The sequence below is a fragment of the Oncorhynchus tshawytscha genome, linkage group LG27 (genome assembly GCF_018296145.1).
Source record: "Oncorhynchus tshawytscha isolate Ot180627B linkage group LG27, Otsh_v2.0, whole genome shotgun sequence".
NCBI classification, from domain to species: domain Eukaryota; kingdom Metazoa; phylum Chordata; class Actinopteri; order Salmoniformes; family Salmonidae; genus Oncorhynchus; species Oncorhynchus tshawytscha.
Genome location: NC_056455.1, coordinates 1,200,149 through 1,320,000, shown reverse-complemented (window position 1 = coordinate 1,320,000; position 119,852 = coordinate 1,200,149). Strand labels below are relative to the sequence as shown.

The window sequence follows — 119,852 nt, the reverse complement described above, 5'->3', positions numbered from 1 at the left end:
CAGAAGCCCAACACCAGAAGCCCAACACCAGAAGCCAGGTCAGCCACAACCCCCATGACAGGAGCCCAGATATGCACTGCTTCTCCACTAGGTGTTGGTGGTGAATCATTTAAAGTTATGTTGAGGAACAAGGAAGTGGATTTCTGCGCACCAATCTTATTCTCAGCCTTACAGAAGTACTGATCAGTGTCTTCAAGACTAAAGCTGGGGATGGTGTAATTTCCTGCTCCTGTCTGTAAGACGCTAGATTCAGTTTTGTTCCCCTTGTACCAGGAGCAGTTCTGCACATGTGGGTTGGCACTGCTGCAGGTCAGAGTCACCAAACTGCTCTCTACTCTTTCACAGGGGGGACTGACTGACACTGAGGTTCACTTTTGGCAATAATGGACACTTAGAGACACTGCAGGAGAACGGAGATCCTCATAGCCTTTTAGAGCACAGGAGTAGTTTCCTCTTTTCATTGGGTCTAGGTACAAGTGGTTGATTAGGATTGTTGGGTTGGATAGTTGATATCCTTGAACCAGATGATGGTGGGGTTTCCAGTCAGAGTGCAGGTGATGCTACAGGTCAGTGGCACGTTCTGTCCCCTTATTACTGTGGCACGAGTCACCTTCACCTGCAGACTTGTGACAGACAGAAATGTTCCAGGGAAACTATGAACCCATTCTGTGGTCCGTGTCTTAAATAAGAAGTGATAGTTAGCTGAGTCCTCCTCTCTCAGTTCTTTGACTCTCAGGGTCGAGTGACTCATGTTATATTGGTGAGCCACTCAACCTGCATATGCAGGGTCTAGGCTTAGACTCTCAGGGACGGACTCATTACTCCATCTATGACTCTGTTTGGGACTAAACCAGAGAGTGAATGTGAAAATATTAGAACTCTGGCTAGAAGTGCAGGATATATCCACTGATGAGCCATAAAGCCCACATTTTCCTGTTGGTGTATGTCACTCTGTTGCAGCTCTGACCCCGGACACACACTGCAGGAGAGCGGAGATCTTCACTGCCTTCTACAGCACAGGCGTAGCTATCTTCAGTATTATACCAAACAGAGTAAAGTCGTACTCGTGCAGTAGGCCAAAGTTGAGGGTGTCCATTCTTGTTCCAGATGTAGATGGAGTTGTCAGTTAGAGGGAAGGTGGTGCTACGGGTCAGTGTCATTATGGTACCCGAGCGTGTCACCTTCAACTGAATAAAAACTGTGACAAAGAGCCATACTCCTGGTTTACCAAGATATCTGCCACCTTCTGTCCAGAATCTGAACCACTACGTAGCAATGTCACTCTCTCTCAGGTCTCTCAATGGCATATGACCCTAAATTTCTTCATGTCATTTTATGAACATGTTACTAAGGATTAAATAGCAATAAAGATATTCAACACTCATATGGTAGTGGAAAAAAAGATTGAGGCCATGGCTACCTGTCACAGACCAGAGAAAGACTGCAAACAGACTTCCTTCTTTTCTCAAGGCCCTTGCGTCATCTCCCCTCCTGCAGTTCTCAGAAACATAAAGGTACAGTCAACAAAATACATTTGTTAATAATAATATAATAATTGATCAAACAAGCAATACATCCTCATAAAGCCAAGTCTTTGAATGCATGCATCCTCCAAAGATGGAGCAGCACAGTTCATGGCTGTGTCAACATGTACCAAGTATTGTTCCTAATCAAAAAGAAAATGGAAACTATGGACAGTTCAGTACGTAGGCTGGTCTGCTTATAGGTTTGTAGACCTTCATCAATAAGTAGTCTCAGACACCCAGACCTAGGATGCAAGAACCCCCTTACTTCCCTATGGCTCTGGCATAGAATAGCAGGCCATTTGCTTTAAAATGCTGAATTCTCTCAGCCTCATGGCAAAATGTGTATAATAGCTTGAGATTAGAATAACCCTTATTCTATTATTAGAATAACTCTTGTTTAGACCTTGCGGGGGCGCTGCAAAACTGTGGTACGCCACAGTTCAGCATCTAGAAAGTCAAAGTTACGAAGCAATGTAGCTCGCTTCAACAAGAAGCTACTCACACAGGCTCAGTTCACATTCAAGTTCTTGCTCTGTTCTTTCATCCTTAGCAGGTTAACTGGGAAAAGTAGCACCCCTAAATTGAGATCTGGTGTAAGTGGTTCTTCAACCTGTATATTGGTGTTTTTGAAAGACTGTTTGGAAAAACACTTTTGTGGTTTCAGTGCATGTAAAAGGCAGCATCGAAACACAAAAACTGTGTTTCTCATGCAATCAATGGTTTAGAAAAGCAAATGGTTTATAGTTTAAATATTGACTGATGATAAAGGCCTATGGGGAATATAATTTTGGTTCCAACCCCTGCTGAGAAGTAACCCAACTTATTCTCAGCATCTCTACATGTCCGCAATGTTGTAAAAAAATATCAGAAAAATGAAAGAGTCTCCATTGGCTAGATCTTCCCTATATTATACATGATATAGCACTGATGGAGTGGTTTAAATTGGACTGATTGCTGGAAACAGTGAACACATCGGCACACATGTATATTCTATTCAAAATAATGTGTTAAAGGACTTGTTCACAATGTTTTTACCAAATCAAACAGCTAGTGGGGAAAACCGCTCGAATCGCACAAAAGGGAATATAACATTGCGGATAAAGTTCGGAATGACAAAATTTCATGTGTACAACATCTAAAGACCTGCATCACTATATTGAGAGCTTTGCTGTTTCTGAACGGAAATATTTGGGTGTTTTTGGAGCCTTTGTTCATGTTTTTCCATGGCTCCCATACTGCACATCGAGCAATGAGGAAGTCTATTGCGGGTGGGGATCGTTTCTCAAAACCAAGTCAAATGACAAAAGAAGAGTCTGGACCCTTCAATAACATGCCATTTACATAACATTTGTAGATTTGGTTAAAAAAATTGTGAATCAAGCCTTTAATATTCTAAGAACAAAACACTTAACAGTGAATAATGTATTCAATGATGCCATTTTCATTTCGGTTTTGCAAAAAGGAGTCTAAAATATGCAATCCAGATACAAAGGCAAAGAAAGTGATTAGACGTTTGGCAAATGTATTTGGTCATTTGATCATTATTGTTCACTATATAGGTACGTTTGCCCACAGTTTCAAAAACCTTTGTAGGCAATTAAGAAAAACTGTAACCTTACTTTATTGTCTCATGGAAAATAAAACATGTATTGCAGTATATGAAACTATAGTCCAAATGTATGTCTTACATTCAGATTCATATCCAAAACATACTTTAATATTATAACACAACCCAAACTTGATTTTGTTGTAAAATGATAATAAGGCATACTTACAGAGAGCGAGTGAGGTGTGTGCCCAGTGAATTTACTGACAGGAACAAACAGAATATCTGGTGTCCTGTGATGGTTGACATATGATGTCCTGTGTTGTCCTGTGATGGTTGGGCCACATTAATGGTGCAGGCCTGACTTCCATTTAACAGTTCCACATGTTGAAATTGTCCATCTCTGTCACATCTGCTCCTGCAACGCCTTCTACTGCTCATCCTGTGTCTCCTTGACCTGTCACCACTCCCCCAGTAATCTCTGCTCAGTCAGTCTACGTTTCTAGCCGTTTGTTACTATTCAGATCCTGTATCCTGTTGTGCCTGTTTTCCTTGCCTGATGCTGTTTTCCTCTCCGCTACAGTTCTGCCTGCTCTGACTCTGATCCCTGTCTGTGGATTCCCCACTATACTACTCCCTTGGATTCCCTTTCAGACCTGCTTACCCTGTCTCAACCCCTCTCGCTCCAGCCTCAGCCTCTACACCTGGTTTCCAGCAACCCGCTTCCCCTGACCTGCACTCCATCTCCCACCTGTGTTTCAATAAATACCTTGGTTAATTCATCCCATTCTCCTTGTCTGAGTCTTCCCTTGGGTTCCACTGCTCCACTCTGCGTAACAGTAAGATCTGGCCGAAGAGATGAACCCAGCAGACTCTGCTACTCTACACCAAACCCTCTTCGGCCAAGGCGCCCTGCTCGAGCAACATGACCAAGCCCTGAAGACCCTTCTGGGGCACATCAAGGAGTTTTCACAGAGCCTGTCTGAACTACAGGGCCAAACCTTCGCCCAGAGCTCACAACCAGTTCCAAGTCCTTGTCCTCCACTCCGGGAGCCGTTTATTTCCGACTACGGAGGGTTACGATGGCAACCGTTGGAAAATGTTCACTAGTACTTGAGCAACAGCCCTACTCTTATGCTAGCGAACGGGCCAAGATGTCCTTTCTGATTGGCCACCTCTGTGGAGCAGCGCTTTCCTGGGCCACAGCAGTGTGGGAGAGACAGTTCCCCATCTGCTTCTCCTACTCCAGATTCATGGAGGAGATGAAGAAAGTCTTCGACCACCCGGTCTGCAGTAAGGATGCAGCTAAATGACTCCTGTCCCTCAATCAAGGCTCCCAGAGTGTTGCTGAGATGGCATGTGAGTTTCGCACCCTCGCCACTGAGAGCGGCTGGAACGAGGAGGCCCTTCAGGGAGCATTCCGGAACACGCTCACTGAGACCCTCAAGGACGAGTTTGTGTCCAGGGATGAGCCTGATGGACTTGATGAACTCAAATCTCTCGCTATCCGCATCGACAACCGTCTCCGTGAGAGTCGGGGGGAGAGGGTAGGTAGGGTTGCATGTCCCATAACATCTGCTTCAGTGCCTTGTCCTCCTTCTCCAACTGCATCCTATCCCCAGGCTCGTCCAGATCCTGAACCCATGCAGCTCGGCCGGGCCCGTCTCTCTTCAGAGGAGACGCAACGACGAATCGGCACTGGGAGCTGCCTATTCTGTGGTCAGGTTGGTCACTTGTTCCATGTGTCCAGCAAAAGAGGTGGCTTGGCAGTAGTGGGGGATATACTGTTGAGCCAAATCGCCTGCCCATCTTCCCCCAGACCCCTGCCTGAAGGCAACCTCGTGTGGCAGAGCCAGGCTTTTCCTCTGTCTGCTCTCATCGATTCGGGCGCCGACGAGAGCTTCCTGGATGCCAATGCTCTCAATGGACAGCTCATCGCCTGTGTCTGTGAGAGAACCGTCCCTGTCATCCTGCGTCTCTCTGGAAATCACAAGGAAAAGATCAGTTTCCACATAATCGACTGTCCTTACTCTCCCCTGGTTCTTGGCTATCCATGGTTAAAGCAACACAACCCACAGACTGACTGGACTTCCGGAAAGGTAACCACTTGGAGTTCATTTTGTCACTCTAACTGTATACATTCTGCCCTTCCCCCTGCCTTGTCTGTGCCCCAGTTCATTCCAGAACCTCCGAACCTGTCATCAGTTCCTCCCGAATATCACGATCTAGCTCCTGTGTTCAGCAGCTCTTGTGTTCGACTGATGAGGCCGCACTCGTACGGCCGATGCGCCATTGACCTCCAGCCTGGAGCTCCACTCCCGGTAGCCAGTTGTTTAACTTCACTAGGGTAGGGGGCACTATTTTCACCTCCGGATGAAAAGCATGCACAAAGTAAACTGACTGCTACTCAGGTCCAGAAGCTAGGGTATGCATATAATTGGTAGATCTGGGTAGAAAACACTCAAACGTTTCCAAAACTGTTACAATAATGTCTGTGAGTATAACAGTGTGAGTATGATTTAGCAGGCAAAAACCTGAGAAAAATCCATCCAGGAAGTGGGATTTTTCATGTTTGTAGTTTTCTATTGAATGCCATTACAGTATCCATTGACTTAGGACTCAAATTGCACTTCCCATGGCTTCCACTAGATGTCAGCAGTCTTTAGAAATAGTTTCAGGCTTGTATTCTGAAAAGTGAGGGAGTAAGACCACTCTGAATGAGTGGACCCTACAGTGTCCCAGAGATTTTACATGCGTGTGACCGAGAATACACCATTCTTGTTTACCTTTTATATTGACGACGTTATTGTCCGGTTGAAATATTATCAATTATTTAGGCTAAAAACAACTTGAGGATTGATTATAAACATCGTTTGACATGTTTCTACGAACTTTACAGATACTATTTGGATTTATCGTCTGCCTGTTGTGACTGCGTTTGAGCCTGTGGATTACTGAACAAAACGCGCAAACAAAACTGAGGTTTTTGTTAATAAAGAGGGACTTTATCGAACAAATCAAACATTTATTGAGTAAATGGGAGCCTTGTGGGTTCAACCATATGAAGATCATCAAAGGTAAGTGATTAATTGTATTACTATTTCTGACTTGTATAACTCCTCTACTTGGCTGGTAACTGATTGTAATGATTTGTCTGCTGAGCGCTGTTCTCGGAGAATTGCATGATATGCTTTCGCCGTAAAGCCTTTTTGAAATCTAACACAGTGGTTGGATTAACAAGAAGTGAATCTTTAAACTGATGTTTAACACTTGTATGTTTTAAGAATTTTTATAATGAGTATTTCTGTTTTTGAATTTGGCGCTCTGCAATTTCACTGGATGTTGGCCAGGTGCCTCTCAGTGTCCGCCACCCCGTTCAGCTGAAACCGTGGCACAGGCAATGCAAAAATATTCTTAGAAATATTTAACCTCCACACATTAACAAGTCCAATACCTCAAATGAAAGATAAACACCTTGTTCATCTACCCAGCATGTCAGATTTTTAAAATGTTTTACGGCGAAGACGCACCACATATTTATATTAGACCACCACCGAAACAAAGACAAGAGGCAGCCATTTTGTCCCAGAAAATATAAAATTATAAAAGCAGGATTAAAAAATAAATCATTCACTAACCTTTTGAAAATCTTCATCAGATGACAGTAATAGGACATGTTACACAGTACATTTATGTTTTTTTTTCAATAATATGCCATTTATATCCATAAATCTCCATTTACATTGACTTCATGTTCAGAAAATACTCAAAAATGTCCGGAGAAATGTTATTATTTTTGTTTTTTTACCTTTATTTTACTAGGCAAGTCAGTTAAGAACAAATTCTTATTTTCAATGACGGCCTAGGAACAGTAGGTTAACTGCCTGTTCAGGGGCAGAACGACAGATTTTGTACCTTGTCAGCTCGAGGGTTTGAACTTGCAACCTTCCGGTTACTAGTCCAATGCTCTAACCACTAGGCTACCCTGCCACCCCATGGACAGCCCATGGACAGCTTATAGATAGCGCCGCCAGATAACATAAATAGACATCATAAACTTTGACTAAATATACATGTTCTACATATAGTTAGAAAGATACACTGCTTCTTAATGCAACCTCTGTGTTACATTTATTTTTAACGTTACAGAATTAGTTCACTATGTAATAATCTGAGACGGCGCTCAGACGTAAGCAATATTTCTCCGCTATGTTGGAGTCAACGGAAATACAAAATTACAACATAAATATTCCCTTACCTTTGATGGTCTTCGATCAGAATGTAGTGGAAGGAGTCATACTTACCCAATACATCGTTTTGTTTCACTTCGTGTGCCTTTATAGTAGCATATGCTATGAGTTCCAGCTGAAATACATCCAAAATTACTTCTGGTCCCGAACAGTTGCGCATCAAAACTTCATAATTACATATTATATGTCGACTAAACTGGTCAAACTAAGTGCAGAATCAAGCTTTAGGATGTTTTAAATGTACAAAACCATTCTCAATTCAACCGGACATTCATGCTTCTTCTGAGGCAAACTGGAACAAAGAGAGATCTCTTCCAAACGCGCGCTCCAACACGCAAGTTTTTTCTCGCGATACTCATTGTTTTAACTCCCAAAGGGTCAAAACTCGCGGGATTTGCACAATTAAACTCTGTACTGAATGAGGACATCTAGTGGAAGACATAGAAAGTGTCTCCAGATCCATAGCTGGTTGGGAAGGGTGGGGGCGATGACGTCAAAGTTGCCCCAAGTTTCAGGCTCCCAAAAATAGTTTGGGAGATTGCCTGCCCTGTGAGTTCTGCTATACTTACAGACATAATTCAAACGGTTTTAGAAGCTTTAGAGTGTTTTCTATCCAATAATAATTATTATATGCATATATTAGCAATTTTGGACAGATTCTTTTTCAGTTTACTATGGGCACGCAATTTATCCAAAGGGGGCAGTATTCTGCCTAGCCCTAACAAGTTTAACCTCACTAGTCCCGAACAAGAGGCTATGGAGAGGTACATCCAGGATTCTCTGACTGCAGAACTTATCAAGCCATCTTCCTCCCCGGTGGGTGCTGGGTTTTTCTTTGTGAAGAAGATGGATGGGTCACTGAGGCCGTGCATGGACTTCCGTGGGCTGAATAATATCACTGTTAAAAACAAGTACCACTTGCCATTCATCAGCTCTGCTTTTGCTCCTCCCCCCCTCCATGGTGCCACGGTGTTTACCAAGCTCGACCTGTGGAATGCCTACCACCTTGTCCGCATAAGAGAGGGGGACGAGTGGAAGACTGCGTTCAACACCCCACTTCGTCACTTTGAGTATTTGGTCATACCTTTTGGTCTTACTAACGCCCCTGCTGTTTTCCAGAACCTAGTCAATGATGTGCTGAGGGATGTGATTGGACGCTTTGTTTTTGTCTATATCGATGACATCCTGATTTTTTCCAAGGACCCTGAGGCTCACCAGCAACACGTTCACCAAGTTCTCCAACGGCTGTTAAAGCTGAAAAATGTGAGTTCCATGCTGCCACAGTGTCTTTCCTGGGTTATATTATTGCACTGGGACAGTTACGTATGGACCCCTCCAAGGTCATGGCAGTCACAGAGTAGCCTGCGCCCTCCAACCTGAAGCAGCTACAGAGTTTCCTGGGATTTGCACATTTTTACAGACGTTTCATCCGCAACTACAGACATCTGGCAGCACCTCTCACCACTCCCACCTCCACCTCGACTCCGTTCCACTGGACTCCTGAGGCAGAGGCAGCATTCCTTGAACTCAAGCGTTGCTTAACCTCCGCTTCAGTCCTTACTCAGCCCGACCCAGAACTCCAGTTCATCGTGGAGGTTTATGCCTCTGACACTGGGGTAGGTGCTGTTCTGTCTCAATGTTCCCCCTCTGATCAGAAGGTCCACCCATGTGCATTCTTTTCCCATACGCTCTCACCTGCAGAGAGGAATTTTGACATCGCTATCAGTTAAACTGGCTCTGGAGGAATGGTGTCACTGGCTAGATGGCTCTGTAACCCCCTTCATCGTGTGAACTGACCATAAAAACCTGTCCTACATCCAGACCGCCAAACGTCTGAACTCCCGGCAAGCCAGGTGGGCCTTGTTCTTCGGCAGATTAAGTTTCAATTTCATCCCCTCTCTCGCCAGTTCACCACTGACAACACTGGTATCGAGCCAGAAGCCATTGTGCCATCCACCTGCATAATTGCCGCTGTCACCTGGGAGATCAAGTCCCGTATACGCCAGGCTCAGCATAACCAGCCTGACCTGGGTAATGGTCCTAGTAATGCTCTGTTTGTTCCAGATTGTGTTCGCTCTGATGTTCTTCAGTGGGGCCATTCCTCACCTGTCACCCCGGTATGAACCGGACCTTCGCCTTCCTGTGTCAGCGCTTTTGGTGGCCCACCATGGAGAGTGATGTCCGGGAGTTTGTCTCAGCCTGTTCGGTTTGTGCCCGGAACAAAACCTCCACTAAACCCACTTCCGGTCTGCTCCGCCCTGTTCCCATACCCAGTCGCCCCTGGTCATACATAGCTCTGGTCTTTGTCACTGGCCTTCCCCCATCTAACAGTAACTCCGTCATCCTCACCATTATTGACAGGTTTTCCAAAATGGCTCACTTCATTCCCCTCTCCAAGCTCCCGCCCTCCAGGGAGACTGTGGACCTGTTAGTATCCCATGTGTTTCGTCTGCATGGCATCCCCACTGACATCGTTTCCGACAGAGGACCCCAGTTTACCTCCCAGGTATGGAGATCTTTCTGTTCAGCTTTTGGTATCAATGTCAGTCTTTCTTCTGGATATCACCCCCAGACCGAACGGGCCAACCAAGAGATGGAGACTGCCCTATGCTGCGTGACTTCTACTAACCCTTCCTCCTGGTTAAACCTGTCTGCTCCAGTCCCCTGTCTCCTCCTGCAGCAGCTCCTCCACCCCCTCAGCTCATCGATGACCATCCTGCCTATACAGTCCGGCGGCCTCTGGACGTGCGCCGTCGAGGTCGTGACTGGCAGTACCTGGTGGACTGGGAGGGATATGACCTGAGAAGGGGTCACATTCTGGACTCCTCCCTCTTACGGGATTTCTATTTCTCACACCTAGATAAGCCTGGTCGGGCGCCATGTGGTGCCCGTGGAGGGGGGGAACTGCCACATTTGCTCCTGCAACGTCCTCTACTGCTCATCCTGTCTACTGATCTGCCGCCATTCCCTCAGTAATGTCTGCTCAGTCAGTCTACGTTTTTTAGCCGTTTGTTACTATTCAGATCCTGTGCCTGTTTTCCTTGCCTGATGCTGTTTTCCTCTCCGCTACAGTTCTGCACGCTCTGACTCTGGTCCCTGTCTGCAGTCTCACGTCTCGTCATCCTGCTACTCTGCCCTGGATTCCCCACTCTACTACTCCCTTGGATTCCCCTCCGGACCTTCTTACCCTGTCTCAACCCCTCTTGCTCCAGCCTCAGCCTCCAAACCTGGTTTCCAGCAACCCGCCCGAGCTTCCTCTGCACTCCATCTCCGCTCTGTGTTTTAATAAATACCTTGGTTAAAAAACATGAAAACTAACCGAAACAGAATTCTCAATAACCATGTAATTTGTCTCCCACTATATCGAAAAACTGTGTTATTAATACATTTACATATGCCAACACTCATTACAATAATACCTTTTGGAGGGGGATTTTACTAGGCAAGTCAGTTAAGAACAAATTCTTATTTTCAATGACGGCCTAGGAACAGTGGGTTAACTGCCTGTTCAGGAGGAGAATGACAGATTTGTACCTTGTCAGCTGGGGGATTTAGAACGTGCAACCTTTTGGTTACTAGTCCAACGCTCTAAACGCTAGGCTACCCTGCCTCCCCAAGAAAGGGAGATGACATCAGGTGAAAGAAAGAAAGCAATTTTTTTTATTTTTTTTATTTAAAATGTATTTAACTTGGCAAGTCAATTAAGAACAAATTCTTATTTACAATGATGGCCTACCAACAGGCAAAAGGCCTCCTGCAGGTACAGGGGATAAAAAATGTAAATTAAAATATAGGACAAAAAAACACATCATGACAAGAGAGACACCACAAAACTACATAAAGAGAGACATAAGACAACAACATGTCATGTGTTGCTGCCATGCTAACACAGCATAGTAGCAACACAACATGACAACACAGCAGAGTGGGGCGGCAGGGTAGCCTAGTGGTTAGAGTGTTAGACTAGTAATTGAAAGGATGCAAGATCAAATCCCTGACAAGCTGACAAGGTGAAAATCTTTTGTTCTTCCCCTGAACAAGGCAGTTAACCCACTGTTCCTAGGCTGTCTTCAAAAATAAGATTTTGTTCTTAACTGCCTGCCGAGTTAAATAAAGGTAAAAAAAAAAAATTGTCACGACTTCCACCGAAGTCGGTCCCTCTCCTTGTTCAGCGGCGGTCGACGTCACTGATCCATTTTCAATTGGTTTTGTCTTGTCTTCCTACACACCTGGTTCCAATCCCATCAATTACATGATGTGTATTTAACCCTCTGTTTCCCCTCATGTCCTTGTCGGAGATTGTTTAATTGTGCAAGTTATGTTTTGGTGTGCGACGCGTTTTATTATTTTGTATATTTTGGTTTTCTGAGTTTTGTGAGCACTTATTAAACGACTCTGTTTATACCAAATTCATTCTCCTGCGCCTGACTTCCCTGCCAACAACCTGTTACAAATAATAAATAAATAGTAGCAACACAATGTGGCAAGAAAAGGACCAGATGAATCACAGTGAGGAGAGGAGCTCAATAAAAGGGACAACCTGAGAAAAGAGAGGACAAACCAGTAAAGGAGAAGAGGACAACCAAACAAGGGGAGAAAACAGAGAATGTTTTCCTTCACCTTATCAAACATTACAGGAAAAGGCTCCATGCTGTTATCCTTGCCAGAGGTGCTTGCACTAAGTACTAAATGAGGAGTGCTAATAATTATTAAGAAACCTTGAGTTTGGTGAAATGTATTTAGTATTAAATAATTGTATGAGTTTGGTTGGTTCTATTGAAACATTAATACAATACAACATAATACAAAGTACAATATTTCTCACGTTGGTATTTTGAGTTTCTCTCTGTAATTATATTGTTTATATTTTTGTAAGTATTGTTTGTGCATTGCCAGTCAGGGGTGCCAGTAATTTTGGAGCCCACTGTATGTTTCCACAGTATGAGGTTGGAATAATACTGTGAAATTGTGTAAATTATGATAATGCCCTTTTAGTGTTAGGGCTATTTGAAAAGACCGTCTGAAATCTCTGTTTTAGCGGGATGGAGCTTTTCCCTAGCTACCATGACAAAGACCAAAGCCAGCAGGAATACCATTGATGACAGTGATGTCTCTCTATCACATGTGAAGGATCTTGTAAACAAACAAAAACTGTTCTACAAGCAGTTGTTACAACAACAAAATAGCTTCAACTGTTTTGTCAAATACAAATAAAATAAAATGTTACTGGTCACATACACATGGTTTGCAGATGTTAATGTGAGTGTAGTGAAATGCTTGTGCTTCTAGCTCCGACAGTGCAGTAATATCTAACAAGTCATCTAGCAGTTCCCCCAAAACACCTAATGCACACAAATCTAAAGGGATGGAATAAGAATATGTACATATAGAGTGATGACCGAGCAGCATAGGCAAGATGCAATATATGGTATAAGATACAGTATATACATATGAGATGAATAATGTAAGATATGTAAACATTATTCAAGTGGCATTGTCTAAAGTGACTAGTGAGTCTATATGTAGGCACCAGTCTCTCTGAGTTAGTGATTTCTGTTTAGCAGTCTGATGGCCTTGAGATAGAAGCTGTTTTTCAGTTTCTTGGTCCCAGCTGTGATGCACCTGTACTGACCCCACCTTCTGGATGGTAGCGGGGTAAACAGGCAGTGGCTCGGGTGGTTGTTGTCCTTGATGATCTTTTTGTCCTTCCTGTGACATCGGGGGCTATAGGCGTCCAGTAGGGCAGGTCGTTTTCCCCCAGTGATGCGTTGTGCAGACCGCACCACCCTCTGTAGAGCCTTGCAGTTGAGGGCGATGCAGTTGCCGTACTAGGCGGTGATACAGCCCGACAAGATGCTTTCAATTGCGCATCTGTAAAAGTTTGTCAGGGTTTTAGGTGACAAGACAAATTTCTTCAGCCTCCTGAGGTTGAAGAGGTGCTGTTGCATCTTCTTAACCACACTGTCTGTGTGGGTGGACAATTTCAGTTTGTCTGTGATGTATACGCCCAGGACATACAACTTTCCACCTTCTCCACTATTGTCCCTTCGATGTGGATAGGGGGGTGCTTCCTCTGCTGTTTCCACGATCATCTGTTTTGTTGTTTTCCTGACACCACACTCTTAGTGGCCTCACCTCCTCCCTTTAGGCTGTCTCATTGTTGTTGGTAATCAAGCCCACTACTGTTGTGTCATCTGCAAACTTGATGATTGAGTTGGAAGCGTGCATGGCCACGCAGTCATGGGTGAACAGGGAGTACAGAAGGGGGCTGAGCACACTCCCTTGTGGGGCCTCAGTGTTGAGGGTCAGTGAAGTGGAGATGATGTTTCCTACCTTCACCACCTGGGAGAGGCCCGTCAGAAAGTCCAGGACCCAATTGCACAGGGCGGGGTTGAGACCCAGGGCCTCCAGCTTAATGATGAGGTTGGAGGTAACTATGGTGTTGAATGCTGAGCTGTAGTCAATGAACAGCATTCTTACATAGGTATTCCTCTTGTCTAGATGGGATAGGGCAGTGTGCAGTGTGATGGCGATTGCATCGTCTGTGGACCTGTTGAGTGGGTATGCAAACTGATGATTTGACCAGAGAGGTCCAGGACCTGAAGAGTTGTTCATGTCTATTAATGCTCTGTATTATGTAATGTTTCATGTTTTTGTGGACCCCAGAAAAAGTAGCTGCTGCTTTTGCAACAGCTAATGGGGATCCCAGCTAATACCCTGCCTTGTGATATCACCACTATTACCGAACTAAATTAGTTAATAGACTAATAAGAAAGAGAGTACCAAACTTCTCTGCCAATGACCACTAGTTTTTAGTTTTCCCATCCCCACTCAGATCACTCCCAGACAGTCCTACTGTAGCAACATTCTAGTTTGAGACATTGCTCTTTGCTGAGAAGCTATTTTTGTTTATTTTTGACCATTTTAATTGAAAATAATCACTGTAAGGTACTTATCTGTTACCCAGAAATTATTTGATTATTAGGATAAAAACGATTGTGGCCTTCAGTCATTTTGGCTTTGTTAATGTTAATTCAGCCCTTGTCTCACTACATGACATGCGTAACTGCCAAAATAAAGGAAACACCAATAGGGCATTGGGTCACCACGAGCCAGAACAGCTTCAATGCACCTTGGGCATAGATTCTACAAGTGTCTGGAACTCTATTGGAGGGATGCAACACCATTCTTCCACCTTTTGATATTTTGTTGATGGAAAACGCTGTCTCAGGCACGCTCCAGAATCTCCCATAAGTGTTCATTTGGGTTGAGATCTGGTGACTGAGACGGCCATGGCATATGGATTACATTGGTTTCCTTTTCATCAAACCATTTAGTGACCACTCGTGTCCTGTGGATGGGGACATTGTCATCCTATGAGGGCATAGCCATGGTAGCCAAAATACTGGCCTCCCTAGCATTTTTATACAGTACATAACCCTAATCATGATGGGATGTTAATTGCTTAATTAACTCAGGAACTACACCTGTGTGGATGCACAAACTTTCAATATAATTTATATCCCTCATGTACTCACGTGTGTCCTGAGAAAGAAAGAAAGAAAGAAAGAAAGAAAGAAAGAAAGGAAGAAAGAGAGAGAAGAAAGAAAGAAATAAAGGAAGTGTGTGTGTGTATGTGGTGTGTGTGAGTGTGTGTGTGTGTGTGTGTGTGTGTGTGTATGTGGTGTGTGTGAGTGTGGAGAGTTTTGGGCAGGGGCCCTGAAAAGGTTATGTGAGTGCTGTAGCAGAAGAAAGTGAGAGCTACCAATAGGCAGTTGGGTCAAAGCAAAAGTACCCTCTTGCTCATTCTTTCACACGCTCTCTCTACCTCACCCTCATTCTCACCCCTCTCTTTTCTCTCCTTCCCCACTACTCTCTCTCTTCTTTCTCTCCCCTCACTTTGCCCTCTCTCTCTCCAAACTGTGTATATTTGGGGCTGTCTATAGGGAGGTAGTGCTCGTTATTAATCTTGCTGCCTCTCTTAGCTTCAGGCATAACACCAGGGCAGAGTATGTGTGTGTGTGTGTGTGTGTGTGTGTGTGTGTGTGTGTGTGTGTGTGTGTGTGTGTGTGTGTGTGTGTGTGTGTGTGTGTGTGTGTGTGTGTGCAAGTGCTGGTGAATGAAACTGCTACAGTCTGTGAGGTAACGGTGTGTGAGAATGTGAGTGGATGCATGAGCATATGCGTCTGTGTGTCGGTGTACGGGAGAGAGAGAGCGAGAGAGAGCGAGAGATAAGAGAGTATTTTGTCATGATGGATCAGGAGGCACGCACATTCTTAATGCTCACTCATACAAGACAGACACCTGTGAAAAATGAAGAGTAGAGAAAGAGATAAAGAATGGGAGGGGTCAGTGGAGGAAGAGGGGGGAGAAGGAGAGTGAGAGAAAGGGGGACAGAGAGGAGGGAGAAAGAGATGTAGGGACAGAGAGAGGTAAGGAAGAGGGGAGAGAGAAAGTGGGAAAGACAGAGAGATAGAGAGGGGGAAGAGAGAGAGAGAGAGAGAGAGAGAAGGAGAGAGAGAGAGAGAAGAATGATCGTTTTTAGATCCTCATGAATTCATTAATTGTTGTCCTCTCTGCCATCCCTCCTGTTCTTCCACAATGCCGATCAGCAATGTGCATCAATAATGCCCGTGACAGCACGAGGTGGACGGGTCAGACAAGCAACCACCGTCACCCTGGTAACCACCACCACTTCAATTGCCACGACAACAATCGTCGTGACACACAGGGGAGTCCCATTCCTCAGTCATCACCACTGCAGGCAAGCAGCTCTCTGGGTGGAGGCTGAATAGGTCTCCTAAACCACAGGTCAGATATTTTGTAATCCTCCTAATGGTTAAGGGTAGTAGGGGAGTTGGGTTGGATCTGATCCTAGATCTGTGGTTATGGGAAACTCTTACTTTTCTTTAACCGGGACCCAGGGACTGGAGGAGGAGAGGGTCCCAAGGAAGAGAGCAACCTGACTGAGGGCCACTAAAACTGGGCTCCATCAGAGGCCTGCATGGGGAGGATGAAACATGGTCAGTCATAGACATGATGTTTTTTTAGGTAGATGTACACACACTGTATTTAATTAAGCTTACTTTCATGTTAATATGAATTAATGTATTTAATGAATGAATGAATTGAAGGTCGTTTAAAGGTTAATGTCCCAGTTGAGCATTTGTCAGATCTGCCAGTGCCTCACAACGTTTCCTGTATCTCAACGAGGCGCTGTGTCTGCCACACATGAACAGTGTGTGTGTGTGTATTCCTATTGATGAATGGGAAATGTAGGCAATTTATTGTCAGATAACACAACTTAAACTGCTTTTAAATAGGCTACCTTTTGAATCCAATGTCCTTTCTTGAATGGGCAAATGACAGCCTATTTTGGCCTACAGTGCGTTTTAGGGTGCGCGCAATCTCAGGTAAGAGCAGACTGATCACTAGCAGACAGACCCAGTACAGGGTAAGATGGCTTGATGGATTGTCTGTCCGCGTTGGCTGTTGTGACAAACATTTGATTCCACTGTAAAATGGCTATTGTGTAGCCCTAGTTGCGGGAGTGAGGGAGCTACTACCGCTGGCTTTATAAAGAGAAAAAAAGGAACGAGAGAGAGAGAGAAGGTAATATCTCTCAGGCAACAGGCAATAAAACCAAATAACAGCCTCTAGATGACAGATTGTGAAAGCGGCGGCCGTTTGCATCGCACATACCATACGGAGGTAATATCATATCTAATAATCATGTTTTTAAAATAAATCATATTGCGGTTGTTACGAGGACCGGCGCAAAATGTCAGATCTGTGTTCTTTTCACACGCCTCTTGATAGGTGTGAAGGGACAAACAGGGGCTCGGGCCCTTGGAGCTCGGAGAGGGATATTTCAGTTCGAGCTGAAAACAAGGAAAGGAGGAGCGGATCGTGGACGGTTAAACAAATCAAATTGTCGTAAGGGAACGGATCTTCGAATTTAACCAATGAGAAGGCAAGTAGTGGTCTTTGTCCCACGTGGGGCGTGAGTCCCAAATAACACCGACCATGCATTGAAGCTGGTCTGGCCAATCAGGGAAGAATCAGGTGTTAATCTCAGTACGGATTGGTTCCCAGTTTGTACCATTTGTTAACCCGTTACTACCACAGGAATATGGCATAGTAAGCAAATGGTCTTACAGCCTAAACTGAATTATTAGTAGGCTTAATGAAATCCTTTGAATTAATATGGTTAGTTAAACAACTTAGACACAACAAAATGTAAAAAAATTAAGACAAATTCAATCTGGCCTTACCTTGGTCAAGTCAAACCCAGATGTTTTTCTCCTTACTAGGAAGGAAAGCAGGTGATGAACAAGTAGCCTAAACAAGTAGGAAAAGGCAAGTAAACCAAGAGAGAAACCTGATAGGTGATGGTACAAGATAAGGAAGTTTGCTAGTATTTGAACAGGTTGCCAAATTGAGTGTGTTTTTGTCTCCTATGAAAACAAAGCCAGATGTAGCTTTTTAGGCTATTCCACTTTATCCCTCACAGTAATCTTTTCACTGTGAAGGGAAGGGACACATATTGATAGGATGTCATTCAGCTTTCTCTATCTCTCTCTCTATGCGTTGCCATTTAATTGCAGTGATGATTTAAGGCAGATAACGACCACCTGTTGACATCTTTGAGTTCACTTATGTTTCTGACAGGCCCCCATTAAGGAAGCAGAGGGCAATAAAACAGCAATTAAAAATAGTTGAGAGATTCCTGCCTTCCCTTCCTGAGCCGCTCAGTCACACAGGCACTAAGTCTGACAAACCAAGCATTAATCTTTTTATTTTCTCTAAAAACATATTCTGGTTCCTCAGTCTGGATTTTTGGTAGAATAGCTTAATACTGCCTCTTAGTGGATACATGTGGAACTACAGCTGTTGGACGTGGTTGTGTGTGTGAGAGTGAGAGTGAGAGTGAGAGTGAGAGTGAGAGTGAGAGTGAGAGTGAGAGTGAGAGAGAGAGATTTAAATACTCTTTATTGGGTCTGGGGGCCCACCACACAATAAATACTCATACAAAACCACAGTTACACATCAATTAAAAACACAACTCCAATTCCTCCTCCACAGTAACTATACACAACAGCCTCTGTATACCCCATATACTCAAAAACAGATCGATATTGTTGACAAGTTTGTAATAGGCAAACTCAATCCTTAGTCTCGCTGCCAACATTCCCTCCAGCATTCCCACCACATCCACAGACCCCTGTCCCCGAATGCTGTTTTTTCGGGTCTTCCATATCGCTAATTTTGCTGCCCCTAACACAAAATTAAGCAACACAACTACACCCTTTTGACTGAACCTGTACTTTGGCCCAAATATATACAGTTGGGAAGAGAAAACCTCTCCCAACGTTGAAAACCAATCAGTGATCAGTTCAATCATCCCAACCAACCTGGGACACAATAAAAACAGATGTGCCAGAGATTCAGACCCAGCACAGAATGGACACCCCTCCCCAACAGTAGGATCCAGGTGTACCAGATGCATATTGGTGGCTATAGCTCCATGTATTATCCTCCATTGGAGGTCAGCTGTCCTCTTATCAATAGGCAGTTTATATAATGATCGCCAACAGCCTTTTGGAGAGGCACCTGGACCAAGCACATCCGCCCACCTCGTCGATTTTACCCCTTCCAGGGAAGTGGCATGGGACACCTTTACACATATTCTGTACATGGCCTTCTTTCCCACCTCCTTGAACTCCCCCAGCTCCGGGGTATCGAAGGAAAGCAGCGTCCCCACGTCCTCTTCAAATGCCCCCATCGCAGCACTAACAATCAGTGCAGGGAACACATAATCCAGACCCTCCTTCCACCGATCAGAATTGGAAGTGTCAGTCACATACTGCAGATGAAGCACTGGCAAGGAATCGCAGACCTCATCGACGACCTTCCTCAGTAGACGAGATGATCGGATCCCCGCTCTTTCTCCCAGCTCCTCCAATCTGCTCCTGCTCTGCATCAGATGACCCAGCTTGGTACACCCCACGCCTAACAGGCATGAACGTAGGCTAGCTGAACCCAGAACACGGGACTGGATGGCAGTGTTGTGAAAAAGAGGCTCTTCAAAAGCCACATCCCTGGTGGCGTGCAGGCCTTACGGGACTTGACAAAGACTCTCCAAGCCTGCATAACAGACTCATAAAATGGAGTCAGGCCAGTCAAATCACCCCCTTCCAGCTTTAAGAGGAAAAGATGCTTGTCGAAGCCCAAACAGCCCGCTCTCCTCATCAATATGTAGGCTGTTTCGACCCAGCTAGAACAGTCTCTGTACAACAATCTCTGGGCTGCTTGGAGCCTGAATGCCGTGATCCTAGAGGAAATGTCCACCAGGCCTTGCCCACCCTCGTGCAGTGGCAGGTACAGGGCTGCAGCTTTAATCCAGTGTTGCCCAGACCAGAAGAAATTGACAAGGGTCCTCTGAAGCTCTTGTATCAGACCCTTTGGTGGCTGTAAAATCATTAGTCTGTGCCACAGGGTAGAAGCAGCAAGATTATTAGCTACCAGGACCCGTCCCCTATAAGACAGCTGGGGCAACACCCATTTCCACCTTGACAGTCTGGCACACACTTTCTCCACTACACCCTCCCAGTTCTTTTTTGAAAGACATCGGAGCCTAGAAAAACCCCCAAAGTCTTCATTCCATCTCTGCCCCACTGAAGCCCCCCTGGTAACCATGGAGTAGACCCCATCTGAAGCTGACCTGCCCACAGCGCTTCACTCTTTCCCCAATTGACTTTAGCTGAGGAGGCCCCCTCATACACCTTTAAAGCGTTTGAGAGAACCTTAACATCCTCACCCCCTGTAATAAAAACTATCACGTCATCTGCATACGCAGACAGTGCTATCGTGGGACCCTTCGTTACACCTGGCACAAAGAAACCAGTAAGCTTCGCTCTTAAAAAACAAAGCATTGGTTCAATCGCCAGACTATATAACTGCCCTGAAATTGGGCATCCCTGCCTGATGCCCCTTTCGACAGGGATGGGGCAACTTAAACCACCACCCACCTTCACCATACACGAGGCTCCAGCATACAGTAAATTCACCCAAGACAGAAAAACATCCCCAAACCCAAAGGCTTTCATTATTTTAAACAAGTACTGGTGGTCCACACGATCAAAAGCCTTCTCCTGATCCAACGAAAGTAAACCCACATTTACATCAGACAGTTTACAAATGTCTAAAACATCTCTTATCAGAAACAAGTTGTCAACAATAGAGCGATCAGGTACACAGTAGGACTGGTCCTTGTGGATCAACAACCCCAGATACTCTTTCAACCTGTTTGAGAGACATTTAGAAACAATTTTATATTCTGCGCACAGCAAAGCAACAGGTCTCCAATTTTTTATGAGAGCCAAATCCCCCTTTTTGGCAACAGTGAAAGCACTGCACGTTGACAGGATACAGGAAGAGAACCCTCATGAAAAGATTCACACATCACTTCATAAAAGTCCTCCCCAATAGACCCCCAAAAGTGCTTATAAAACTCAGATGGTAACCCATCGATGCCAGGGGCTCGGCCTGTTGAGAGCTGCATAACTGCTGTGGACAGCTCCTGCAGTGTAATGTCAGCGTCCAATGCGACTCTCTGCTCAGGTCCCAATTTAGGAAGACCATGTAACAACTGTTCAGTACACATAGAGTCACAATCCTCCGCCTTATAAAGGGACGAGTAGAAATCCACGGCATGTTGACGCATTTCAATATCATTCGTGGTCACCTTCCCATCAGGGAGACGAAGGCAGACCATCTGTTTACGTTGAAATGTCGACTTTCCTAGGTTAAAAAAAAAAGCACTAGGAGCATCCATATCCTTGAGGGAAGCGAAACGAGACCTAATCAAGGCACCCTTCACTCTTTCATGCAGAAACGACCTCAGTTCATGTCTCTTGTCCTGTAAGTTCATGACTAGTCCAGGGTCATTCTGAGTGAGCAGCTTCAATTCAATAGATTTGATGTCCTGTTCAAGGGCCTTGATAGTCTCTTTAAATTCAGTTTGAGACAGAGTAGTATACTGTTGACAAAAAACTCGTATTTGGGCCTTCCCAACCTCCCACCATTGTCTCAAGGACTCAAAATTCCCTTTTATACCCCTCCATTTTTCCCAAAACAACAAAAACCTGTCACAAAACATGACATCATGTAACAATTTAACATTAAAATACCAGTAAGGTGATGACCTTCGTGGACAGGACAAGTGAATATCAACAGTAACCATATGATGATCAGAGAAACCCATGTGTACTGCCTAACTTTGGCATTCCTTACTCTCCACACATCAGAAAGCTCAAACTCAGTTAATAGGCCAGACAGGCAAGTGGCTGACCGCAGGTGAGGTTCTTCAGCGGTGCGATCAACAGTAAAATCCACTGTACAGTTCCAGTCACCCCCTAAAACCATACACCCCTCTTGGTCACACTGTCTTAACATTTCCTTTAGTTGATCAAATACAGCAATACGCTCTGTACCCTCATTAGGAGCATAAACATTCAAAAAAACAAACAAAAACCCCATAACATCCACCTTGACCAATAAAACCCGACCCTTGACAATCTCTGTTGTAGATGCCACAGTCACTCCTAAGCCTGAGGAAAACAATATTGCCACCCCAGCACTGAAATTAGTACCATGACTGAGTACATGCTGCCCCTCCCACCACATACCCCAGTCAACCTCATTTTCCTCATCGCTATGTGTCTCCTGTAGGAAAACTACATTAAGCCTTTTCTGTTTTATTACTTCTAATACCCAAGCCCTCTTATTCCTGTCCCTTCCCCCATTCATATTGAGAGAACCTACCCTTAGTACCTCCATGTAGAAAAGAGAAAAGAAAAGCAGAAGAAACCACAGAGAAACCAACGACAAAAAGACACCCTATGAAGCATGATCATCGTCATTATTTTTTTTTCTTCTCTTAACCTGAACACGTTTCCCACCACCTTTTGCTGCTGCAACAGCAGTAATAAATTTCCTCAAGCGAAACCGCTTCTTCTCACTCAGCTGGTCTAACCCCACCGTCTTCTGTAACATCACAGCTGACCTCACAAACTTATCAACATCAAAATAATCTGCCAATTTGACAGATTTCCCAAAAGTCTGATCCAGAAACTCATTTACCTCCTCTAGATCATAAACTGAGTCCGCACCAGCAGCTGTCATATCTAAAGAGATATCCATATCCTTCTCTTGATCCTCCTCAGCTGAGAACACAGACAACTGACTCCCCTCTACCACATCCCTTTCAACACTCTCCACTTGCACCTCATCACTCGTACCAGGCATCTCCTCCACTATCTGGGAGACTAGCCCCACCTGAACATCACTACTCATAGTGGGCATCTTCTCCACTAACTGAGAGCCTAGCTCCACATGAACCCCAGCACTCGTAGTGGGCATCTCCTCCACTACCTGGGAGCTTAGCTCCACATGAAAACCCTCCTGTACTTCATTACTCGTAGTGGGCATCTCCTCCACTACCTGGGAGCTTAGCTCCACATGAAAACCCTCCTGTACTTCATTACTCGTAGTGGGCATCTCCTCCACTACCTGGGAGCTTAGCTCCACATGAACCCCAGCACTCGTAGTGGGCATCTCCTCCACTCCCTGGGAGCTTAGCTCCACATGAAAACCCTCCTGTACTTCATTACTCGTAGTGGGCATCTCCTCCACTACCTGGGAGCTTAGCTCCACATGAACCCCAGCACTCATAGTGGGCATCTCCTCCACTCCCTGGGAGCCTAGCTCCACATGAACCCCCTCCTTTACCCCAGCACTCATACTGGGCACCTGCTCACCAGTCTGAGGAACTGGCTCTTCAGATACATCCTTACCTTCTACAACAATACTTTTCTGTAGCATAACATTTCCTTCTAATACAAGTTGCAACCCCGTGCCCTCAACACGGATAACTTGTTCCTCAGCAACAGGTGCTTGTGGCTGCTCTACCGCTGTCGGTCCACCTCTCCCTACATCAGTGGGCCCAGGCGTTACGATGACCACCTGTGCCCCTCCCTCTGCCTTCTCCCTTTTCGGGCAAGCATGTCGCTTATGACCAACATCCCCACACTCAAAACACCGTTGACTACCCGTACTAGCATAAGCCATATACAATCTATTGTCATACTTGATTTTAAACGATAACTCTAAAGTCTGCTCCGGTGAGTCCAAAAACATAAACACCTGTCGCCGAAATGACATTACCTGTTTCAACGCCGGGTGTTTGCAACCCAACGGGACAACCTTAATTGAACTGGCGAACTTCCCAAAGCGCAATAACTCGCGCTCCAATAGCTCATTAGGAATAAACGGTGGTACATTTGAAATCGTTACCCTTGTTGACGGAGAAAAAGCGGCGTAACTTGAATAAACATTCCTTTAAGAAGTACACCATGCTCAACCATCCGATCAACTAGACACTCTTCTTTAAGAAATACCACCACAGCTTTATTCATCCGGGATGCATACGCAATATTCTCATAGCCTACCTTCTCTCCTACGGCGACCAGAAACTCCTCCACCGTGACAGCAGCTTCAGTAACACACCTAAAGCCATGCCGAAGTGACAGGGACGGCATCCCCATTCGGGCTGCCATCCCCGCCAAAATCAGGGTAATTTCGATACGAAAACAAAATACTTAATTCTACCACAACAAAAATAATAACGTTAATCATGCATCAATAAAAAAAATGCCACCAAGAAATAGCAAACCGAAAGAAAGTTGTGAATATCTAACTCTCCACAACACACGCACTCCTTCACTCAAACAATTCCCAGCATGCACCAATCACTCCCAGCATGCAGAGAGAGAGAGAGAGAGAGAGAGAGAGACTATTGATATGGTAAGACTGACAGAGGAGAACACATATCTGCTTTCTTCTATTGTGTCCGTCCCAAAAGTGTATCCCCATGGACAGGAGAGTGGGATGGAGAGAAAGAGGAGGCAGAGGGATCAGGGCAAAAGACAGAAAGAGATGGGCTGCTCTCTATTGGAAAACAGAGAAAGAGATGGGCTGCTCTCCATTGGAAAACAGAGAAAGAGATGGGCTGCTCTCCATTGGAAAACAGAGAAAGAGATGGGCTGCTCTCCATTGGAAAACAGAGAAAGAGATGGGCTGCTCTCCATTGGAAAACAGAGAAAGAGATGGGCTGCTCTCCACTGGAAAACAGAGAAAGAGATGGGCTGCTCTCCATTGGAAAACAGAGAAAGAGATGGGCTGCTCTCCATTGGAAAACAGAGAAAGAGCTGGGCTGCTCTCCATTGGAAAACAGAGAAAGAGACGGGCTGCTCTCCATTGGAAAACAGAGAAAGAGATGGGCTGCTCTCCATTGGAAAACAGAGAAAGAGACGGCCTGCTCTCCATTGGAAAACAGAGAAAGAGATGGGCTGCTCTCCATTGGAAAACAGAGAAAGAGATGGGCTGCTCTCCGTTGGAAAACAGAGAAAGAGATGGGCTGCTCTCCGTTGGAAAACAGAGAAAGAGATGGGCTGCTCTCCATTGGAAAACAGAGAAAGAGATGGGCTGCTCTCCATTGGAAAACAGAGAAAGAGATGGGCTGCTCTCCGTTGGAAAACAGAGAAAGAGATGGGCTGCTCTCCATTGGAAAACAGAGAAAGAGATGGGCTGCTCTCCATTGGAAAACAGAGAAAGAGATGGGCTGCTCTCCATTGGAAAACAGAGAAAGAGATGGGCTGCTCTCCATTGGAAAACAGAGAAAGAGATGGGCTGCTCTCCATTGGAAAACAGAGAAAGAGATGGGCTGCTCTCCATTGGAAAACAGAGAAAGAGATGGGCTGCTCTCCATTGGAAAACAGAGAAAGAGATGGGCTGCTCTCCGTTGGAAAACAGAGAAAGAGATGGGCTGCTCTCCATTGGAAAACAGAGAAAGAGATGGGCTGCTCTCCGTTGGAAAACAGAGAAAGAGATGGGCTGCTCTCCGTTGGAAAACAGAGAAAGAGATGGGCTGCTCTCCATTGGAAAACAGAGAAAGAGATGGGCTGCTCTCCATTGGAAAACAGAGAAAGAGATGGGCTGCTCTCCATTGGAAAACAGAGAAAGAGATGGGCTGCTCTCCATTGGAAAACAGAGAAAGAGATGGGCTGCTCTCCACTGGAAAACAGAGAAAGAGATGGGCTGCTCTCCATTGGAAAACAGAGAAAGAGATGGGCTGCTCTCCATTGGAAAACAGAGAAAGAGATGGGCTGCTCTCCATTGGAAAACAGAGAAAGAGATGGGCTGCTCTCCATTGGAAAACAGAGAAAGAGATGGGCTGCTCTCCGTTGGAAAACAGAGAAAGAGATGGGCTGCTCTCCATTGGAAAACAGAGAAAGAGATGGGCTGCTCTCCATTGGAAAACAGAGAAAGAGATGGGCTGCTCTCCATTGGAAAACAGAGAAAGAGATGGGCTGCTCTCCATTGGAAAACAGAGAAAGAGATGGGCTGCTCTCCATTGGAAAACAGAGAAAGGCCCACAAAATGAGGTGGAAACTGAGCTGCACTTCCTAACCTCCTGCCCAATGTATGACCATATTAGAGAGACATATTTCCCTCAGATTACACAGATCCACAAAGAATTCGAAAACAAATCCAATTTTGAAAAACTCCCATATCTACTGGGTGAAATTCCACAGTGTGCCATCACAGCAGCAAGATTTGTGACCTGTTGCCACGAGAAAAGGGCAACCAGTGAAGAACAAACACCATTGTAAATACACCCATATTTATGCTTATTTATTTTATCTTGTGTCCTTTAACCATTTGTACATTGTTAAAACACTGTATATATATATAATATGACATTTGTAATGTCTTTACTGTTTTGAAACTTCTGTATGTGTAATGTTTACTGTTAATTTTTGTTGTTTTTCACTTTATATATTCACTTTGTATGTTGTCTACCTCACTTGCTTTGGCAATGTTAACACATGTTTCCCATGCCAATAAAGCCCTTGAATTGAATTGAATTGAATTGAAAGAGATGGGCTGCTCTCCATTGGAAAACAGAGAAAGAGATGGGCTGCTCTCCATTGGAAAACAGAGAAAGAGATGGGCTGCTCTCCATTGGAAAACAGAGAAAGAGATGGGCTGCTCTCCATTGGAAAACAGAGAAAGAGATGGGCTGCTCTCCATTGGAAAACAGAGAAAGAGATGGGCTGCTCTCCATTGGAAAACAGAGAAAGAGATGGGCTGCTCTCCATTGGAAAACAGAGAAAGAGATGGGCTGCTCTCCATTGGAAAACAGAGAAAGAGATGGGCTGCTCTCCATTGGAAAACAGAGAAAGAGATGGGCTGCTCTCCATTGGAAAACAGAGAAAGAGATGGGCTGCTCTCCGTTGGAAAACAGAGAAAGAGATGGGCTGCTCTCCACTGGAAAACAGAGAAAGAGATGGGCTGCTCTCCATTGGAAAACAGAGAAAGAGATGGGCTGCTCTCCATTGGAAAACAGAGAAAGAGATGGGCTGCTCTCCATTGGAAAACAGAGAAAGAGATGGGCTGCTCTCCATTGGAAAACAGAGAAAGAGATGGGCTGCTCTCCATTGGAAAACAGAGAAAGAGATGGGCTGCTCTCCATTGGAAAACAGAGAAAGAGATGGGCTGCTCTCCGTTGGAAAACAGAGAAAGAGATGGGCTGCTCTCCACTGGAAAACAGAGAAAGAGATGGGCTGCTCTCCATTGGAAAACAGAGAAAGAGATGGGCTGCTCTCCATTGGAAAACAGAGAAAGAGATGGGCTGCTCTCCATTGGAAAACAGAGAAAGAGATGGGCTGCTCTCCATTGGATAACAGAGAAAGAGATTGAATGGGGAAGAGAAAGAAGGGGATGGAGTCTAGAAGGGAGGAAGGAGGGAGAAATCAGTGTGAAAAGAAAGGAGAAGATTGACGTAACGATGGAGAGATGGTAATAGGCAGAGAGAAGGAGAGTAAAAGACAGAACAACAGAGGGGTTGTGAGAGAGGCAGAAAATGACTGGGAGAATTAGTGGGACTGATAGAGGGATGGGGTAAGGTAGAGAGGGTGAGCCTGTTGGAGAGAAATCAGGGAGGAGAGGGTGAGGCTGAGAGATAGAGTTAAGGGAGGGTGAGGCTGAGAAAGGGGAAAGGGATTGACATAGTATGATAATGATAGGGGTGAGAGAGGGATGTAGGGGTAGGGGACAGGATCACCCTGCAGAACATGGAAATGGTAGAAGAGCACTTTATAGGCTAGAAAAGACTGGGGGCTGTTAACTCTAAAATTTTATTTTTAAACTCTCCCCGTCCCCATCTCTCTCCTCGTCCCAGTCTCTCTCCCCGTCCCCATCTCTCTCCCTGTCTCTCTCCACGTCCCAGTCTCTATCCCCGTCACCATCTCTCTCCCTGTCTCTCTCCACGTCCCCATCTCTCTCCCTGTCTCTCTCCCCATCCCTGTCTCTCTCCCTGTCTCTCTCACCGTCTCTCTCACTGTCTCTCTCCACGTCCCAGTCTCTCTCCCCGTCTCTCTCCCCATCCCCGTCTCTCTCCCTGTCTCTCTCCACATCCCAGTCTCTCTTCCCGTCTCTCTCCCTGTCCCAGTCTCTCTCCCCGTCCCAGTCTCTCTCCCTGTCTCTCTCCACATCCCAGTCTCTCTTCCCATCTCTCTCCCCGTCTCTCTCCCCGTCCCCGTCTCTCTCCCTGTCTCTCTCCACATCCCAGTCTCTCTTCCCGTCTCTCTCCCCACCCCAGTCTCTCTCCCTGTCTCTCTCCACGTCCCCATCTCTCTCCCTGCCTCTCTCCACGTCCCCAGTCTCTCTCCCCGTTCCTATCTCTCTCCCCGTCTCACTCCCCGTCTCCGTCTCTCTCACTGTCTCTCTCACTGTCTCTCTGCCTGTCTCTCTCACCGTCTCTCTCCCCATCCCCGTCTCACTCCCCGTCTCCGTCTCTCTCCCCATCCCCGTCTCACTCCCCTTCTCCGTCTCTCTCCCTGTCTCTCTCCCCGTCTCTCTCCATGTCTCACTCCCCGTCTCCGTCTCTCTCCCTGTCTCTTTCCCCATCTCTTACCCCGTCTCTCTCCCTGTCTCTCTCCCAGTCTCTCTCCCCATCCCCGTCTCTCTCCCCGTCTCTCTCCTCGTCCCAATCTCTCTCCCCATCCCCGCCTCTCTCCCTGTCCCCGTCTCTCTCCCGTCTCTCTCCCCGTCTCTCTCTCTGTCCCCGTCTCTCTCCCTATCCCCGTCTCTATCCCCGTCTCTCTCTCTCTCCCCATCCCCGTCTCACTCCCCTTCTCCGTCTCTCTCCCTGTCTCTCTCCCCGTCTCTCTCCATGTCTCACTCCCCGTCTCCGTCTCTCTCCCTGTCTCTTTCCCCATCTCTTTCCCCGTCTCTCTCCCTGTCTCTCTCCCTGTCTCTCTCCACGTCCCAGTCTCTCTCCCCATCCCCGTCTCTCTCCCCGTCTCTCTCCTCGTCCCCATCTCTCTCCCCGTCCCCGTCTCTCTCTCCGTCTCTCTCCCTGTCCCCGTCTCTCTCCCCGTCTCTCTCCCCGTCTCTCTCCCTGTCCCCGTCTCTCTCCCCGTCTCTATCCCCGTCTCTCTCTCTATCTCTCTCTCTGTCTCTCTCCCCGTCCCCGTCTCTCTCCCCAGGTCTCTCCCCGTCTCCCTCCCCGTCTCTCTCCCCGTCTCCCTCCCCGTCTCTCTCCCCAGGTCTCTCCCCGTCTCCCTCCCCGTCTCTCTCCCCGTCTCCCTCCCCGTCTCCCTCCCCGTCTCTCTCCCCGTCTCCCTCCCCGTCTCCCTCCCCGTCTCTCTCCCTGTGTCTCTCCCCGTACCCATCTCTCTCCCGGTCTCTCTCCCCATCCCGTCCCTGTCTCTCTCCCTGTCCCCATCTCTCTCTATGTGTCTCTTTCTACGTCCCAGTCTCTCTCCCCGTCTCTCTCTCTGTCTCTCTCCCCATCTCCTTCCCTGTGTCTCTCCCCATACCCATCTCTCTCCCGGTCTCTATCACCATCCCGTCCCTGTCTCTCTCCCCGTCTCTCTCCCCATCTCTCTCCCTGTGTCTCTCCCCGTACCCATCTCTCTCCCGGTCTCTATCACCATCCCGTCCCTGTCTCTCTCCCCGTCTCTCTCCCCGTCCCCATCTCTCTCTCTGTGTCTCTTTCTACGTCCCAGTCTCTCTCCCCGTCTCTCTCTCTGTCTCTCTCCCCATCTCCCTCCCCGTCTCTCTCCCCGTCTCTCTCCCCATCTCTCTCCCTGTGTCTCTCCCCGTACCCATCTCTCTCCCGGTCTCTATCACCATCCCGTCCCTGTCTCTCTCCCCGTCTCTCTCCCCGTCCCCATCTCTCTCTCTGTGTCTCTTTCTACGTCCCAGTCTCTCTCCCCGTCTCTCTCTCTGTCTCTCTCCCCATCTCCCTCCCCGTCTCTCTCCCCGTCTCTCTCCCCATCTCCCTCCCCGTCTCTCTCCCCGTCTCTCTCCCCATCTCTCTCCCTGTGTCTCTCCCCGTACCCATCTCTCTCCCGGTCTCTATCACCATCCCGTCCCTGTCTCTCTCCCCGTCTCTCTCCCCGTCCCCATCTCTCTCTCTGTGTCTCTTTCTACGTCCCAGTCTCTCTCCCCGTCTCTCTCTCTGTCTCTCTCCCCATCTCCCTCCCCGTCTCTCTCCCCGTCTCTCTCCCCATCTCTCTCCCTGTGTCTCTCCCCGTACCCATCTCTCTCCCGGTCTCTATCACCATCCCGTCCCTGTCTCTCTCCCCGTCTCTCTCCCCGTCCCCATCTCTCTCTCTGTGTCTCTTTCTACGTCCCAGTCTCTCTCCCCGTCTCTCTCCCCATCTCCCTCCCCGTCTCTCTCCCCGTCTCTCTCCCCATCTCTCTCCCTGTGTCTCTCCCCGTACCCATCTCTCTCCCGGTCTCTCTCCCCATCCCGTCCCTGTCTCTCTCCCCGTCTCTCTCCCCGTCCCCATCTCTCTCTCTGTGTCTCTTTCTACGTCCCAGTCTCTCTCCCCGTCTCTCTCTCTGTCTCTCTCCCCATCTCCCTCCCCGTCTCTCTCCCCGTCTCTCTCCCCATCTCTCTCCCTGTGTCTCTCCCCGTACCCATCTCTCTCCCGGTCTCTCTCCCCATCCCGTCCCTGTCTCTCTCCCCGTCTCTCTCCCCGTCCCCATCTCTCTCTCTGTGTCTCTTTCTACGTCCCAGTCTCTCTCCCCGTCTCTCTCTCTTTCTCTCTCCCCATCTCTCTCCCCGTCCCCAGCTCTCCCTGTGTCTCTCCCCATCCCCAGCTCTCTCCCTGTCTCTCTCCACGTCCCAGTCTCTCTCCCCGTCTCTCTCCCCATCTCTCTCCCCGGCCCGTCTCTCTCCCCATCCCCATCTATCTCTCCCCATCCCCATCTCTCTCCCCATCTCTCTCCCCGTCCCCATCTCTCTCCCCGTCCCCATCTCTCTCCCCATCTCTCTCCGTCTCTATCTGAGCTGTTTTTTCCTTTCTCATGTTCTCTCATTTTCTCTCCTTTTTCCCTGTAATTTCTCATATCCTCTCACCCTCCCTCTACCTTCTCTCCCCTTTCTCTCCTCCTCTTCCTCCCTCCTTCTCTCCCTCCAGCACTCCCTCCTCTCTCCTTGGAGGAGGTGTAATGATTGCTATTTGAGTGTCATCAGAGGAGCACAGTTATGGCTTCTAATGGCTTCTAAAGCACCATTCCAGTTGCCACAGTGAACCTGGCACAGCCGCCATCCCACAATAACATCTGGTTGGCCATCGACAGCCGTTGCCGTGCCAACGGCAGCGAGAGCTACGGAACATCAGAAGACGATGACACCCCCCCGGCCACAGAGAAGAGCTGATGACGCGTGGAAATATAATGGGGAGAATTATAATAATATAGTAAATAGAAGCATTCTTTTTATTAAATAATATTTATTGTTATTCAAGAGTGTATGTGCTTGAGTGTGTGTGTGTGTGTGTGTGTGTGTGTGTGTGTGTGTGTGTGTGTGTGTGTGTGTGTGTGTGTGTGTGTGTGTGTGTGCTTGCTTCTTCTCCTTGATGAGGGCTCAGGTATGCTAATGTAGGTTCTGATTTCCAATTAATCTCTGTTATTTCCTAGATAAGGAGTATTGAGTTCACCCTGTGTAGACACACACACAAGCACTCCAGAGCTCCTTACCAAGAGGACCAATTGACTTGTCCAGGAAGGAGAACCCAGCGGCTCTAGAAATAGAACAAAGAAATTGGACATTCCAGTCTGCAACAGCAGATGACTGCCAGTTAGAATCTAGTCTGGTGTATTTCTCTCTGATGGATGTCGTCTTTTATTAACGTTTTCCTATTCTATATTATCTGCCATAAGTTGGGCCATTTGTGAATAATGCCATAAATAGGGCTAATTGTTGAATAATGCCATAAGTTGGGCCATTTGTGAATAATGCCATAAGTAGGGCCATTTGTGAATAATGCCATAAGTTGGGCCATTTGTGAATAATGCCATAAGTAGGGCCATTTGTGAATAATGCAATAAGTTGGGCCATTTGTGAATAATGCCATAAGTAGGGCCAATTGTGAATAATGCCATAAATTGGGCCATTTGTGAATAATGCCATAAGTTGGGCCATTTGTGAATAATGCCATAAGTTGGGCCATTTGTGAATAATGCCATAAGTTGGGCCATTTGTGAATAATGCCGTAAGTAGGGCCATTTGTGAATAATGCCATAAGTAGGGCCATTTGTGAATAATGCCGTAAGTAGGGCCATTTGTGAATAATGCCATAAGTTGGGCCATTTGTGAATAATGCCATAAGTGGGGCAATTTGTGAATAATGCCGTAAGTAGGGTCATTTGTGATTAATGCCATAAGTGAATAATGCACCAGTAGAGGAAACAGATGCTGTCACAAGATATTGATAACAACAGTTTGATCTAAATAGACAGATGTTACTAAAAGAGATATTGTGAAAACTTCCAGAAACTTAATCTGTTTGTCCATACTTGTAATGGATTGAGGCAATTTGTGTCAAGCCGTCAAGTGTGTGTAGCAAGAGCTCCCTCTGCTGGCCTTGTTTTGCGCTAACCAGTGTTTTATCTGCTGTGCTGTCTCAGTGACTGATCACTAGTCCACAGACAGAAGGGGGTAACGCAGACATGTCACAGGGGCTATAAAGCTGAAGCATCCTCAGAACGTTTACTCATCAACAAATATGATGGTGGGAGCGTAGCCGCTGGAAGTAGGGGTGCTTAGGGTGCTGCAGCCCTCCCTGAAAAATCATTCAAAAATTAATCTCCCAAAAATAGTGCACTGGTAGGTAGATCATGCACCTTATCTGCCCATGACATGGTTCATATGCTTTTTGCTTCTAGCTCCCTCATAGTGGTATGTGTGGGGGGATGTATTTGTCCTATTTCACACACAAGTGTGCTCAGGGATTTGAACCAGCAACCTTTTTGTTACTGCCTAGCGCTTTCACCGCTAGGCTACGCACGTGTGTGTGTGCGACTGGTCAGGGGGAGGGGTACCTGGTAGTAGATTAGCCAGGTTGGGATCACTGGGAGAAGAAGGGTTAAGGAATAGACACACCTCTTTACTTTCCAAATCCACTTTATACACACAAGGGCCCTACTCTAAAACAGGGGAGAAAAGATGAAGTGATGATTAGTACTCTCACTAATTAGCGTCAGCTGTCAAAGAAGCTTACCGATCGCTGCAGCTGTACACAGCCCATCTGTAAATAGCCCATCCAACCAACTACCTACCTCATCCTCATATTTGTCTTTGTTTTCCTGCTCTTTTGCACACCAGTATTTCTACTTGCACATCCTCATATGCACATATATCACTCCAGTGTAAACTGCTAAATTGTAATTACTTCGCCACTATTGGCCTATTTATTGCCTTACCTCCTTACTTCATTTGCACACACTGTACACAGATTTTTCTATTGCGTTATTGACTGTAAGTTTGTTTATCCCATGTGTAACTCTGTTGTTGTTTTTGTCGCACTGCTTTTCTTTATCTTGGCCAGGTCGCAGTTGTAAATGAGAACTTGTTCTCAACTAGCCTACCTGGTTAAATAAAGGTGAATTTAAAAAAATGTTTAAAAAAAAAATAGTAGCACCAAGACACCCTGTTGCCCTCTCTTTCCTCATCTTTCTTTCTCTCTGTCAACTTTTTCACCTCCCTCCCTCCCTCCTTGTTCCATGGCTTGGCTGTAGCATAAAGATGAAAGGTTCATGTTTGTTCCATGGCTTTGCTGTAATGTTTGGGTATTTAGGAATTGGAGAAGAAGGACCTCACTGTGATCTCAGGGTTGAAACTTTTTAAACCAAAGCTGTGGCTGTTTAAGGGACGTGCTGATCAAACGTGCTCCTGGCCAAGAAGGAATCTGGAATGTGAATAAAGGGAGGTGAGAAAGGAGAGGAAGAAAAGGAGAAAAAGAACAGAAGAGAGTGAGACTGTGGGAGGCAGAAAGTGACAGACCGTGGGAGGCAGAAAGTGACAGACTGTGGGAGGCAGAAAGTGACAGACTGTGGGAGGCAGAAAGTGACAGACTGTGGGAGGCAGAAAGTGACAGACCGTGGGAGGCAGAAAGTGACAGACCGTGGGAGGCAGAGTGACAGACCGTGGGAGGCAGAAAGTGACAGACCGTGGGAGGCAGAAAGTGACAGACCGTGGGAGGCAGAAAGCGACAGACCGTGGGAGGCAGAAAGTGACAGACCGTGGGAGGCAGAAAGTGACAGACCGTGGGAGGCAGAAAGTGACAGACCGTGGGAGGCAGAAAGCGACAGACCGTGGGAGGCAGAAAGTGACAGACCGTGGGAGGCAGAAAGTGACAGACCGGGAGGCAGAAAGTGACAGACCGTGGGAGGCAGAAAGCGACAGACCGTGGGAGGCAGAAAGTGACAGACCGTGGGAGGCAGAAAGTGACAGACCGTGGGAGGCAGAAAGTGACAGACTGTGGGAGGCAGAAAGTGACAGACCGTGGGAGGCAGAAAGTGACAGACCGTGGGAGGCAGAAAGTGACAGACTGTGGGAGGCAGAAAGTGACAGACCGTGGGAGGCAGAAAGTGACAGACTGTGGGAGGCAGAAAGTGACAGACCGTGGGAGGCAGAAAGTGACAGACCGTGGGAGGCAGAAAGTGACAGACCGTGGGAGGCAGAAAGTGACAGACCGTGGGAGGCAGAAAGCGACAGACCGTGGGAGGCAGAAAGTGACAGAGCGGTAAGAAGAGAGGGAGAGAGATGAAGAGGTGAATGAGAAGGTAAGGACCGTAAAGCTGGGTGTATCTGGCTGACTGGTTGGGTGACTGACTGGTGGACTGACTGTCTGGCTGACGGGCTGACTGGCTGACTAACTGGCTGATCACTAAGGCCACGGTTGGAGACTGGTCATGAGACCAGTGGCTCAGTAATCTCATAGACAGGAACTGGGATTGAAGGAAAGAACAGGGATTTAGAGAAACAGAGAGACTGGCTGAGAGAAAGAGAGAGAGAGAGAGAGAGAGAGAGAGAGAGACTGGTGACAGGCAGACAGAGTGAGTGAAGCATAGAGGAAGAGAGTCATTGAGTGAGACAGAGACTAAGGGAATGATTGAGTGGGAGGCAGACATTGAGGGAGAGAGTCATTGAGTGAGACAGAGACTAAGGGAATGATTGAGTGGGAGGCAGACATTGTGGGAGAGGGTCGTTGAGTGAGACAGAGACTAAGGGAATGATTGAGTGGGAGGCAGACATTGTGGGAGAGGGTCGTTGAGTGAGACAGAGACTAAGGGAATGATTGAGTGGGAGGCAGACATTGAGGGAGAGAGTCATTGAGTGAGACAGAGACTAAGGGAATGATTGAGTGGGAGGCAGACATTGAGGGAGAGAGTCATTGAGTGAGACAGAGACTAAGGGAATGATTGAGTGGGAGGCAGACATTGTGGGAGAGGGTCGTTGAGTGAGACAGAGACTAAGGGAATGATTGAGTGGGAGGCAGACATTGAGGGAGAGAGTCATTGAGTGAGACAGAGACTAAGGGAATGATTGAGTGGGAGGCAGACATTGTGGGAGAGAAAGAAGAGGGGAAGGATACATTAAGGGAGAAGGGGAGAGGTAGGCTGAGAGGGAAGTTGTGAAACGAGAGGGGGAGATGTAGTCTGAAAGAGGGAAGTTGAGAGAAGAGAGAGACAGAGGGTGACGTCACTAGTTGGATTGCAGTGTTGAGTCCTACTAACTACTATAATCCTGATTAGGGAACGCCTAACGGAAAACCCCAGGAGCCCTGAACGACAGAACGAGAAAGAAGGAGTAGAGAGAGAACGACAAGAGGCTCTCAACCACCCAGAGAGAGACAAGAGGAGAGGAGACAGAGACAGAATAAGGATTCTTTTTAATCTGGGAATTAGGAGCGTAGGAATCACAGAAACTACAGAAAAGGAACCACATAACCAGAGTAAATAGATTATTAATCTGTGTAAAAAATGTTTTTTTTAAACGGCAGAGAAGCAGGAATTTGTAGTCCCTGCATTACATAGCTACCTTCTTCATTGATTTCTTCTCATATTTCATTGCCTCATTCTGCCGACCCCTCGTACCTCACCTCTCGCCATACTTGTCATTCCCCTATAACCTCCGCCCTCTTCCCTTCCTCCCCTCTCCAGGTCAGGATGCCCACTAACAGGACAAACTGTCCACTGAAGCTGCAGTTTGGTCTGATCAATCATGAGAGTTGCTACCTCACTGCAGAGGCCTTTGGCTTCAAGGTGAGATATGTCATCTGACACAGTTTAGTCCTACTGTGTCCTGTCTAGACTGGTGCCAGTCTGGTCTGCTTTAGCCAACTCCTTTGTCCTTTTCATGCCTGAGTAGAGTAGATGCCAACCAAGTTTGTCTAAAGCAGGAAAGAGTTTGAAAGGAGGAAGACAGGAGAAGAGGATAGGACCGAGGGAGACAAGTGGAGCTATTCCCAGTGCTCTGTTTGACAGTGATCTCTCCTCCATCAGGTGAATGCATCGGGCCCCAGTCTGAAGAGGAAGCAGGTGTGGATGTTAGAGCAGGACTCCCAGGACCCCCAGGTGGTCTACTTCTGCAGCCATCTGGGCTGATACCTGGCCTCCGACAAGGATGGCAAGGTCACCTGCGAGGCCGAGGTCCAGAACAGAGACTGCCTCTTCCTGATCGCTGCCCAATCAGATGGCCGCTGGGCACTGCAGTCTGAACCCTATCTGAGGTTCTTTGGAGGTTCCTGTGACTACCTGTCCTGCTTCACCCAGGTGATGACAGAGGCAGAGCTGTAGACAGTACACCTGGCACTCCACCCGCAGGCCAACCTGCTCAGTATAGCCCGCTAGCGCTACACCCACCTGTCACCCCCAATGGTGAGATTGCCGTGGACCGGAACATTCCGTGGGGCGTGGCAGCGCTCCTGACGCTCGTCTACCTGGATAGGAAGTAACCGCTCAAGACCTGTGACAGCCGTTACCTAGTCAACGATGGGAAGCTGTCAGCGGAGAGCGGGAGGGGCACGGGGTACACACTGGAGCTGAAGTGTGGGAAGCTGGCGTTTAAGGACTGTGAGGGGAAGTACCTGAGTCCCATGGGCCCCACGGGGACACTGAGGTCTGGCAGGTGCAGCAAGCCGGGGAAGGACGAGCTGTTTGACCTGGAGGAGAGCCACCCTCAGGTGGTGCTGATGGCAGCCAACAGTAAATATGTGTCTATACGGCAAGGTAAGACATACACCACATACACAGTAGAGGAAACACAGTATGAACATGTGCATCACACACACATAAATAAACAGTACACACCTCTTACATTGTCTTTCTGTTTTTAGTTTTTCTCTCTCTCTCCTCTCTAAAACTACTCTTACAACTGCAACTACTGCTACTACTACTCCCAAATAATTCTCGTACCACTTGATACCTACTGTGGTAACTGAGCTTTCAGATGTACAGGAAAAACATTAGTGGCCGTAATGAATGTGCATGGACTCATACCACGGCCACTCGATAGGGATGTTTGACAGCCGATAGGGACTGTTCCATAATTATGGGAAATGTAGTTTTCAGGTTCCTTACCTTGTCATATTGCCTGAGGTTGGGTGTTTCCTCGAAGACCAGATGAACACAGTTGATATGGTGTCGTGTGTGTGCGTGCGAGTGTGCATGCGTTGATTGATTGTTCTGTTTCTAACATTCTATTATTGTGTTGTTATAGGGCTTTTAGTAGTAAAATTCCACTGCTTCCTTACAGTAGCTTAAAGGAATATTTTAGGATGTTGGCGATGAAGCCCTTTATATACTTGCCCAGAGTCAGATGAACTCATAGATAGCATTTTTATTTCTCTGCATCCAGTATGAAGGAAGTTAGAGGTAGTTTCGTGAGCCAATGCTAACTAGCAGTTACTTAAACTTCCAGTCATTGTGCTAACACCAGTTAGCAACGTCCTTCAAACTGCACGCAGAGACTTTAAAAATGGTATCCACGAGTTCATCTGACGCTGGGGAAGTAGAAATGCTGAAGTATCCCTTTAACTTGAATTTTTACCTTTATTTAACTAGGCAAGTCAGTTAAGAACAAATTCTTATTTTCAATGACAGCCTAGGAACAGTGGGTTAACTGCCTGTTCAGGGGCAGATTTGCACCTTGTCAGGTCAGGGATTTCAACTTGCAACCTTTCAGTTACTAGTCCAATGCTTTAACCACTAGGCTACCCTGCCACCCCAACTTTAGAGTGCTTTTGAAACCCACTGCAGAATAATGTCTCTTTCCCATTGCCCAAGCGACAAACAACTGCATTATCATAGACCCGGTAACTGATTCCAGAATCTACCATGTTATTAGTATTTCATCTGTTAAAATCGAGATTGAATATAGAGTAGAGATCGACCGATTATGATTTTTCAACACCGATTCCGATTATTGGAGGACAAAAAAGCCGATACCGATTAATCGGTCGATTGTTAGGATGCATTTGTAATAATGACAATTCCAAAAATACTGAATGAACACTTATTTTAACTTAATATAATACATCAATAAAATCAATTTAGCCTCAAATAAATAATGAAACATGTTCAATTTGGTTTAAAAAATGCAAAAACAAAGTGTTGGAGAAGAAAGTAAAAGTGCAATATGTGCCATGTAAGAAAACAAACGTTTCAGTTCCTTGCTCAGAACATGAGAACATATGAAAGCTGGTGGTTTCTTTTAACATGAGTCTTCAATATTCCAAGGTAAGAAGTTTTAGGTTGTAGTTATTATAGGAATTATAGGACTGTTTCTCTCTATACCATTTGTATTTCATATACCTTTGACTATTGGATGTTCTTATAGGAAGCCTTATGTCATTAATATGGTCGAATCTGGAAACTATCATCTCGAAAACAAGATGTATTTTATCTAACGGGTGGCATCCATCAGTCTAAATATGGCTGTTACATTGCACAACCTTCAATGTTATGACATAATTACGTAAAATTCTTGCAAATTAGTTTGCAATGAGCCAGGCGGCCCAAACTGTTGCATATACCCTGACTCTGCGTGCAATGAATGCAAGAGAAGTGACACAATTTCACCTGGTTAATATTGCCTGCTAGCCTGGATTTATATACTTCTGTGTATTGATTTTAAGAAAGGCATTGGTGTTTATGGTTAAGTACACGTTAAAGCAACGACAGTCCTTTTTCAGGACACGCTAGATAAACTAGTAATATCATCAACCAGTTATAACTAGTGATTATGATTGATCAAGTTTAATGCTAGCTAGCAACTTACCTTGGCTTCGTACTGCATTTGCGAAACAGGCGGGCTCCTTGTGAGGCAGGTGGTTAGAGCATTGGACTAGTTAACCCTAAGGTTGCAAGATTGAATCCCTGAGCTGACAAGGTAAAAATCTGTCGTTCAGCCCCTGAACAAGGCAGTTAACCCACTGTTCCCAGGCCGTCATTGAAAATAAGAATGTGTTCTTAACTGACTTGCCATGTTAAATAAAGATTAAATGAAGATGTAAAAAATAAATAATAATAAAATAAAATGAAAAAAATCGGCGTCCAAAATACCGATTTCTGATTGTTATGAAAATTTGAAATCGGCCCTAATTAATCGGCCATTCCGATTAATCGGTCGACCTCTAATCTAGAGTAAATCTTTCCAAGAATCTAGAGCAGTAGTATTATTCAAAGTCGAGGTCGCGACCCAAACTGTACTGGGGTTGCCAAATAATTAAAATAGATCTTGGAACAAACAATGTCAAAAAAATAAAAAATTAAGAGGACATACAGTATATATATACAAACGTATGTGGAAACCCTTCAAATTAGTGGATTAGTCTATTTCAACCTGTCATAGGATGCCATCTTTCCAACAAGTCAGTTCGTCAAATTACTGCCCTGCTAGAGCTGCCCCGGTAAACTGTAAGTTCTGTTATTGTGAAGTGGAAACATCTAGGAGCAACAACGGCTCAGCCACGAAATGGTAGGCAACACAAGCTCACAGAACGGGACCACCGAGAGATGAAGCGCGTAACTCGCCAAATTCGTCTGTCCTTGGTTGCAACACTCACTACCGAGTTCCAAACTTCCTCTGGAAGCAACATCAGCAGAACTGTTAGTCGGGAGCTTCATAAAATGGGTTTCCATGGCCAAGCAGCCGCACACAAGCCTAAGAGCACCATGCGCAATGCCAAGCGTCGACTGGAGTGGTGTAAAGCTCGCTGCCATTGGACTCTGGAGCAGTGGGAAAGCATTCTCTGGAGTGATTAATAACTTTTTCCCATCTGGCAGTCCAACAGACAAATCTGGGTTTGGCGGATGCCAGGAGAACGCTACCTGTCTCCATGCATAGTGCTAACTATGTTTTGGGCTAGTTAGTTCCAGTGAAGGGAAATCTTAATGCTACATCATACAATGACAGTCTAGACGATTCTGTGCTGCCAACTTTGTGGTAACAGTTTGAGGAAGGCCCTTTCCTATATTAGCATGACAATGACCCCATGCACAAAACGAGGTCCATACAAAAATGGTTTGTCGAGATCGGTGTGGAAGAACTTGAATGGCCTGCACAGAGCTCTGACCTCAAACCCATCGAACACCTTTGGGATGAATTGGAGCACAGACTGCGAGCCAGGCTCTTTTTCTTTTGCAAAGGTAGCAACAGCCAAAATAGTCCGTATACTGGCAGAGCTTAAATGCTCCAATGCCACAGACCTGGATAATATTCCTGCAAGGTTTCTTATAGATTCTGCTGAGCAAATTGGCCCTTGTATTACGCATATTGTTAATCTCTTGAACAAGGCACCTTTCCCAGGGACATGAAACAAGCTAAAGTTATACCTCTGTATAAGAAGGGAATAAAGACTGACCCTGGGAATTATAGGCCTGTATGAATATGTTAACAAACAGGGTCTAATGTATGATTTTCAGTCGGGTTTTAGAAAAACATACTCCACTGATTCATGTCTACTTTACTTGACTGACTTCATCAGGAAAGAGATTGATGAGGGAAATCTGTGTGGAATGGTACTGCTTGACCTACAGAAGGCCTTTGATACAGTTAACCACTGTCTCCTAATCTCCAAACTGGAGGCCAGAGGTTAAGCAGTATCCATCCAGGCTGGGTAAAGTCCTATTTATCAGGAAGAGAGCTGCAACGGCTTTCATCGGAAGAAGAGGAATCATCGGACCAAAATGCAGCAGGGTACGTGTTCATCTTTAATAATCGCACTGAACACTGAATAAACAAAACAACAAAAAGGAAAACCGCAACAGTCCTGCAAGGTGAATAACACTAAACAGAAAACGACCCACAACCTAAGGTGGCAAAACAGGCTACCTAAGTATGATTCCCAATCAGAGACAAAAAAAGACAGCTGTCCCTGATTGAGAACCATACCCGGCCGAAACATAGAAATACAAAAACCTAGACATACAAACATAGAATACCCACCCAAATCACACCCTGACCAAACAAAAATAGAAACATACAAAGCAATCTACGGTCAGGGCATGACAAGAGCAAGTAGTAGAGGCTAATGGTTCACTGTCCTTAGATCAGAGAAAGCCTGCAGGTCCTGATCTTTTTGATCCCTGCTTTTTAAATCTGGCAGCTGATTTCATAGCTGAACCACTTACATATCTGTTCAATCTAACCCTGGAATGTAATGAAATTCCAAAAATCTGGAAATCAGCATTTGTCTTAACACTTTTAAAAGGGGGAGATCCAACTCTTTTAAATAATTATAGGCCAATCTCAAAGCTGTCAGCCCTGGTGAAAATACTTGAAACCCTTGTGAGTGAACAGCTAAAAGAGTTTTTATTTACTAACTCTATTTTATCAATGTACCAATCGGGACTCAGGAAGAAGCTGGCCTTCTCTAGTCACTCGTAGGCTCAGGCAGTGGCATACTTTTATTTACAAAGCCATTTTGGGTTTACTACCTTTTTATTTGGGCATTTGTATTGTCCAGAAATGTGGTGGGTACTCTCTTCGTTCGCTGGACTTTATCCTGCTAACTGTTCCAAATGTCCGAACTGAATTTGGTAAAAGGGCTTTTATGTACTCTGTGCCATCATCTTGGAACGCTTTACAAAATACTTTTAAACTGGAAGAACTTGTATTTTGATATTTTTAAATCACTGATGAATGAGACTGATTCCCTGACCTGTCAATGTTTTTAATTAGCTGTTTTTGATTTTGTTATACTCTTCTGAATTCTATGGTTTTTACTAGAATACTTGTAGTTTTTCATGTTGTTTGTCTGTAATTTTTGTAATGACTTGGTGCTGCCTATCTTGGCCAGGACACTCTTGAAAAAGAGATTTTAAATCTCAATGAGCCCTTCCTGGTTAAATAAAGGTTACATTTAAAAATTAAAAATAAACTGTCTCGGCACAACCAATGAGTTGTGGCATTCCGCAGGGGAGCGTGCTTGGGTCTCTGCTGTTTTTATTGTATATTAATGATATGAAAGATGCTTGTTCTTGCCGTCTTTTTCTTTATACGGATGACTCTACACTTCTGATGTCTCACAAAAGTAAAACTATGTTGGAGAGCATACTTAGCACAGAGCTTACTAACATTAGCAAATGGCTTGGAGATAATAAGCGATCTCTGCACTTAGGGAAAACTGAAGCAATTATTTTTGGATTCAGGCCTAAATTGTGTAGGTCATCTGAAATCAGGGTGGAGTTAGGGGGTGAGGTGCTGACTACTAAAACCTCTGTAAGCTACTTGGGATGTATCCATGATGGAAGCTTGGGAGGTGTGAGTATGGCCAATAAGGTGCTAGGGAAGGTTAATGCCAGGACGAAGTTTTTGGCTAGGAAGTCCAAGCTGCTTGATAAGGACACCACGAAAGTGCTAGCTACTGCCCTCATTCAATGCCATTTTGACTATGCTAGTACTTCCTGGTTTGGGGGCTTACAGTGCCTTGCGAAAGTATTCGGCCCCCTTGAACTTTGCGACCTTTTGCCACATTTCAGGCTTCAAACATAAAGATATAAAATTGTATTTTTTTGTGAAGAATCAACAACAAGTGGGACACAATCATGAAGTGGAACGACATTTATTGGATATTTAAAAAAACAAAAACAAATCAAAAACTGAAAAATTGGGCGTGCAAAATTATTCAGCCCCTTTACTTTCAGTGCAGCAAACTCTCTCCAGAAGTTCAGTGAGGATCTCTGAATGATCCAATGTTGACCTAAATGACTAATGATGATAAATACAATCCACCTGTGTGTAATCAAGTCTCCGTATAAATGCACCTGCACTGTGATAGTCTCAGAGGTCCGTTAAAAGCGCAGAGAGCATCATGAAGAACAAGGAACACACCAGGCAGGTCCGAGATACTGTTGTGAAGAAGTTTAAAGCCGGATTTGGATACAAAAAGATTTCCCAAGCTTTAAACATCCCAAGGAGCACTGCAAGCGATAATATTGAAATGGAAGGAATATCAGACCACTGCAAATCTACCAAGACCTGGCCGTCCCTCTAAACTTTCAGCTCATACAAGGAGACGACTGATCAGAGATGCAGCCAAGAGGCCCATGATCACTCTGGATGAACTGCAGAGATCTACAGCTGAGGTGGGAGACTCTGTCCATAGGACAACAATCAGTCGTATATTGCACAAATCTGGCCTTTATGGAAGAGTGGCAAGAAGAAAGCCATTTCTTAAAGATATCCATAAAAAGTGTCGTTTAAAGTTTGCCACAAGCCACCTGGGAGACACACCAAACATGTGGAAGAAGGTGCTCTGGTCAGATGAAACCAAAATTGAACTTTTTGGCAACAATGCAAAACGTTATGTTTGGCGTAAAAGCAACACAGCTCATCACCCTGAACACATCATCCCTACTGTCAAACATGGTGGTGGCAGCATCATGGTTTGGGCCTGCTTTTCTTCAGCAGGGACAGGGAAGATGGTTAAAATTGATGGGAAGATGGATGGAGCCAAATACAGGACCATTCTGGAAGAAAACCTGATGGAGTCTGCAAAAGACCTGAGACTGGGACAGAGATTTGTCTTCCAACAAGACACTGATCCAAAACATAAAGCAAAATCTACAATGGAATGGTTCAAAAATAAACATATCCAGGTGTTAGAATGGCCAAGTCAAAGTCCAGACCTGAATCCAATCGAGAATCTGTGGAAAGAACTGAAAACTGCTGTTCACAAATGCTCTCCATCCAACCTCACTGAGCTCGAGCTGTTTTGCAAGGAGGAATGGGAAAAAATGTCAGTCTCTCGATGTGCAAAACTGATAGAGACATACCCCAAGCGACATACAGCTGTAATCGCAGCAAAAGGTGGCGCTACAAAGTATTAACTTAAGGGGGCTGAATAATTTTGCACGCCCAATTTTTCAGTTTTTGATTTGTTAACATTTTTTGAAATATCCAATAAATGTCGTTCCACTTCATGATTGTGTCCCACTTGTAGTTGATTCTTCACAAAAAATACAGTTTTATATCTTTATGTTTGAAGCCTGAAATGTGGCAAAAGGTCGCAAAGTTCAAGGGGGGCGAATACTTTCGCAAGGCACTGTATCTAAATTTATGAAGGGGAAGCTCCAGATAGCCCAGAATAAGATGCTCAGGGTAGTATTGAAGGTGAGTCCACGTACTCCCATAGGCAGGAGCTGCTTCCAGGAACTAAACTGGCTGCCTGTTGAGGCTAGGGTGTCCCAAATTAGACTAGGTTTGGTTTACAGGAGGATTTATGGTTCTGCCTGTTGAGGCTAGGGTGTCCCAGATTAGACTAGGTTTGTTTTACAGGAGTATTTATGGTCCTGCGCCCAGATATCTAAGTGATTACTTTCCTAGTGTTAGGGATACACGCAATCACAGCACCAGATCAGGTGTTGCTGATATGTGCTTATACAGGTTCAGGAGTAATGCTAGGAAAGGTACTTTCTTGTATACTGGAGCCTCAGAATGGAATGAGTTGCCTCTGCCTATAAAAACAACGTCCTCTCTGGGCAGCTTTAAAAAAGAAAGTAAAAATATGTTTGATGTCCTCTGTGCCCATATGAATAACCCCTATGATGTAACTGGAATGATGAGATAGATGTTCTTCTTTTATGTTTTTGTTTTATTATATCACTGCCATACTGTGTTCCATCTTGTCTAGCCATCTTGTCTCAAGAGGACCACAATGAAAATAAGTCCCAGACTTTATTGTATGTTATCCTCAATGATTTTATTCATGTGCATGTATGGCTTTTAAGTTTTATGTGTGTTTTCTTTTAATGGTTGAATTAATAAACTAAACTAAACAACAACAAAAAAGGCCTTATCGCCTCACATCAGTGCCCAACCTCACTAATGCTCTTGTGGCTGAATGGAAGCAAGTCCTCAGAGCAATGTTCCAACATCTAGTGGAAAGCCTTCCCAGAAGAGTGGAGGCTGTTATAGCAGCAAAGAGGGGACCAACTCCATATTAATGCCCATGATTTTGTAGATGTTTGACGAGCAGGTGTCCACATACTTTTAATCATGGGACAATACACAAATATTTTTGAGAAAGATAATTAGAAAAATACAATTTAATTGAGTAAGATCCAGATGCAGACCATGTTGAAGTAACAATGTTTATTACAGCAACAGGGGCAAAGGTACAGAACGGCAGGCAGGCTCAGGGGCAGGCTGAGTTGTCAGGTGGGTGGGTACTGGGTCAGGATAGGCAAGGGTCAAAAACCAGAAGGATGATAAAAGAGAGTCGGGAAAAGCAGCAGCTGACACAAAAACGCTGGTTGGCTTGACAAACAAGACGTACTGGCAACAGACAAACAGAAACCACAGGTAAAAAGTACATAGGGGATAATGGGGAAGAGAGGCGCCACCACCACCACCACCACCACTTGGCGTCCTACCTGGGCGCATACCTGGTTGACCGGGTGCCGACGATGGATGTTGGCAATGAAGGCTGGGTCCAGGATGTCTCTAGCGGGGACCCAGCACCTCTCCTCTGGGCCATAACCCTCCCAGTCAACCAGGTACTGGCCATCGATGACCATAGATGACCCAGGGAGGAGAGGTGGGCCTGGAAATGGGAGACAAGGGACTGTGAGACATGGGATTGATACGGGACACATGAAAGGTGAGGTGAATACGAAGGGTACGGGGAAACAGAAGACAAAACAGCAGAGGGACTAATGACCTTGGAGATGGGGAAAGCGCTGATAAACCGGGGGGAGAGTTTGTGAGCCTCCACCAGGAGGGGCAGATCCCGGGTGCAGAGCCATACCGTCAGCCCGAGATGATACCAGAGGAAGCCGGGGTCCGATGGAGATCCACTTGTCGTACCTGGAGAAGGTCGTGAGGAGGGCCGACCGGGCTCTCCTCCATGTACGACGACAGCGGCGGACAAACATCTGGGCAGAAGGTATGCCGACCTCCTCTTCCTGCTCAGGGAAGAGCGGGGGCTGATACCCCAGAGAACACTCGATAGGGAGAAAGGCCCGTAGGAAAGGGTGTTGTGGGCATATTCGACCCACACAAGCTGCTGGCTCCAGGTGGTGGGGTTGGCGGAAATCAGGCAGCACAGGGTGGTCTCGGGGCCCTGGTTGGCTCGCTCTGACTGGCTGTTAGAGACCATGTCCACGGGCAGCCCATGGATCCAGAAGATGTGCTGCACCATGAGCTGGGCCATCTCTTTTGCAGATTGTGCTTTTTTCACAAATGCGCTTTGTTAAATCATCCCCCATTTGGCGAAGTTGGCTGTCTTTGTTAGGAAGAAATGGTCTTCACACAGTTCGCAACGAGCCAGGTGGCCCAAACTGCTGCATATACACCGACTCTGTTGTACAGAACGCAAGAGAAGTGACACAATTTCCCTAGTTAAAAGAAATTCATGTTAGCATGCAATATTAACTAAATATGCAGGTTTAAAAATATATACTTGTGTATTTATTTTAAGAAAGGCATTGATGTTTATAGTTAGGTACACATTGGTGCAACGACATTGATTTCTTTGCGAATGCGCTTGTTAAATCACCCATTTGGCGAAGTAGGCTGTGATTCAATGATAAATTAACAGGCACCGCATCGATTATATGCAACGCAGGACAAGCTAGAGAAACTAGTAATATCATCAACCATGTGTAGTTAACTTATGATTATGTTAAGATTGATTGTTTTTTCATAAGATACGTTTAATGCTAGCTAACAACTTACCTTGGCTCCTTGCTGCACTCGCATAACAGGTAGTCAGGCTGCCACGCAGTCTCCTCGTGGAGTACAATGTAATCGGCCATAAACTGTGTCCAAAAATCCCGAAAACTTGAAATCGGCCCTAATTAATCAGTCATTCCGATTAATCGGTCGACCTCTAGTTGAGTCCCCGGTAGTCAATTCATGGGCGCAGGTTCTTGTCATTTTTCTCCACAAAGAAGAAGCCTGCACCGGCGGGAGAAAACGAGGGACGGATAAATCCAGCAGCTAGGGATTCCACAATGTAGGTATCCATAGCATTAGTCTCCAGTCCCGACAGAGGGTACAGACGTCCCCGGGTGGCGTGGTGCTAGGGAGAATGTCAATCCCACAGTCATAGGGTCGGTCCAGCAGAAGCGACGTGGCCCGGGCCTTGCTGACCTCCCGAGGTCCTGGAACTCCGCAGGAATGGCGGAGTGGTCCGGGGGACCTTCCGAGCCCCGAGGAAGATGTCACTGGGAAGTTGGTGCTGACTTCAGGCAATGGGCGTGGCAGAACGGGCTCCAGCCCATGATGGCACCAGTAGACCAGTTAATGAGGGGATTGTGTCATTGGAGCCAGGAGAATCCCAATACCACGGGAACCAGAGGGTACTTGATGAGCAGGAACTGGATAGCATCGCTATGGTTCCCTGACACCCATAGGTGAATGGGAGTGGTGTTCTGGGTGACTCGGGCCTCTAGAGCGCCCGTCCAGTGCTCTAGCGTCCAATGGAATGGAGAGGGGCTGAGTGGGGATGTTCAGCTTGGACGCCAGGGTAGCGTCCAAAAAAACTATTGTCGGCCCCGGAATCAATGAGAACACAGAGAGATTTGGACTGGTCTCCCCACAGCAGAATGGCATGAAAATGGGTGGAAGCAGGAACGTTCTCCATATGGCCCACCAGAGTCCTTGCTCCTGCCGGTGAGCCTGGCTTCTTTAGAGGACAAGAGGGCATGAAATGACCAAGAGTCCCGCAAAACAGACAACTGTTCATGTCGATCCTGTATTTCCGTTCCGCTGGCGACAGCCCAGCTCTACCTAGTGGCATAGGCTCAGGAAGCGGTGATTCGGACGTTTTCGGCAGCCCTCGGGGCAGGTCAGGAACCTTCAGATCCTCTCGGCAACAAGACCGTCAGGAGCTTCCAGGTTGACTCGGAGGCAAGGTGGGATCCCTGGGCATGAGAGCAAAATCGAATTCCCTCTCCCGCCGTCGTTCCTGTAGTTGCCCATCGATTTGGATGGTCAAAGCGATAAGGGAATCGAGATCCGTAGGTAACTCCCGAGCAGCAAGCTCGTCCTTGACCACCTCCGAGACGCCTTGCAGGAACATATCGAACGGTGCTTCCTGGTTCCAAGCACTCTCCGCTGCCAACGTGCGGAAATCCATCGCATAGTCAGCCATACTGCAGACACCCTGCTGAAGTTAGATTAGCCTTTGGGCAGCTTCTCTCCCTGGAGAATGGGGCATAAAAAAACTTCTTCACCTCTGCCATGAATCCCTCCAGACTAAGGCATATGGCCGGCTGCTGTTCCCATACAGCAGTAGCCCAGGTGAGAACACTCCCTGACATCAGCGTGATGAGATAGGCTATCTTGGAGCTATCCGAGGGGAAGGAGAATGGCTGAAGCTCGAAAATGAGGGCACACTGATCTAGAAATGCCTGATAGGAGCTCGACTCTCCATTTAAGTGTTCCGGGGGGGTAAACGGGGCTCCTGAGTTGGCGGAGTGGCCGATTGAGGCGGCACTGCCAGCAGCTGGATTACTGAGGTTTTACTGAGGGGCTGTGGGATTACCACCGTGGTAGGCTGCCCCCCAGACAACCCACTGAATTGCTCCAGCAAACCGTCCAATGCCCGGTCATGCTGTTCAGCCAACATTTGGACCCCCTCCATAAGGCCACGATGCAGTTCCTCATGCCTCCCTATGGTAGCTCCTTGGGAGGATATGGCGTCGCGCAGCTGGCCCGGGTCTGCTGGGTCAGTCATGGCCAGTTAGTACAATCAGGTATCAAGGTAAGACCCAGACGCAGACTGTGTGAAGTAACAATGTTTATTACAGCAACAGGGGCAAAGGTACAGGACGGCTGGCAGGCTCAGGGTCAGGTCAGGCAGAGTGATCAGGCGGGTGGGTACAGGGTCAGGACAGGCAAGGGTCAAAAACCAGGAGGATGAGAAAAGACTGGGAAAAAGCAGGAGCTGACACAAAAACGCTGGTTGGCTTGACAAAAAGACGAACTGGCAACAGACAAACAGAGAATACCGGTATAAATACACTGGGGATAATGGGGAAGATGGGCGACACCTGGAGGGGGTGGAGACAAGCACAAAGACAGGTGAAACAGATCAGGGTGTGACAGTGTCATTAGATTTGGGGTGGGGTTGCGGGGGTCCCCCGCTGAAGTTTGAATACCACTGATCTGATGTTCAGTGTACAGTCTGTGTGTTTGATGCTGGGGTCTTTGGCCCATGCCTCTTGCTCTGAGGTAAATATGTGTTACTCCAACCTGAGGGTTGGAACAGTAGCTGTGGTTCATTGTTCCTGGTTAGTGCTGCTATCTGCAACAACCAAATGGCTGAGTGAGACGAGCAGAAAGTGATGACCTCGAGGCCTGAGGAGTACAGGAAACATCAGGGAAGATATGCCGATGACCAGTGGTGTAGTGGAGGGTAAACGCAAATGCACGCAGTTTACACACCTTTTTTTTGCCCGGACAGTTTACCCACCTGTTGCAGAATAATGTATAAAAATATAAGGAGTGTTACTTTTTTTTCAACAATCAGAGTTTACCCACCTGTTTACCCACCTGTTCACCCACCTGTTTCCACTACATGTCTCTACATCTCTCTACCCCCAAGCCATAAGACTCCCGAACAGCTAATCAAAGGGCTACCCAGGCCCCTCTTTTACACCCCTGCTATTTTCTGTTTATTATCTATGCATAGTCACTTTAACTCTACCTACATGTACATATTACCTCAATAACCCGCACATTGACTCTGTACCGGTACCCCCTGTATTTAGCCTCGCTTGTTATTTTACTGCTGCTGTTTAATTATTTGTTACTTTTATTTTATATTTTCTACTTATTGATTTTTTACTTAACACTTATTTTTTGAAGTGTTAAAGTCTTAAAGTCTTTAAAGTCTTAAAGCATTGTTGTTAAGGGCTTGTAAGTAAGCATTTCACTGTAAGGTCTACAACTGTTGTATTCGGCTCATGTGACAAATAAAATTTGATTTGATTTACTAGTGCTGACAGACACTCATACGGGGTACACACAAGATTTCTCGCTCGCAGACATACACATAAAAACTCTCTCTCTTTCTCTCCAACACACCATGTATTGGTGAGTGGTGAGGTGTAGATTGTGTTAAATCATTTATAGCGCCAGGGCGGTTGATCATTGAAGGCGGGGAGTCTGTTTTCAGAAATCCAAGCCCTGCTCTAATTCAAGCTCTGGGTCTCTGGCCCACACCACACAGCCAGGAGCAACTCAGCCCACAAATTAGAAAGTCAGCTGGGTCAGTCAGTCAGCCACAGACACCAGCCCAGGGATGGAGATCAAGGAGGTTGAGAGGGGAACCCGGGGAGAGAACTGGGAAGAGAATAAAGGAGGAGAGGGAAGGGTAAGGGAGGAAAAAAGGGGGCATGGTGAGGTGGGAGAGAAAGGGGAAAGATGAGGGTTAGAAAAGGAGAGACTGTAGGGGAAAGCAAGGGAGAGGGTGGTGAGAGAGGGATAGACTGTATGCATAGGAGAGAGAACAGAGAGGAAGAGAGAGAGAGAGAACAGAGTGGAGAGATAGCAGAGATGATGAGAGAGAGCAGAGAAGAGGAGAGAGAGTAGAGAGGAGGAGGTAGCAGAGAGGTGGAGAGAGAGATAGGGGAGAGAGAGAACAGAGAGGAGGAGAGAGAGCAGAGAAGAGAGAAAGAGAGCAGAGAGGAGCAGAGAGAACAGAGGAGATGAGAGAAAGCAAATAGGTGGAGAGAGAAAGCAGAGAGGAAGAGAGAGAGAACAGAGAGGAGGAGAGAGAACAGAGATGATGAGCGAGAGAACAGAGAGGAGGAGAGAGAGCACAGAGGAGGAGGAGATAGCAGGGTAAGAGAGAGAGGAGAGGAGGAGGAGAGAGAGCAGAGAAGAGGAGAGAGAGAGCAGAGAGGAGAGCGAGAACAGAGGAAGAGAGGGAGGAGAGAGCAGAGGAGGAGATAGAGAGAAAGCAGAGAGGAAGAGAGAGAGAACAGAGAGGAGGAGAGAGCAGAGGAAGAGAGAGAACAGAGAGGAGGAGAGAGAGAACAGAGGAGGAGAAATAGCAGAGGAGGAGAGAGAGCAGAGAGGAGGAGGAGATAGCAGAGAGGAGGATAGAGAGAACAGAGAGGGGGAGAGAGAGATAGCAGAGAGGAGGAGAGAGAGAAAAGAGGAGGCGGTATAGCAGAGAGGAGGAGGAGATCGCAGAGAGGAGAGAAAGAGCAGAGAGGAGGAGAGAGCTATCTATCTCTCCTTTCAGAAACTGACTTTATACTTCTCTCTCTCTCTTCAATCCAACTCCTCTCTTTTGGCTTCTCTCTCCTGCCTTCCCTCTCTCTTTCTGTTAACGCGTCCATGTGGTGTGTGTGCATCAAATATGTTATCATGTCTGTCATCACCTCTCTGTACTCCCTGGGGTACAGTGATCTGCTCTGGCCGGAAAATGAAAGCGAGACGAACGCTCAAATACACACACACACAATCAGGTCGGCTAGTTCAAGATTACAACAAAATTGCTAAACGTCTGGGCATCCCCTAGTAAAGGTGTGAAACCACTGCCCTGGGCTGTGTAGCAGTCAGTGTGCAACACCAGGCCACCATCCAAATGGCAGCATCTGGTATGCTGGACTAACCGTGGTGTCAGCAACGCCTTTCAAGATATCAGATAGGTATATCATCTTCTATTAATGGCCCCTGATTCCTGTCTTCTTCCTCTCTCATTCTGTCCTCCTTTCTCTCCTCTTTCTCTCTAGATGGGCTGTAGTGTGATCACAGCTGAGCTCCGTAAACTGTTATGGTGATGGTGTGCTGTGAAATGGACAATAAAGCATGACGCACTGCTGAGATGAGAATCCCATCAAACAAATAGAGGAGAGGTTTTTACACTCCTATACTGGGGGATAGATAGGCTTAGTTGCTTTAGAAACCTCAGTGTAACTTAGGAGGACCCCAGTGTATGAGACTGGTTAGTCAAGTGAAGGGGCTGGCAGAATCTGCCTAAATCAAGTCACTTTTTATTTGTCACATGCGCCGAATACAACAGGTGTAACCTTTACAGTGAAATGCTTAAGTGTGTGCATGCCTGTGTCCGTTGGTGTGCATGCAAATTAAAGCTTGCGTGTCGGTGGTTGGTGGTTGGTGTGGAAGCGTCGGCCTCTCCCACTGAGCATGGACCAAACAATCTGCTCTTTTTTGCTTATTCTTTTTTTCCCTTCCCTCTTTCATTTGGGGATTGGATGGATTGGCAGATTGGCACTCCAAGGCTGCTTAGAGCATGGCCCCACTGGGAAAGAGAGAGGGGGATAGATAGAGATGGGAGGAGGAGTGGATGGGGGATAGATAGAGATGGGAGGAGTGGACGGGGGATAGATGGGTAAGGGATCTGTGTCATTAAAGGATTAACAAAATAATTTAGGGATATTCTGGGATACGTCTAATGTTGGCATGAGCCCTCCACAATCTTTTTCACTGGGGCGTTGTTGTGGTGTTGTGCTATTGTTTGTTTCCTAATACAAACCACAACATGGATACCACGAATAAGACTAACATTTTGTGTTGAACATTAATTAAGTAATGGGTTAATTGGTTACAGCATGGCCAAATCAAACTGCCTGTTTTGGTCACAAAGGGCTAGTGATGTGTGTGTATGTGTGTATCATATGTGTGCCTTTGTCTATCAAAACTTGAAACTAATGCCCAATGTATATTGTCACCTCATATTCCGTGCATATACTGTTGTTTACTCACTGTGTATGTACAGTGGGGCAAAAAAGTATTTAGTCAGCCACCAATTGTGCAAGTTCTCCCACTTAAAAATCACAAGAACGGTGAGCAAAAATCCCAGAACCACAAGGGGGGACCTAGTGAATGACCTGCAGAGAGCTGGGACCAAAGTAACAAAGTCTACCATCAGTAACACACTACACCGCCAGGGGCTCAAATCCTGCAGTGCCAGACGTGTCCCCCTGCTTAATCCAGTACATGTCCAAGCCCGTCTGAAGTTTGCTAGAGAGCATTTGGATGATCCAGAAGAAGATTGGGAGAATGTCATATGATCAGATGAAACCAAAATATTACTTTTTGGTAAAAACTCAACTCGTTGTGTTTGGAGGACAAAGAATGCTGAGTTGCATCCAAAGAACACCATACCTACTGTGAAGCATGGGGGTGGAAACATCATGCTTTTTGGGGCTGTTTTTCTGCAAAGGGACCAGGACGACTGATCCGTGTAAAGGAAAGAATGAATGGGGCCATGTATCGTGAGATTTTGAGTGAAAACCTCCTTCCATCAGCAAGGGCATTGAAGATGAAACGTGGCTGGGTCTTTCAGCATGACAATGATCCCAAACACATCGCCCGGGCAACGAAGGAGTGGCTTCGTAAGAAGCATTTCAAGGTCCTGGAGTGGCCTAGCCAGTCTCCAGATTTGAACCCCATAGAAAATCTTTGGAGGGGGTTGAAAGTCTGTGTTGCCCAGCAACAGCCCCAAAACATCACTGCTCTAGAGGAGATCTGCATGGAGGAATGAGCCAAAATACCAGCAACAGTGTGGGAAAACCTTGTGAAGACTTACAGAAAACGTTTGACCTCTGTCATTGCCAACAAAGGGTAAATAACAAAGTATTTAGATAAACTTTTGTTATTGACCAAATACTTATTTTCCACCATCATTTGCCAATAAATTCATTAAAAATCCTACAATGTGATTTTCTGGATTTTTTTTCTCTCATTGTGTCTGTCATAGTTGAAGTGTACCTATGATGAAAATTACAGGCCTCTCTCATCTTTTTAAGTGGGAGAACTTGCACAATTGGTGGCTGACTAAATACTTTTTTGCCCCAATGTATATACTGTATTCTCAACATAGCTCATCCTAACATACCTTCTATTGTACATACCACTTTTTCCCCCCCAGATTCTATACTGTCTATACACACCATGAATTTATATTCTAGATTCTGACACATTCTATACTGTCTAAACATACAGTGTATTTATATTCTGGATTCTGACCCATTCTATACCGTCTAAACATACCATGTATTTATATTCTGGATTCTGACACATTCTGTACTGTCTATACGTACCGTGTATTTATATTCTGGATTCTGACCCATTCTATACTGTCTAAACATACTGTGTATTTATATTCGGGATTCTGACACATTCTCACTCTAATATAAATTCTATTGCACTGTTTGAGCTAGTAACATAAGCATTTTGCTTCACTTGCTATAACACCTGCAAATACAGTATGAATACATGACCAATAAACTATGATTTGATTGGATGGACCTGTTTCAAGCCACATGTTTTTGTAGGTCAGTTGGTAAAGGCCTCCTAAAAAAACGTGCTATGTCGCTAAAGTACGGTTTTGGGTAACTAAGGTGGTTTTCAACCCAGAGAATAAATAAGGAATGTACAGTATACTAGTGAATGGCTTTCAAGCTCTACTAAACTATACTGAACAAAAATATAAAAGCAGCATGTAAAGTGTTTGTCCCATGTTTCCTGAGCTGAAATAAAAGATCCTAGAAATGTTCCATGCGCACAAAAAGCTTATTTCTCTCAAATGTTGTGCACAAATTTGTTTACATCCTGGTTGGTGAGCATTTCAACTTTGCCAAGATAATCCATCCACCTGACAGTTGTGGAATATCAAGAAGCTGATTAAACAAGATGATCATTACACAGGTGAACCTTATGCGGGGACAACAAAAGGCCACTCTAAAATCAGCTATTTTGTCACCCACACAATGCCACAGATGTCTCAAGTTTTGAGGGAGCGTGCAATAGAAATGATGAGAAAGGATCTGTACACAATTCCTGGAAGCTGAACATGTCCCAGTTCTTTCATGGCCTGCATACTCACCAGACATGTCACCCATTGAGCATGTTTGGGATGCTCTGGATTAACATGTACAACAGCATGTTCCAGCAACTTTGCACAGCCATTGAAGAGGAGTGGGACAACATTCCACAATCAGCAACTCTATGCAAAGGAGATGTGTCACGCTGTATGAGGGAAATAGTGGTCACACCAGATACTGACTGGTTTTCTGATCCACACCACTATATATATATTTTTTTAAGGTATCTTTGACCAATGCACATCTATATTCCCAGTCATGTGAAATCCATAGATTAGGGCCTAATTAATGTAATTTAATTGACAGATTTCCCTATATGAACTGTAACTTCAGTAAAATCTTTTAAATTGTTGCATGTTGCATTTATATTTTGTTTCAGTATGTAATTAATGTTAATGCAATTAGCATTCGGCATAATGGACAGAGGTTTTTAACAGTATAGTGGGTCATCCACAGGTGTGTGTTTAAGAGTGTGTACCCATAGATTTCAGACAGCCTGTAATGAGGCCTTTTAGGACTAGGCTTCCCGCTAGCTGGACAGCTTCCGGTGAAACTGGAGGGCGCACAATTCAAATAAATAATCATACAAATTATGGATATTAAACATTTAGTTACAAATAAGTGTCTTATATCAGTTGAAAGCTTCATTTCTTGTTAATCTAACTGCACTGTCCGATTTACAGTAGCTATTACTGAGAAAAGATGCCATGCGATTGTTTGAGGATGGCGCCCCACATTTAAAAAAAAAAACACTGTCACAGGTTTCATAAATTTACAAATAGCGATTAAATATTCACTTACTTTTTGAAAATCTTCCTTTGATTTGTCATCCAAAGGGTCCCAGCTATAACATGTAGTGTTGTTTTGTTAGATAAAATCCTTCTTTATATCCCAGAAAGTCTGTTTAGTTGGCGCCATCGATTTGCGTAATCCACTCGTTAAACATGCAGAGAAAGGAATCCGAAAATCTACCCCTAATTTTAACAAGTTTAACAAGTCAAAATAAGTTTCTATTTACTCCTCAGATATCCTAAAATGTAATCAAACTATAATATTTCTTACGGAAAGAGGAATGTTCAATAGGATTTTAGCAGGTGCGTCCTGTCTTAATGGTGCAAGCAAACAAGAATTTCCAAGACTGTGTCCCTGTACTAAAACTGATATTTCTTACTTGTTTTTGAAATTGCAAGCCTGGAACCTTGAACATAGACTGCTGAAACCCTGTGGAAGCCATAGGAATTGCATCCAGGGAGCTAATTTTCAAAATGACCTCATATTTGCCATTCTAAGAGGATGGTCTTTCAACAACAAAAAAATTGGGTTGTTTTCTTTGGATTTTCTCCTGTCATATCTATTGTGTTATATTCTCCTACATTATTGTAACATTTCCACAAACTTCAAAGTGTTTTCTTTCCAATGGTACCAATTATATGCATATCCTGGCTTCAGAGCATGAACAACAGGCTTTGGGCACGTAATTCAGGTGGAAATTGAGAAAATAGGGGCCTAGCCCTGAGAATTAGGGTATCAATGAAACATTCAGATGGATTGATTTCGGACTGAACATATAATAAAAATAACTTAACTGACACCTCTGGCCCCACCCAGGAGTGAGCATCTCAGCCAATCAGGAGGACGAGACGGACCTGGAGACGTTCCAGATGGAGATAGACAAGGAGAGCAGGAAGTGTCTGTTCCGGACAAATCAGGGGAAATACTGGGCCCTGGTGGCCAATGGAGGCATCCAGACTACAGCCACGGAGAGGTAACCCTAACCCTAGCTTCAGCTGCAACCCTAACCCTATCTCCAGCGACAACCCAACACCTAGCTCCAGCTGCAACCCTAACCCTAGCTCCAGCTGCAACCCTAACCCTAGCTCCAGCGGCAACCCTAACCCTAGCTTCAGCTGCAACCCCAACTCTAGCTCCAGACTCAACCCTAACTCTAGCTCCAGACTCAACCCCAACTCTAGTTCCAGCTGCAACCCTAACCCTAGCTCCAGACTCAATCCTAACCCTAGCTTCAGCTGCAACCCTAACCCTAGCTCCAGACTCAACCCTAACTCCAGCTGCAACCCTAACCCTAGCTTCAGCTGCAAATCTAACCCGAGCTCCAGACTCAACCATAACCCTAGCTTCAGCTGCAAACGCTAACCCTAGCTCCAGCTGCAACCCTAACCCTAGCTTCAGCTGCAAATCTAACCGAGCTCCAGACTCAACCATAAAGCTTCAGCTGCAGCTAACCCTAGCTCCATACTCAACCATAAGCCCTAGCTCCAGCTGCAACCCTAAACGGCCCAGAACCCTAGCTTCAGCTGCAACCCTAAACCTGGCTCCAGCTGCAACCCTAACCCTAGCTCCAGCTGCAACCCTAACCCTAACTTCAGCTGCAACACTAACCCTAGCTTCAGCTGCAACCCTAACCCTAGCTTCAGCTGCAACCCTAACCCTAGCTTCAGCTGCAACCCTAACCCTAGCTCCAGCTGCAACCTTAACCCTAGCTTCAGCTGCAAATCTAACCTGAGCTCCAGACTCAAACCTAAACCTAGCTTCAGCTGCAACCCTAACCCTAGCTTCAGCTGCAACCCTAACCCTAGCTCCAGCTGCAACCCCAACCTAGCTCCAGCTGACCCTAACCTAAACTCCAGCTGCAAACCCTAGCTCCTTCAACCAGCTGCTCCAACCCTAGCTCCAGCTGCAACCCCCTAGCTTCAGCTGTAACCAGAACCCTAGCTTCAGCTGCAACCCTAAACCTGGCTTCAGCTGCAACCCTAACCCTAGCTTCAGCTGCAACACTAACCCTAGCTCCAGCTGCAACCCTAACCCTACAGCTGCAACCCTAACCCTAGCTTCAGCTGCAACCCTAACCCTAGCTTCAGCTGCAACACTAACCCTAGCTCCAGCTGCAACCTTAACCCTAGCTTCAGCTGCAAATCTAACCTGAGCTCCAGACTCAAACCTAAACCTAGCTTCAGCTGCAACCCTAACCCTAGCTTCAGCTGCAACCCTAACCCTAGCTCCAGCTGCAACCCCAACTCTAGCTCCAGCTGCAACCCTAACCTAAACTCCAGCTGCAACCCTAACCCTAGCTCCAGCTGCAACCCTAACCCTAGCTCCAGACTCAACCCTAACTCCAGCTGCAACCCTAACCCTAGCTTCAGCTGCAAATCTAACCCGAGCTCCAGACTCAACCATAACCCTAGCTTCAGCTGCAAACGCTAACCCTAGCTCCAGCTGCAACCCTAACCCTAACCCTAGCTTCAGCTGTAACCCTAATCCTAACTTCAGCTACAACCCTAACCCTAGCTCCAGCTGCAACCCTAACCCTAGCTTCAGCTGCAACCCTAACCCTAGCTTCAGCTGCAACCCTAACCCTAGCTCCAGCTGCAACCCCAACCCCAACTCTAGCTCCAGACTCAACCCTAACCCTAGCTTCAGCTGCAACCCTAACCCTAGCTTCAGCTGCAACCCTAACCCTAGCTCCAGACTCAACCCTAACTCCAGCTGCAACCCTAACCCTAGCTTCAGCTGCAAATCTAACCCGAGCTCCAGACTCAACCATAACCCTAGCTTCAGCTGCAACGCTAACCCTAGCTCCAGCTGCAACCCTAACCCTAGCTTCAGCTGTAACCCTAATCCTAACTTCAGCTACAACCCTAACCCTAGCTCCAGCTGCAACCCTAACCCTAGCTTCAGCTGCAACCCCAACTCTAGCTGCAGCTGCAATGCCAACCCGAGCTCCAAACTCAACCCTAGCCCTAGCTCCATACTCAACCATAGCCCTAGCTCCAACCCTAGCTCCAGCTGCAACCCTAAGCCTAGCTTCGGCTGTAACCAGAACCCTAGCTTCAGCTGCAACCCTAAACCTGGCTCCAGCTGCAACCCTAACCCTAGCTCCAGCTGCAACCCTAACCCTAACTTCAGCTGCAACACTAACCCTAGCTTCAGCTGCAACCCTAACCCTAGCTTCAGCTGCAACCCTAACCCTAGCTTCAGCTGCAACCCTAACCCTAGCTTCAGCTGCAACCCTAACCCTAGCTCCAGCTGCAACCTTAACCCTAGCTTCAGCTGCAAATCTAACCTGAGCTCCAGACTCAAACCTAAACCTAGCTTCAGCTGCAACCCTAACCCTAGCTTCAGCTGCAACCCTAACCCTAGCTCCAGCTGCAACCCCAACTCTAGCTCCAGCTGCAACCCTAACCTAAACTCCAGCTGCAACCCTAGCCCTAGCTCCATACTCAACCATAGCCCTAGCTCCAACCCTAGCTCCAGCTGCAACCCTAAGCCTAGCTTCAGCTGTAACCAGAACCCTAGCTTCAGCTGCAACCCTAAACCTGGCTTCAGCTGCAACCCTAACCCTAGCTTCAGCTGCAACACTAACCCTAGCTCCAGCTGCAACCCTAACCCTACAGCTGCAACCCTAACCCTAGCTTCAGCTGCAACCCTAACCCTAGCTTCAGCTGCAACCTAACCCTAGCTCCAGCTGCAACCTTAACCCTAGCTTCAGCTGCAAACTAACCTAGCTCCAGACTCAAACCTAAACCTAGCTTCAGCTGCAACCCTAACCCAGCTTCAGCTGCAACCCTAACCCTAGCTCCAGCTGCAACCCCAAGCTAGCTCCAGCTGCAACCCTAACCTAAACTCCAGCTGCAACCCTAACCCAGCTCCAGCTGCAACCCTAACCCTAGCTTCAGCTGCAACCCTAACCCTAGCTACAGCTGCAACCCAAACCCTAGCTCCATCTGCAACCCTAACCCTAGCTCCAGCTGCAACCCTAACCCTAGCTCCAGCTTCAACCCTAACCCGAGGTCCAGCTGCAACCCTAACCCTAGCTCCAGTCTCAACCCTAACCCTAGCTCCAGTCTCAACCCTAACCCTAGCTTCAGCTTCCCCTGAAACCCTAACCCTAGCTCCAGACTCAACCCTAACCCTAGCTCCCTGCAACCCTAACCCGAGCTCCAGCTCAACCCTAACCCTAGCTCCAGTCTCAACCCTAACCCTAGCTCCAGTCTCAACCCTAACCCTAGCTTCAGCTTCAGCTGCAACCCTAACCCTAGCTCCAGACTCAACCCTAACCCTAGCTCCAGACTCAACCCTAACCCTAGCTCCAACTGCAACCCTAACCCTAGCTTCAGCTGAAACCTAACCCTAGCTCCAGCTGCAACCCTAACCCTAGCTCCAGACTCAACCCTAACCCTAGCTCCAGTCTCAACCCTAACCCTAGCTCCAGCTGCAACCCTAACCCTAGCTCCAGCTGCAACCCTAACCCTAGCTCCAGACTCAACCCTAACCCTAGCTCCAGCCTCAACCCTAACCCTAGCTCCAGCTGCAACCCTAACCCTAGCTCCAGCTGCAACCCTAACCCTAGCTTAAGCTGCAACCCTAACCCTAGCTTCAGCTGCAACCCTAACCCTAGTCTGAATCTCTGAAACCCAGAACTAAAATAATTGCGTCAGATGCTGGATGAGGATCTGGGGAAGATGCATGAGATACGATACTAACCAGACTAGTGAAGTCTCCACCCCTCTAAAGAGGAACTCTCAGCCAAAGCACGGGCCACATGTCCCATCCCCTTCCGACATGAGAAAGATGTAAACACCAGTTAAATAGTGATTTGTCCAAATGATCAGTGACAGAAAAATCAGCAAACCAAAAACGAAGTTCCTTGTCAGTGGTCACGTCTGTTGACAGACGCTACGATACCATCCTTTGCTACGTGAGTCTGTCAATAGTCTGTCCTCGAGATTACCCTAGCTTTAACCCTAACCCCCTCTCCAGTCACAACCCTAACCCCCATGTGTAATAATGAACTCAGAAAGTCATCAACTCATCGTAGCCGAGTCATTGTTAGCGGATAGCTTCCTTATCATCATAGTGCTGTCAAAGGATATTCACATTAGCAAGCATGATTGGCGGCTGCATCTCAAATGTCACCTATTCCCAACGTAGGGCAGCAGGACTACTTCAGACCACAGACACATAGGTTAATGGCTGGGTCATAAGTTATAGGCCTCTATATGTGAAATAGGAGTGTGATGGGTGTCATTTGAGATTAATACAGGGTTTCCCCTGCAAACCAACCTTGCAGTAACTCGTCAGCTGTAACAAGACTACACGGTCTTGTTACAAGACTACACGGTCTTGTTACAAGACTACACGGTCTTGTTACAAGACTACACGGTCTTGTTACAAGACTACACGGTCTTGTTACAAGACTACACGGTCTTGTTACAAGACTACACGGTCTTGGTCTTGTTACAAGACTACACGGTCTTGTTACAAGACTACACGGTCTTGTTACAAGACTACACGGTCTTGTTATCTTGTTAAGACTACACAGTCTTGTTACAGGACTACACGGTCTTGTTTACAAGACCTCACGATCTTGTTACAGGACTACACGGTCTTGTTACAAGACTACACGGTCTTGTTACAAGACTACACGGTCTTGTTACAGGACTACACGATCTTGTTACAGGACTACACGGTCTTGTTACAGGACTACACGGTCTTGTTACAGGACTACACGGTCTTGTTACAGGACTACACGGTCTTGTTACAGGACTACATGGTCTTGTTACAGGACTACACGGTCTTGTTACAGGACTACATCTAGAAAGAGTATAGTGCTAGTAATCTACAACATTTGCTTCATTCCTTTGTAATATTTCTTTATTTACTCTTTCTGAAACGTTTTGAAAAAAATGATAAAAATTATCTCTCTGTGTCAAATATATGTTTCGTGTGTGGATAATGTGTTGTCAGTGAAGTGACGATATTCAAATTAATTTTTTCAATTTTACAGGTAGGCTACATTATAAATGCACACAAAACACATGTAAAATATACAACAGCACTTGGTATGTACACATTTGCAATGACTTGACCATTCAACATTAACAGAAATAAATGCTGTTGGGGTACGAAAACAGCAGAGGGAGACAAATAGTCATTAATTTCTCCTTTACAGGAGAGATGTTGGAGAGTGTATTGGGGATGAAGATGAGGAGCGTATGTGAGATGATACCAGGGTCAGAGAATGAGGATGTTATGGATGAGGAGCGTATGTGGGATGGTACCAGTGTCAGAGAATGAGGATGTTATGGATGAGGAGCGTATATGGGATGGTACCGGTGTCAGAGAATGAAGATGTTATGGATGAGAAGCGTATGTGGGATGGTACCGGTGTCAGAGAATGAGGATGTTATGGATGAGGAGCGTATATGGGATGGTACCGGTGTCAGAGAATGAGGATGTTATGGATGAGGAGCGTATGTGGGATGGTACCAGTGTCAGAGAATGAGGATGTTATGGATGAGGAGCGTATATGGGATGGTACCGGTGTCAGAGAATGAGGATGTTATGGATGAGGAGCGTATGTGGGATGGTACCGGTGTCAGAGAATGAGGATGTTATGGATGAGGAGCGTATGGGATGGTACCGGTGTCAGAGAATGAGGATGTTATGGATGAGGAGCGTATGTGGGATGGTACCGGTGTCAGAGAATGAGGATGTTATGGATGAGGAGCGTATGTGGGATGGTACCGGTGTCAGAGAATGAGGATGTTATGGATGAGGAGCGTATGTGGGATGGTACCGGTGTCAGAGAATGAAGATGTTATGGATGAGAAGCGTATGTGGGGTGGTACCGGTGTCAGAGAATGAGGATGTTATGGATGAGGAGCGTATGTGGGATGGTACCGGTGTCAGAGAATGAAGATGTTATGGATGAGAAGCGTATGTGGGATGGTACCGGTGTCAGAGAATGAGGATGTTATGGATGAGGAGCGTATGTGGGATGGTACCGGTGTCAGAGAATGAGGATGTTATGGATGAGGAGCGTATGTGGGATGGTACCAGTGTCAGAGAATGAGGATGTTATGGATGAGGAGCGTATGTGGGATGGTACCAGTGTCAGAGAATGACGATGTTATGGATGAGGAGCGTATATGGGATGGTACCAGTGTCAGATAATGAGGAGTGTATGTGGGATGGTACCAGTGTCAGAGAATGAGGATGTTATGGATGAGGAGCGTATGTGGGATGGTACCAGTGTCAGAGAATGACGATGTTATGGATGAGGAGCGTATATGGGATGGTACCAGTGTCAGATAATGAGGAGTGTATGTGGGATGGTACCAGTGTCAGAGAATGAGGATGTTATGGATGAGGAGTATGTGGGATGGTACCAGTGTCAGAGAATGAAGAAGTTATGGATGAGGAGTGTATGTGGGATGGTCTAAGGCACTGCATCTCGGTACAAGAGGCTTTACTACAGTCCCTGGTTCGAATTCAGGCTGTATCACATCCAACCGGGATTGGGAGTGCCATAGGGCTGTGCACAGTTGGCCCAGCGCGATCCAGGTTTGGCCAGGGTAGGCCTTCATTGTAAATAAGAATTTGTTCTTACCTGACTTGCCAAGTCAAATAAAGGTTCAATTTAAAAAACAACTGGCGGCAACCACAGCTAAATAGCCCAGTACTGTACTACCGACCGTCACGTTGTACATCACCGTATTTTCCATTCCATCCTAATGGAAACCCAGAGGGTTTTTAGTTTTTCTTGGAATAGAAAAAACATAATATTGATCAAATGAATTAAGGAAGTATGCACCTACTCATTCCAGGATTTGTCTTTATTTTTACTATTTTCTATATTGTAGAATAATAGTGAAGACCGCAAAACTATGAAATAACACATGGAATCATGTAGTAACCAAAAAAGCATGAATCAAATCAAAATATATTTGAGATTCTTCAAAGTAGCCACCCTTTGCCTTGATGACAGCTTTGCACTCTTGGCATTCTCTCAACCAGCTTCACCTGGAATGCTTTTCCAACAGTCTTGAAGGAGTTCACACATATGCTGAGCACTTGTTGGCTGCGTTTCCTTCACTCTGCAGTCCAACTCATCCCAATTGGGTTGAGGTCTTGTGATTGTGGAGGGCAAGTCCGCTGATGTGTAGTCCACACACTGCACCTCCACGGCCTCCTTAACTTCCTTCAAACTGGTGTCCCCTACAGTTACCTCAACAGCTGGAGCCTCCCTCTGAGAGACAACGCCACCAGCTGCACTGTGCCTGTAACACACACACACAACCTCTATCCATGGCCTGACCCTGGTCTTGCCTCTCACAGTGGCCTACCATCAGTCTCTCTCATGGGCTTGGAGCTGCCTCTCGCTCCCCTGGGAGATCCAGGGCTAGAGTATCTGAGCCGGTGCTATACTACAGGCCTTTCCTGCCTGCGCACAAACACACACACCACAGGCCGCGACACACACCCCTACGTGAAGCTTGCTACCTTACTCCTCCCATACGGCCTCTCCTCATAGGTCCTGACCAGCACCACCCTGCCCCGTCGCCCACTGATACCAAACACTGTGGACCACCATTTCTTCTGGCTAAGGTTACAATAAAAGTGATTGGCTGCTCCGGGCTGTGTAGTACTCTGACACGGAGGCCTGGTCATCCCGGAGGGAGCAGAGACGCCCATTAAGCAGGCTGCAAAGGATCATAGGGGAGTTGATGAGGGCAGCTTCGACACCGAAGAGGAGCTTGAAGAGGAGAGGCTCCAGGAGAAAATGGCCAACGCCAGGTGAGGATGATAATGATGAAAATGGTGGTTGTTGTTGTTGAAGATGTTGGTGTAAACGCAAGCCAACACAGGTTGCATGACCACTCCTGCGCTGTCATTTTCTTCTGAGTCATCATGGTAGACAACAGTAATGACAGGTAGACTAAACTCCAGTCAGTTTCCGTTGGTCAGCAGCGTTATAGAAAGTGAACCCCCAGCCTGCATCTCGCAGGGAGACAAACCCTCCACCTCAATCAGAGAACACACACCCTTGTCTCTGGCTGCCAGCGAATTAGACAACATTTTGAATAGAGCAGGGCCAGGGGACTGGTCAGCTGGGGGAGTGGGAGACCTAAGGAGAGATAACAAGGGGGAGAGGTTTATCAAATATACATTTCATTTTTGCATGGTCAGTCTGAGTAGTTAAAATGAAGAGGTTCATACCTGGGGTGCAGAGTTGGTAGATCGACACAGTACACCCCATCACTCTCACAGACAGCACAGACACACTGCTTGTCCTCACTCCGCACCAAATGATCCACTGGACTAAGGAACTGAAGGACAGCATAGAATAACACAGACAAGAACCAACCAAAGAGGAGTGTTTCTTGTCCATTAAGAATATCACATACAGCTGACAGCCAGGTTCAAACCCTTACTACAACTTCAGTTTTCATTCATACTCAGTTCACCTGCTGTTCACCTCAGTGTTCATCAATGCTCAGTTCACCTCAGTGTTCATCAATGCTCAGTTCACCTGTGTTCATCAATACTCCATTCACCTGCTGTTCACCTCAGTGTTCATCAATACTCAGTTCACCTGCTGTTCACCTCAGTGTTCATCAATGCTCAGTTCACCTGTTGTTCACCTCAGTGTTCATCAATACTCAGTTCCTTGTCATGTTTACCTGCTGCTACTCGTGTCAGTGTTAATAAATAATCCGTTAATTGTATTACCTATTCATCTGTGTTTATCATAATCAGTTCACCTGCTATTCACCCGTGTGTAAACAGCGTTCATTAATAATCAGTTCCTTGTCGTTGAATCACCTTTAGTAAATTGAAGTGGGCGAAGTGTAATGTTTGAGATTCAGCCTACCGTCAGTTTCAGTTCTTGTGTGTTGAAGACATACAGCTCGTCGCGCCCAGTACAAATCAACACATCTGCTGCAGCCCAGATCACTTTAGCAGCTGTATCCGTCGAAAGACATCGAACTCAGCCAAAGTCTCAACAGCACATCGCTGTTAGCTGTAATAATAACTGGCCAGAACCAAGGAATAATCGGTAAACAGTACGACGCTTTCAAGTAATTTATTTGCTACAAAGTTATGCCCATAATAACTATCTGAAGGTAGTTTAGGCGCTGTAGCTTGCTTGAAATGCATCAGCCAGTTGTTGACGGATGCAAAAAAGGCTAACGTTGTTTCTGACGAATCAGCGTCCAAGACTACATTACCCAAACACCAAGACCGACGTATAATGTCATGACGCTACTAGCCACCCACCAATCAAAACATCGCAGGCAAACGTCCGCCGAAATTTCAAAAACATTTTCGTTTGCTGCTATTGTGAGTTTTTTGCTAGCTATTTTAAACTATTAGTTGAACGCGTTATGGATCCCTTTAGTGAAGACCATACGAAAATGTACTTTTATGAAACCAGATTGAATACCTACGTGGGGTGGCCGTTCGAAGAGGGCTGCGCGTGCACTCCAGAGAACGTAAGTTAGTTAACGAAACAAACTGGCTAACGTTTGCTAGCTCGGCCATGACTTTCAGAAATGCACGTAGTAGCTAGCTAACTACACAAAGTTGTCCATTATTTGGTGATTCACTTTTCCCAGTTAGGTTACACTAAATTATGCGTATGCAATTGTTTCACTCTGGTCTAATCTACTAGCGAAAACGTTACCACGATTAAGTTAGTTTGTTGCTGTGCATTCCAGATGGCCAAAGCTGGATTCATCCACACACCAACAGAGAACAGCCCGGACATAGCCAAGTGCTTCTTCTGTCTCAAAGAATTGGAGGGCTGGGAGCCAGATGATGACCCAGAGTGAGTTGTAAGACAATGATCATGGCTAAAGAAGCCTATATTGGTTAATTGTGTATTTTATTGCTATTTAGTAGGCTCGGATGGTAAGTGTTTAAGCTAGTTACTACAACATGCATAGACGCTACTTTTCGGTCTGAAAAAAACATAAGGAACGTAGTTATCGTTCATATCAGTGAGAGGTTATTTTCAGAAAATAAACTTTTAAATTACTATGCAACTTTTAGAGTTAGCGTTTCCACAGGGCCATATGTCCATCGCAGCGCTTTCAGACCCCAGGCGGAAGAAAGAGGTGACCGCCTTTACTAATTAGCCATCTAGCGTGCACCGAACACTTGTGTGGAACCGAAGGACTACATTAAAATGGTGCAAGACCCCAATGACGCTGCCCATGTTAAAACGACCTTTTGGTCACTAGAAGCCTCTATCATTATCTATGGCTACAACTGTGATAAGGACAGTTAAAACAGAAAGTGTATATTTTACTTTTTAAATTATTTTCATATGAATGTGAAGGGTTGTATGTTTCTAGAACCGTATTGCAGTTTAGTTTATTGGTCTTTCAGCAATACCGGTTCTTAAACAGTTGTCATTAAACACTGCATTATTTTTGTTACCATAATAAGCATCCATGTTAAATAAATTCAACTCATTGCACATGAACTGCTAAAAATGTCTGCCAGAGCCAGTTTACCTCTGAAAATAACACAAGGTCCTTAAACCCCGACCTTAAAGGGTAATGGCAGGCCAGACTATGCTCATTAAGCATACATTCTTGGGATAGCTAGCTACATACTCTGAAGAGGTCTGTGTGTAACTACAAGGTTGCTTGTTAAAGCCTGATTCATCAGCCGGTGATCACTCGGTAACACTAACATACCATCTGAGATATAGCAATACAATAATTTGAAAAGGGTCCTTTTTTAGGACCTCTGCGAGACAATGTTGATTAAAAATCAAATTTGAACTCTACTGGTTGTCTAGTAGTTTCTTTATTTTAGACAAAATCACCTGATGCATGCATGTATTTACATCTTTGCATGTTTCAGGTGCTAGAAATCTGGACACACTACCGCCTAGCTTTCACCAGATAATGAATCAGGCTATGGGTAGTGAATGTCTAGCCTCTGCCCAGTGAGTGAAGACTGGGAGCCGAGGCTAGTTCAAGCTCAGATCTGGCTTTTCCTCCTCAATTGCTACACTAGAAATAGGATACAATTTTGTTGTTTCTATTGATCCCTTGCTAGTGTTTTCTCCTCATCATGGCATGACTCTTGTTTCAGGAAGGAGCATAAGTCTCATTCACCCAGCTGCAACTTCATCTCCCTGAAGAAGAGTGTGAATGATCTGACTGTGGAAGAGTTCCTCAAACTCCAGAAAGAGAAGCAGAAATTCCACATTGTAAGTTGACATTCCACATTCTATGTTGAGCTAGGTCTTTGGAAATCCCCGTAACAAATTATACCTATTGCCAATATTGATAACTAAGTAGGTTTAGTGCTCCTCCTATTGTGTGATTTACTGTATATGGGTAGAACAAGAATATCAACAATTACATATTTTATACAATTTTATTTAATCGGGGGATCCCAATTGAGACCAGGGTTTCCTTTTTAATGGTGCCCAGAGGACCTAAAATAAAAGAACTACAAGATACAATAAGAAATGCATTACATTAGAACATCAGACATCATTAAAGTCAATCAAAACAATTGCACACCTGTGAACTCATTTCTCACCTTGGTTTTAAACTGTAGTGAATTTTGTAATTGATTCCAAAAAGGTGGAGCATTAAACTAAGTGTATTTACCTAGTTTGGTGGAGACCTGAGGAATTTCAAGAGTTAACCAAACCTGTGAACGGGTTTGGTATCACTTTTTTATACTTTAACAACAAAGTTTGGTAAGTCAGAAGCTTGTATAATAGAGCTTTGTAAACAAAAGGGAGTAATGAAGTGATCTCCAGGACTTTAATGAGGACCGACCAACCTTTTGATGCAGTGTTATGTATTAAAACTAATAGGAGTACATTAAGCCTGGTTTTGCTGCAGATCAAACATTCCATCCCAGGTCTCTACTAGTGCTGACAATCCATCAGGTGATCAAATGTGTCCTATAAATACAGGCCTCTAAGTGGAAAATCTAGGCATACTGTATCTCTAAGATATGTGTGTGTGGAAAATTATGAATATACCAGATTGAAATGGCTTCTATTTTCTTATCACAGAAAAAGTATTGCAATGAGGCCATCACTAAGTTTGAGGAGGCGGCAAAAAGCAGAAGAGGTGAGATCATCAAGACTGCCATGGATGAAGAGTGATGTGGAGGGACCTGTTTGAGTACTTTATAAATGTTCTGCTCTGGAGTAATCACTGCTAGTGCAGTAGCCTAATGTACATATTCTGTCTGTCTGCATTAGCTAGGTGTTTTTACCAATAAATATTTTATTTCACAATTTGACTCTTGTGATCTATTTGTCATGTATTGTGTTAATTTGATTGAACATATAAACTGGGTATGTGAGAATCTACTGGTAAACCTGCTAGCATATTATAGTGAATGGTGGGGTAGGGAAGCTAGCCCGGGTTGCTGGCATGAAAGGCAAACACCCTACACATCGCAGGTCGCTGTAATATTTGTTTGACACCAGTTGTCCATAATGGCCATGTGTAAAGTGTTACTTGCGTAAATTTGAATCTGGTATCAGGATAAATATAACAATGAGTCACTGATTGTATACTATGTTTTTATTAGCTAAGTAATAAATGGCAAATGCAACTTTCGTATATACGGGCTCACTGTAATACCACGCAGGGCAGAACAGAGAACTGACAGGATGTATGTAAACTGTTCTTATACTGTGATGGACATAGTTCCAACCCGTCTGTTGGCCTATCACAGTAGAGGCTGGGTGTGGTTTAAACTTGCTCGGCCTATTGAGGGTGCTCAGGCGGGTCCCTGCCTCTTGGCGCTTCTTGGAGTCCTCCCTCTGTCGATGTATAGATTCTTACTGTTCTGGTATCGCAGCCTAGTTATAACAGTTGCTCAGTTCCTGCTATTGTGTTCAGTATTTTTCCATCTCAGTTAAATCTCGTGATGACCACCCCTCCCTATCACAACTTTGTAAGATACAGCAAGTCACACCATGTGCTCAATATTTTTACATACAAACACAAGGACAAAGCACCTGCTGGGTTGTTATCTACAGTTTTGCAACATGCAGGTCACACCATGTTACTCAGTTCTTGTCACACACACAAACAGGCAAGTAGCAAGCAGTTGTTTAATCTCATAATTATGCTCCAGTGCACAAATGCAGATACCTCACACAACCAACATCAGATAATATTTAATCATATATATGGTAATGGCTATAATGTAAATCACAGAATCCCACAAAAGGGAGAGACACTTGTGCGCCTGGAACCCATAAAATAAGAGCACCCACCTGCTATGTACTCTGCCGCTGCTTGGAAATGTTATTCCTCAACGGTAGTGGTCAATTCTGCTTCACGCCTCATCCTCGTAACGTTGTTAAAGCTCTTGAGCGGTGAACAAGATACACCGTGAAAGAGTGTCTTCCTGGAGAAATGGGAATAAAGATTCCCAGCGGAGATTTTGATTAGTTGTGATATTTTACTACTAACTTCACTATAATCTGAATTACTTTAGCCTTTTACTGGCATTCACCCCTCTAGTCAACAACATAAATAGTGTAGAAATAGGGCGTTACCTGTCCCTATATCCGTGGAGAGTTGAATAGCGGCGTACGTGTTTTTATCTCGGAGCAAATACCTTACATCTATCAGGCGAGATGAAGCTGTTCTCTGGTGATCACTGCGGGCATCTTCGGTATGCTCAGTTTTGTGTTCCAGGCGACAGCGATTGGGAGCGACTACTGGTACATTATTAAAGTGAACAGAACCAACCAGACCAATACAGAGGTTTTGGATTCCAATTCCAGACTATGGTTAATTTACGAAGGTATGTGTATACCGATGCGTGTGTATTTTGTCATTTGAAACCAATGCCTTGCTTAGATGGATGACTTTATAGTATAAGGTAGGCTAGGCCTATTTGTTATCCGACATCTTTCCTGCAGCAAGACAGTTTTATGGTCACAATGAAAACGGAATAATGAATTATCCATCTTTCCAGGTCAAAAGGTGTTTCAAATTTAACTCCTCCAGCTTCTCTGAACCTGCGATGCGCATGTTGAGTGAGTTTACCTGTCCATTATCACCTTAACCATTGTAAAATAAAACACTAACAGCTAATGTTATTTTGGGACATTTTGAATAGATTATGTTATTGATGAAACCTCTATCTGTGTGTCAAGTATGCTCCTATAGTTGGAATGTTGTGTGTCTGTTTCACCAGACATGCACAGTGTGGGTGTGGTCTTGCTCCCTCTTAGCCTGGTCCTTCTACTGTTTGGAGGAATCTGTGGCTTGATCAGTTCCCTGCCCTGGGGCCCCGCCCTCCTCACTAGCACCGTCTCCTATCTCTTCTTCTGCAGTAAGTGTGGCCTCCATCATCATCATCATTATCTCTCGGTCTTAGGGCCCAAACACCAAGTCTTAGTTCTGCCATGCCAACTCCTTGTTACTCATTGTCATGTTTGGCATGACAAGAAGTTGACATTATGGCACACAAGTAGATATGGGATAAGGGGAAGGCTACCTAACACCTACAGGCCCAAGTCCAAAATTCACTCCTATGCAGCATACTACCATCCATATAGCCTTTTAAAGCAGCGTTAACCAACTCCAGTCCTCCACTACTCCCAACAGCCCAACTCCAGTCCCCCACTACCCCCAGTAGCCCCCTCCAGTCCCTCACTACCCCCAGTAGCCCCCTCCAATACCCCACTCCAGTCCCCCACTACCCCGGTAGCCCCCTCCAGTACCCCACTCCAGTCCCTCACTACCCCCTGGTAGCCCCCTCCAGTACCCCACTCCAGTCCCTCACTACCCCCGGTAGCCCCACTCCAGTACCCCTGGTAGCCCCACTCCAGTAGCCCAACTCCAGTACCTGCGGTAGCCCAACTCCTCCAGTACCCCAATAGCCCAACTCCAGTACCCCCAACAGCCCAACTCCTGTCCCCCACTTCCTCCAATAGCCCAACTCCAGTCTCCCCTTGTAGGCCAACTTCAGTAACCCTGGTGAGAGAGGCAGCAAGAGAGAGAGAATTGAGAGATGAGGGTATATAGACAGAGTTGGAGAGATGCGATTTTAATTTATTTCACCTTTATTTAACCAGGTGTGCCAGTTGAGGACAAGTTCTCATTTACAACTGCAACCTGGCCAAGTGTGACAGTGAGACATAAACAACAACAACAGAGCTACACATGGGATAAACACATGTACAGTCAATAACACAATATAAAATCAGTGTACAGTGTGTGCAAATGAGGTAAGGCAATAAATAGGCCATAGTGGCGAAGTAATTACAGTTTAGCAATTAACACTGGAGTGATAGATGTGCAGATGAGGAAGTGCAAGTAGAAATACTGGTGTGCAAAAGTGGTGTGCAGAGAAAAAAAATGCTGGTGTGCAGAAAAACAAACATAAATATGGGGATGAGATAGTTGGTTGGATGGGCTATTTACAGATGGGCTGTGTACAGCTGCAGCGATCAGTAAGCTGCTCTGACAGCTGATGCTTAAAGTTAGTGAGAGAGAGATAAGTCTCCAACTTTAGTGATTTTTGTAATTCATTCCAGTCATTGGCAGCAAAGAACTGGAAGGAAAGGCGGCCAAAGGAGGTATTGGCTTTGGGACTGACCAGTGAAATATTCCTGCTGGAGTGCGTGCTACGGTTGGGTGTTGCTATGGTGAGCTGAGATAAGGCAGAGTTTTAGATGAATATTTCGACGAATATGCAGCGAGGACCAGTCAACGAGAGCATACAGGTTGCAGTGGTGTGAGGTATATGGGGCTTTGGTGACAAAATGGATGGCACTGTGTGTTAGGAATTCTATGAATAAATGACTAAACAATATCCCCATTTCAAATAGAACTGTAACTAAGTAAATTTATACTCTGTTTTATTATATCTGATTAACAATATGAATTCATAAGTGAGGGATTGTGGAGCCTGAAACGGGGTAATTAAATAAATACCATTCCAGCCAGGTTGGAGAAGATTGGAAGTGTTTTTTTTTAAGTAAGCAGAAAGGGTAATTAACCTATGGTTGAACCGACTCAACTTAGCACTGGAATGTTTAGATAAGACATTGAGTGTTTTCTTAGGTTTTCCATTAGCTGGAACTGTCTGCTGAAGGGTGATGGATGAAAAACCTTCTGAAGTTATCTCGAATGAACTTTTGAACTGTTGGGAGAAAGAATATTTTATAACCTGTGACGTCATATTTTGTATATAAACTGTTGTTCATGGTTACATGGCAGTGACCTCCGAGAATAAATACTATTATCTATTTTTGATAAGACTGGTCTCTGTCTATTTTATGCAAATAACAATCTTACAAATTCTCATAAAATAGACTAAGTGAATTCAATTAATGAAAACATTGGAATAATTTAATTATACGAACACTGTGATAGACTGCATCCAAGTTGCTGAGGAGAGTGTTGGAGGCTATTTTGTAAATGACATCGCCAAAGTCAAGGATCGGTAGGATAGTCAGTTTTACGAGGGTATGTTTGGCAGCATGAGTGAAGGAGGCTTTGTTGCGAAATAGGAAGCCAATTCTAGATTTAATTTTGGATTGGAGATGCGTCGGGAAGGAGAGTTTATTGTCTTGCCAGACACCTAGGTATTTATAGTCCACATATTCTAAGTCAGAACCGTCCAGAGTAGTGATGGCAGGCGGTGCGGGCAGGGATCGGTTGAAGAACATGCCTTTAGTTTTACTAGAATTTAAGAGAAGTTGGAGGCCACAGAAGGAGTGTTGTATGGCATTGAAGCTTGTTTGGAGGTTTGTTAACACAGTGTCCAAAGAAGGGCCAGAAGTATACAGAATGGTGTCGTCTGCGTAGAGGTGGATCAGAGAATCACCAGCAGCAAGAGCGACATTGATATATACAGAGAAAAGAGTCGGCCCGAGAATTGAACCCTGTGGCACCACCATAGAGACTGCCAGAGTTCCGGACAATAGCCCCCCACTGAACTCTATCTGAGAAGTAGTTGGTGAACCAGGCAAGGCAGTCATTAGAGAAACCAAGGCTGTTGAGTCTACCAATAAGAATGCGTTGATTGACCGAGTGGAAAGCCTTGGCCAGGTCGATGAAGACGGTTGCACAGTACTGTCTTTTATCGATGGCGGTTATGATATCGTTTAGGACCTTTTAATGTGGCTAAGGTGCACCCGTGACCAGCTCGGAAACCGGATTGCATAGCGGAGAAGGTACGGTGCGATTCGAAATGGTCGGTGATCTGTTTGTTAACTTGGCGTTTGAAAACCTTTAGAAAGGCAGGGCAGGATGGATATAGGTCTGTAACAGTTTGGGTCTAGAGTGTCTCCCCCTTTGAAGAGGGTGATGACCGCGGCGACTTTCCAATCTTTAGGAATCTCAGATGATACGAAAGAGAAGTTGAACAGACTTGTAATAGGGGTTGCAACAATGGCGGCAAATAATTTTAGAAAGATAGGGTCCAGATTGTCTAGCCCAGCTGATTTGTAGGGGTCCAGATTTTGCAACTCTTTCAGAACATCAGCTGTCTCGACTTGGGTGAAGGAGAAGTGTGGGGCCGGAGGGCTTGGGCGAGTTGCTGCGGGTGTGCAGAGCTGTTGGGGTAGCGAGATGGAAAGCATTGTCCAGCCGTAGAGAAATGCTTAATGAAATTCTTGATTATCGTGAATTTATTTATCGGTGGTGACAGTGTTTCCTAGCCTCAGTGCAGTGAGCAGCTGGGAGGAGGTGTTCTTATTCTCCATGGACTTTACAGTGTCCCAAAACATGGAGAGTTGAGGGGATGGCGAGAGATATGTAGAGATGAGTGGATTAAGAGAGAGATCAGGGTATGGAGGGAGTGAGAAATGGAGTGATGAGAGTTTGGAGAGAGAGAGATGGAGAGGTGAGGGTATGGAGAGAGACAGATGGATGTAGAGATGAGGGTAATAGGGAGTGAGGGTATTGAGATAGAGATGAGGGTATGGAGAGATGAGGGTATTGAGATAGAGAGGAGGGTATGAAGAGAGAGAAATGGAGAGATGAGGGTATTGAGATAGAGAGGAGGGTATGAAGAGAGAGAAATGGAGAGATGAAGGTATGGAGAGATTGATGGAGAAATGAGGATATGGAGAGAGAGATGGAGAGGAGGATATGGAGAGAGATGAGGGTATGGAGAGAGAGAGAGAGAGAGGTGGTGAGGGTATGGAGAAAGAGATGGAGAGGTGAGGGTATATAGAGAGAGAAATGGAGAGATGAGTGTGTGGAGAGAGAGATGAGGGTATGGAGATAGATGGATGATGACACAGTACATTGTTTATTATCTTTATGGAGAGGTACTGGGAGCTGGAGTTGTAAAGACCTTCACTTTTACCACTAATTGTTTTTTGACCAACCAGATCTGATCTTTTGGCCAATCAGATCTGATCTTTGACCAGTCATCGGGCAAAAGATCAGATTGAGCTGCCTGTGTAAATACAACCTGAGTTGAACATAAATTAATTGGACATCACTCTGGAAAATGTCCTATTCATTGTTGATGGACTGTATTACAAGGATTCCTTATCTTTAAAATAATAGTGATTTGAGGTAGAGTGTTGTGTACTGTTTTTATCCAATTAAGAGTGACCAATGCAGCGGCTACAGCCCGTCTAATGCTCAGCTCCTGACCAATGTGCGTCGCCTTAGAATTAGTGTACCGGACATTCTAGATTCTACTAATTCTAACTCTATGACGTGTCCCTCCCTACTGCTGCCCTTCTCGCCCTGTGACCCTCCCAGTCAGGCCTGGAATAACCCTGATAAAGAAAGCCTTGTGATGCAAGAGTACAGAGTTAACAGAATATTCATGCCTTTAGCCCTAATCAACAGCACATGGCAAAGTGGGAAATGGGATCAAGGCTGGAATTTGATTAGACTTTCTACCTCTGTGAATTTGGTTTGTCTTTGTGCCGTGTGTCTTTCTTTCTCAGCTGTGGTCACTCTCCATGTTACACTATTGTGTGGTGCCTTCTCTCATCCTTCTCTCGCTTCATTTCGCTCTTCTGTCTTCTCACACGTTTTGTAAAGCTTTTCTGTCTTCTCTCTTGCATGCTTTATATCGCTCTTCTGTCTTCTCTTTCGCTCGCTTCATATCGCTCCTGTCTTCTCTCTCTCGCTTTATATCGCTTTTCTGTCTTCTCTCTCGCTCGCTTCATATCGCTCTTCTGTCTTCTCTCGCTTTACATCGCTTTTCTGTCTTCTCGCTCGCTTCATATCGCTCTTCTGTCTTCTCTCGCCCGCTTTATATCGCTTTTCTGTCTTCTCTCTCGCATGCTTTATATCACTCTTCTGTCTTCTCTCTCGCTCGCTTCATATCGCTCTTCTGTCTTCTCTCGCTTTACATCGCTTTTTTGTCTTCTCGCTCGCTTCATATCGCTCTTCTGTCTTCTCTCACCCGCTTTATATCGCTCTTCTGTCTTCTCTCTCGCTCGCTTTACATCGCTTTTCTGTCTTCTCTCTCTCGCTTTATATCACTTTTCTGTCTTCTCTCTCTCGCTTTATATCACTTTTCTGTCTTCTTTATATCGCTTTTCTGTCTTCTCTCTCGCTCGCTTCATATCGCTTTTCTGTCTTCTCTCGCATGCTTTATATCACTCTTCTGTCTTCTGTACATCGCTTTTCTGTCTTCTCACCCGCTTTATATCGCTTTTCTGTCTTCTCTCACCCACTTTATATCGCTCTTCTGTCTTCTCTCTCGCTCGCTTTATATCGCTTTTCTGTCTTCTCTCTCTCGCTTTATATCGCTTTTCTGTCTTCTCTCTCGCTCGCTTCATATTGCTTTTCTGTCTTCTCTCGCTCGCTTCATATTGCTTTTCTGTCTTCTCTCGCTCGCTTTATATCACTCTTCTGTCTTCTCTCTCGCATGCTTTATATCGCTCTTCTGTCTTCTCTCGCTTTACATCGCTTTTCTGTCTTCTCGCTCGCTTCATATCGCTCTTCTGTCTTCTCTCGCCCGCTTTATATCTTTTCTGTCTTCTCTCTCGCATGCTTTATATCACTCTTCTGTCTTCTCTCTCGCTCGCTTCATATCGCTCTTCTGTCTTCTCTCTCTTGCTTTATATCTCTTTTCTGTCTTCTCTCTCGCATGCTTTATATCACTCTTCTGTCTTCTCTCGCTTTACATCGCTTTTCTGTCTTCTCGCTCGCTTCATATCGCTCTTCTGTCTCCTCTCACCCACTTTATATCGCTTTTCTGTCTTCTCTCTCTCGCTTTATATCGCTTTTCTGTCTTCTCTCTCTCGCTTTATATCGCTTTTCTGTCTTCTCTCTCGCTCGCTTCATATCGCTTTTCTGTCTTCTCTCGCATGCTTTATATCACTCTTCTGTCTTCTCTCTCGCTCGCTTCATATCGCTCTTCTGTCTTCTCTCTCGCTCGCTTCATATCGCTCTTCTGTCTTCTCTCGCCCGCTTTATATCGCTTTTCTGTCTTCTCTCTCGCTCGCTTCATATCGCTCTTCTGTCTTCTCTCGCTTTACATCGCTTTTCTGTCTTCTCGCTCGCTTCATATCGCTCTTCTGTCTTCTCACCCGCTTTATATCGCTTTTCTGTCTTCTCTCCTGCTCGCTTCATATCGCTCTTCTGTCTTCTCTCGCCCGCTTTATATCGCTTTTCTGTCTTCTCTCTCGCTCGCTTCATATCGCTCTTCTGTCTTCTCTCGCTTTACATCGCTTTTCTGTCTTCTCGCTCGCTTCATATCGCTCTTCTGTCTTCTCACCCGCTTTATATCACTTTTCTGTCTTCTCTCTCTCGCTTTATATCACTTTTCTGTCTTCTTTATATCGCTTTTCTGTCTTCTCTCTCGCTCGCTTCATATCGCTTTTCTGTCTTCTCTCGCATGCTTTATATCACTCTTCTGTCTTCTCTCTCGCTCACTGTACATCGCTTTTCTGTCTTCTCTCTCGCTTCATATCGCTCTTCTGTCTTCTCTCGCTTTACATCGCTTTTCTGTCTTCTCGCTCGCTTCATATCGCTCTTCTGTCTTCTCTCGCCCGCTTTATATCGCTTTTCTGTCTTCTCTCTCTCGCTTTATATCGCTTTTCTGTCTTCTCTCTCGCTCGCTTCATATCGCTTTTCTGTCTTCTCTCGCATGCTTTATATCACTCTTCTGTCTTCTCTCTCGCTCGCTTCATATCGCTCTTCTGTCTTCTCTCTCGCTCGCTTCATATCGCTCTTCTGTCTTCTCTCTCTCGCTTTATATCGCTTTTCTGTTTTCTCTCTCGCTCGCTTCATTTCGCTCATCTGTCTTCTCTCGCCCGCTTCATATCGCTTTTGTCTTCTCTCCTGCTCGCTTCATATCGCTCTTCTGTCTTCTCTCGCCCGCTTTATATCGCTTTTCTGTCTTCTCTCTCGCTCGCTTCATATCGCTCTTCTGTCTTCTCTCGCTTTACATCGCTTTTCTGTCTTCTCGCTCGCTTCATATCGCTCTTCTGTCTTCTCACCCGCTTTATATCGCTTTTCTGTCTTCTCTCTCGCTCGCTTCATATTTCTCTTCTCTCTCTCGCTTTATATCACTTTTCTGTCTTCTCTCTCTCGCTTTATATCACTTTTCTGTCTTCTCTCTCTCGCTTTATATCACTTTTCTGTCTTCTCTCTCTCGCTTTATATCGCTTTTCTGTCTTCTCACCCGCTTTATATCGCTTTTCTGTCTTCTCTCTCGCTCGCTTCATATTTCTCTTCTCTCTCTCGCTTTATATCACTTTTCTGTCTTCTCTCTCTCGCTTTATATCACTTTTCTGTCTTCTTTATATCGCTTTTCTGTCTTCTCTCTCTCGCTTTATATCGCTTTTCTGTCTTCTCTCGCATGCTTTATATCACTCTTCTGTCTTCTCTCTCGCTCGCTTTATATCGCTTTTCTGTCTTCTCTCTCGCTTTATATCGCTTTTCTGTCTTCTCTCTCTCGCTTTATATCGCTTTTCTGTCTTCTCTCTCGCTCGCTTCATATTGCTTTTCTGTCTTCTCTCGCTCGCTTCATATTGCTTTTCTGTCTTCTCTCGCTCGCTTTATATCACTCTTCTGTCTTCTCTCTCGCATGCTTTATATCACTCTTCTGTCTTCTCTCTCGCATGCTTTATATCACTCTTCTGTCTTCTCTCTCGCTCGCTTCATATCGCTCTTCTGTCTTCTCTCGCTTTACATCGCTTTTCTGTCTTCTCGCTCGCTTCATATCGCTCTTCTGTCTTCTCTCACACGCTTTATATCGCTTTTCTGTCTTCTCTCTCGCTCGCTTCATATCGCTTTTCTCTCTTCTCTCTCTAACTTTATATCTATTTTCTGTCTTCTCGCTCGCTTCATATCGCTCTTCTGTCTTCTCTCACCCGCTTTATATCGCTTTTCTGTCTTCTCTCTCGCTCGCTTCATATCGCTTTTCTCTCTTCTCTCTCTAACTTTATATCTATTTTCTGTCTTCTCTCGCATGCTTTATATCACTCTTCTGTCTTCTCTCTCGCTCGCTTTATATCGCTTTTCTGTTTTCTCTCTCGCTCGCTTCATTTCGCTCATCTGTCTTCTCTCGCCCGCTTTATATCGCTTTTCTGTCTTCTCTCTCGCATGCTTTATATCACTCTTCTGTCTTCTCTCTCGCTCGCTTCATATCGCTCTTCTGTCTTCTCTCTCGCTCGCTTCATATTTCTCTTCTCTCTCTCTCGCTTTATCACTTTTCTGTCTTCTCTCTCTCGCTTTATATCGCTTTTCTGTCTTCTCTCGCATGCTTTATATCACTCTTCTGTCTTCTCTCTCGCTCGCTTCATATCGCTCTTCTGTCTTCTCTCTCGCTCCCTTCATATCGCTCTTCTGTCTTCTCTCTCGCTTTATATCGCTTTTCTGTCTTCTCTCTCGCTCGCTTCATTTCGCTCATCTGTCTTCTCTCGCCCGTTCATATCGCTTTTCTGTTTTCTCTCTCGCTCGCTTCATTTCGCTCATCTGTCTTCTCTCGCCTGCTTCATATCGCTTTTCTCTCTTCTCTCTCTCGCTTTGTCGCTTTTCTGTCTTCTCTCTCTTGCTTTATATCGCTTTTCTGTCTTCTCTCGCTCGCTTCATATCGCTTTTCTGTCTTCTCTCTCGCTCGCTTCATATCGCTCTTCTGTCTTCTCTCTCTCTCGCTTCATATCGCTCTTCTGTCTTCTCTATATCGCTCTTTGTCTTCTCTCTTTATATCGCTCTTTGTCTTCTCTCTTTATATCGCTCTTCTGTCTTCTTGCTCTCTTTATATCGCTCTTCTGTCTTCTCCCTGTCATTCTCATCTTTGATTTGATCTTCAATTCCTCAATCAAGCATGTTTTCTTGTAAATTTCAATTTACTGGAAAACTTGTATCTTTGTGTATGTGTGAGGGTGTTGTATCATCTGCCAAATGCTCAATTTAACACATTCCTTGGGCTTAATAAAAAACTGAAATAAACACAACCCTTAGTGTGAGCTTAGAGCTTAAGTCCCAAAAGCACACACATCCCTGGGTCGCTCCTCTTTTCAGTTCACTGCAGCAGCTAGCGACTGGAACGAGCTGCAGCAAACACTCAAACTGGACAGTTTTATCTCAATCTCTTCATTCAAAGACTCAATCATGGATACTCTTACTGACAGTTGTGGCTGCTTTGTGTGATGTATTGTTGTCTCTACCTTCTTGTCCTTTGTGCTGTTGTCTGTGCCCAATAATGTTTGTACCATGTTTTGTGTTGCTACCATGTTGTGTTGTCATGTGTTGCTGCCTTGCTATGTTGTTGTCTTAGGTCTCTCTTTGTGTTGTCTCTCTTGTTGTGATGTGTGTTTTGTCCTATATTTATTTTACATTTTTAATCCCAATCTCAGTCCACACAGCCTTCTGCCTTTTGGTAGGCTGTCATTGTATATAAGAGTTTGTTATTAACTGACTTGCCTGGTTAAATAAATAAATCACATCAAATTAGGGCTAAGAGGGCGAGTGCCACATGACACAAAGGTCTTTTCAATCCCCTCAGGAAGAGTCAGAGAGGGGCTCCGAGAGGGGCTCAGGGCCAGACTGAGCCAAAGTACTTTAACAGCAGTCTGGTAATAATAGGTTTATTTTAAATTCCGCTACAGAATCTCAATCGCTTTAAAAAACAAACAAAAATAAATTCAGGGAGTTGGCATTTGATGAGATGGACTTCCACAGCTAGATGATGATGTAGTTCAGGACAGGAGGAGCTTGAGTGGAGGTGGTGTTGATGGTCCAGCCAGGTAGGGAGAAGTATCAGTCAGACAGGCCTGCCCGGAGCTCTTCGTCAGGCTGTCTCTGAAGTGCACAGCTAGGTAGACTAGAACATTCTCCACTAAAAGTGTAGTACCCACCTGGGTGATGCTTCGGCAGGTATAAACGCCTGAGCGACCACTTCATCAGTAATCAAGAACTCCTATGAGATGAGTCTCTGTCATTTGGTTTCATTGTCAACAGTGAATATCCAGTACTTGTTTATTTGAATGTCCTGTTCATTTCTGCTAACGAACATCGTTGTCTTTAACATCTCAGCACAAAATCATCTCCACCAATCATTGGACAGGCTGATAAGCAGTTGATTGTATTCCCTGTGGTGCTGTCTGGGTATTTCTCCTCTTGCGTAGTAATTCTGATCACTTTAATATTTCAGTCCTGTGTGAATAAACCATCTGTGTAATTACACACACACACCCCTTCCATTCCTCCTGTCTCTCTGCTCATGACACCCTTGGGTGATATAGGGATAAAGAAAAACAACCCCCACCTAGCCCCCCTGCCAGCAATATGTGGTGATTTGGGCTGCTTGGTGCAGGGAGCCGGATACAAAAATGTTCTAGTTTATTGACTTTGCCTAGGCCTCTCAGCCGGAACCAAAGACCAGTTTGTCCATGGTAACATAATGGGACTCTGAGAGCTCTTAAACTTTGATGTCATCTGATGGTGCCTGCGTCAGTCTACGTCTTGTTTCTCCCATTCTCTCATTCTGATATGTGGGTTTTATAGTTTTGCTGTTGTATTCATGTCTAGTCTGCCTAGAGTCCATTAAAAATTAAACACAATGCAACATCAAAAGGCTCCTCTTTCCCTGGCTGTGTTTTTTGAGCCTAATCTTTTATGTGTAAGATGCTGTCTAAGTGGCTGTGGCATCTTTTTCCTTCATTGAGGGGATCCTGTAAAGTGCTCTCCAAGCCAGGTGTACGGCATAAGAGCGTGTACATACTTTGTGCTTATGTGAACCAGAATGTTTCATCTCCCTCTCCAACTCCTTGTGTGCACATTTGGTATATTAGCAATGCCTTACTGTTAGTGTGTGTCAGATTCAGTGTTTAATAGTCATATGTACAGGGTTGCAGTTGTGATTGCAGGGTACAGTGAAACCTTAGGCTTCGAGCTCCAACATGCAGGACTAGTGAAATAATAAACAAAACTATAGAAACTATGGCACTATACACATCACTGTAGCAGTAATTAATAAAGTACTGTCCTTTGGGGTGTAGGCAGAGTAAAGACTGTTGACCATGCCTCAGGAATACCTGGCCTGATGACCCCTCGCGGTCCCTAGTCCACCTGGTCGTGCTGCTGACCCAGTTTCTGCTGTTCTGCCTGCGGCCGTGGAATCTTGACCTGTTCACTGGATCCTCCCCCACGCATGCTGTCTCGACCTCTGAATGCTCAGCTATGAAAAGCCAACTGACATTAACTCCCGAGGTGCTGATCTCAAATCAAAATCGCCCTCTACCGTAGGACCATGCCTCAGGACTACCTGGCATGATGACTCCTTGTTGTCCCCAGTCCACCTGGCCGTGCTGCTGCTCCAGTTTCAACTGTTCTGCGAATCCTGACCTGTTCACCGGATGTGCTACCTGTCCCAGACCTATTATTTGACCATGCTTGTCATTTATGAACATTTGAACATCTTGGCCGTGTTCTGTTATAATCACCACCCGGCACAGCCAGAAGAGGCCTGGTTCCTCTCTAGGTTTTTGGCCTTTCTAGGGAGTTTTTCCTAGCCAACGTGCTTCAACACCTGCATTGCTTGCTGTTTGGGGTTTTAGGCTGTGTTTCTGTACAGCACTTTGAGATATCAGCTGATGTACAAAAGGCTATATAAATAAATAGATTTGATTTGACTCTACAACCACTGTGATTATTAGTTGACCCTGCTGGTCTTCTATGGATATCCTGAAGAACAATCTGGCCTTAAGATCTGTGTACTCTTATAATCTTCACCTGACATAGCCAGAAGAGGACTGGCCACCCCTTAGAGCCTGGTTCCTCTCCAGGTTTCTTCCTAGGTTCCTACCTTTCCAGGGAGTTGTTCCTATCCACTATGCCTCTACATCTGCATTGCTTGCTGTTTGGGGTTTTAGGCTCAGTTTCTGTATAAGCACTTTGTGACAACTGCTGTTGTAAAAGGGCTCTATATATAAATTGTATTGATTGATTGAGGGAGTGGGGTAATGACCATAGGGGGAGCAGCAAGACCATTGAGGGGGGTGTGGGGACCAAGTCCAATAAAACAAAATCTTAATAAAGTAATATACATATTAAGAACTGCAACAGTGATGAATGTTGTTGGAGTGGGGGGCAGAGTAAAGGTCTGTTACGGAGGGCAGCAAGAGAGAGAATATCCATAGGGGAGGAGCAGGTAAGGTTTGACCGTTGATGGTGCGGGGGGGAATGTCCATAGGGGGAGCAGCAGGTAAGGTTTGACTGTTGATGGTGCGGGGGAATGTCCATAGTGACAGTTGGGGAGCAGCAGGTAAGGTTTGACTGTTGATGGTGCGGGGGAATGTCCATAGGGGGAGCAGCAGGTAAGGTAGTGACCGTTGATGGTGCGGGGGGGAATGTCCATAGGGGGAGAAGCAGGTGAGACAGTGACCGTTGATGGTGATGGGCGGGGGAATGTCCATAGGGGGAGAAGCAGGTAAGACAGTGACCGTTGGGGGTGCGGGGGAATGTCCATAGGGGGGGAATGTCCATAGGGGGAGAAGCAGGTAAGATAGTGACCGTTGAGGGTGCGGGGGGAATGTCCATAGGGGGAGAAGCAGGTAAGATAGTGACCGTTGAGGTGGGGGGGAATGTCCATAGGGGGAGAAGCAGGTAAGGTAGTGACCGTTGAGGGTGTGCGGGGGGGAATGTCCATAGGGGGAGAAGCAGGTAAGGTAGTGACCGTTGATGGTGCGTTGATGGTGGGGGAATGTCCATAGGGGGAGAAGCAGGTAAGGTAGTGACCGTTGAGGTGAAGCAGGGGGGAATGTCCATAGGGGGAGAAGCAGGTAAGATAGTGACCGTTGAGGGTGCGGGGGGAATGTCCATAGGTAAGATAGTGACCGTTGAGGGTGCGGGGGGGAATGTCCATAGGGGGAGAAGCAGGTAAGATAGTGACCGTTGAGGGTGCGGGGGAATGTCCATAGGGGAGCAGCAGGTAAGGTAGTGACCGTTGATGGTGCGGGGGGAATGTCCATAGGGGGAGAAGCAGGTAAGATAGTGACCGTTGAGGGTGCGGGGGGAATGTCCATAGGGGGAGAAGCAGGTAAGGTAGTGACTTTTGAGGGTGCAGGGGGAATGTCCATAGGGGAGAAGGGGAGAAGCAGGTAAGATAGTGACCGTTGAGGGTGTGGGGGAATGTCCATGGTGCGGGGGGGAGAAGCAGGTAAGGTAGTGACCGTTGAGGGTGCGGGGGAATGTCCATAGGGGGGGGAGAAGCAGGTAAGATAGTGACCGTTGAGGGTGCAGGGGGGAATGTCCATAGGGGAGAAGCAGGTAAGATAGTGACCGTTGAGGGTGCGGGGGAATGTCCATAGGGGGAGAAGCAGGTAAGGTAGTGACCGTTGAGGGTGCGGGGGGAATGTCCATAGGGGGAGAAGCAGGTGAGATAGTGACCGTTGAGGGTGGGGAATGTCCATAGGGGGGGGGAATGTCCATGGGGGGGGAGAAGCAGGTAAGATAGTGACCGTTGAGGGTGTGGGGGGAATGTCCATAGGGGGAGAAGCAGGTGAGATAGTGACCGTTGATGGTGTGGGGGAATGTCCATAGGGGGAGAAGCAGGTAAGATAGTGACCGTTGAGGACCGTTGAGGCAGTGTAGGGTTGAGGGTGCGGGGGAATGGGGGGAATGTCCATAGGGGGAGAAGCAGGTAAGATAGTGACCGTTGAGGGTGTGGGGGGGAATGTCCATAGGGGGAGAAGCAGGTGAGATAGTGACCGTTGATGGTGTGTCCATAGGGGGGGGGGAATGTCCATAGGGGGGGAGAAGCAGGTAAGAAATTGACCGTTGAGGGTGTGGGGGGAATGTCCATAGGGGGAGAAGCAGGTGAGATAGTGACCGTTGATGGTGCGGGGGAATGTCCATAGGGGGAGAAGCAGGTAAGAAATTGACCGTTGAGGGTGGGGGGAATGGGGGAATGTCCATAGGGGAGAAAGGGTGAGATAGTGACCGTTGATGGTGCGGGGGAATGTCCATAGGGGGAGAAGCAGGTAAGATAGTGACCGTTGAGGGTGTAGGGGGGAGGAATGTCCATAGGGGGAGAAGCAGGTAAGGTTTGACCGTTGAGGGTGTGGGGGAATGTCCATAGGGGAGAAGCAGGTAAGATAGTGACCGTTGAGGGTGCGGGGGAATGTCCATAGGGGGAGAAGCAGGTAAGGTTTGACCGTTGATGGTGCGGGGGGAATGTAGGGGGAGAAGGGGGAATGTCCATAGGGGGAGAAGCAGGTGAGATAGTGACCGTTGAGGGTGCGGGGGAATGTCCATAGGGGGAGAAGCAGGTGAGATAGTGACCGTTGATGGTGCGGGGGAATGTCCATAGGGGGGGGGAATGTCCATGCGGGGGGAATGTCCATAGGGGGAGAAGCAGGTAAGATAGTGACCGTTGAGGGTGCGGGGGGGGAATGTCCATAGGGGGAGAAGCAGGTGAGATAGTGACCGTTGATGGTGGGGGGAATGTCCATAGGGGGGGGGAATGTCCATGGGGGAATGGGGGAGAAGCAGGTAAGGTAGTGACCGTTGAGGGTGTGGGGGGAATGTCCATAGGGGGGGAGAAGCAGGTAAGATAGTGACCGTTGAGGTGTTGGGGGAATGTCCATAGGGGGAGAAGCAGGTAAGGTTTGACCGTTGAGGGTGGGGGGAATGTCCATAGGGGGAGAAGCAGGTAAGATAGACCGTTGAGGGGTGGGGGGAATGTCCATAGGGGGAGAAGCAGGTAAGATAGTGACCGTTGAGGGTGTGACCGTTGAGGGGGGGGAATGTCCATAGGGGAGAAGTGGGGGGAGGGAGGAGCGCATAGCTGACTAGTGGTGGCTATTTACCAGCCTGATGGTCTGTGGGTAGAAGATATTGGCCAGTCTCAGTTTTTGCTATGATGCTCCTGTACTGATTGTAACATCTACAGAAAATACAGAAATGGCAATGGTGGAGGTGTTGCTGTTTATATTCAAGACCACATTCCTGTACAGATTAGAGAGGATCTCTAGAGAGGATCTCTTTAAATACTGTTGAAGTAATATGGCTACAGGTTCATCTGCCTCACCTAAAGCCCATTCTGGTGGGAAGCTGCTATAGACCACCAAGTACTAACGGTCAGTATCTGGATAACGTGTGAAATGCTTGATAATGTATGTGATATCAACAGAGGTATATTTTGTGGGTGATTTCAATATTGACTGGCTATCATCAAGCTGCCCACTCAAGAAAAGTTCTAAAGTCTGGGTCTAATATAGTGTATATTCCGGCGCCGACAGAGATGGCCGCCTCGCTTCGCGTTCCTAGGAAACTATGCAGTTTTTTGTTTTTTTACGTGTTATTTCTTACACTAGTACCCCAGGTCATCTTAGGTTTCTTTACATACAGCCGAGAAGAACTACTGAATATAAGATCAGCGTCAACTCACCATCAGTACGACCAAGAATATGTTTGGTGCGATGCGGATCCTGTGTTCTGCCTTACAACCAGTGTAACCGAGTGGATCACATGCAGCGACCTATTTACCAGCCTGAAAAAAAAAAACGACTCAGAAAAAGAGGGAAACGAAATGGCGGTCTTCTGGTCAGACTCCGGAGACGGGCACATCGTGCACCACTCCCTAGCATTCTTCTTGCCAATGTCCAGTCTCTTGACAACAAGGTTGATGAAATCCGAGCAAGGGTAGCATTCCAGAGGGACATCAGAGACTGTAACTCAAGAAAAGTTCTCTGCTTCACGGAAACATGGCTAACTGGAGAGACGCAATCCGAAGCGGTGCAGCCAGCGGGTTTCTCCGCGCATCGCGCCGACAGAAACAAACATCTTTCTGGTAAGAAGACGGGCGGATCCTGGGCGTATGCCTTATGACTAACGTGACATGGTGTGATGAAAGAAACATACAGGAACTCAAATCCTTCTGTTCACCTGATTTAGAATTCCTCACAATCAAATGTAGACCGCATTATCTACCAAGAGAATTCTCTTCGATTATAATCACAGCCGTATATAGAAGACCCCCCCCAAGCAGACACATCGATGGCTCTGAACGAACTTTATCTAACTCTCTGCAAACTAGAAACGATTTATCCGGAGGCTGCATTCATTGTAGCTGGGGATTTTAACAAGGCTAATCTGAAAACAAGACTCCCTAAATTTTATCAGCATATCGATTGCGCAACCAGGGGTGGAAAGACCCTGGATCATTGTTACTCTAACTTCCGCGACGCATATAAGGCCCTGCCCCGCCCCCTTTCGGAAAAGCTGACCACGACTCCATTTTGTTGATCCCTGCCTACAGACAGAAACTAAAACAAGAAGCTCCCACGCTGAGGTCTGTCCAACGCTGGTCCGACCAAGCTGACTCCACACTCCAAGACTGCTTCCATCACGTGGACTGGGAGATGTTTCGTATTGCGTCAGACAACAACATTGACGAATACGCTGATACGGTGTGCGAGTTCATTAGAACGTGCGTTGAAGATGTCGTTCCCATAGCAACGATTAAAACATTCCCTAACCAGAAACCATGGATTGATGGCAGCATTCGTGTGAAACTGAAGGCACGAACCACTGCTTTTAATCAGGGCAAGGTGTCTGGTAACATGACTGAATACAAACAGTGCAGCTATTCCCTCCGCAAGGCTATCAAACAAGCTAAGCGCCAGTACAGAGACAAAGTAGAATCTCAATTCAACGGCTCAGACACAAGAGGTATGTGGCAGGGTCTACAGTCAATCACGGACTACAGGAAGAAACCCAGCCCAGTCACGGACCAGGATGTCTTGCTCCCAGGCAGACTAAATAACTTTTTTGCCCGCTTTGAGGACAATACAGTGCCACTGACACGGCCTGCAACGGAAACATGCGGTCTCTCCTTCACTGCAGCCGAAGTGAGTAAGACATTTAAACGTGTTAACCCTCGCAAGGCTGCAGGCCCAGACGGCATCCCCAGCCGCGCCCTCAGAGCATGCGCAGACCAGCTGGCCGGTGTGTTTACGGACATATTCAATCAATCCCTATACCAGTCTGCTGTTCCCACATGCTTCAAGAGGGCCACCATTGTTCCTGTTCCCAAGAAAGCTAAGGTAACTGAGCTAAACGACTACCGCCCGTAGCACTCACATCCGTCATCATGAAGTGCTTTGAGAGACTAGTCAAGGACCATATCACCTCCACCCTACCTGACACCCTTGACCCACTCCAATTTGCAGCGCCTCTTCAACCTCAGGAGCTGAAGAAATGGCCATCGGAACACCCCCTATCCACATCGATGGAACAGTAGTGGAGAGGGTAGCAAGTTTTAAGTTTGTCACAGACAAAAAGCACTCACACAGACAGCACAAACTTCTACAGATGCACAGATCGAGAGCATCCTGGCGGGCTGTATCACCGCCTGGTATGGCAACTGCACCGCCCTCAACCGTAAGGCTCTCCAGAGGGTAGTGAGGTCTGCACAACGCATCACCGGGGCAAACTACCTGCCCTCCAGGACACCTACACCACCCGATGCTACAGGAAGGCCATAAAGATCATCAAGGACATCAACCACCCGAGCCACTGCCTGTTCACCCCGCTGTCATCCAGAAGGCGAGGTCAGTACAGGTGCATCAAAGCTGGGACCGAGAGACTGAAAAACAGCTTCTATCTCAAGGCCATCAGACTGTTAAACAGCCACCACTAACATTGAGTGGCTACTGCCAACACACTGTCAATGACACTGACTCTACTCCAGCCACTTTAATCATGGGAATTGATGGGAAATGATGTAAATATATCACTAGCCACTTTAAACAATGCTACCTTATATAATGTTACTTACCCTACATTGTTCATCTCATATGCATACGTTGATACTGTACTCTATATCATCGACTGCATCCTTATGTAATACATGTATCACTAGCCACTTTAACTATGCCACTTGGTTTACATACTTATCTCATATGTATATACTGTACTCGATATCATCTACTGTATCTTGCCTATGCTGCTCTGTACCATCACTCATTCATATATCCTTATGTACATATTCTTTATCCCCTTACACTGTGTATAAGACAGTAGTTTTTTTTAAAATTGTTAGTTAGACTACTTGCTTTTTATTACTGCATTGTCGGAACTAGAAGCACAAGCATTTCGCTACACTCGCATTAACATCTGCTAACCATGTGTATGTGACAAATAAAATTTGATTTGATTTGATTTGATTTATAGGAGGTCATACAAGAGGTGTTGTGGTGATTCCTGTGTTGTTGATTTAAATATTTGTTGGTCTGTGGTGTGTAATGAGGAGCAGCCAGATGCTGCACTTGACACATTTATGAAATTGCTTATTCCAGTTACTCTTAAGCATGCACCCATTAATGCAATGACTGTAAAAACTGTTAAATTCCCATGGATTGATGAGGAATTGTAAAATGTTATGGTTGAGAGGGATGAGAAAAATGGAATGGCAAATAAGTCTGGCCTCACAACCGATTGGCAAATGTATTGCAAATTGAGAAATCATAAGAATTAAAATAAGAAACTATACTATGAAACAAAGATAATTGACATAAAGAATGATAGTAATCAGAGGGCTGATATAAATACTATGCATGCCAGTCTCTCTAGGCTAAGAGTTGAGGAGAGTCTGACTGCATAACTTCTTCTTTTAATAAGAAACATTAATGTGTTGTTAATCCCAAATTGTTTGCATTGTCAATTCACACACCAATCCCAGCAGACATGACACCAGGGGTGTCAGTCCCCAAATCCAGAACACATTCATGAAAACGCACAGTATTATATAGAGCTATAATTGCATGGAACTTCTTTCCATCTCATATTGCTAAAATAAACAGCAAACCTGGTTTCAAAAAACAGATAAAGCAACAACTCGAGGCACAACGCCTCTCCCCTATTTGACCTAGATAGTTTGTGTGTATACATTGATATGTAGGCTACGTGTGCCTTTGCATTTTTTTATGTAGTTTTGTCTTTGAGCTGTTCTTGTCTAATGATGTTCTGTATTATGTCATTCTGTATTATGTCATTCTGTATTATGTTTCATGTTTTGTGTGGACCCCAGGAAGAGTAGCTGCTGCTTTTGCAACAGCTAATGGGGATCCTAATAAAATACAAATACCAAAATACCAATAGTAAAAAGCTTTAAATGTAAAATGGTAAAAAGACAAACTCAGCTCCATCATTCATTGAATAAATAGCTCATTCATCACAAAACCCACTGATATTGATAATTACTTGAATTATGTTTTCATTGGCAAGATTAGCAAACATAGGCATGACATGCCAGCAACAAATGCTGACACTACACATCTAAGTATAACTGATCGAATTATGAATGACAAGCATTGTGGAAGAGGTGAAAAAAGTATTGTTGTCTATCAACAATGACAGGCCACCGGGGTCTGACAACTTGGATGGAAAATTACTGAAGATAATAGTGGACAATATTGCCACTCCTATTTGCCATGTCTTCAATCTAAGCCTAATAGAACGTGTGTGTGTGCCCTCAGGCCTGGAGGGGGAAAAAAGTAATGCTGATACCCAAGAATATTAAAGCCCCCTTAATGGCTCAAATATCAGACACATCAGTCTGTTACCAACCCTTAGTAAACCTTTGGGAAAAAATGGTGTTTGACCAGATAAAATCCTAACAGACTTTCAGTAGGCTTATAGGGAAGGACTATCAACAAGCACTTCACTTACACAAATGACTGATGATTGGCTTAGAGAAATGTATGATAAAAAGATTGTGGGAGCTGTTTTGTTAGACTTCAGTGCTGCTTTTGACAATATCGATCATAGTCTGCTGATGGAAAAAAATGTGTTATGGCTTTACACCCCCCTGCTATATTATGGATAAAGAGTTACCTGTCTAACAGAACACAGAGGGTAGAATCAGGAATTCCACAGGGCAGCTGTCTAGGCCCCTTACTTTTTTCAATCTTTACTAATGACATGCCTCTGGCTTTAACCTCACTAGGTAGGGTATGTGGGACGCTAGCGTCCCACATGGCCAACATCCAGTGAGATTGCAGAGCGCCAAATTCAAATACAGAAATACTCATTATAAAACTTCAGAAAACATACAAGCATTTGACATAGGTTTAAATATGAACTTCTTGTGAATCCAACCACGGTGTCAGATTTTTAAAATGCTTTACGGCGAAAGCATACTTTAAGATTATTTGAGAACATCGCCCAGCAGACATTACAAACAGTTACAAACAGTAACCAGCCAAGTACAAGAGTTGCACAAGTCAGAAATAGAGATGAAAATGAATCTCCTACCTTTGATAATCTTCATATGGTTGCACTCAGAAGACATTCATTTACTCAATAAATGTTCCTTTTGTTCGATAAAGTCTCTCTTTATATCCAAAAACCTCTGTTTTGTTTGCGCGTTTTCTTCAGTAATCCACAGGCTCAAACGCAGTTACAACAGGCAGACAAAAAAATCTAAATTGTATCCGTAAAGTTCACGTAAACAATGTTTATATTCAATCCTCAGGTTGTTTTTAGCCTAAATAATCGATAATATTTCAACCGGACAATAACGTCATCAATATAAAAGGTAAACAAGAAAGGCACTCTCTCGGTCGCGCGCATGAAGAAGCTCTGTGACACGGCAGGGTCCACTCATTCAGACTGTCCTTTTTCAGAATACAAGCCTGAAACAATTTCTAAAGACTGTTGACATCTAGTGGAAGGCATAGTCACTGCAATTTGATTCCTAAGTCAATGGATACTGTAATGGCATTGAATAGAAAACTACAAAAACCAAAAAAAATCCTGCTTCCGGAATGGATTATGTTATACTCACAGACACTATTTTAACAGTCTTGAAAACTTTAGAGTGTTTTCTATCCAAATCTAGCAATTATATGCATATCATATCTTCTGGGCCCGAGTAGCAGGCAGTTTAATTTGGGCACGCTTTTCATCCAAAATTCCGAATGCTGCCCTCTACCCTAGAGAAGTTAAGTAATGACTCAACACTATACACATGTTACTACAGCAAGTGAAATCACTGCAACACTTAACAAAGAGCTTGCTGACATGTTGTCAGCAGCATACCACCTTGCATCCCACTGCTGGCTTGCTTCTGAAGCAAAGCAGGGTTGGTCCTGGTCAGTCCCTGGATGGGAGGCCAGATGCTGCTGGAAGTGGTGTTGGAGGGCCAGTAGGAGGCACCCTTTCCTCTGGTCTAAAAACAAATATCCCAATTCCCCAGGGTAGTGATTGGGGACATTACCCTGTGTAGGGCGCTGTCTTTCGGCTGGGATGTTCAACGGGTTAAATGACTCCGTGGTTACTAAAGATTCCATGGAACTTATTGTAACAGTAGGGGTGTTAACCCTGGTGTCCTGGCTAAATTCCCAATCTGGCCTTCATACCATCATGGCCACCTAATCATCCCCAGTTTACAATTGGCTCATTCATCTTCTCTCCCCTGTAACTATTCCCCAGGTTGTTACTGTAAATGAGAATGTGTTCTCAGTCAACTTACTCCCAGCTGGTGTTGCTGAAAAGCTTCAAAGTGAGCATCAACTACTCCCAGCTGGTGTTGCTGACACGCTTCAAAGTGAGCCCCAGCTACATCAATTACTCCCAGCTGGTGTGTGTTTATTTATGGTGTGTGTGTTTCCTCAGGTGTCCTGACCCTCTCCGGTGTCAGCCTATACATCAGCAACTCCGAGCAGGCACTGGCAGAGACCGAGAGTCTGGTGGGGGCTGAGCGTCTGGCCCAGGTGGTCAGCACCTCATTCGAGCTGGTCCCTGGGCCTGGCTGTCCTTCTGCCTGGAGGTCCTCACTGGCCTGCTGCTGGCTGCCCACCCCGCCCTCCAGAGCGGCTCACCGGGCCACGGCATGCCCTCTGTCCTAACCCAAGAGCCAGGCCCTACAGAAGTGTCACAAGGACTGTACCTTCAATTTTCAAATTATTTTTTTGTGCTCGTCTCTGGCACCACAAATGAATTTCCCTCTGGAGAAATAAAGTTCTTTATTACATATTTATTCATCCTAAATGCAGTATGTGGTTTATAGTCTGTGGGTAAAACAGCTGTCATTTAATGCCATCTTGTGGTCTGATAAGTTACTACATTTCAATTGGCAAAGGCTCTCAAATATGAAATTGCTTATTGTGGTCCTATAATGTAGGATGAGAAATGAAACACCATAATTACTGGCCTCAACCACATCAGTCTGAATGGCTGTTAGCTGTCACGGGGTTGCATTTTTCGAACATTGGCAAGTGAAGGGCTATACGAATAGATGTCCTCAAAGCAAAAGCCATAGTAGAAATGCCTAGAGCAGACTGAAGGTGCATCTCAATAGACTGAAGAGGCTCCCTGTCCTTCATCTGCACTGATCTGCACATTGAAAGTAGCTGAGAGCAATGAAGTGGACATGTCAGTGGACGTTAGTGTTCACCTGATGATTGAAGAGGCAAGAACTAAAGACCCTTTATGTTACTTTGTCACGGTCAGTTATTACTGTGGAAACCACAACATCCACCCGCATAAGAGAAAATAAAAAGACAAGGGCCTGGATTCAATCCAATCAGCAGTACACTACCGTTCAAACGTTTGAGGTCACTTAGATATGTCCTTGTTTTTGAAAGAAAAGGAAAAACAATTGTCCAGTAAAATAACATCAAATTGATCAGAAATACAGTGTAGACATCGTTAATGTTTTAAATGACTATTGTAGCTGGAAATGGCACATTTTTTTATGGAATATCTGCATAGGCCCATTATCAGCAACCATCACTCCTGTGTTCCAATGGCATGTTGTGTTAGCTCATCCAGATTTATCATTTTAAAAGGCTAATTGATCATTAGAAAACTATTTTGCAATTATGTTAGCACAGATGAAAACTGTTGTGCTAATTAAAGAAGCAATAATACTGGCCTTTTGAGTAGTTGAGTATCTGGAGCATCAGCATTTGTGGGTTCGATAACTTTCTTCTGAAACGTATCAGTCTATTCTTGTTGTCCACATTTCCACGTTAATTATTTATTTAATTGTTTACCTACTACCTATTTTTTTTCATAAAATTTACACTGTTTGTATTTGCCACGAAACTGAAGATCTCGTACAACGCTGTGTATTACTCCCTTCACAGAACAGCGCAAACTGTCTAAACAGAATAGAAAGAGGAGTGAGAGGCCCCGGTGCACAATTGAGCAAGAGGACAAGTACATTAGAGTGTATAGTTTGAGAAACAGACGCCTCACAAGTCCTCAACTGGCAGCTTCATTAAATAGTACCCACAAAACACCAGTCTCAACATCAACAGTAAAGAAGCGACTCCGGGATGTTGGCCTTCTAGGCAGAGTTGCAAAGAAAAAGCCATATCCCAGACTGGCCAATAAAAATAAAAGATTAAGATGGGCAAAAGAACACAGACACTGGACAGAGGAAGATTGGAAAAAAGTGTTATGGACAGACAAATCTAAGTTTGAGGTGTTTGGATCACAAAGAAGAACATTCGTGAGACGCAGAAAAAATGACATTACGCTGGAGGAGTGCTTGACACCATCTGTCAAGCATGGTGGAGGAAATCTGATGGTCTGGGGGTGCTTTGGTGGTGGTAAAGTGGGAGATTTGCACAGGGTAAAAGGGATATTGAAGAAGGAAGGCTATCACTCCATTTTGCAACGCCATGCCATACCCTGTGGACTGCACTTAATTGGAGCCAATTTCCTCCTACAACAGGACAATGACCCAAAGCACAGCTCCAAACTATGCAATAACTATTTAGGAAGAAGCAGTCAGCTGGTATTCTCTCTATAATGAGTGGCCAGCACAGTCACCGGATCTCAACCCTATTGAGCTGTTGTGGGAGCAGCTTGACCGTATGGTAAGTAAGAAGTGCCCATCAAGCCAATCCAACTTGTGGGAGGTGCTTCGGGAAGCATGGGGTGATATCTCTTCAGATTATCTCAACAAATTGACAACTAGAATGCCAAAGGTCTGCAAGGCTGTAATTGCTGCAAATTGAGAATTCTTTGACGAAGGCAAAGGACACAATTATTATTTCAATTCAAAATCATTATTTATAACCTTGTCAACATCTTGAACATATTTCCTATTCATTTTGCAACTAATTTCATGTATGTTTTCATGGAAAACAAGGACATTTCTAAGTGACCTCAAACTTTTGAAAGGTAGTATATATCTGCGTTATAGCACACATGACATTTAAAAGGAAATTTCTCATTGAGCAGACATGCCACATTTACCATGAATGTGGTCTCCGCGGAATCTGAAATAAACTTGCTTTTAAAAAGATGCATAGCTGACAAACAGCAATCAGATGGAAACTTGGGCAAGGACACAGCAGCCTACATACATAAGCTTTAAGTCATCCACAGGGATGACAATAGCAGTGGTTGTTCCACAGGACTGACAATAGCAGTGGTTGTTCCACAGGACTGGCAATAGCAGTGGTTGTTCCACAGGGCTGACAATAGCAGTGGTTGTTCCACAGGGCTGACAATAGCAGTGGTTGTTCCACAGGACTGACAATAGCAGTGGTTGTTCCACAGGGCTGACAATAGCAGTGGTTGTTCCACAGGACTGACAATAGCAGTGGTTGTTCCACAGGACTGGCAATAGCAGTGGTTGTTCCACAGGACTGACATTAGCAGTGGTTATTCCACAGGACTGGCAATCGCAGTGGTTGGTGTGTGTGTGTGTGTGTGTGTGTGTGTGTGTGTGTGTGTGTGTGTGTGTGTGTGTGTGTGTGTGTGTGTGTGTGTGTGTGTGTGTGTGTGTGTGTGTGTGTGTGTGTGTGTGTGTGTGTGTGTGTGTGTGTGTGTGTGTGTGTGTGGGGGGCTGCTCAACATGCTGTGTGGTACCAAAATTTAAAAAACACACAACAAATCCATTTTCTTTCTGGTATCCATGGTAACATGTTATTGTGCTTGTTCTGTGAAGTTGTCCAGGGTTTTTTGCCACCTTTTTGGTAAATAATATCCAAAACAACAGAGCATAGCCTACTTTTTTACTTTGTAATAAAACACAACATGTTGGCACTAATTTGTGCATTTCTCCTTTGCAAAGATATTCCATCTACCTGACAAGTGTGGCATATCAATAAACTGAAAATGTGGCTGCAGGGGCAGTATTGAGTAGCTTGGATGAAAGGTGCCCAGAGGTGCCCAGAGTAAATGGCCTGCTCCTCAGTCTCAGTTGCTAACATTTGCACATTATTATTAGTATTGGATAGAAAACACTCTGAAGTTTCTAAAACTGTTTGAATGATGTCTGTGAGTATAACAGAACTCATATGGCAGGCAAAAACCTGAGAAGAAATCCAAACAGGAAGTGAGAAATCTCAGGTTGGTCGATTTTCAACCCAGTTTACTAGTTGCCTTTCAATCACCCGCGAGTGAATGCCTCTTTCAGATCAGTGCCGAGCCTGTGCACATTTGTTGATATTCTTTGCTAGTTAGCGAGTTATTAGCCCAGTTTTAGATAAGTATAGGTCAGCAATGGAGAGTTACTGCTTCCTACAAGAGCACAAAGAAGTGTAGGCTACATTTCAAATGGGCTTTCGAAAGACAGTCCGGAAAAAAGCTTATGTCTTAATTAAAAGTGGCAGTGTTGTATTTTGAGACAAGCTTGAATGTGCAAATAAGCCAATAGGCAGAGGGGTAGCCTATATTGTCTATTTTTTTATATGGTAATAATAATGACTTTTATTTTGTAAAGTGGTTTCTTGCATCATACAACACAATACAATGCAATTTACAGTAACAGTAGATAAATCATTCATTAATGTCATCATGTAAAAACTTTATTAAAAGTGTCATGTAATGTATGCCTGGCTACTGTAGGCTATAGCATAGAAATCAAAAGCTATTTCCATGTGAAAATGTTATGGGATTTGCTACATTGGTTTTGTTGGTAGGCCTACACTATTCTAAAATAGCCACAATAGCCTATTGGCTACTGTCTAAATCTGTATGAGTACAGCCTCAGCCGGAAGTTGCATAAAATTCTCACAAGGTTCAAGTTACCACTCGGAAGACCTAAAATGTGCTCAGTGCCCCAAAGAATTTGATGGAACATTGGTTGTAACTGACTTAAGTGGGTAAACACCCACCTTCGATGGCCACTGGCACGGTGGAGAAGTGTGCTCATCACAGATGAATCCCGGTTTCAACTGTACCGGGCATGTCAATGTTGTGAACAGAGTCCCCTTTGGTGGCGGTGGGGTTATGATATGGGCAGGCATAAGCTACCGACAACGAACACAACTGCATTTTTTAATTTAAACTTTATTTAACTAGGCAACTCAGTTAAGAACAAATTCTTATTTACAATGACGGCCTAGGAACAGTGGGTTAACTGTCTTATTTAGAGGCAGAACGACTCATTTTTACCTGGTCAGCTCAGGGATTCGATCGAGCAACTTTTCGGTTAATGGCGATGGCAATTTCAATGCAGAGATACAGTGGTTCCTCCTTTAAAAATTGCGTCATACTGCGGCACACCTTGCGTGCTGCCGCAGCATACTGTGGCAAGTAATTTCATTGTCAGCCATTTTTCTGTTACTGCAAGTAATTGCTAGTTTGACCACCAGAGGGCATCTTTGAGAAGCATTTGATTGTATTTCGTATTGGCATTACCAGAGAATTTAAAACATTTTTTTGTAATAACACAGTATATGGGATTGATTTTAAGAAATTTGGCTTAATTAAGTTGATTAATATTATTGTGTTTCTATTCAGAGATAAACAAAAAACGAAACCCCCAGAGTTTCCATTAGGATGGAATGGAAAATATGACGCTGTACAACGTGACGGTAGCCTACAGGATTGGAGGATTCTAAATGGTTTGCCCTCATTAGACAACTTTGTTCCAATATTTCTATAAATCAGTGATATTTATTCCCACAGTAATTCGTTATGAGTCCATAACTAAATCTACATCTGCATTTTGAAAGAGTATTTTTTAAATTTTTTTTTATTAATGAAATGTGTTTATTTGTTTATTAGGCTACTGATGCAGGCTACAATCTATACTGTAGTAGACATGGGAAAGTGCCTAATTCCTTACATAAGGGAGAGTAGGCCATGTCTGTACTACAGAATGCAGGGCACGCGGGAGGCCTGTGTTATTTCATAGTTGTGATGTCTTCACTATTATTCTACAATGTAGAAGTAGTAAAAATAAAGAAAAATCCTGGAATGAGTAGGTGCGTCCAAAATTTGACTGGTACTTGCTTAATTCATTTGATCAATATTATGTTTGTTCTATTCCAAGAAAAACCCTCTGGGTTTCCATTAGGATGGAATGGAAAATACGGTGATGTACAACGTGACGGTCGGTAGTACAGTACTGGGCTATTTAGCTGTGGTTGCCGCCAGTTGTCTTTTAAATTGAACCTTTATTTGACTTGGCAAGTCAGGTAAGAACAAATTCTTATTTACAATGAAGGCCTACCCCGGCCAAACCCGGATGGTGCTGGGCCAACTGTGCACAGCCATATGGCACTGATACAGCCTGAATTCGAACCAGGGACTGTAGTAAAGCCTCTTGCACCGAGATGCAGTGCCTTAGACCGCTGCGCCACTCGGGAGCCATGACCAATATAGAAATATAGATATATTTTTTATAACATTAACCGTGTGTAGGTAGATGTGGAAAGATAGATACAAATGATTTGTTGCAAGTTGGGGAGGTTTACACCTAGCTCGGCTATTAGACAATTCTTTAGTAAAGGTTGAATAGTCTATTGTTCAGCTAATAGCCCATCCTGCTACGCTTGTGAAAAACTAATAATAGTACTTTTTCCCCTTTCCACATGTTAAAGATTCCAATTGATTAAGTGTTTTTCGTCACAATCGGCCCCAACCCCAATTAATACATTTGGGCAAGGTCAATAGCATGCTGAACTTCGGGCTAGAATGTTGAGGGTTCAAAATCTGCTCCCTGCTTGTTACCTCATGTTACAGCATGGTAACGCACAGCTCCATGTCGCAAGGATCTGTAGACAATTCCTGGAAGCTGAAAATGTTGCAGTTCTTCCATGGCCTGCATACTCACCAGACATGTCACCCATTGAGCATGTGTGGGATGCTCTGGATCAACATGTACGACAGCGCGTTCCAGTTCCTGCCAATATCCAGCAACTTCATGCAGCCATTGAAGAGGAGTGGGACAACATTCCACAGCCCACAATCAACAGCCTGATCAACTCTATGCAAAGGAGATGAGTGGCGCTGCATGATATTGTTGCATGTTGCGTTTAGATTTTTGTTCTCTGTAGTTGCTTATATGATACAGAATGTTCTCCCCAGTCTAAAGTAATTGATTAGATCATTTGTCATGTTTTGTAACTTTTAATGAGATGGTTTTCCAGAGTAGTTCATGTATATCACAGTGCTTCCTCAAACAACAGCCATGCTGTCTATGTAGCCTACATGAGCAAGTCAGCCAGTCATGAGAACAAATTGACAGACGTAAAAGCAAAGAAAACAGACATGTAGGAATTCCATGATACAGTGCATTGACCATAAAAAATTACTATAAATGCTCCATCTTGGGAAAATAATGCAATCATGAAAACAAATAAATACTTTTACTCTTTCATGAAATACTTTACAATTGTATTGAATTAGTTCTAATTGTTTTCCATCATCATGTGATCCAACAGACTTCCTGCTTTTAATAGTTTCATCATGAATCTAGAGGCCAGCTCCACTCATAGGACCCAAGACAATAGCTCTGAGGTCTAACTCAACTTCCAACCATATATGCATAATCTACAAAATGATGGCTTCATCATTCTTATTGCCGGCTTCAGCCTTTCTACCACTGTGCTTCTTATGGGGCGGAGTGACTTGACTTCCTGTTGTCATGGCCACGGGTGACAGTCTTCCCTGTCCTGATGATTCATGTCAGTTTAAGGCTCTAGCCACTCCCCCTTCTGGGTCGATCCATGAAGAAAGTGCCTTTTATGTCCTGGTGACATTGTGTGCACATTTTGATAAAACACTCAATTTAACAATTGGATCACAAATCTACACTCTAACTAAACATTTAAAAAATCCAATAATAGTGTGTTTTACATTAAAATACATTTGTTGTTTTCTCTGAAAATGCCAATTTTGGCAAGTCCCACGTCATGTTTGTCCGACTTGAAGATTTTAACTGACTTAACCGTCAAATTTCCAAGTTTTCAGCATCATTGTAATATAATGTGTTGCCTTGACAACAACATTTCTGGAAATTATTATTGATCTCATGTGATTAGTGATTCATTTACATTTGTCTCTCAAACAGTTACGTGAACTGAACTCTCATTTTAATATGGTTAAACTATTCCTGAAATAAAAATAAAATATCAAAAGGAGGAGATGGGAAAATCATGTTTGTTATGAAGTTAAACATGTCCTCTTTGACAGAATGTTCAAATTTGGTGAAATAATAAAGTTACACTACCCAGAAAGGCACTCTATTTGTGGAAGGACACTTCTGTGTTCACTGATCTGTGAGGGGGCTGGATAGGTGTCCATTCCTCCAAGATCTATGAACACAGACAGACTAGTGCCTACTACCTGTCCTATTGACCCAGGGCTAGGTGCCGTAGATTCCTGTCATCCAAAGGTACGTCAGAGAGAAAGAGTGGCTCTCGCAGTTCGTCTTCTTCCCTTCCAGCTGGGCAATTTCAAATGTCAGGCCTAGCAAATGCTTCTACAAAGGCATTTCTCTAAGCGCAAGAATGTTTACAAAACCAAAGTGCCCGATATGTCACCCAGGCAAGCAGACCTTCCCTGCAAACAGTAGTCCCACTATAGTGAAAAATATAGATAGGACAAAGAGTACATATGAGGACCCCACCACTGTGTTGTTGGGTAGTTTATAAGGTTGTCCCCCGACCTCATCGATGTAAAATCCTATAGGAAATATAAGAGCTGCCATACAGAGCAGGATCACTATGGAGGAGAGAGGAAACAAAGTTTAGAAACAGTCTTCTTAAAAACACTATTCACAGTACAACATATTTAGGGAGCAATATCTCTTACAACATTTAAAGAGTAGGCAGCAACATGATCTCAGGCTAAATTCTATATTTGCGTTTTCATCGTCGTGGAAACCTGACAGAGCTGAAAAAAAAAATCTATTTACATTGTCATATTAAATTGTCATTACTTGGTTATTATTATACCTCAATAGGTAATTCTAGCCCGATAATAATTAGGATAAAATTACCTCTGGAATTATAATAATAACAAAGGAATGTTATTCCGTCATATCCCTTGGACCACTAAAAATCCCTCCTCCTGGTTTTAGCTCCGCTCATAGCAACCCCATTTACTCTAGGTGTTCAAGGAGCCACTCAGCACAGTTCCATTTGAACATTTAGGCCATTTAGCAGACGCTCTTATCCAGAGTGACTTACAGGAGCAATTAGGGTTAAGTGCCTTGCTCAATGGCACATCAACAGATTTTTCACCTATTCAGCTTGGAGATGTGAAACGAGCGACGTTTCCGTTACTGGCCAACACTCTTAACCGCTAGGCTACCTGCCGCCCACACAGTTACCACACAAAAGCTTTTACTAAAATGAAACCAAAGTGACATTCATCTCGGCTTACTCAAATCAATTAGCTAACATCCATTAGTGACATAACAAGAATCTCAAGGTGCTTCAAAGCTGTAACTAATGGCTTTTCCTCAAATCACAGCCTATTCCCTAGTCTACTGTACTATTTGAACCAGAATAGGGGATTAACAGGAGTCTGTCTGGCCCCACTCATGACTTAAATGGTGACAGTGTTGGCCATGTTTCTGTATTAATCGTATTGCAGTCTTGGTCTCTTGGCCAGGCCGTCACTGTAAACGAGAACTGCTTCCCCATTGACCTGTCTGGTTAAATAACCGTTACATAAGTCAAAATGAAACGTACTCCCAGTGAAGGCGATCCAGCGGGCGTAACGGGTGGCCTCGCGGTGCCAGTGTGATGCCACCAACAGGCCGCAGGTCACCGTGAGGGAGATGATGCCCAGGATAATGAAGAAGAGGGTGGTGACCCACTCAGGGGGCAGCCGCGGGGGGATACAGGTCCATTCACGACCGTGGATGGTCTGGCACTGCCGCACCAGGCCTACCGTCAGGGAACCTAGAGAGACAGGAGAAGGAGAGAGAAGAGATAGATCAGTCAGGGTTAGATCCCACACAGCAGCAGTCCCACTGTCAGAGCATCTACAGAACACAGGAGGTTGGTGGCACCTTAATTGGGGATGGTTGGAGTGGAATAGGTAGAATATTATCAAATACATTAAACACATGGTTTCCATGTGTTTGATGCCATTCCTTTCGCTCCGTTCCTGCCATCATTATGAGCCGTCCTCCCCTCAGCAGCCTGCACTGCTACAGACAGAGTGCTTGATCACATACACCCACGGACGAAGAATATCTTTCATCACACAGAGCATACTCTCGCTGTTCAGGTCAACTGTGCTCTCACACACCACAACAACGTGTCACTTTTCAGCAGAATCTTTTCATTTTCTGTACACCTTGTTTTATTAGAAGAAACTCAACCCAGAGCAGTAGATTGCATCAGTTCTAAAATATCCCTCAACTTGTGACGGTATCACCATTAGAAAAGCTAAGATCTGTATGAGGCATTACATCACATCTGGACTAATGACCTCCCTGGTGACACTGGATTCCACTTCCAGTGCCCTGTGACCACACAAAGTAGAGCTCAAGGAAGGTTGGTATGGTAACAAGGCTGAAGAGTGGGACTCTTAGGCCCTGGACCAATGGCAGGGGTCCCTGAGGAATCAATCAATGACGTAAGACTTGGATGGCTCAGGAACAGAGCCCCTGACACCAGAGAGAGGAAGAGCTGGAGGGAAGAGGGGGAGAGAGAGAGAGGGATGGAAGGATAACAAAAGCAGAGGGGGGACCCAGAGCCTCTGAAACCACAGAGAGAGATGAGATAAAGGAGAGAGGAAAAAGGAGAGAGGGAGAAGATAAGAATTCATCAGAAAGTCACTCACTGTCAAAGAGCCTCTCCTCTCCTGCCCCAAAGCCTGGTGGGTCCAATTAAGTCAGCAAGCTAGGCCTGCTGAACACATAACTCTTCCAACAACAATAAGAGCATATATGAACCCTACCCTCCCTAACCCAACACAGAACGTGCCAACTCAGCAACACTCAACCCCCTCGTCCATCCAGCTACAAAGGACAATTCATCGGTATAGATTTGAATGAGAGAAATGTGAAATTAAATCCTCCGACCCCTTTCTTCCCCTTCTCTCTCAGGAGAGGAGTTATCCCTGAGCCAGCACGTTGTGTCTTCCAGAGGCTGGAGACAGAGAGGAGAGACGAACAGTGGGCAAGGCTTGTGAGATATACTGTGTACTGAGTATTTCAAAACACATATGTTATGATTTTCAATACTGTTTTAATTTTTTAGGGTTGGGGGCACCACCGACTTGCAGGGGCTGCGTGCTATCACACTGCTCATAACTATAAGTTAAGTATAACTATAAGAAATGTAAGATCAGTCAAATAAATTATATCCAGCTATGAATTTGGTTTGCTAACTTGCTAGCTAAGTGGCTACATGTCAAGATTAAGCTTCTTGGTTGCAGCAAGACATTCAACCCTTTCCCGGATCCAGATCCCTGTTGCCTCAAGTGTTTTGTACGTCCGCGGCCCTTGTGTGCACATTCGGTAATACCGTATACCCCGGTACGGTATACAAACAGTATGAACATCTGGATACCACCCAACCCTAGGCAAGACACAACCATATTTAGTCTATTGGATAAGAGAGATGGACGGAGATTTACAAATACCCCATTATGGTTCTGAGACAAGAACATACATCACTGAGGTGGGAGGGGGGAAGGAGTATGGACCAATATGATGAGCCCTGCTCCCTCAAAAGTTGAAGGACATATAGTACACTGACTGTGGTCATGTAAAAATATTCCCAGTGTGAAATAGTTCCCAATCGTTCTGATTGTTATAAAATTTCTCCTAGCGTGAAAATATTCCCAGTTCGATAAATGCACAAGCCTCTCTTTTTTTCTCATCTCTTTATGTGGATGGCTGAGCTCATCTCTTTATGTGGATGGCTGAGCTCATCTCTTTATGTGGATGGCTGAGCTCAGGGAGGACGGGGAAATAGTTCCCAATTGTTCTGATTGTTGTAAAATTTCTCCCAGCGTGAAAATGTATGTGGATGGCTGAGTGGATGGCTGAGCTCGTCTCTTTATAAAGAGATCCACATAAAGAGACGAGCTCAGCCATCCACATAAAGAGACAAGCTTAGCCATCCACATAAAGAGGCGAGCTTAGCCATCCACATAAAGAGGCGAGCTCAGCCATCCACATAAAGAGATGAGCTCAGCCATCCACATAAAGAGATGAGCTCAGCCATCCACATAAAGAGATGAGCTCAGCCATCCACATAAAGAGATGAGCTCAGCCATCCACATAAAGAGGCGAGCTCAGCCATCCACATAAAGAGGCGAGCTCAGCCATCCACATAAAGAGATGAGCTCAGCCATCCACATAAAGAGATGAGCTCAGCCATCCACAAAGAGTAAATTAATGGTATTCAATAGCATTCCATTTATTCCGTTCCAACCATTACTATGAGCCTGTCCTCCCCAAAGGTGCCACCAGCCCCCTTTATTTATCCTTTATTTAACTAGGCAAGTCAGCTAAGAACAAATTCTTATTTACAATGACGGCCTACACCGGCCAAACCCTCCCCTAACCTGGATAACGCTGGGCCAATTGTGCGCTGCCCTATGGAACCCCCGATCATGGCCGGTTGTGATGTTGCCCGGGATCAGACCCGGGTCTGTAGGTACGCCTCTAGCACTGACTTAGACTGCTGCGCCACTCAGGATTCCTTTGATTTGAAGACACATGTAGACCTACTGTATGTGGATCTAATGCTGATCACAGCTGTTATGTCGTGGCTATTGACATGGCACCCTAATATGATACTCATAACAAAACCAAACTGCTGTGTCCTGTTTCCTCATCCATTATAGTGATCAAATCTGCTTCCCAATTATCAGAATCACAAATTAATGGTAGAAAGTTATGCTACCAACTCTGATACATATCATATTATAGTACCAGACAGATCTGAGTGGAAAACATCCCTTCAACAGGGTTTACTTACTTCAGCTGATTATTTTGAGGTTATACCCCTTCAACAGTTTAGATACAGTGCCTTGCGAAAGTATTCGGCCCCCTTGAACTTTGCGACCTTTTGCCACATTTCAGGCTTCAAACATAAAGATATAAAACTGTATTTTTTTGTGAAGAATCAACAACAAGTGGGACACAATCATGAAGTGGAACGACATTTATTGGATATTTCAAACTTTTTTAACAAATCAAAAACTGAAAAATTGGGCGTGCAAAATTATTCAGCCCCCTTAAGTTAATACTTTGTAGCGCCACCTTTTGCTGCGATTACAGCTGTAAGTCGCTTGGGGTATGTCTCTATCAGTTTTGTACATCGAGAGACTGAAATGTTTTCCCATTCCTCCTTGCAAAACAGCTCGAGCTCAGTGAGGTTGGATGGAGAGCATTTGTGAACAGCAGTTTTCAGTTCTTTCCACAGATTCTCGATTGGATTCAGGTCTGGACTTTGACTTGGCCATTCTAACACCTGGATATGTTCATTTTTGAACCATTCCATTGTAGATTTTGCTTTATGTTTTGGATCATTGTCTTGTTGGAAGACAAATCTCCGCCCCAGTCTCAGGTCTTTTGCAGACTCCATCAGGTTTTCTTCCAGAATGGTCCTGTATTTGGCTCCATCCATCTTCCCATCAATTTTAACCATCTTCCCTGTCCCTGCTGAAGAAAAGCAGGCCCAAACCATGATGCTGCCACCACCATGTTTGACAGTGGGGATGGTGTGTTCAGGGTGATGAGCTGTGTTGCTTTTACGCCAAACATAACGTTTTGCATTGTTTCCAAAAAGTTCAATTTTGGTTTCATCTGACCAGAGCACCTTCTTCCACATGTTTGGTGTGTCTCCCAGGTGGCTTGTGGCAAACTTTAAACGGCACTTTTTATGGATATCTTTAAGAAATGGCTTTCTTCTTGCCACTCTTCCATAAAGGCCAGATTTGTGCAATATACGACTGATTGTTGTCCTATGGATAGAGTCTCCCACCTCAGCTGTAGATCTCTGCAGTTCATCCAGAGTGATCGTGGGCCTCTTGGCTGCATCTCTGATCAGTCTTCTCCTTGTATGAGCTGAAAGTTTAGAGGGACGGCCAGGTCTTGGTAGATTTGCAGTGGTCTGATACTCCTTCATTTTCAATATTATCGCTTGCACAGTGCTCCTTGGGATGTTTAAAGCTTGGGAAATCTTTTTGCATCCAAATCCGGCTTTAAACTTCTTCACAACAGTATCTCGGACCTGCCTGGTGTGTTCCTTGTTCTTCATGATGCTCTCTGCGCTTTTAACGGACCTCTGAGACTATCACAGTGCAGGTGCATTTATACGGAGACTTGATTACACACAGGTGGATTGTATTTATCATCATTAGTCATTTAGGTCAACATTGGATCATTCAGAGATCCTCACTGAACCTCTGGAGAGAGTTTGTTGCACTGAAAGTAAAGGGGCTGAATAATTTTGCACGCCCAATTTTTCAGTTTTTGATTTGTTAAAAAAGTTTGAAATATCCAATAAATGTCATTCCACTTCATGATTGTGTCCCACTTGGTGTTGATTCTTCACAAAAAAATACAGTTTTATATCTTTATGTTTGAAGCCTGAAATGTGGCAAAAGGTCGCAAAGTTCAAGGGGGCCGAATACTTTCGCAAGGCACTGTAGATATACAGTAGGATAGATGTGTCAACTATGAGGTAGCATACCTATGAATGGTTGTATGAGTCTGCAGCGAGAGAGCACACTGAAGTATAACATACTGCATGCATACTATGTTGATTCCATGATCTCTGAGCCCCTCCATTTTCTACACAGGATATCCTGTTCATTCGCTATACATTATTTTATCTAAGTGAAGAGCACAACAGAAATAGGCGTAAGCTACCAGGACTTCACATCCCAACCACTTCATATCCTTAGTGAAAAGATCCTGCCTCAGAAGCATAGTGTCACATATTCCACTGTCAAAGAATCAAAGATACTGATAAAACGTTAAAAGATTGACATAGTATATCCTATCATAACACAATATCTCCCTCTCTTATTAAGCAAGCTTACACACCCATTCCATAGCTTTTCATTGGTGTAAATTGTACTTTTTGTTCTATGGGACTCTTGGGGGACATTTCTAATTCGTGGGACTGTTCAGCAGCTGTTTTAAGTGTGTAACACATCAGACATCAAGCTTGTCTAATAGCCAGGGCGTTGAGACAGAGGGAGGTGTGTGTGTGTGTGTGTGTGTGTGTGTGTGTGTGTGTGTGTGTGTGTGTGTGTGTGTGTGAGAGAGAGAGATTGTGGGCCAATGTCTGTAGTTAGTAAACACTTCCCCATGTAGCCCCAGTCAGTCCCCTGCTGCTTCCGACTACAGAATACCTGCGTAACAAGCAGGAAATTAGCTAGTCTAAGACACACACACCTCTATAAACTTTTATAAAGCTTCACATCCTGGATAACTACAGAGAGGTTTGCTGTAAACAAATAAACCATAATGATTCCTTTCCAGGCTAAACTTCAGGTGGTGAAAGAGACATTTGTGTTTATAACAACATCTGCCAATCTGATGGAGTCACTGTCAACATCTGTTTATCTGTAAGCAATAAGCATCATCTGGTGCTGCCAAAATACTGATACCATAGGAAAGAGCATAAGTTAGACCTGCAAGTTAACTTCATTTGCAGGAATATCTACACGTGTAGGAAAAAAAGGTGCCATTCTAGAACCTAAAATGGTTCTTCAGTTGTCCCCATAGGACAACCGTTTGAAGAACCCATTTTTGGTTCCAGGTAGAAACCTTTTGAGTTCTATGTGGAACCCTTTACATAGAGGGTTATACACAGAACCCAAAAGGTTTCTACCTGGAACCAAAAGGGGTTCTCCTATCGGGACGGCCGAATAATATTTTTGGAAAGCTTTTTTCTAAGAGTGTAGGTCTAAGAATTTATCTATTTCACCTGGACAAAACTATATGTTGGACTGCAGATACACAAACAGGGCCTTCCAGTCAAGGTAATTTCCTTGATAATTAAGCTGTGAGTGCTTCATCTGAAAGAATTCTCCCTCCCAGCAGACCTCATCAGGAAAGACTCCACACATTACCATTTACAAACAATGCTTCTCTCCACCTGGTAATTACTATTAGGCTGGAACAAAAGGCTTTTAACCCTGCTTGATTTCATACCTTCTCTGTATGGGATGAGGGGAAGTCTCACAAGGGAAGTCTGGCTAGTAATGACTGAAAACACAATATGGGTGGACCTCAATCCTGTTTCTGTTCCTTCTTTGTATGATATTTTCTACCTGAACGCTCCTGGACTGTGCTGTAACAGTGTAATGGAGGTATGTTCCACCTGAACGCTCCTGGACTGTGCTGTAACAGTGTAATGGAGGTATGTTCCACCTGAACGCTCCTGGACTGTGCTGTAACAGTGTAATGGAGGTATGTTCCACCTGAACGCTCCTGGACTGTGCTGTAACAGTGTAATGGAGGTATGTTCCACCTGAACGCTCCTGGACTGTGCTGTAACAGTGTAATGGAGGTATGTTCCACCTGAACGCTCCTGGACTGTGCTGTAACAGTGTAATGGAGGTATGTTCCACCTGAACGCTCCTGGACTGTGCTGTAACAGTGTAATGGAGGTATGTTCCACCTGAACGCTCCTGGACTGTGCTGTAACAGTGTAATGGAGGTATGTTCCACCTGAACGCTCCTGGACTGTGCTGTAACAGTGTAATGGAGGTATGTTCCACCTGAACGCTCCTGGACTGTGCTGTAACAGTGTAATGGAGGTATGTTCCACCTGAACGCTCCTGGACTGTGCTGTAACAGTGTAATGGAGGTATGTTCCACCTGAACGCTCCTGGACTGTGCTGTAACAGTGTAATGGAGGTATGTTCCACCTGAACGCTCCTGGACTGTGCTGTAACAGTGTAATGGAGGTATGTTCCACCTGAACGCTCCTGGACTGTGCTGTAACAGTGTAATGGAGGTATGTTCCACCTGAACGCTCCTGGACTGTGCTGTAACAGTGTAATGGAGGTATGTTCCACCTGAACGCTCCTGGACTGTGCTGTAACAGTGTAATGGAGGTATGTTCCACCTGAACGCTCCTGGACTGTGCTGTAACAGTGTAATGGAGGTATGTTCCACCTGAACGCTCCTGGACTGTGCTGTAACAGTGTAATGGAGGTATGTTCCACCTGAACGCTCCTGGACTGTGCTGTAACAGTGTAATGGAGGTATGTTCCACCTGAACGCTCCTGGACTGTGCTGTAACAGTGTAATGGAGGTATGTTCCACCTGAACGCTCCTGGACTGTGCTGTAACAGTGTAATGGAGGTATGTTCCACCTGAACGCTCCTGGACTGTGCTGTAACAGTGTAATGGAGGCTATGTTCCAAACGCTCCTGGACTGTGCTGTAATAGTGTACATTTTAGGTTCCACCTTACGCTCCTGGACTGTGCTGTAACAGTGTAATGGAGGTATGTTCCACCTGATTAGCTCCTGGACTGTGCTGTAACAGTGTAATGGAGGTATGTTCCACCTGAACGCTCCTGGACTGTGCTGTAACAGTGTAATGGAGGTATGTTCCACCTGAACGCTCCTGGACTGTGCTGTAACAGTGTAATGGAGGCTATAAATTGTCATTAATATGTACATTTTCAGGTTCCCATTAATTCTCAAAGTGCTGAACATATAATAAGAGTTATAACATGATTAGAACCATGTCACCTTAGATTTATTAAGTGATATTGGTGGCCAGGGGTTCGTCTGTGATGTTGGTGGCCAGGGGTTTGTCTGTGATGTTGGTGGCCAGGGGTTCGTCTGTGATGTTGGTGGCCAGGGGTTAGTCTGTGATGTTGGTGGCTAGGGGTTAGTCTGTGATGTTGGTGGCCAGGGGTTAGTCTGTGATGTTGGTGGCCAGGGGTTAGTCTGTGATGTTGGTGGCCAGGGGCTAGTCTGTGATGTTGGTGGCCAGGGGCTAGGGAGGACTTGTGGGAGGAAAGTGGGATGTCATGTCTGGTTTGGTCTCTCCTATGTTTTCATTCTTTGTATAAAAAAGAAAAGAATGATCACAAATGAGACCATTAAAATCTAAACATAGGACTCAAAAGTTTGCTTTTCCATCCTGGCTCCTACCTCACAATGACAAGGGGAAAATGTCACCTATCCCGGTTGTTTATGCAGTAGGCCACAGCATGGAACTACAATCTGCTGGCTACAGATGTATCTAAAAGGCATTAGCTCATTCTAAGTGACCTATCGTTTAGTCGTAGCCTTTACTGTTGCACTTAATTTGACCATGTCCTCAGGCTGGATACTGTAGATTAAATACAAATGCCCCAGTCTGTCTGTGTCAGATGCATAAAACATACAGAGAGTGAGTGCAAAGCTGAACAGACCTCAAAGCGCATAGCCGGATATGTGGCCCTCACTTCACCACTGAGTCTGACACACTATTTGTCAACAGTCACCCTGCTCTTAGACCACTGTGCCACTCAGGAGGTGAGTTGATAGCTAGTACAGGGTAGCTTATATGCCTTGAAGGGACATGGGGTATCAGGGAGGTGAGTTTGTAGCTGGTACAGGGTAGCTTATATGCCTTGAGGGGACATGGGGATCAGGGAGATGAGTTAGTATCTTGTACAGGGTAGTTTATATGCCGAGAAGGGACATGGGGTATCAGTGGATGTTGGGGTGAAACAGTAGAGGGCAGTTCAATTATCACCAGCTGTGGAGGATGATAATTGGTGGTTTGAGGACAAGCCCCAAGAGGCCAAGCCCCGAGAGGACGAGAGAGAATGCCAAAGTAGCTCACTGTATTTTGGAGGGATGGGGTAGATGTGGGGAGAGGGTGGATGTGGGGAGAAAGAGGGCAGGACTGCTTGTATAAAGTGTAACAGATAATGTAGAAGGTCTTTGATGATGCCACATTATAAGATTCTGAAGTTCAAGAGAAAGGTCACCAGAATGCCAAAGTGTTATATTTGGAAGAGGGTGGTGGTGTTGTGTGGCTGATGCAGTAGAGTGGAAAGAGAATGATTCAAAAACGTTGGGTTACGTGAACTGAAATCCTAGAAGAATAGTGTGGCAAAGGGGTTAATTAAGCAATAAGGCCTGAGGGGGTGTGGTATATGGCCAATATACTATGGCTACGCATTGCAGAGTGCCTGGATACAGGCCTTAGCCATGGTATATTGGCCATTTAACACAAACCCCCAAGGTACCTTATTGCTATAATAAACTGGTTGCCAATGTAATTAGAGCAGTAAAAATAAATGTTTTGTCATACCCGTGGTATGCGGTCTGATATACCACAGCTGTCAGTCAATCAGCATTCTGTGATGAACCACCCGGTTTATAATGCACATTATTGATCATTGTCAACAAAGCCCCTTAGGGGCCACACAGGGTGACAGCCAGCTGTAGCAGCCTACAGCCAGATGAGACACTAGACAGAACGTGTGGAAATATATTAATTAAGTTAAATGCCCTCACCTAACTTACCAGTTGCATCTCCGGTGTTGATCCAGTCTGGATTAGCAATACTGGCGATGGCAAAGATATCTGCCGCTAGAAAGAGGCATCCTGATATGACGGTGAGTTTATCCATTTCTCAGACGTGGATGCTCTCTTCTCTTCTCCTTTACATTGAGTCAATGAGGAAAGTCTCCTTTATCTCGCCCTACAAAGGAAAATAGGTCTGAAGAGACTCAGGCATGGATTTCAACGTCCAATATCAATGTTTTGGTCTTGCCCAGTGGAAGCATTGTCGTAGTCCTCTTGGGGGAGAAGGGCAAAGCCTCTCATCTTTACGGCGCGTACGCAGCAGTCCTGGTGTAGGAGTTATGCAAAGCCGTTTCCGTTATGTGAAAAGTTGCCTTTGCAAACTGCCTTCCCATTGACTTATAAATATCGACCATGGCCCTGGCTATGAACGCCCGCTGTTCCACCCATATTAGCCCAGTATTGCAACCTGGTAGCTTATGGTGTAGGAGCGAAAATATATTTGAAAGAGTAATGGAAGGAAAATTCAAAAGTTTTGCGAATATTTCGCCGTTATTAGGACATTAAATATATTATTGCAAGCGTGCACACTGTACCGCTTATTTCCTGTGTTCCTTTCTCTTCTCCATCTGAGATTTCTTCGCTGCAAACAAATTTCATAAAATACATATCTTGAGCGCAATTGTCTAATTTCATATAATATGCCAATATTCCCTTCAATAGAAATACCGTTATTTATCCTTCGTGAAATGCCCGTCAGTTGAATGCATTCGAGGTAGGAATCAGTGGTTAAAAAAATCGTTGTTCTCTCAAGTATTTTTAGCAGACGTCAACTCTCGCGAGATTCTGTACAACTCTGTCAAACAGAGAACCAAGTTTTTGGGCGCGTTTGAGTAGGAAGGCTAAAGCAACTGAATGTCGGCGAAAGTCGAAGAGGGACGTAGGGGGACACTAATGTGGTTTTCCACCAACAAGGCTCAGATCAGGTTCTGCCCTGAAAAAGTAAGTTCAGCCACTGCAGTGTTGCCAAGGTTTTATTTATAATTTCTCCAACACCTACTCACAAACTGAAATTATATCTGTGTACAATATACAATTAATTAGTGAGATAGAGCCTCAATCACATTGATTCATTCACTGTAGGCTGGACATGATTTGTGGTAAAGTTGGTTCCTGTTTCAGCCACGTCTTTGGGCCAAACAAAAACACTCAAAATGATTGGTTGACAATAGAGCCTCCCACAATGCAGGTGATGGGTGCAGGATTAAGTTTGTAAAGAGCAATAAAAGAAATTTACAGTCGAAATGTTTTATATAATGCAAATTGACAAAAGTGATCTGCTCGAACGCGCCCTAAATCTCTGCCTCATATTTCTGCTATACTAACCAGGTTTCCAACCTTTTCATGCGCGTGAAGTAGCCTACATGTCGGATAAAACATGTCATGACAGGCCTGATGGAAACAGAACATTTTTCGGTAAACTGTTCAAATTACGACAAAACAAAATACGATAGACAATGTGGGATCTTTTTGTGTAGGTAAAATTAATTATGCGAGAAATGTCGTGCACAGAAATATTGATATAATAACCATCATATAGAAGTAAATTTGTTCACACGATGACATTTTATGCAGTCACCCCACAACAACTCATCGGGAAAGCATGCTGTTTATTAGGATACAGATTAAATGCACTATGATGGCTTCAGAGGGTGGTGAAAGTGCAAAGTGATTCGCTTGATGCTCCTTTCCAATAAATATCGAGGGTCTTATTCTGGTGGCTGCTCTTTGACAAATAAAAATTATCTCACTCTTTTGTCTATAATAATCTCCTAATGTAGGCTGGCCTGCCCGCACTGTATTTGCGAGCTGTTTGCTAGAGCACACGTGCCAATACCAGAGTGTGCACATTCGCTATATAAAGCAATATTTTTGGGGTGGGAAAACCATCAGTAGAGTTGAAAATATGATGGAAACAAATTTAACTTGTATATTTTATTCGGTGCATTGGGTATTTAACCACAAAATCTATTTTATGTACACTATGTCATCGCACACATTCTTTTATCTGCAACAAGTAAATTTGATAGAAACATCTCTGGTGGGAAAATGCGCATATTGTTTTTATGCGGATTTTTGAATATTCGCATGAAAACCTGTTGCCAATTGGATTGAAACCTAGCTACCGACAACAAAGCACACGTCGACAATGTATGTTTGTAAAACGTGTCTCGGGGTTCGATTTTTAAGATAAAATGTTAATTTAGATTTGTTTATTTCACATCCATTAATTATTTACTAAAATAACATTAAACTCTCATTTTCAGCTTTCAAAATGTCTTTTTTAAATATATTTTTTTAAAGCTTTCATGTCTGGATGTCACAGTTTTGCACTGTTTTGTCCTGTCTCACACGCGACTTTTGACCTTTTTTTTAATGTATTACACTTACAAAAGTCTTGAGTCTTAATTACAAAATATTTAATGCACCTGTTTAAAAAAAGAGTCAAATAAATGGAAACTATATACATATTAGATGTGCATAAACCATTTGATACTTTTTTTTAACCCCAAATCCAGTCATCTCTAAGTATTTTGTCATTACCACCATGACAAGCAAATGACATGATAATAAACTTTTTTCAAAAGTTTGTGTACATGGTTTCCATAGATATGAAAAGTGGCAGTGGAGCACATGGATGTCATGGAGGGGAATTCCAATTTTGAAAGCTAGGAAATGTGTCAAGACTTCCACCGAAATCGGTTTGTTCAGGCGGTGTTGGGTGGTGGAGGTCACGACCTTCTAGCCATCATTGATACATTTTTCGTTTTTGTTTTGTCTTGTCTTCCTACACACCTGGTTCCAATCCCATCAATTACATCTTGTGTATTTAACCCTCTGTTTCCCCTCATGTCCTTGTCGGAGATTGTTGTGTAGGTGTTTATTGTAGGTGTTTATTGTTAATTCTGGTGTGCGATGGGTTTTGCACCCTCTATTTGTTATTTTGTATACTTTGGTTTTTGGAGGTTTTGATGTTTATTAAACAGCTCCGTTTTTTCCAAGTTCATTCTCCTGCGCCTGACTTCCCTGCCACCAGCACGCACCACATTACAGAATCTCCGACCATAACTATGGAGTCAGCAGGAGAGGGTACCCCGGCCATTGAGGTGGAAGAGCGCATCCAGGAGCATGCAGTTATGCTTCACCATCTTGGCATTGCCATGGATTGCGTTGTCCAGACGATGGACAGCTGGGAGAGAGGGAGTTCTTCCAGCGCCTCCACCAGCACAACCGGGGTCTCTTGAGCGCCTCTTTCCCACCTGAACCCAGTGGGATCCGTCTCTCCTTGGCCCAGGAGTATGATGGGAGGGCTTCGAATTGCCAGGGGTTTTTACTGCAATTAAACCTTTATCTGGACACTGTCCACCCAACTCCATCGGATCGTGAGAGGGTGTCTGACCTCGTCTCAAACATCACCGGGAGAGCCCTGGAGTGGGCCAACGCCGCATGGAGAGAGGGAGATGCGGCGTTGGACAAGTTTGAGGAGTTCACCCAGTCTTCGACTGCCCGCCCGAGGGTAGAGCGGGGGATGAGCGCCTCTACCATCTGAGGCAGGAGACGAAGAGCGCCCAGGAGTTCGCCCTGAAGATTAGGACCCTGCTGCCAGCGCGGGATGGAGCGACAGGGCCCTGATCGACCATTATTGTTGCAGTCTGCACGAGGACATCCATCGGGAGCTGGCCTGCAGAGACACCAACCTCACGTTCGACCAGCTGGTGGACCAGATCGTCCAGATCAGGGTCTGGTGGTTCCATCCTCCCGCACCCCCTCTCCGATACCTATGGAGCTGGGAGGGGCGGTGCGCAGGGAGACCGGAGGGGGTTCCCGCTTGTGCACCATCTGTGGCCGCAGAGGTCACACTGCCGGTCGGTGCCGGGTTGGTTCCTCTGGCAATCGAGGTAGCAGGCACCAGTCTTTCTAGGCAGAGTTCCTCTGTTCAGTGTTTGTGTTCTTTTGCCCATCTTAATCTTTTATTTTTATTGGCCAGTCTGAGATATGGCTTTTTCTTTGCAACTCTGCCTAGAAGGCCAGCATCCCGGAGTCGCCTTCACTGTTGACATTGAGACGGGTGTTTTGCAGGTACTATTTAATGAAGCTGCCAGTTGAGGACTTGTGAGGTGTCTGTTTCTCAAACTAGACACTCTAATGTACTAGTCCTCTTGCTCAGTTGTGCCCCGGGGCCTCTCACTCCTCTTTCTATTCTGTTTAGACAGTTTGCGCTGTTCTGTGAAGGGAGTAATACACAGTGTTGTACGAGATCTTCAGTTTCGTGGCAATTTCTTGCGTGGAAAATCCTTCATTTCTCAGAACAAGAATTGACTGATGAGTTTCAGAAGAAAGGTCTTTGTTTCTGGCCATTTTGAGCCTGTAATTGAATCCACAATTGCTGATACTCCAGATAGTCAACTTGTCTAAAGAAGGTCAGTTTTATTGCTTCTTTAATCAGGACAACAGTTTCCAGCTGTGCTAGCATAATTGTAAAAGGGTTTTCTAATGATCAATTAGCCTTTTAAAATGATAAACTTGGATCAGCTAACACAACGTGCCGTTGGTACACAGGAGTGATGGTTGCCAATAATGGGCCTCTGTACGCCTATATCGATATTCCATTAAAAATCAGCCGTTTCCATCTACAATAGTTATTTACAACATTAACAATGTCTACACTGTATTTCTGATCAATTTGATGTTATTTTAATGGAAAAAAATATTTGCTTTTCTTTCAAAAACAAGGACATATCTAAGTGACCCCAAACCTTTGAACGGTAGTGTATATCATTGAGTTGTCATGACGTTGGCCTGTTGGGGGAGGTTTATGATCCCCATAAATACCTTTCCCCTTTTTCCTCTCTCTACTGATGTGACTTTTGAAAATCCCTTTGTTGGTAACATCAAAAGGTGGGAAACAGAACCATATTTCGGTAATCCAACCAGTTGAATATATGCGTGGGTACTTAATGAATATGATGTCAGATCAGTTGGCGTCTGAGACATTATTACTGATGATAGGACGACATAAACTGTATCTTGGAAAGTCTACACATTCTAGTTATCAGATTCACATGGAATTGTTGTGCAATGTAAATGTTTAAATATGAAACTATTTGTGAAAAGATTAAACGTAATTTTAGCATCTAAAGGAGAGAATTGGTTGTCATAGAGTAAACTCTGCTCACTCAGAGGCCCCGCCCAAGTGAACAGACATTGGTTGTATACTATGAAACACACACTCCTCTTCACCACTATATAAACCCGTTGACAGAAATCATACTTCCTGTTCCAAGGACATGAAGACTTGTGGTCCCTGTGTTAAAAGGGCAAGATCACCTACAGAACTAAGCCAACCTCAGCTTGAGCAAGAACCTAACGGAATTAGCATCGAATCTCAACATGAAGGTGACGATCTACACGCCGGAAGGATGAATTTCGACTATACCAGCCAGAATATAGCATATAGCATGGCAACGTGGTATGAACTTTGAACTCTTATTCACTAAAGAAGTGATACTTCCTAGCCGATTGAGTTAGCCGCAGCAACTGTAAACGTGGGTTAGGAGAGGACGGACAGAGTATTCATTCTACCATGCTCCAGTTCACCAGTAGACATACTTCAGAGGACAAGAGATCCATGCTGGACAACCCGGCCTTCTATACGACCAATCTACCGAAGCGCAGCTCAGAGTAAATATTTATTGCATTTTCATTTTCCTTTTCCAAATGTGCGGTTATTTAGAATGCATAAGATACTGTATTTGCAATAGCATAGCTGCCTACGGCCCGATAGAGATAAAAAATCTCTTTGTTTCTCAGTCTTCTGGCTCTTTCATTCAAAACCCAACCCCCTTTTCTTGTTTAATCAGCCGACATATCTGTTCCGTCCGCTAGGGACGTTTTCCTTTATGACATAATTTGTAATCAATGTATGATCCATTCTGTGTAGATGTAATTCTGTGTGATTTATGTAGGTATTTAGTAAATAAATTATTAAACCAAATTTTGTATTGCTGATTCAACTTGTTAGCCAGGGTTCGTGAAGATAATCAAGAATTTACAACTTTCAGATGAGTGAATAAGGTGACGATTAAATATTGACTGCTATTGAGGTAAAAGATTACCAGGTCTTTAAGCGTTTATTCGGAAGATAACAGCTCTATAAACATTATTTCGTGGTGCCCTGACTTTCTAGGTAATTACATTTACATGATTAGCTTAATCAGGTTAATTATTTGATAGAATAGCATGTCATATAACTTAATCCGGCATAGCCAAAGACACGACAAAGTTAATAAAGCTGCATAAAAACATGGTCTCTTTTTTTGTTTTCTTGAATAAGGCAGCGCCAAAATGCAGGTGTTTCAGCCTAACTCAGTGCTTTCTGTGGTGGTGGGGCAAGCTAACAGAAAATACGAGTGTTGCACAGTGATTGGTTCAGTGTTCCGCAACTCATGGGGACACTACGTCACCGCCAAGTCTAAGGGGAGAGCTAGAAAATTCTAGCACCCTAAGGTGCTGCCATAGAGTTACATTAGAGGTGCCCATCCACGAAGGCTCAAGGTCATTGGCCACAGATAAAATTACATTGAATCACGTTATATGTACAGTAGCTTTGATTGAACTGATCATGTCAAAATCATACTTTCAAAATCGTAGCTAGCAGTCATCATCCACTGGCAAATCCTTTTTAATCTGTGTCATATGAAGAGAAATAATGAAAATGAAAAACATATCGGTGCTCATCGGCCATTGGACATAAACATTACACAAGTTGCAAATTCAACAATGAGTGTGTCGTGACGTGACTCGATTGAATTAATCATGTAACAATTAAAGTTGTGGCACCACGGAAGAAGTTGTTTAACGAGTTACCACCCCCCGAATTAAACTCAAGATTATAAGTAAAAGAATATTGATAACAGTAATTTATTTATCATTACCTCATATCAGTCTCATACTGAACGTCACAGACTTCTTGAATCTGCAAGAACCCCAGCCTTTTCTGATTATTCAGTTCTACACAAATTGATTGAATTATTTATTTACTAACTAACTAAATAATAACAGACTACACATAGATATTTACTTGAAAGAAAAGTCCCTAGTGGACTGACAAGATATGACGGCTTATTACACAGAGATGGAGAAAGGGGTGGGGAAAATAGAGAGATAGGGAGAAAGGAACATTTATCGTTCATTTGGTAACTACGCTCACAGTAACCATATACCTTGCACACATGCCGCGGCCCATTTTGGTAAGAAATGCAATGTATTTATGTGTAGATGTTTTTATCTGTTCTCTCTCTGTTGAAACCAATCAAACTTTCTATGGGGAATGGCTCGATGGGTGTAAGGTTCTGGTTGTCCACCAGAGTTCACAATGTCCTTCTTCGTAGTTTTGGTCAAATTGAACAGATACTCAGTGATTGTCTGAGATGGGATTTCCTTCCTCCCCACCTTGTGTCTTTAGTCAATGTTCGAGATCCGTTTACATGCACAGCTGCAGACTGTCAATCTTTTGCTCTAGTGAGTTTTTCTTCACATCGTGTTGAGTTTCAGAGTTTCCAACAACTCAACGTGTAGCCACGGCTTCACGTCTGCTGGTCTGAATGTTAACTCTTAGTGAGTCTTTTTAAGCACTGATCGGAAAGGGCGGTTCCATCACAATGACACGCTCTTCTAACCTCATTCGGGGCGTGGCTTAGTTAATGTGCAAGGGACATGAAAACTATGATCTCGTTAGAACACTAAAATCACATTCCTATCTTAATAAAAATAGTTTAATCGTTCTTCATATTGTATTAACATCATATTAGATG

The 119,852-nt window shown here is 44.9% G+C and overlaps 3 protein-coding genes and 1 pseudogene across 4 annotated transcripts; 3 read left to right on the top strand and 1 right to left on the bottom strand.

Annotated features, from left to right (window-relative positions):
• The first annotated feature begins 35,915 nt into the window (after positions 1-35,915).
• LOC112254674 lies at positions 35,916-57,179 on the top strand (annotated as a pseudogene).
• An 8,952-nt stretch (positions 57,180-66,131) lies between these two features.
• On the top strand, positions 66,132-69,144 carry birc5a (baculoviral IAP repeat containing 5a). The gene is made up of 4 exons (XM_024434224.2): positions 66,132-66,358; positions 66,584-66,693; positions 67,974-68,091; positions 68,917-69,144. Exons 1-4 carry the CDS (start codon positions 66,251-66,253, stop codon positions 69,007-69,009), a joined length of 429 nt encoding a protein of 142 aa, XP_024289992.1. The 5' UTR covers positions 66,132-66,250; the 3' UTR covers positions 69,010-69,144.
• Positions 69,145-70,183: 1,039 nt separating this feature from the next.
• On the top strand, positions 70,184-93,864 carry LOC112254595 (transmembrane protein 235). The gene is made up of 4 exons (XM_024427342.2): positions 70,184-70,673; positions 70,848-70,908; positions 71,070-71,207; positions 92,933-93,864. The coding sequence occupies exons 2-4, from the start codon at positions 70,896-70,898 to the stop codon at positions 93,163-93,165; spliced, it is 384 nt and encodes a 127-aa protein (XP_024283110.1). The 5' UTR covers positions 70,184-70,673; positions 70,848-70,895; the 3' UTR covers positions 93,166-93,864.
• A 5,757-nt stretch (positions 93,865-99,621) lies between these two features.
• On the bottom strand, positions 99,622-112,791 carry LOC112259568 (uncharacterized protein C16orf52 homolog B). Of its 2 annotated transcripts, none has more exons than XM_024434207.1 (3): positions 111,970-112,791; positions 102,208-102,420; positions 99,622-101,233 (listed from the first exon to the last, which is right to left on the bottom strand). In XM_024434207.1, the coding sequence occupies exons 1-3, from the start codon at positions 112,082-112,084 to the stop codon at positions 101,049-101,051; spliced, it is 513 nt and encodes a 170-aa protein (XP_024289975.1). In that variant the 5' UTR covers positions 112,085-112,791; the 3' UTR covers positions 99,622-101,048. The 2 variants fall into 2 exon arrangements, with proteins under 2 accessions (XP_024289975.1, XP_024289982.1); XM_024434214.1 differs by having other exon boundaries at positions 111,979-112,791.
• Positions 112,792-119,852: the final 7,061 nt, after the last annotated feature.

Excerpts from the sequence above, each read along its gene's own strand:
- birc5a (XM_024434224.2), top strand. The coding sequence starts at position 66,251 with ATGGATCCCTTTAGTGAAGACCATACGAAAATGTACTTTTATGAAACC. Across the intron at positions 66,694-67,973 it reads GAGCCAGATGATGACCCAGA|GAAGGAGCATAAGTCTCATT; the intron begins GTGAGTTGTAAG and ends CTCTTGTTTCAG. Across the intron at positions 68,092-68,916 it reads AGAAGCAGAAATTCCACATT|AAAAAGTATTGCAATGAGGC; the intron begins GTAAGTTGACAT and ends TTCTTATCACAG.
- LOC112254595 (XM_024427342.2), top strand. Across the intron at positions 71,208-92,932 it reads CTCCTATCTCTTCTTCTGCA|GTGTCCTGACCCTCTCCGGT; the intron begins GTAAGTGTGGCC and ends GTGTTTCCTCAG.
- LOC112259568 (XM_024434207.1), bottom strand. The coding sequence starts at position 112,084 with ATGGATAAACTCACCGTCATATCAGGATGCCTCTTTCTAGCGGCAGAT. Across the intron at positions 102,421-111,969 it reads AGATGCAACTGGTAAGTTAG|GTTCCCTGACGGTAGGCCTG; the intron begins GTGAGGGCATTT and ends CTGTCTCTCTAG. Across the intron at positions 101,234-102,207 it reads CTGGATCGCCTTCACTGGGA|TGATCCTGCTCTGTATGGCA; the intron begins GTACGTTTCATT and ends TCTCCTCCATAG.